Raw genomic sequence first — 144,179 nt, forward strand, 5'->3', positions numbered from 1 at the left:
ATTTATTTGATACACAGTTTATTATTATAATTAAAAGTCTGATTGGAGGGAATTAATGTGTACATAACTTAAATCTGATTGATTTTTAGATTTGTTAATAATGTTATTTTACTGATTATTTCCTTTCAAGATAGCTGACATGCTTATCTACCTCTGTCACTAAAAGGGGTTGTCTTATTTTTGACACAAATCATGTCTATCCTTAGCTCGGTTAGAGGGTTGTATATTTTACCACGAGTTTTTTTTTTCCCCAATAGGTTGGACAACCTGTGGGATAGAGTGCATCCATTGGTATTGCACTACCTCCAATGGATGCGAACTTGGTGCATATAAGCACTAGATAGCAGGACCGGTCCTAGCAAAAAGAGCCTAGAAACGGGTGCAAGGACGCGACCGACCAGGTACTGGCTGTGCTTGTGTGTGTTTACATAAACACACACAACATTCAGTCCTTTAGACAGTTTTACTGTTTCTAAACACAGATTTACAAGGTGGAGTTTGACTTGTGTCTGAGTGCCCCCCAAAACATGTTATAGATACATAGTTTCTATTATGTGGACTGGATATAGGAAATTTGGACGGAGAGGTTCAAAAATATATCCGAACCAATGAAATGAGAAAAGAAAAACGGCTCAATTCAGAGGCGTCAGTAAATACCGCCATAAAGACAGACAAAACACAGGAACCATTCTCATAGGACACACTTCTTGCGTCATTGACAGGATTCGAACACAGATCTTTTCCACACGGTGTGGGGAGGACGGTGATCATAACCACCGCACTGCTGCAAGGACGAAAATAAAATCAAAATCATACTCGTGTACAGAAGAAAAACCATAAAAATCGTTGGCATTATTGTGTCAAAGAGCTATAGATAAAGCGGCCAAAAGAACAGAACACGCTGCCAATTCTCAGTGGCACCACAAGAGAGAGAGAGAGAGAGAGACATCAGTATTTAGAGAATTAAATTAATTAAGTTTAGTATTCAGCAATCCAAGAAAGTACAATTTTCGCGTGCTTTTGGAATAGGCAAAAACATTAAATAGAAGATATTACGATGAATCCTAAGAAGGTTGTCCATCTAGTTTGCTATTTCATCATAATTTAATTCAATTTTTCTTTTTTTCCGAGATCTGTTATGGTCTACTGTATTACTTGCAAAATTTAACTTTCTGCCATTGTTTAAACATCAAAAGTAAATCAGCTGAGATGCAGTGAAGCCGTTAGTTAAAGTAATTCAGATTCAAAGAAGGAATTGTGCCAGCGATGGTATCGTGATATTTTGTTTGAAACCAACTAGATGGAGCTCGCAGACATTATTATGCTGCCACTTTATGACCTTAGTTGCTTCGATGTTTATTAAAAATAGTCAAACACAATGTCTTTTGACCAGAAACAAACAGATGTTTTAGACACGGCCCGAATCGAAACCTATTGTCAAAGCCAACATGAAAAAGAAAAAAAGTGTTCACTTTTTGTTCATTACCAAAAAGTAGTTTTTCTCAAATACTTTTTTTTTATTGCCCATCATCCGTGTAAAACTTAATTGGGGAATCTAACGAGAATTACAGCTGTGATCCTTTGTTCTAAAGTGCCTTTTATCCCTGCCCACCAAAAAAAGTCAAATAGCTCCTTTGAGTACTTAACTCGTACAGATGGATGGGACCGCCCCCAACAACCAAACTCTTTTCAAAGGATTCGGCTTGGAAACGACGTGGGATGGGTTGGCAGAGATCCAATAACTGCACAGTTTCATCTAACGATCTTTCCAAACAGGAGGTAAAATAATTGGGTGGCTTCACGCAAAGCTACCAGGATGTAATTAGCGGAAGTGTAAGATTAGTTTCAAGGCCACGTTTTCTTTCTAACGGAAATTACGCGCTAATATCTCTAGCAAGGGTCCAGCAGGAGGCAATTAGCGAGCACAAAGCGTGAAATTTCGTTTAAGCGTGCCACTGTGACAATAAAATTTGGATGAGCAAAGAGACACCAAACTTCACGTTTTATTTTAATCAGAAACAAGCTGTTACATGAAATATTAACAAAATATACAAACTTTCATGTTTTGTCTGCGTACAAAGAAAAACACAGGTGCTAAATATTAATGAAGTGACACTTTCTTAGAAGGCATTCATCAGACAATGTTGAAAAACACAAATGCGCTCTTGGACATTTGCGCCACATTTCTATGATTATTATTAGTACACACCGGTATTTTGCATATAGACAGGACCAATGCAGTAAAATACAGCGCCTCAAATGAAATTAAAGGGACAAATTTCAATTCGAAACTTACTTCTGATATGGCACAGTGATACCTCGTTGGCCTTGGATATATGCAAACGCATTTGCTCAAAATTGAGAATTAAAGGAATAATTATAATCTAGGAATGATTATTTCCGGTGATTGCAGAGAGCCAACACTCTGAGAAGAGAACACCTTCCCCACAGACAAAATTTATATTTAATGAGACTGCGTTCATTTCTGCTGCGACTCAGTACAGAGCCTTACTTATATCTGGAAAGAAGTATAATAACTTGTCGCTGAAAGGGTGCCATATTAATCAATCGATGTTCATATAAAAGATTAAAAAATATGCTTAGAAAAATGTTTTAGTTAGGAAAATTGCAGATAATGTTCTCAAAAAAAAAATGTTTTCGATTATGACACGGATAATCTTACAGACTCAAAGTTCCATCATATTCTGGGAAGATGAGTTTGGCCTTCTTCAATCACCACTTTTTAGCATTTCACCTACTACTTTAGGTGTAACAAAGCTTCATCCAATGTTACAAATATTACCATAGCTGAGAACGAGTCTTGACTCCGAAGTAGAGTAGTATAAGAAGATGTAAACACCTGTCACTATAGTAACAAGACTAAGGCATAGCAATGACGAGTTGAAGGTTCAAGAGCATTTCCTTTTCACCATCTTCTGGAGTTTTAAATGATGGATTCCTTAGCAGTTTTCAGTTCTTTTGGATTAGAACTACTTCACTTCCAACAGTAGGTCGGAAGCCAAAGAGAAACTATGGAAAAACACTGGGCATTAACAACCCATACAGGTTCGATATAATCTTATTAAATAGAGAACAAAGTGACCCTAGGACGAATAACTGGATGAAGATGGTCAATTTCTAATGCTCACAGCTGCCCTCAACAAGTAACCCTTCGTTTTTGTATTGACCAGCTTGAACACTGAAAGTCTAGAATTTAACAATGAAAAAAATAAAATTTAATACTTAACAAATTCAATAAAATTTTAAAACATCAAAAAGAAAACAAAAAAGAAATATATTAATAAACTGGTTCCTGCTGTGTATGAGTGACCACACCTATACACATTGATTCCAAGACTCATCTGGAAGCACTCGCCTTGTTTAAACTATCCAATGATGCAAGAAGTGCTTTGTTTCCCTTAAACACCCATCAGAGGGTAATGCGACGTTATTTCACTTTGGATGGATTGAAGTTTCTGTAGTTGAATTATGAAGGAGAAGGCGAGCCCCGTTGGCACTTGCAGCTATCAGAAGTGAACACCTCTGAGCAGACTCAGCATACCCACTAGAAGGAGTAAAAGTAGGGACTTCCCCAGTGCAGGGGATGCGGAGTTACAGAGGTCACTGTTGTGCTTATACTCGGCACAATGTGTTTGAACTAAGGGTCCACCCGCTTTTTCCACAATCTGCTCGCCCAGTTCTGCTGCTTCGGCACTGCATTTGGAGAGAACTGCAGTTTTAGTGCAATGGCTGTAACCATTGAATAGACTGGAAAAGGAGAGAAAGAAGAAATTAGTTGGCAGCGCACTACATTGATGATTGCAATATAACTAAAATCGCAAAGATTATTTCTTGTAAAAACTCTTAAAAAACATTTTCCTGGTCATAAATTACTTCAAATAAGTAGAGGAACGTTGAACTTACCAACACGACACTCGGATTTGTTCCTTTTCATCCATCTGCTGGTGTCTAATCGAATTCTGTTCTTTCAAGTAACGGTTCGAGCACTGCTTGTAACTCTCCGCTAGTTCCTTATAGCAAGGCGCGTGTTTCAGGTATTCTGAAAGGTTACAAAGAAGTTTGGGATGAATATTGACGAAATGGGCCAAACATTATTAATTTATAGAAGTGAATTACAGTAAATGCAGTTATACACTACCCGCTACTAATAGGGATTTTCTCGTATTTAGGGACCACTGGATAAGCTCGAGGAGATACAGCACTAATTTAGAACACAGCGAATAAAACTCTTTTACATCCTTCCCTGAAAATAAATAAAGAATAACTCTTTTCTATGCAATAAAGAGTTCTTCTATATTTATTTTCAGGGAAAATAAATATAGAGAAGCTCACTTCTCTTCCATTTGCCAACTGATGACGGTTCATTTAACGAAAGTCTCTCGCAACGACTATTGGCACCACCAGTCTTCTCTTTTATTTCATTCTTTCATTCGCGTCCTTCAACCTTTTTGTGACAACCAAGGATTGGAGATCTGCACTTCTACTTCCTTGCGCTCATTTTAAAATTTGTTTAAAAATATTTTTACCCCATTCTCTGCCGTAGTTCTTTTTAATGCTTCTTCCAAACTAAATTCAGCCACCATTTACCAATAAATTTATTGCAGATTTATACAAGGTGAGTACCGTTTTTTAGGCATTTGCCGTTCAATTTTTTTATAGTGATTAATTTAAAAAAAAAGGGGGTAGCACTAGAAGTAAATTGATAGATAAATTATCTCTGAAGTAAATTATATATATACTAACAGAGCTTAATTAATTCAAAAAGGTTATTGTAAAATGCAAGAGAAACGAAAGATAAGTAATAGATTAGATTGTTGTTCGAATGATTATAATATGTTAGAAGGATAGCAAATTTTATATGAGACGTTTTGACTATGTTTTAAGGATAGATAATTGAATATAGTGTTTGTATTGATGAAGAATTGTTGGTTCATCCGAAGGACTAATAACAAATAGAGACTTTAGGAAAGTTAAGATTGGTCTTCAGTGTATTGTAACAGAATGGCGAGAACACAGGGTATAATGATGAAAATAGCATATTGATTGTTAATATAAGAATAATATATGCAAGGTATCCTTGACTTAACCTTGTATGCATATTACATGTTTTTTTATTCAATTGTATATTATGTTGTATATATAAATGTAAATAAACTTTGTTGTTGTTTGTTAATTTGTGAGTTTGTTATTCCTGAACACTCAGCCTTTCCGAAGGGAATTATACACAATTGAGAAGTTCCCACGAATCTGGAATTCTCCTGTAAAGCAAAGTCAGATGTGTACGTGGGGGTGTAAGAAATAGAAGTCTATAATTATAAGGGAACAGAACAAATAAGGAATATTTAATAAAGCATTATTATTATACATATTCAAAATAAAATTTAAAGAAGAGTAAAGACATATGTATATATATTAAGGACACCTTCTTCCCCCCCACAACATGAAGGTCATGCTGTTAGAACTGCAGGAAGGTACTTTATCCGTCATCCTGGTCCAACAACCAGAAGAATGGGCCAGTTATAACGATGTTGGCGTTCAGGATCTGTGTTCTCTGACGTTATCAGTGGAATACAGATTTATTAAGATGAGCCAGCTTCCAAACATGACGATGACAGGCTTTGCGCTCTGTTTCAATAATTACTATTAGCTGATAGCAGAAAATTGGGTTCGTGCCTCTTCATCCATTGCTACGTGCACCTCTCGTGCCATACCATTGTCGTCAGTGTTTAACGATGGTGTGCCAGGAAAGATCCGATTGACATTAGTCTCCAATCTCAGAGCCTCAAATCTGTTTGGAAGTTAGCGACGACTTTATTCGCTTCCTGAGACATGTAACAGGAGTCAAGAACTCTGCACGTCACCGTATGAACAGAGGTTTATGGTAGAGAAATCCGTTCCCCATCACAGGCCTGCAATCTTAATGAAGGTGCTGTATCAACCCAACATCAAGCCCATACATCCTGAGAACAGCGCTCTTTCCTTCAATAACACCGAATTCCAGAAAGAAACAACCAACCATCATATCGAACAAACACATACAGTATCTTTTTTATAATGATTTGTTCCACCAATTTACAATAATCCCCAGATTTAACTTCCACGGAGCACACCTAGGACAAGGTGAAATATACACTTCAGCCAGGATGGCTCAGAAAGTTCCCCATTTTAGGGCAGCTAATGTGGCGATTGCTGGTGGTGGACTGGATCTAACCATCGAAGTGCACTATTCCTAGAAGAAGCGTAAATCTGGGAAGGATAATCGAGCTTAGGACAGACAAGAGCCCAGTAGAGTCGAAGTTGGTTACAGCGATCAGCATTCAACGAAGTTAGCGCAACAATCAGGCGAGGAACTTTTATCAGCTTTTTTCACATTATAGCTGAGTTAGTCGATCTCAGGGGAGGACAGAAAGGATTTTCTGCCCGACCAGATATCTTTCTGTGGACAATATAAAATATATCCAAATTTTAAAAAACAGTTTATTTATTCCATGATTTTAAACAATCGAAAACATCAAAAAAACAGAACAATTGTTTATTTCACAAGCTCTTGCGTTTTCACAGGAAATTTTTAAATTAAAATAGTTAATAATATTTAATAATAATAATATAATAAATAATGATAATAAATTTAATAACAAACCAGACACTGACATACTTCCTAGAAGCAACCACGGCAAAATGAAGGACACCATCAAGGTCAAGAACATCACAACTACACTGATATCCATCAGAAGATTTTGTTTTGTTTTGTTTTGTTTTAGAGTTTTATGGCGCATTAGCATCTAAGGCTATAATGCGTCCATCAGAAGAGGATCTTTCAGGCAGATGCCTTGAGCCCACTATGGTTCTGTCTGGCAGTCAAGCTATCATGCTCAATAACAGATAGTACGGATATATTCTAAAAGATGGGAGGAACAACCTGTACACTCAGGAAAGCTTTTGACACTGTTGCGCATGGAAGACTATTGTACAAATTGGAGGAGAATGGTATTAAGGGTAAGTTGCTACAATGGATAAAAGGACGGTTAAGTGGGAGAAGACAGAGGGTGGTAATCAATGGGTGCTGCTCTTCTTGGACTAATGTTATTAGTGGAGTCCCACAGGGTTCCGTGTTGGGTCCACTGTTGTTTTGTATATTTATCAATGATATTGATGAAGGTATATCAGGCTTAGTGTCGAAGTTTGCAGATGATACAAAGGTTGGCAGGGTTGTTAATGACAGTAATGGCAGTGTGCTACTGCAACAGGATCTAGATAATTTGGGCAGATGGGCTAAGAAGTGGCAACTGAAGTTTAACCTTGACAAATGCAACGTACTGCATATGGGTAGAAATAACCCCAGAGAAACGTACCAACTGTGTGCTACTACACTTAAGGTGGTAGAAAATGAAAAAGACCTGGGAGTAATTGTGCAGGCAGATATGAAGTTTTCTGAGCAATGCAGACAGGCTGCCAGGGCAGGTCATGGGGTTTTGTCAATGATATATAGGAATTTTGCTAGCAGGGAAAAGGAGGTGATTATCCCTCTGTATAAGGCAATGGTCAGGCCACGCCTTGAGTACTGCGTACAGGTCTGGAGACCTCATTTTAGGAAGGATTTAGATTTACTTGAGCGTGTACAGAGAAGGGCAACAAGATTGGTGAAGGGAATGAAGGGATCCTCTTATCAAGAGAGGCTTAAGTTCTGCAAATTGCAGTGGCTGGAGACTAGGCACCTTCGCGGTGATCTGATTGAGGTGTATAAGGCCTTGAATGGGTTCAGCACGCTGAATTCTGATGGGATCCTTCCACTTGTTCAGATTACGAACCTAAGGGGGCATAAATTCAAATTAAGAAAGGACAGATGTAGAATAGATGTGCGGAAATTTGCCTTTAGCCAGCGGGTGGTTAATTGCTGGAACAAACTTCCATCTGTCGTTGTGGAAGTTGATAGGTTGAATTGTAAGAACAAAATTCTTACACTTATCCTAGGGAATGTTATGTTATAAAAATTATAACATAACAAGGAAAAAATATGTATATATTAAATAATATTATTTACATAGGATGATTTTCAGCTTAGATTGCGATCGCTCTGTACCATACAGTCAAGTAGGGGAAGATTAACGTAACAACGGGGGGTAGCAGGACGGTACACAAGACAATGGGAGCACTGGAACACTAGTACAAAGGGAGCACCGCAAGGCCAGTTCATGGTCGCATAAACAGAAAGTGAGCAGCTCTTTGGAAGGAAAGAACAAGGGAACCGACTCCCCCTTGTGGAGAGAAAGATTTTAAGAACTAAGAGGGTGAAGGAGACCCTGGATGCGACATACACCTGTGGTAATGGCTAGCCGCTAGATGAAAGAGACCGACTCCTTGAGCACTTATTAATTTCAAGGAGCGGTAGAGAAAAAACAGAGTGGACTAATGGCGGTAAGTGAATCGGGAATGATCACAAGGAAATATTTAGAAATTTCTAGACGCCCTAAGTTCATCGAAGTTGCTGGAAATTTTGTAAACAGGAAGTTACCCCAGGAGAGGGAAGGGCCAAGAAAAACGGAAGAAGTGGGAGAGAGCGAATGAGAATAATGAGATGATGGAGAGCGAACGACGATTGGATCAAAATAGAATGAGCGGCTGAAACAAAAGGCAGATGCAAGAAAGGAGTGAGGAAGGTTTTTTGTGGGAGAGTTGTGAGTTTTGGCAGTTTGGAAGTTTTTGAGAGTTCCCGTGGAGATGCCTGAGTGATGTGCGGCTGGAAAGAAATCCCGAGAAGTGCCGGGAGAATCGCCAGAAAGTAGCAGCCAGAGTAATGAGTTGTGGGAGATGCTGTTTAAGAGTTGTTGAAATAGGAAGGAGATAATCCTTGAAAGATGGAAACACCTATGCTGGAGCTGAGTAAAAAGGGATCGAAAAGCCTCACCATAGAACGATAAGGAAGAGCTACATAGCCAGGCTTCTTAATAAAGCAATAAGAAGAGTCCTGATAATCCTATTATGCTTCCCAGTTTCGTCGAACTGATCAGACGCCCAAAAAGCAGGCCGGAGCAACTTATTTAATAGCCGTATGTAAAGAAGAGCGAGTTCCTGAACGTAGGAGAATCCCTGTAGATGAACAGCAGTACTTTGCCGATGAAAAATTCCAGTTGGAGCCTGATGATGCCCTATGCTGTTGATGATGGTCGCCCCTGAACTGAGAAAAGGTAGTGTAAAGAGTGATTCCCTAAGTTAATATGTAAGTACGAGATAATAATTTTAAGCTAGATTTGAAGAGAAGGACTTTAGAAAAATGTTTATTTAGTTGATAGTAGATTTGGTACTGATTAGTATAAAAGGAAGAAAAGGGTTCATAGATGTATGTACTTCATCTCAAGGATAAGTTAAAGCAAGGAAGATTTAGATACATGTACTTGAGACTGGAATGTTCTAAGTTAAGAAGTAAAGGTGTTCTATGTACTTGAACGTTACAAGATATTAAGATTGAATTATTTTGGAAGGGATAAATTAATGAAAGATTATAGCGGGGATTTATAAATCTAGGACAATATCCATAGAGGTGTTAAGCCCACTGAGGTAATTCTAGTTGGGAAGTTTAACTGTTAGAAAGTAAAAATAATGTTATGAGATGTAACCTAAACCAGAAGGAGAAAAAGCAGAAAGACACGAAGAGACATATTATATCATTTGCTATTAATTTTACATCTTAACACACATATAATGCCAGTTATTAACATTATACCAATTGATGTTGTATGATACCATTCTTTAATGTATATACTGTATATACATTGTATATACTGTATATACTGTATATACATACTGTATATATAATGTATATACATTATATAATGTATATAATGTATATACAGATTCGTACCACGCAGCTTGCCAACTCTCTCGGAATTCCACGGCTTCCCACCTTAGTCGACGACCAACGCCTCCTAGCAACAGTCAAGATGATAACAGGCATAATGGCAACACCTTCATTCTGGGATACCGGTGGCTGGAGGATCCCCCCTGCTGCCCTTAGGGCCAATCCCGAGCTCTACTCGCATTCAGCACGACTCCATCTCTCGGACAGGTTCCTTCCTCAGCAGATGCTCAAGCAAACCCAGGCACTGGACGCCGACCTCAACAAATTCGCTGCTGACCGGACTTACCGGAAAAAAATTATGACGAGTAGGACTCATCAGCAATGACTGATGTGTACCTTGCATCTGTTCCTGTCTGATTGAGCTGGTGCTCTTATCTCGATGTTAAGCCAGCTCAATCAGATTAACTCTCGTAAGGAGTTCTCTCCTTTGTATTATAATGTTTTCTTTGTAAAATTACCGTTTTGTAAATAATTGTTCAATTTTCCCGGAAGTTTGGGAAAATGTAAGCCCCTGGCTTTATGGCCGTGAAGGGTAATAAAGATTATCTCTCTCTCTCTCTCTCTCTCTCTACTGTGAAATAAACAAATTTGTATATGTTTATCATGTGTAGTATTGAGTCATTCTGAATACTCAGCCAGTCCAGAGGAGACATACACGAACTATTATTCCCCCAGAATTCTATCCCCATAAAAATAATAACCCCCCCCCCCACAGAATAAATTTAAGGAGGAACTGGACAGGCATTTGGAGGGAATGGTGTTATTTTATTTTATTTTATTTTTTTTTTTTTTGGCTGATGCTGCATAAGCTCATACATTTGCTTTCTTGCATCACATGCCACTACTACTACTACTACTACACTAACTCTCACCTGATGTACATAGAGGACAAACTATGCCGCAACCGAGAATCAACTCAAACAGCTACTTCGGATCACCAAAGAGTTCAACACTGACATCGGGACGCAATTTGGCCTAGACAAATTCAAGACCCATAAATTGCATCAGGGACATCCAGTCGGACGAAAATACCGGCTCAAGGCCGGTGAAGGTATTAAAGCCATGACAGAGGGAGAGACATTAGTAGCTGGGGATGATGCAGGCCCACCAGTTAGAACACAAGGAGGTCAAGGCCCGGCTAACTGAGAAATACTAGAGATTGAAAAGCCTGCTAAAATCAAAGCTGAATGGTGGGAATATAGTCACAGCCATAAACACGTGCGCGGTTCCAGTAGTCCTCGTGAGTAGCGAAGTTGGTAGAATCGCCGTCCTCTCCACACCGGATGGAAAAGACCTGAGTCAGAGTCCTGTCGATGACGGTAGGAACTTTTATGGCCCTCTTTCACAATGTGGCTGAGTTCGTCGGTTTCAGAAAAGTGTAACATGCTTTTTTCTCCCGGAAATTCCGGTTTTTCATCCAGAAAACAGCAAATCGACCACAGAACACACGCAGTTTACAGACAATAAATGGAACAATATGGCTTTAGTCACTGATGCTCCTAAATAAGGAGCATCAGCGTTGGACCAACGCCGACGCTCCTGATTTACAACCAACTCACAATCTCCCCCAGCTCGGTGTTGGTCCAACGGTGAGCTGGAGGAGATTGTGAGATAGACCAGGAAAATGAAGACCAAGGGCCGCCAACACCACCGAAAATCAGACATCGAGAGACTAACCATAGCACATGAAGGGGATTTACTGACCTCATTGAACAAGAAAAGGTGATAAAGAACCTGTGGGATTACTTACAGGAAATCTCAACTCCAATCTACCATGCCATAAGAAATACAGACAAACGGCACATAATACTGAACCTCAACAAGCAGACCATAGTCACACAGATAGAGCAAACGAAGACAGAAAGATGGACGAAGAAGACAGACACTCCATGGCCGACACTACAATGATCTCCATCAAGACCACATATATAAAATGGCTTCCAACGCTTGGCTCGCGAAAGCAAGGCTCTTCATCGAGCCCGAAGGATTCATGCTCGGCATCCAAGATCAGATAATCAACACCAGGAACTACAAGAAATACATCGCCAAGGATCCCGGAGTCATGACATGACACATGTCGTCAATGCCACCTGGTTCTGGAAGCAATCCAGCACATCACCGTGGGACGCATGGTGATCATCCAGGAGGAGTACACTCACAGACAAGACCAGGTGGCGAGGATAAGATCAGAAGCTAGCACAAAAATTCCAATTGAAGAAAGAAAGGGAACCATGTTACCAGTACGAACCTCAGGCCGTACTAAAGACCACTACTCACAAACTATACTAGAACTGCTCTATAATAAAGAACAAGGCAATCCCGTACAACAGACCGGACATAACCATTGTCGAAAAGAAGGAAATAGCTACTTACCTGATCAACATAGCGGTATCTAACACCAGCAACCTCCAGAAAACATACGAGATAAAGATCAGGAAATACCCAGACCTAAGACAGGAAGTCAAAGATATGTGGCATATGGAATATTGACCATCCCGATCATCGTGTCTGTTATTGTTAGTTTGTTATTTGGTTTTTAGGAGCATTAGCAACTAAGGCCATATTGCTCCGGGGATATGCGGTGGTCATTCCCTGACCTTTCCGCATCCTCCGTATTTGGTGGTGACGGGTTCGAACCCCGGTCTAATCAAGAAGCGTGTGTACTACGCACTGCTGCTCCTTCCCACCTGGCTACGGAGGCGCCTGATCATCGTGTCAACCACCGGCATGGTACCGAAGAGCCTCCATAACAACCTAACAACAATAGGCCTCCCAGAGAACACTTAAATGGAACTCCATAAAGCCGCAATCCCGAACATCTGTAGGGCAGATAGAGAGTTTCTCGACAGCAATAACAATAGTAACCGGGCACAACCAACTAACTAACCACATGGTTCCAATGCACTTGGTAACAATACCCGTTACGGGGAGGAAAAAACCCCATAATAATAATATTTAATTCGAAGAAATATTTAATTACTGAACTTCCACCGGTATTTCCATTGGTGCTTGCTGCACCGCTGTCCATAATTCCGTCGCATTCCTGGGTGGAGGATCCAAAGCTCGAACGGACTTTTGCACAGCATCCCAAAGATGCTCCACAGGGTTCATTTCCGGTGAACGGGGTGGCTATTCTATGGTAGTAAAATGTGTGGAACGGTCTTCAAACTATGTTCTAGTCACCACGGCTCTGTGGGGAGGCGCATTGTCCTGCTGGACGAGTCCATTGCCCTGTGGTGCACGATGGTCATAAAGGAATGCAGATGGTCTGCAAAGATGTACACGTAACCTGGACAGTTCAGAGATGCGTCTAGACGTACCAGAGGTCCCAACGTGTGCCAGTTGAACACACCCCAAACCATTACCGGCTGTCCACCTGCCTGAACAATTCCTTGTTGACATGACAGGCGCATAGCTTCGTGCGGTTTCCGCCAGATACTCACCCTCCCGTCAGCTTGAAATAACAGGAAATGGGACTCACATGACCAGGAGACCGATCTTCTCCAATCATCAAAAAGGTCCAGTGTTGATGCTCTTTCGCCCAATTGATGCGTAGAGTTCTGTCTTCGTGTTAGCAATGGGATCTGGTGGGTCGGCAGCTCCCATAACCTATTGCGGTTAATGATCGCCTGATGGTTTTGGTGGAGACGTTTATGGCACCTCCCTCGTTGAAGTCAGCGGTGATTTGTGCCACTGTGGCTCTCCGGTTGGCTGAAACAATGCGAGACAGACGTCGACGGCCACGTTCACAGAACGCCAATGAGAGAGAGTGGAGAGAGTTCGTAAGAGACTAAGTATTTATTACCCTAACTGCCGCGATTATCCAGTCCTCTCCCCCTTTTGAATGAATGGAGTTCAGCAGTTTGAGAGGGGTTTCACGGAGACCGCCTCACATTCGGAAACAATATTCCATGGCCGGGAGGATTTGACATTTATAGAGAGTGAGTTGTTTAGAAAAAAAGAAACAAAACAAGCAATATTTCTGTTCCAATGCCAATACAGACTGGAATTTAGAGTAATTCTCAATAGAGATATGTGATGTCGTCTAAACATTTAGACGACATCACATATCTTCTTCGCAGGTGGCGAAGAAGAACTAAGAACAGCGTATTCTATTTTATACGACAAAATTACCTGGAGGTCAGCATTCACGAAGTGAAATATGGAACATATAGTGCTGTCGTCAGGAAAATGTACATTTTATTTTCTGTTTTCAGTCAGTGGGAGATCATTGACGCCAAAGAGGAAGTGGATGAAAGAACAGAATCTTGGGGAACTCCGGATCTTTATTACTGTTACGGTATCCAGCATATAGAACTTATTCATTACACCTTTTTGGAGCACAACAAGCCTTCTCTTGTACTTGGGGATATTGGCTATAAGTCCCCACGTTCACCAGACAGGTTGAGTCCTGTAAGTATCCTCATTGAAAACCATACTCCTGCCACGTGAGAACAAATAACTCAGCCCCGATCAAAGAGACCTTTCAGAGATTCGCTAGTAGAGAAAGAATCGAACCCAGTACTCACCGAATGATGGCAGGTGACGAAACCACCATACTGTCATGGAAAATTATAAAATTGAATAGAAATAAGAAAAAAGTTAATATTTGATAACAAAAGAGAAAACTTAACTGTGCAGAAACAGTCAGAAAATATTTTTTCTGGGCAGTTTCAGCAATGGATTGAATACTTCAATCGAGAAATTGAGGTGTCGTGGAAGGGGCAAAGATACTGAATAATATGTACACTGTTAAATAACAATTGCAATTATAATAAAGATTTTGAGGACCTTCGGTGGTCCGACTTACGTTTCCTGAAATCCGAGTTGCGAGTGCAGAGGTCCCTCAGAAGGCTCTGAGCGCCGCTCGTGAGGGTCTTGTACGCTTCCCTTTGGGCTTTGTCAAAGCAATCAGTGGTGAATCGATCGACACAATCCATCGCATCCTGAAGGTGCCTGCAAGAAAATAACGCATGTCAACAAATAACTCCTTAATTAATTAAGTACTCCTTTCTGCTTCCGGAGTACCTCACAGATCCCATCATTTACATGCACTTCGCGCTTATGACATTGATTTCCACAGACGATTATTTCAAAAAAAAAAAAAAAGGAAGGATCACAGTTCAGTGAATTTCTCAAAACATTCTCCGATACTTTCAGCATTTCACTCTTGAGGTTCTTTCTTCGATTAACAATAAAACTTAACTTTACTTATTTGATTTGAATTCGTATTCGCACAGCCGACTAAAAGGAAGTTAAATGTGTATAACTCGATTCAATGGGTATCAATCCGCATAGTGGGTATGAATGCACAGTGGGTGTTAGTATGAATGCATTTTTCATAAACGATTGACTTCCTTTTATAAAATCAAAGGGCCTCTCAGAACAAGCTAATAAACGGCCGTTTAAGGAAGTGACAATAAGAAGTGTACAAGCTGCTTTTAGTTATCCGAAACTGTAAGAACATGGCGCGAAAAAACAGTCTTCTTCATTCCATCCTTAGTGAGTTATTTATATTTGTATCAAACCTTAGCCTCCTCTCCTCCTCCTTAAATTTCAGTCTCTCAGAAACCGAGGAAGGGAATTGATTCCAGTAATGGACAACATGCTGAGCAAAGGTAAATTTCTTGATGTCCAGTCTATTAGTTTTCCACACTAGTTCATATTTATGCTCCCTAATTTTTTTGGAACATTTCAATCCATCATTTAAATTGCTTTCCCTCACCCTCAGCGTCTCAATGAGATCTCTTCTGAGATGTCCTTTTCTCAAGATCGGTAACCCACACGTTTGCAATCTCTCGTCATATTTACGCTCCATTTCTCTTCATGCTAGACGAGTCGCCCGTCTTTGGAAACTCTTTCACGATCAATGTCTTCTCTCAAAAAGCGACGGTCAATCCCAAACAGTGTTCCAAATGCATTCCCACTATTAATGTGAATAACAAAATAGAACTGTAACCTCCGTTTCCTCTACATGCAATATTATGATAAATCACCGGTAAATCTTTATCACAGCCAGACTTCATGTCTGGCTGTATCAAAACACCAAAGTCTCATTGCACACTAAGTGTGCAGTGAGACTTGAGTGTTTCTCGGATTATTATTTCCTAAATGTAGTTTGCGGTTTCTCTGACAACCATTGAATCCTGTCCAATGAAAGCCAGATGATTTGCATCGTTAGCCACCCTACCAACCTTTATATAATCGGCAAATTTAAAAATCGTACCTTTTCCCTTGCCATTATCACCAAAAAGATCAGAAACAACAGTGTCCCCAGAAAAAGCTCACTCTGACGAACGACTCTTTATAACTACCCCTGCCTCCATAATGCCAACACAGTCCAGTTAGTTCGGCAACTTTCAGCATGGATCTGAGTCAAGTGCTTTTGCGAAGTCGAAGTGTACAATGTCAAAATTGGTTCTTAGGTTCAACAGCCTTATTAGTTTATCAGGTTGGTCAAACAACATTTTCTCTTTATGGAAAAAAATACTCAAAAAAAGTTACCACCAGGTTATTGGCTATGATTTTTATTACCTTTCAGAAAACAAAATTGCATATTGCACGTAACGTTGAACTGAAAACCAAATTATGTTATGGAACGAAATAGGTTGGCAAATATGTAAATTAATAGCTCTTTTATTAATTCGTATGCATCAAAAGAGCAGATACAATGAGGCACAATTTTGCCCAATCTTCACTGAGAATTCATTAAGAGGAATGCCAACATTTCTCTACCGAAGGCTGGATTGGGCAACCCAATTTTTCTCTGGCCGTATCTTTTGTTACGTACTAAAAATAGAGTATAGTCTAACTTGTTTACCTGGGCCTTGTATTTATTCCGCTTTCTGCGAAAGTTATTAAATTCTTCTCTGCCGTGTTCCTATTATGCGGTGGAAATTCTTCCTTTATTCATTCATCTTTGTTTTCTCCAGCCTTTGTTCGTTTCACGAAGCTGGAATTTTATTTTTAAATTGGATTACGTTGCTTTCTTCGTACTGCTGAGTCTGCAGTTGCCAGCTTCTGCTTTTAAATCATGGGAGGGAAGTTTTCATCCTCAGTTTGTTATTGTCCATTACCGTTCGTCCTGACGATTTTACAAGTCCAATTGGACTATAATTCTCTAATGTTCTGTTGCACAGTTATTTCCTTGAAATAATTGTAATATTCGTGCAGATCAATCTTTCTGCCTATGCATTACAAATCAATTTCTTTCTCGATGTTGGCTGTCCCTGAAAATGATCTCATTGCAGCTCCCAGCAATACTAAGTGGGCAGTTCGGAATTGAAGATTTAGTAAATTAAAATAAGTGTCATCGATCTTCTCTGTTTATTAAACAGAGAAGATCAATGACATTTTAATTTAAATAACTTGACACTCAGAACAATCATCTGGTATTACTGAATAATTTTATTGCACGGTTTCAGCAGATTGCCAAGCAACTGGAGTTTTAATTGCAAATAAAACCTTTTCCGGTTTTAAAACTTAACTGCGGTTTCTCCGACCACCACCGAAGCCTGTCCAAATCACACTGGAAAATCAAGCCGGATTGGCATCGTTAGCGACCCTCCCGACCTTTGTGGGAAATCATCCCAACAAACTACAGGTCATAGGTTGCTGACCACTGCTTTAAGACGTTTCCTGAATTAAGAAAATAGGCAGATGGAAAATTAACAGATAAGCACAGCTAGCACCTTTTCTACGTATGGATTCAGCATTTTCTACATATGGAGTTTATGATTAAGGTTATATTATATCTCAGGATCATCTTGAGAAGTGTAACATCGAAACTGGATCACGAATGTCTTTTATAAGAAGAAAATTGTTTTACAAACCTGATAATCTATGATGAAATAACTTGGTATGCAACAAATGTTCACATTATATACTTCAACTTTAGTAAATTTACACCGTTAAACATGGGATGTTGCTGTAAAGCTGGAGTCCGTTGGCATTACGATTGCTGAAGGAGAGGAGGCAAAGGGTTATAAGCTGGATTCTTCAGGATGCCAGCGCCATTCTTATTTCTGACCTTCTTGAATGATATCGACAAGGCGATTAAAGATTTTTGGAAAGTGGCTAATGACAAGTCAGACTGAGCTCTTTCAGAATGGTTTGGACAGGTTTCATGGATTCTTCGAGAAATCGCAGTATGTTTCTACATTTGGAAAATAACCAAAGAATAACGTATGCACTTCGTGGGGTACCGATGAAGGGTGTAAATGAAGAAAGAAAGGGAACTGGTGTTTTCATACAGTCAGACATGGAAGTCAGCGAGCAATGAACGCAGGAGATTAGGAATGCGCACAGCGTTTTATCAACGCTTCTAAGCAGGAAGGTATAATTCTGTTATACAAGACTGCATTGGGAAATTTCATTTTCAGGTTTGTAGGCTTCGTTTAAAAAGAGACGTTGAGCTTTTAGAAAGGATTCAAAGACGGTCTTTGCAGGTGAGAATAGCAAAGAGATATCTTATGAGGAGAGACTACGTTGCGGATTACACTGCTTGGAAAGTAGCCATCTCAAGTGATGGAAGGATTTTAGACAATTTAGGCATATTCGATTGAAAGGAACAAAACGAATAAACTATTAAAGGTTTCATATTGAAATGGAGTAAAAATTAGGGGTCAGAAATATAATCTATTACAGTAAATTAATAGATTGCATCCTCAGGTAGTTTTAGTTTACATTTGGCAGTATGTTTTCGACCACTGGAATAAACTGTCTTCCTGCGGGTGGTCAAGTTTTACATGCTCGTGAAATTTAAGGAACTGCATTGATTACTTCTAATGGTGAGAAAAGTACAATACAACATAATATACAATTGAATAAAAAAACATGTAATATGCATACAAAGTTAAATCCATACCTTGCATAAATTATTCTTATTCCTGTTTCCCTTCACTAGCTAATCTGAGTTGACCATTATACGAAAACACCTGATTCATTCTTCTTCCCCTAACTCCTAACACTTATACACATTCACCATACCTATTTCACTTACCCCTGGATGCAATTGTGTTCCTTATATTAGCCATCAATATGCTACTTTCATCATTCAGCTCTGTGTTCTCACCATTCTGTTACAATACACTGAAGACCAATCTTAACTTTCCTAAAGTCTCTATTTGTTATTAGTCCTTCGGATGAACCAACAATTCTTCATCAATACAAACACTATATTCAATTACCTATCCTTAGAACATTCAAAGATTCTCATATAAACCTTACTACCCTTCTAACATATTATAGTCATTTGAACAACAATTTAATCTGTTACTCATCCTTTGTTTTTCTTGCATTTTACAATAACCTGTTTTTTTAACATAATAACTCTGTTAGTATATATAATTTACTTCAGAGATAATTTATCTATCAAATTACTTCTAGTGCTACCCCTTTTTTTTTAAATTAATCACTATACTGTTTCACTAACAGTCCTTGTCAACTTACAGTACTTAATAATATCTCACCTACTTCTATATTTTTTCTTTCCTTTCCGGGGAGGTCTCAACCTTCCATTTTAGGCTCTCAGGCTACCTTCTGGGGATCTCCTTCATCTGCTACAGATAATTTTTAGGAACTCTTGGCTGCATGGGACTGGCGTTCTTTCTCCACTTTATTCGGGCTACCATCCATTCGCTGCTTCCTTCCTTCTCATCGAGCTACTAATTCCGCATTTTCGCTCCTTCTCTCGACCTACTAATTCTGCGGATTTCGCTCCCTTCCTCTCCACCTTATTAAAACCTATCTCAAGGAAAAACTCATAGGGTGCTACCCTCGTTTTTCCACTCCACCTATTAAGAACTCTTTCAAGAAGAAAACTTCCCAGGGCGCTGCCCTCCTCTTTTCCCACCACGACCAAACACTCCACTGTTAACTGACACATATTTCCTACCACAACAGAACCCTCAACTGTCCATGTTACTAACTCATTTTGCCTATCTCGACGAAAATCTCGACTGCTGTGTCCGCTGACTCTTTCATTTTCCCTAGCACCAACAAAAATCTCAACTTTGTCTCCCTCCTAACTCATTTCTATAAACACCCGCATGAATCTCAACTTTGGGTTCTGTCTTCTACTCACATTTTCTAACACGACAAAAACTCAACTGTCCGTCCTAACTCATTTTCCCAAAGGCCGACGAGAATCTAAACTTTGTCTCCCCCTAACTCATTTCCATAAACACCCACTTGAATCCTAACTTTGGGTTCTGACTCCCTCTCTCCCCCTGTTCACTCGCTTTTTTCATCTCAACTCCGTATTACCCCTATGTGTCAGGCTCACCCTTGTTCTGAGTCTTAACCAATCTTTCTCATTTTATCAACTTCCACTCTGTCCTAATTCGCCCATGTTATCTTCTTCCCAAGCTTTCTGTTTATTGCTCTATCCAACTTCTTATTTTAAGAAATTTGTAAAATTTTTCAGGCTGTCTGTACCTTTGAAGTTTGCCGCCTATGGTTATACTTTAGCAGGCTAATTTCTCACGATCTATAAAACTTGACATCATTTGCCATCTATTGTTTGGTTGCTGTGTGAGCTGGGAGTTGAGTGTACCTAGGTTGCTAATAGCTTTTCACTTACCGCTCCCCTTGTATAGACGTTGTCTAATTTAATCCCTTGCGAGTGATCTTAGTAATATTCTTGACTTATAGGGTTTCGCTCCCCCATATTGCCATATTACAAGTTTTACTTTAAATTAATCTCACTTTTCTATAAAATAATATATTTGTAAGATTTTACATCTTACAACTTCGTTGAATCCATGCCATGGCTGATCCAGGTTGTTCTGTCTGTTGATTGAATGGGAACCTACTCACTATTAGGAAGGTGTACCTAATCAACGGGAAACTTAGTGCATACATTTCCATTGCTGTATTTTGCTTGATGCCTTTCCTCGTAAAAAAACGAAATGTGCTCATTCCATTAGTTCACATTTCGCAGTAGGTTCGGAAGATAAGAAGCAAATAGTGTAATATGCCTGAGTTAATGGAAATTTCTCTTTAAACCTCAAGAGAGCACAAAACCTTCATCTTATCTGAGGAATTAAATTTCGGCAGAAGACCAGGAGTTACGCGAAAATGCAATCTTTCAAGATCCTCATTTTTTGTGCGCTAGAAGACTGCTTATCCTCTTTGTGATGTAACGAAAATAAAGAAATGCACTTGTTAGGGCATCCGACGATTTGCCAATGCTATTCGTTACGTCAGCGAATTTCAGTCCTGCTGGCGAGACTGTACGTGGTTATGATCACAAAAAATCCCTTTCGCTAAGGCCATTCTCTCAATAATTACAAGACGTAACTAAGACACGAGCGCACACACTTGAGAAAGAATGAAAAAACCTACAAAAAGGTTGTACGGTGTTCTGTTTTAGCAATAAATGCTTTATTCTGCTGTGAATTAAAAAATAATAATTACTAATTTGCATACAAAGAGGGCTTTATACATAAAAGATTGAGCTAAATAAACAGGAACTAAAAATAGACTCACCAAATGGAGTTAGAAAAGTTAAAACCGCAACTGAAGAAAAATGCCGAAGAAAGATAAAATCGGAGTCATTTTCTTAGATGTTTATCTTAAAATTTCAAAAGAAACACAAAAAACAAAAGAAATCGATGCTTTCTCTGTTCTTGGAATTATGATTTCGGTGCGTGGGTTGTCATGGTTACGAGAACGTGCGCAACTCCAATACTGTCGTTGTCATGGCTATAAGTAACGCTAATGTGATCAGTTCCAGTGACTTCGATAACAAAACGCGTTGATGAGAACGAGACATGCAGAATTGTGCGGAGGGGTGGGCCGAGGGGAGGATCGCTTCTTCGTGGCCTGCAGGTGAAATTGCTTACTTAAGAATTTCACGATTTCGATTGACTGTGCCTCTTTGGCTCGCTCACTTCGAGGCATCGCTTCCTCCCGCTGAAACGAAGAATTTCCAGTCTGCATCGCATAATTCCATCGGAGCCGATGTTATCCGAAGTGCACGCGCTATTAGCGGAGTTCCATTCAAACGCCAAAAGGTGGATATTTATGACATTTAGACGGGCAGCTATCGGGATCGAAAGTGCCTCGCTGAAGTAGCGCATGCTCCTTCTGTTGTCTCTAGATGGAGGGTTCGCAGTTGAAAGACGTCAAAGTTCGGACGAAGACGGAAGTGAACCACTGGATGCGATACAGAAAACTTAATTAACTGAGCGGTAAACCGTCTGAGGACACAATAGTGTCATGTAAAGCAGGATGCTGCGCGGATCTTTGGGAAAAGTTTCAAGAATGAAACGCCGTGGGGAAGGAGTGGATAAAAGAGGGCGGGATTCTTTGCAGGGACTTCAGTTATACGAAGAACTCTTTTGTTCTTTAAAACCATTCTGCGACTAAAATCTCAAGAAGACTTTGTGGACATATTCACGTGTGCCAGGCGAGATAGGCCCAATGAAACCAGGAAGTAGATACGCCAGTCATGCGTTGGGAAGAGGTCATAAATCTCCAGTTCCTTGAATTAGAAATTCTCTTATGCTGTATTATTATAAGTCTCTTTGGATCTAAATATACAGCATGGCTGTAATAAAAGTCCATCTATTGTGGTGCATTCGCAAAGAATTTGATTGATGGAAAGCGTCTGATTTAGCGACGATGCACGCTAGTATTATCCACCAAAAATATTACCAGCGTAATATTCGCATCTTGAACTTGAATGCAAGCAACGCGTGACATACTGCCAACGTACTGCATGCAAAAACTAATTTCTTCAATTTTAAGCAAGTTTTGTCCATAGAGGAGAAACGTTGAACAATTCCATCATTAGTCCTATATCTGTGTATCCGTTATTATAACTGAACATCAGCACCGTTCGTTCTTCAAGGTGATACGTTGGTTACTGTTGTCATTTCTACTCTCTATCTGGAAAAGCGTGGATTGGAATCTACTCTCCACTGGACGAACCTATTGCGGTTTTTCACACAGGGACCCAGTTAGACATTCCACAAAACAGGAAAACTTGTAGACGCCATTTCACAGACAACGCCTCCTAGTTATAGTTGCTTTGGAGTAAATATTCTAAATAACCAACACAAGCTAATTAACCATTTTGATGGGAATTTTCGGAAGATTTCTCATAAGTCTTGCGAATTACTACATAGTGCGGCTAGAAAATCTGTTGACTTCATGATCAAATTACTATTAATTTAAAATTGAGACATCTTTGAGCAAAATCCACAAAACCTGTACATGGCTATCAGCAGACATTCCGCTCTCCATGAAATATAAGCTGGTCAATATTTCAAGTAGTTTCAACCCGAGATTTTTGGGACCCACGATTATGAAATTAATTTTACTAACCTTAATAATATGAAATTTTGATTAATTCCTTAAAAATCTACAGAAGTTTGGCAGAACAGTTTAATCCTCCCCCTGCAATTATCATTGCTCTGTCACCATGCTGCAGTAATCTATCTTAACTTTGAGTGGAAAGAATTTCAAAGTTTTCGAAAGAATTCGACAAAGAATTTCTCATACGAAAACCAGCTGATGTAAACAGAAAGTGATCATTCAGGAAGTTCTGTTGGACAAGCAATTCCAGTGCCGTTTATACACACACACAGTAGAACTACAATCGTAACGAGCTCTGGTACTAGAAGGGAAACAACATAATTCGCCGTACGTATGTCAAAAGTCAGCTCATTTCCCACGCTAAAGTAGTTTGGAAGCGTTGCGTCTTCTGCGATCCGATGAGGTCCCGCGCTGTCTAAATTCAAATGTATGGAGATAAGCCAAAGAACGGCGCCCTACAAACGGGCAAAGATGCTGCCGAGATTGACTTCCTAAAAGATGAAGAAGTAATGTTTTCTTATCTGAATCCCAAATATAAAGTTTAAATGAGACCACCGGAATCAGCAGTTCGAGAGGAGGAATAAATGGATGAGCTCGTCCACTTCTACAGACAAATGAAGAGAGGGGGCGAAAAACTTGTAGAGTATGACGTCACACCCGATAAAGAAGGGACGCGGCGCGAGAAATTGAGTAGTGGGGAGAATCGTTCATTCAAAGCGGAAAAAAACGATTCCATCACTCAAAGTAAAGTACCAATACCACCGAAGCTACATCGATTTTCCAACTACCAAATGCTTCCCGACACCATTATCACAAGAATCAGGGATTGCATTTTATTAATCTTTTTATTGATTGTCTTTTTTCAGCCTTTTGTCTTTTTAAGATCTGCTTCTTTCAGCCACAAGCAGGGTAAGTACGGTGGAAGCAATACCAGATGTTTCGCGAGGAAATGTTATCCAATACCCCAGAGCAGACATTCAAGGATCTGATGGAGGGACTTGCAGCATTTGTCAGATTTTTAATTATCGTCAAAGAAAAAAAGTTAATCGGCACTCAGAAATAAACGAAAATTGTAATTAGAAACGAAAGTATGTTTTGGGTATCGAAAAAAAAATTATTTCCATTTAAAATGCGATGAATGAAGTGAATCCCATTGATCGGGAAAGGCGCAGCCCACCCCTGTAAATTGGTTTCTGCCGCATAGCATTCCTGCTATACGGATATTGATCAAACGGATTTGCAAATGTGGAAATCAAGAGAACCGAATGAATTTATTAAGCATACGTTGTAAACATCATGCTGAAAAGGTGAAAAATAATTTATTAAGGAATGCCAGCCCACCTGCTGTCTGGTCCGCTGTAATAGATTATTCAAAGTAAAAAAGCAGGACAGCCTTCTTTAAGTTTAGACTATTTTCAGATTCCATCATATTGCATTACGAGCTGTGGGGTCACATAAATAGAGAGATGAATTCACGCGTTGTTGCATTCGATGGCTAAAATAGAAACGTATTAGTGAAAGAAGAATTAAGATCACTTACGAACACACAATGTTGAGATCGTCTTCGGTATGAGCGAAGGCCAAATCCTGTTTATTGGTGAGGAGTTGAAGGTCATCCATACATTTTTTAAGTTCTGAGTCACGGCACCTCTGACCGTATACAACACTTAGCAAGGCTGAAAAGAAAACACATCAAAAGTCAGTTAAAAGGACAGTGGTGGAAAAAATAAGTTTATTTTCAAAAAGTTAAGGGCCCAATAGACAGGTTGTGCCAAAATTCGGGAGAACATTTCTCTGTAAAAGTTTATAAACCTCTTATTATTTTAACAAATCCAAAAAAATATATATGGCCATATAAAAAGGATGCAAAATTTTAAAATGTGTCCTATAGCCTAACAAAGCAGTCTTTTGCCTCATTCTGACTGAAATTTTTAGTATTTTAGCCTACTTTGGAAGCGTAACTACCAGAATTGAATGTTGGGTTTCTATTTCCCCTAAGATGCATATAACTTCTCTCTACAGCGAACAAAAAACTGCCGTTTAATATTTTCAATTAATACTTATGCGTACCCTAACTTTTGGCTCACCCTATACGTACTTATTAGAGCACGCGCTTATTAATGCTTGTCTTAATATGCGTGTCATTTTTTTTTTTCCGAGGGTATACGTTGTTTATTTGCTTTGGGTATACCACTCCCTTGACGGCGTATATTTAGTATTCGGGCAATAGATTTAAGAAATGAAGACCAGTTGTAGAGACTGAGACAGTTAAACATGCTGATGAACTTATTCGGAACTGAGGAATAAATTTGGATGAAACTAATGATGAAATGAATGCAGGCCAGTAATTGTGGAAAGGTTCAGTTTCAAGAGGAGCGTGGCCTTATCAAATCTACCTAGGGGCCCTGATCTTGCAACTTCTGATTTTCGTTTGTCTCGACCACTTAAAACTACATTCGCAATGAAGATGTAATTTGGTCTTTTGCATTATAAGTATACGTAGTCATGAAAAAATTTATTTACAGCAAACGACTTAATTATCGGAAAGGGGCGTGACGGGAGCAGTCAACATCTGACGTTCTTACCGAAGTCCGTCGCTATTTCTAAGTGCGTTCTCGTGTACGACAACCGTGTTTACCAAGCAGGGGGACGCTACTTATGCAGTTTCTTGCACGAAACAGACGTCGCATCTGCTCAGCATCGAGCTTTCTCTCCTAACTTCGCCTTCTGCCATCCCACCGTCGTGGATATCGATTTGGCGGCAAAATAACGAAACTCGCTGCGGGGGAAGTTTCTGATTTTCCGCTAATTATCGCGCCACTTAATTATCCGGATAAGAGCGACGATTCTTGAGAAACTTACCTGAGCTAATGTAAGATCCCAGCCCCGATCAGCCGGCGAAGTGGCAACCCGGAGCCAAATATCATCCCTCAAATTATCAACTACCGTCATCCCACAATAACGGCTAATCCCCTCCCGAACATTCCAGATTAATGAGGTTAATCCGGTCTTACCGATAATTCCAGTTAGTTGCCCGTTTGTGCTCTTCTACCTGCCCGAGGCATTGGATACGAGTAATCGCGTACGTTATCATTTTTAGAGATATTTCGAGGAAGTCGCTTTGTCATCGTGGTAACCATGGCAACGATGCTTCGCCAGGCATCTCCTTGCTCGGCCAGGCCTACTGCCATCAATTTGTACAACTTTTTTGCACTACCGGTTATGTGCTGCCACCTAGCGAGCACCAGATAAGCCACGTTTTTCATTTTTTATTGTCAGCGTCCACACAACGTCCGAGGTCAGCAGCTCAACCAGAAATTTCCGAAAAGTGCCGTCGTACTTCATCGCCGACAACATAACGACCCTCTGAAATGTCGGCAAGGTGTTTGCTGGTGTCACGCGCTAACGTATAGTTGCCACGTGATCGCCATTAGGTGGCTAACTGCGCCATATGAAGACGGGCCCTCACGTGTGATGGCCAAATGGCTTAAGGTGTTGTGCCTCACTCGGAGCACGATCATCAACTCACTCCTTAACAAATCGGCAAACGGCAGCAGCACCAGGATTCAAGTCGTCATGACCGCACGTGCACTGCGGATTCGTTGCCTGTTGGATAATGTCAGGGCGTTGGGAAAGAGCGTGCAAAATTAAGGCACGTAGACCGTAACTGTCAGACCTTTAAAGGTTGTTTTTGGAGTGGGGATAGCGCAACGGCTACTATGGCCAAATTGCGCCAATTACATTGGAGTGTTGATCAACTTAGGAAGAATATAGAAGCGAATGTATAAGTTGATCATTTTAAGTAAGCAAATAGCTCTGATAAATTGGCCTCATCTACAATAATATGGGTTAGTTTCAGAGGTTCGTGTCACTTAAGCAGTGAGTCATCTTTAAAGGAACTTGGATTGACTCATTATGACTATGTACTATGCTAACTGCAGACCGTGCATGCTATCTTTGAACCACTTCCAGTCCAGTAAAGATGGTAAAACGAGCGAAAGTAGAATACAAGAAAAAAAATTATAAACTGAAATCAATAATTTTGAAATCGGATTTCTATGGTTGTGTTACTTGGGCACTGGTTTCAACGCCTGTTGCGAATGTCCTGCTGGCTATCGCCAATCGTGAAGTATATCCGTACGAGTTCTCAGTTCGTTCTCCCAATGAGAATCAGTTTTTATGATTATCAGCTCGCCTCTCCTCGAGCACTTAGATCCACTATGCCATCTGACTGCGATGCTTCGTGACCGATCATTGATTCCGAGAGGTGGTTCTGTCCATTGAAGCAATTTCTTTTTTCAAATATAGGTTTCCAAAGAACTGCACGTTCAATTGAACAAATACATATATGAAAAACTAACATAAAATATACACATTTACTATAAGTCCACTCTAAACATTAATTCGAGACTTGTGATTTCACTCAGAGCATGCATTAGCTCATTCACTGCCAACTCTTTTATTTTCCCCGACTAAATCCTTTAGAAATCCTTGGTAATCGAATCAATTTTCTTTCTTTGGCTAGACAGGACAGTCCATACAACAGAGGTCCTCATCCAATGCCTGATAATAGCGTTGAATTTAGATATTATTTTTTAAAAATCACAGATTCTCAACATTGAGTGTATTAATACCTCAACTGACTCTGGTTTACATTGATTATTGTACATTGAATCACAACATAGGACAAAATAACATATTTATAAATACAGGGCCTACATTACACAGAGGCCTGGAATGGCCTGTTTAATACAATTTTGAAAGAAAAATGAATATAGGGAGGCTGGCAAGTGTTCAGAAGGGTAAGTTGACAAACATCGAGAAGAGATTACATTAGTTCACCTCCCTTGTCGATTGTTGGAGATCCCCACAGCAAATGATGACTATTGAAGTCTCCGAGCAAGCAGAACGGAGATGGTAGCTGGTCTATATTTTCTAGGTCATCTGAAGAAAATGGGAAATTAGGAAGCATATATATATATAGATCGATACCAATTCCAGCGCGCACTGTAACTACTTCAAAAGGATTCTGAATAGTAACATGTTTGGATGGAATATTGTTTCTAACAAGAACCGCACCCCTCCATGGGCTGGCGAGTTAATACTCCTATCTCTTCTGAAGATAGTGTAAGTTTTAGTGGTTGGGCACACTTGCGGATTTAAATAGATTTCCTGAAGGAATATGCCGGCTGGTTCATAGCGGCCGATGAGATCCAGCAAATTGACTTTTGTATTACGGAAGAAGCTACAATTCCATTGAATGATTCTTTCTATTATGCGTTCTTGTTGGTTGTTTTTGTTTCTGACTGCTTTTTGGTTATAGATTGTTTGATTTGTCTTTCTTAGGAAAGAAAGGGAGTTTCATGTCCATCTCTTCGGTTGCAAGATTCTGAAATTCCGTCATCTGAATCATTGTTTGATCAATATCCATTCCAGTTGAAATCGGTTGTTGCAGTGTCGTGGTTTCTGTCAATTTTAGTTTTGCTGTTGAAGGCACATCGGCTGGAATAGTAATTGGAGTATTACTGGCTTGTTCAGTGTTTTGTTGCGAAGGGCATTGTTTGGAAGCAGAGAACATGGGACGTGCCCAATTGGCGACATAAATTAGGAGGAACTGTAACAAATCAAATTATTATTTTAGGGTTGCCCGTAATTAAATACATTAACCCGTATTTGTGTCTGTAAATTGCGTATGTTCTGTGGTTGATTTGCCTGTTTTGCTGGACGTAAAAACCCCAGTTACTGGGGAGAAAAACCTTGCTATCTACGCCTGAGACCAACTAACTCAGCCACGGAGTGAAAAAAGCCCATCAAAGTTCCTCTCGTCATCGACGGGATTCGAACCCAATCCTTTTCCACCCGGTGTGTGGAGGACGGTGACGATACCACTGTGCTACCCGCGCAGACGGAGGAACTGTAACAGCTATTTGAATACTTACTGACTGGAAATGTTGAGCAGTTATGGCATATATTATGCTTTCGCTCTGTTTTGATTATTTCTCTTCTCGCCTCTGAATATGTGACTTTGTTCTCCACTTTATGTATTTTTTCTTTCCTTCCGTAGTTCACATATGTTGAAGAAAACCGGATGATTTCCCTTACAAATTTGGGCAACGAGGTGTGGTAGAATTGCAATCAGATTGATTGTGCTCCTTTGATCTACAATTGGGTCATATTGCCTGACCTCGACGTTTGGGAGTGTCCGTATTTTTGGCACTTGTAGCAACTGATTGGGTTCGGGATATAAGGGCGGAAACGGCAATGGAAATAGCCTGCTTTGACTAATGTCAGTAGGATGGGAGAGCTAAAAATGAGGGTTATGTTCCTTGTCCGAACAAGAAGACCGTCTTTCTGAGTCAGGATTCTCCTTGCTTGGATGATTTTTTTGTTCACGAAGCTCTTGGACTATTTCCTCCTCAGATACTTTAATAAGTCCCATTCTGCGATTACTCCTTTCGACGAGTTTAGAGTGGCATGGGGAGTAACTTTTATTGGTTGTCTGCCAAAATTAATCAGAATGCTAGGATTTCATGGTCACTACCAGAAGATCCCCAGACTGGAGTCGCTTTACTGATTTTGGGGAACCTGCAGCAGACATTGCATATCTGCACAAAGGATGGGGATTGTTTACTCAGAGATTGGTCTGATAGAGAGTGCAGAATGCTGGTATCACCTCTTGGGGGGGGGTCAGAAAAGTCAATTGCAGCTAGTCTTGATTTCGATAGCTCTAAAGTTGGAAACTGTTTTCCATTTACTCCTATCAGCACTGGGAGAGTGGATTTCTTCTCCTGGTCACTCTAGGGGCATTGCACTTGCCTTCTCGTGGTGAGGAGGCAGGAGCAATGCCCCTAGAGTGACCAAGCGGTATAAAAGTTAGTATGTTAGTTTAATGGAAAAAGAAAGGTGGACTGGATTTCCTTTCTGAAACGCAAAATTCTTAAGACTAAGTTTATTCTTAATTAATGGGAAAGTAAGAAAACTTTTACAAATGAACAGAACTGTAGCTTTCAGAAAAACTCTAGGAATCACTCAGAGAATAGCTTGATCACTATAACGCTTGGCACCCGGGTCTAAGGTGTTTGTAAGCAACGATTCTCATTTTCATTTTAGCCACATCTTGTATAATCACTTGGGAAGAAGGTAAAATGCTCATTAGACGCAACTTTAAAATACATATTTACTCAGTCCAACAAAACCTTTTCAGGCGCCTCCGTAGCCAGGTGGGAAGGAGCAGCAGCAGTGCGTAGCACACGCTTCTTGATTAGACCGGGGTTCGAGCCCGTCACCACCAAATACGGAGGATGCGGAAAGGTCATTCAGGGAATGACCACCGCATATCCCGGAGCAATATGGCCTTAGTTGCTAATGCTCCTAAAAACCAAATAACAACAACAAAACCTTTTCAGTTCGAGGTGACTTAAACCCACTCTGGAATTCGGCGCATCATTTTCAGTACTTAAGAACAACTTAAATAGAAGAAATGCTTAAAGACTGATTCCCGTACTTCTCGCTTTTCCCTCTATCTGTGAGTACCGAGACTTTTCAACTCACTTCAAGCCATCCTACATTCATACGACATAAAGGCAACAGCAAAGATAAGTCTGACACAACAACCACATCAAGATTCTTAACATAATAGTACAGAAACACCTCAGCAGAATAACCTTGATCATTTCACCACAGACTGTCAAAGAATGGATTCGTAAAAGGAGGATCGGTTACCGCCAACTTGCCTGTGCTTTGGGATTGTGCATGTTTCTGCTCATAAAAACTAACAACATGGTGTAAATAAAATTCCTGGTGAATCACAAACGGCTAACATGCAGTTTTCTGGAAAACTAATCCAAAATTCGAATAATTCAACTAATTTCGTACTAGCTGGAACCTTAGATAAGGTTCAATTTTTATTTTAACGCTTGCGAAATTTAAGGGACCTCTGTGTATTTAACTTTATCACGAAAATTCGAGACTCTGCACCCTGGCATTTAAAACAGCCCCAAGGTTCTTGTTGAAACAATTTATTTTACGCTTAACTTCCAACACAGCAAGCAGAGCGGCGTTATTAGTTTTCAAGAAAACACTTTCTAACACTTTGCCTTGAATGTAGTGAACCATACCTGGACGTGGCACACGAAATCCTCTTTCAGCCTCCGAGGCCGCTTAATTAGTGGATCGTATCCGTCGAACTAAGAAGATCACCCGGCTCTAACATCATCTCACAGCAGCCCTCACGTGGCCGGCTAATAACAGAGTGTACTGCAGCGGGTTGTTCGCCATCGGTGCACTTTGTGAACAAGTTTGCTCGACAACAGGAGTTTTCACCACCACTCTAAGCACATCGTAATCCCAGAAAGTGATCAGGCGTTCTTAGAAGGTAATTACGGCGACTAAGGGCGTAGCCCACACCTTCGAGCTCATTAGAAGGTGATGCGATCAGTTGGGTATGCTTCGCAAACAACAAAACTATAAGAAATTGGTAATTAAATTAATTTAATGTTACTGTGAGTAAGATTAAAATTAAGGAAAACTTCAGTAATTGAGGAATGTATTCGTACATCGAGAGAAACGCTGAGAACTAGGTTACCTTAAAGCTGAGTAATCATTAGAGTCTCGTTACAATTTATCGCCGGTCGTCCAAGTTCTCTTCTGTGACGTTTACGCATGAAGAAACAGATTTTCCAAGACTTTCTGCTTGTCCTGGACTTTGGTCAAAAAAAAAAAAAATCATTACTCAGCGTTAAAATTTACAAGAGAAGACAAAGAATGCCAAACTTCTTTAGAAAAGTTTTATTTCGCCATTGAAGTCCGAAATCTTTGTTGGGAAATGAGATCCTCTTTTCGCCTTACGATTAATACTTGATTGAAGAAAATATTTCCCGGCATTGCAATACCAATCGTCAGTTGTTTGTTTACCCAAGGATTACCTCTTTCTACTCAGATGTCATCGAAGAAAAAAATAATCCCGGTAAGATCTTTTGTCAGAAGTTCCTAAGAATGCGAGTTCTTTGATATCGGCACAAATCCAGGGATTTTTGTATTGTTTTCTTGGAGCTTTACCGTTGTGAAGTCTTACGTGGACTTACATTCCCCGACGTGCATCCGAAAACTATTTCCAAGTTTCCATCTTTTACTCTAAAACCAGTTACTCTTACAACTTTTCTAGCCTCTTATAATGAAGTCGCAAGACGTTCTACTGAATTTTACATTTGACCCAGTCTTTTGAACATACTTTTATAATATCTCTATAGAACACAAAAATAACATTAAATAATGATTCGTCGACAGCCGAATAACAATCTTGCCAAAGAGACAAACAGTGATCAACCAAAGAAATCTAATATGAAAATGATAATCGACCTTCCCCTTACCCAAATACAAGAAGACAAAAAATGTCATGAGAGATGCACATATGTATGATCACCGGTGTTTAAAACAGTTATGTTATGTTTACTTACACTTTTTTCTATTATCTGTCCTCTGCAGTAGTCAAGATGTTGAGAATTCTATAGAGGTGGATGGCCATTCCAGTCACCCAGAAAGGAGCAAGTATTTGTCTTACTAAATCAACAAGGGTGTATGTTGAGAGAGAGATATAATGAAACTAATGTTATTGTTACGCCAATGGTGATGCGGAATGCAACTGCCTCCAAGAGTGTTTGCAGGAGAACAAGTCTGGAGGAAATTAAAGAATTGCCTAAGAGCGCTACTCCTCCATGGGCTGCTTTAGAGCGGTTTCTATCTTTTCTATACACGGTGTAGTGTTTTATTGTTACACATATTGCATTTGCCAGGTTCCTTTCTTGTATGCATGCTGCCACAGCCTTATATTCACTTAGGAGATCGTATGGGTCATCTGAATTAGCACTACAATTCCATTGAATCACTGTGTACATTGCTTGGTGTTAACTGGTATGTTTGCTTACTCACAGGAGATATTTTTGTTTGTCTCTACTGTTGCTTTTTCTTTCTTTGGAAAGACTGGCGTTTCCGTGTCAATGTCATCCTCTGGATGAATCTCCAGAACTGTATCATCTTCATTTACCTTTTCATCGATGTCCATGGTATCGGATATTAATTCATGCGTGTTACTTCTTTCGGGGCTCTTGGTTCGTTCTGTTATTTGCTCATTGGGTTTCTTATCTGGAGGTACTGTTACAGGTGTATCATATTTGGGAGTAGATTGTTTCTTTGATGAGTAAAGGAGTGATTTAGCCCCACCAGATATTGAGATATTTGGAGGGACTGAGCACTCAGTCTAGTTTGCTACTGAGCGTAGCCGTTTAATAACTGAAGCATGTATAGGTGGCTTAATAGGTACTGCAAAACGTTTCTTTGCTTCTTGATATGACAATTTGTGCTCTATCTTATATTTTTGAATATTCTTTTCTCGTTTCCATTTAATGCATTCCTTATACAAGGCAAAATGGTTACCACGACAGTTAGAACAACTTTGCGTTTCAGTGTTGCAGTTTGAGTATGTGCTATTGATCTGCAAGGAGTACAAGTGGCTACAACCCTGCAGACAGTTTGCGAATGACCAGATTTTTGGCATTTAAAGCAAGCACAGGACTGGATTCGGAATGTATGGCCTTACGTGGCATCTAAGGTAACCAGCTTTTATGGAAGTAGGTAGACTTGGTGTTTTTAATGCGGGTATCGCTCTCCGAGTAGGAACAGGCTCTCCATTTTTCGATGACGATTCTTTTGGAGAGTACCACATTTTGACCTCGTAATTCATGGAGAAGTTTATTCTCCGATACAATTAATAGATCTCATTCTGATGTTACCCCATTAGAGGAGTTTCAGGTGGCAACCTTTGTGGGAATTCCACCAAAAGTAGATACTTTTAATATTGTCTATGTTTAGTCATTTCAAGTAATAAATCTCCGGATCTTAATCGCGGAACCATTTTTGGAAGGCCAGCCGCATTTCCGAGATATTTATGTATCAGAAGTGGGGAGAGCTCACTCAATGGTTGATCTGTGTGTGTGTGAGAGAGAGAGAGAGAGAGAGAGAGAGGTAGTATGAAAAACAGAGAAGTATTATCCATTCCTTCTTTTTTTGTTTCTTAGCATGGGATGTATTTATGTCGTCATGATCTGGATCACGTTTATCTAGATCTGGATCAAAAGATCCTTAAGGACTTTTTAGTTTTATCCATCGTTGCTCCTTTCAGTCCTCGAAGGGTATCTTTCTTCTCCCAAGTTTCCAGCCCCGCCACGTGGAGGCAGGAGCGGTGCCACCAGTGACCAAGCGATAAAAGGTTAGTGCGTTAGTCCTATGTAAAGAAGAAAGGTGTCTTTCTTTTCTGTTAATTAAGTAACTTCTTTACTTTAGAAGAGCAAAATTAAATAACTCTGGAAATTATCAGAATAATACTATAATAATCAGACGCTCTTTAAGAAAATTGCTTAGAAATCACTATAGTCACTCGCTTGACACTCGGGATCGGAATAAGAAAAGGCACTACTTAATATGATCGAATTCTTAACTTCGACTTTCGAGGGGGAAAAAATACTTGTGAAATTGGCCCAATGCTTTGACAAGACTTCCACGTCTTACGAGAAGAAAACCAAGTTTTTCTATTGAATCAAAGCGATGGGAAAAGATCCAGATGCTAATCATGGAAATAAAGACGAATATTATAATTTTCCTACTCTCTCTGAAATTGCTGACCCATTCGGCTGTTTTATGTTTTTTCTACGCTGAGTTAATGAATCATTTGCGTGATTCCTAACATAAAATGGAGATCTGGCTTTCATAATTAGCCTGGGTGGAACCTAAAAGTTCTTTCATTACCGTAAAAACATTTAAAGACCCCACAGAATGTTGTATGATCTCGCAGAACATGCAAAGGTCGCAGAGACAACAACGAGCGTGCTGCTCAGAGTCCGAAGAATAATGCCAAATAAATATTTATGCTTGTTCGGCTAATTAAGAGAACGCTACCGTACACACAGCATATGAAAGATTATCACAAACCTCGCTTATAGCGATATCAGTCTTTTGCAGCAAAAAACAACTAGGTACACGAAAACACAATGTCTCGGGTAATGGTTGCACGATGTCCCTGCTGAAACTGCTTTGTCATTCCGCAAATTAACTACAGGATTTACAGAACAAACTCAAGACCTTGGTCTCTAAATAACCACTCGCAGAAAATGGTTCCTGGTTGAAAGAATTCAGAAATTGGACTCTCTCTCCAAGCTACATTGTTTCCGTTACATCTGACTGTGAAACTGATATGGAGTGCGTGTGATGGTTGCGTGTTTGGTCTTCAAAAGCGGAAATTAAACTCCTAATAATCTAAAATCAGTAGGTAAACGCTTCCTTTCATCCTTCTTCTGGGTTATTAATTAATCCACTCGCAACAAACGCCGTCTGTCTGCTAATTTTCCATCCACGATGACAAATTCCGAAGAACAATTTTTAGATTTAATTAATTTTTCGTCAGAGCCACTGTTTCAATCCATTTGCGTGCGATTCATTTTCGAATGGAATAAGCATCGCTGTAAAGCTGGCCGTGATATATCTGTACGAGGGAACCACGAAATAAAATAAAACTTTCATTAATCTTGACTATCAACGGAGCAAAGATCGGTTGATAACCACACGCACATCCAGAAGTAGGTCGGACTGGTGTTATAATAGCGATTTCATTAAACTGATTTATATAATTAAAAGTGTACGTCGAATTACAATTACTTTCTTTTAGTTAGCGATCATAATTCGATTATCAGAAATGACTCAAATTAAGGCAGAGAAATTTAAGCGTAACTGAGACTCATAAAAATCAGAAAACGGGTTAAAATAGTTCAAAAATGTAACACTAAGCCACCCCAAGGTCAAAGTTTGCGTGCATCTTGCCATTTCTTCATGTTTCTCCCGTAGTACAATCTCAGAGGGCATGGACCTTGCACTTGCCTCTTTAAAGAAATTCTCAAAAACTTTTTCTTCTCTTACAAACTACTAGGCAACTCATGATTTTTCTTAACTTTAACTGTGGCTTAAAAAGTATATTTTCTTTTTCGTTAGCACATCGGCTTCTTTGGCCACAATGCACCTCCCAAAGTTTTTGCATTTTACTCTGATCCAAGACCGAGGCGGGATTCGAACCCGCGACCTTTGGGTTGCCAGGCAGGCACTGTACCCTCTTAGCTAGCCCGGTTGGCATTTTCTTTTTTAACGTGGAGGATGATAGTGTTGGAAATGTTGTTCCACTGGATGAAATGGAGCTCACAAAATTAAAATTCAACATTGATGATTCAGAACTGCTGTTGTATATGAAAATGTTAAAGATATTCTTACTCTTCCAGATAATAATTTACAGAACAAAGCAACTTCTGACCCTACAGGAACATCTGATGCCAGAAAAGTCAAATAAAGATTGTGCTCTTCAAACTGACGCGCTTTCACAAGAAGGCGTTTCTCTCTTAAGGAAAGAATTAAAAGGTTTCCTGTTCAACGAAGGCAATAAGAATACTGTGATGCAGGCTAAAATAATCCTCGAGTCTTGGAGTATTTAGAACAGCTTTTCAACTCTGTCCTCATTGATAATGAAAGGTTGTACGTTCAGGAGGAGCTTCAGCGTCCTCAAATACAAGAATTGAAACATTCCCCACTTAATTGGCTTCCGCTCCAATGCCGCTGCTGTTAAGGAGTCTTCTGCCCCCAGGTTTTTACCAAAAACTTCTCAATCTCCTTCCGTTCCAGAACCATCCAGAGTTTTTCAACCTTCTGGTTCTACTACGAAACAACAGAATCTTGTTATCATTAAAGCTCCTCATATTTTATCACTTTCTACAAGGAAGGAGGTAAAAGACAGGGCTGTGAAAGTGATATGAAGGAAGTAAAAGCAGTCGATTAATAAACAATAAAGGTGTTATAATTGAAACTCGCTCTAAAGATGAAATTCAAACCATCACTTCTAAATCCTTGTCAGATGCAAGCACCTAAGGAGTTGAATCCAACAATCCTCGTATTTGATATAGACAGGGATCTTTCTAAGGAGGATATTGTCGAAGATATATTCTTCTAAGACCTAAAAGGACCATGACTTTACTCGAAGGTGTTAGTACTGAAATTAATTTCCGTTTTAAAACCAAATACAACGTACAACTGGCTGCTTGGCCTCACCACTCAGCTATTTTCAATAATTACTTCGTTTTTTTTTTTTTTTTTCATTTATTAGCTGGGCAGCCCATAAGATCAAATCTTTCACAGTTGTGACTTAGTGTTTTAACTGTTTATCCTACGGTCAAACCTCAAATTCCTGTCGACAGGATATTCCTACCTGTGGGAATTGTGTCCATACATGACATATCTATACCGACAGTTCTTTCAAAGATGATCAGCCTACATTTGCAAACTGTAAGCGTAAGAAACGTCCCTGATTGAATGCTTGAATTGCATTCAAGCATTCAATCAGGGATGCTGCTTGCTCGAAATATCTGTGAGCTCAAGACACAATAAGATCACGTTCTATTCACGCCTACTATAATCAATTATGACCCTGAACCAGTTACGTTTGAATCTAAGCTATTACTTGTTCAACTAAATGTTCACGGGGCCAGCTCAGTTGATGACGAGGCCAGAAGTCTTTTTGATATTATGCTTTACGACATTATCTGTTAACAAGAGACTTTTCACTCTCCTGGAAAAATTATGGGCTTCTCACTTTCCTCAAGGATCATTCAACCTCAACATGAAAATCCGAAAACTGCCATTATCGTTTTTAATAAAAGTTTAGACGTATTAAAAGTTTCTTTCTGTACTCACAGTTTTCTGCTTACGTGAAAATAAGTTGTGCTACTCGTCCTTTTTACTTGATTTTGTACTGCCCGCCTTTGGACGATATAACTCCTTATCTTCAGTACCTTGATTCTGCTATAAATGTTCTTAACCCTGAGGCAGTTATCATACTACTGGATGCAAACTAGAAGTCCAGTCTTTGGCGTAGAGAAAATACTGATTCCAGAGGTCGACTCCTTGAGGACCTGGTATTCTCGCATCAGTTTTATGTTATGAATATTCTTTATCAACCTTTTACTTTCAGTAACTCGCTAGGCCAATTGATGTGTCACTGGCATTTTAACATCCATTCTTACCTTCGACACTCTTACTTTCTTAACAGTGATGTAATTTTTCTTGGTGATTTTAATGATCACAGCGCCAGTTGACTTAAGTTTTTTGATCATATGGACTCAGCTGGTCAAGGTGTCGAGATTTTTTTGATTATTAATGACCTCACGCAGCTTGTACATTGACCTGCCAATTAATGGATATCAGAGCAGCAATAGCTCAATATCAATCGGGGGTTCTCGATTCCGCGGTGCACTGGATCACTGATCTTGTCTACGAGAGTGGAATAGATGTAATCGATTTGTATAGTTATTCAACTACGGAGAGTATCAGCACCGAAGTGTTCTGCAAGACATCATAGAGGTAATTCTTCCATTTTTAAACTAATTGACCTACCAATATACCACACAATGCTAAAGACCAACAACGCTTGGTCAGCACCCTTCAAACAGTCGGTTTTAGTGGTCCTCTAGATTCCTAAGATCACAACTTAGTGATGGGCTCTTTTCTGGTGAAGCCTGTCTCTCATAAGCATTCTCAACCATGTATCGTTTGCAAGATTACAAGGCTGTGAAATGGGATGATCTCTGCCATTTTTATTCCTATTTTACTTGGTTGGATTATGGTTTTTAAACTTCTGATTCCACTGTTTGCAAGAATCGTGCGTGTAAAATTATATTTGTAGAGACGAAATCCATCATTCAGCATTCCACCCTAAAATCTCGTGTCCTTATCTAAACCTTGGTCATCCAATAAATGTGCTCCAGACTTATTTTCTGCTAACACCAAAGCGAAACAATTGTAAATCATTTATTAATCAATCCAAACTAGATTTTGAACAGGCTAAGAATATAAAACTTGCTTCTTGTCCAAATGGCAGTCGAACATTCCGGTCTCTTTCCAAAGTTGTTGACTGCAACTACTGTCCATCTATATTACACCTCTGTTATAATCCAGTGACTCTACTGCATTCTCTGCGGAAGAAAAAATGATTTATTAGCATCTTCTTCCTGATTTATCCCTTCTACTTTTTCTTCTAACATTTGTGTCAATTACCTTGCTGAAGATGTTTTGCTGATGAAAATACAATACTTTTCATCTTCCAGTTTGAGAAACCTTACCCTGAAAAAAACAATGTCAAATAATTTTCAAAAATATGCATGCCAATTCTCAGATGCAATCTCCGCAGAATTCTTCGACATGGCGAAGGAAAGTTACTTAACTTCAATCTTCCAAAACCCACTTCTATCTTATTTCTTACACAAATGATTCTACTGCTTTTATTCTCATCTTCGATGACACTCACATTTCTAGACAAAATCACACATCTCTATTGAGGATCACCCTATCTTCTAATCTCTATAGGCATACCACATCCAAAATAATTCTTCCTTTCCATCCAAAAAGTTGGGTTTTCTTCTTTCGTGCTCGGCATTCGTTTTCTTCTAAACAACTACTCACTCCATACAAATCCTAAATCTTCCCTGCTATGGAATATTATTGTCAGGTCTAGGAATGGAGCTTCCAAGAATGAATTCAACGACGGGCAACCAGACTGGTAAGCTGTGCAAATCGATGTTCCTATAAAGAATGGCTTTGAAGGTGCGGACTGCAGAGCTTGGTAACTGGGCATCTCAGGGTGGGAAACCTAATAGAGGTCATCAATGGAATTTATAAAATAAATGAGGAAGGTATATTTTCCCCGGCAGAAGACCGAGAACTGAAACACAGAATTCTGGGGAGTTAACAGAAGCTTGGGTCCCATGACGCTTACTCTCAGGCAACGTGCTGTAGATAATTAGAATGAATTATTTTCCACAGTGATTGAGGCGAATAGTTTGGTAAAGTACAAAGTGAGAGCGGATAGCCAATTTTTTGGCTACAGGGAAGGTAGGAATGATTGAGAAAGTTTTCCTTTTTTTGACGGGTCCACCTCCTTGCATTATTTATACATTATAATAAGGGCGGGCAGGTTAATTAATGACCCATCTCTTTGCGCGCTCTCTCTCTCACGTAGATGTTCAGTTTTTGTCGCTTGCCTTTTCTATAGATATTTCGACACACTCTTCTGAGTTGGCATCTGTAATTCTACCGTTCTCCTCCAAACCATTCTGAACACGTGCGTCAACCAGTCAGCATCCATTCACTGTCCAACTCCAAACTCACTCAACCATCTTTTTCTCTTCCACTTCTGTTCACTGGCAAAACCTTCCCTCGCATGCATTTCGTGGAAATTACAATCTACAGATATTGAATTTTAATGTCAGCAAGTATCTTTCGTTTTCTCAGCCTTCAACCCATGCATTGTAAGTACGAGGTTCTGGTATCTTTCGTGTTTGTGGTTTTCATAAAAACAACCTCCAATGATGATGATGCGGAGAGCTTGATATCAGAATGAACTTCATGTTTCATAGCAGAGTCGAGCTGCCATTTGACCGCAGGCTTTGTTAATCGTAACAGGATGCGAGAGCGAATATGTGACAATCGATATCCTCCCTGTCACGTGTAATCAGTTTTTCTAAGCGGTCATCCCTGATGGATGACGCTCGCGAGTGCGGTGAAGTCACTGCAGCTATTTGAAGTATCGCCGCCAGAGGTGGAGCTAAAGCTTAACAAAAGGACAACAAATGAGTTAGGGGAAAGAAAGAAAGAAAAAAAAAATCGCAATCATGTGGAGGACCATGGCAGAAAACAACAGCGAAATGCCTTCTTGGAATGCTCTACGGCGCTACGTGGAAACTAAAGTGAGGAGTTTGATATTTGATCCCCCCCCTCCTCGCAGGCATCATACAGTCTCCTAACAGACTGAACATCGCGATCAAGTTCCACGCAGTCTAGAAGAGTTCCTTCCCACGTTTTGGCCTTCCGGGGATTCAGATTATGTACACAAGTTACCTAACTGCTAGTTCCAAGCTGTTCGGAGTAGTTGTTGCAAATATTGATTTTTGTCCTCAGAAACTGCTTCTGGCACTAACGATACCTGCTGCTGCTTTCGAACTTTTATATATATTCGAAATCAGATTTATTTTGATTTTCAATAAAGCAAGCTGATTACAGGACCCGGCGAAACGCCGGTTAAAGTAAAATTACTGCTTTGTATATATATTGTATTGAAAGAATATTTAATTTATAATTTTACGCCTATATCTTAATATTTACCTGCACATATTCTAAAATATAGTCACCCTTTCAAAGAAAACGCGTAGAATCACTCATCGATAAAAGAGAATGAACGGGTAATAAAAATTATGAGTATAGTTGAGAATACTCAATATTGAGTATCCAACTTTAGCAATGCTGAAAATTAGCAACACCTTTTGCTAGAATTCGTTATTTTCTGAAAACTCAGTAAACGATACTTTGAGTATATATTTTTTGGGGAAGGTCCAGTCCACTTTGTCGCGTGTTATCTTCAGTCTAACACTGAAACCATTTCAGAGAGCTGCTCTGAAAAATGCAAAGTTAACCATGAATGCACACCGAGTTAGAAAGATATTTCAACTGTATCAAGTGACTGACCCTGTGATTGTCACTTGTTCAGAGAGGTCTCGATTCAAAGTCCATTTGGAGACAATGAATTCTTAAAGGCGTCTGTTCAGCTCACAAAGCTTGTTCTAAGGACCACACTGTGTGCGCTGAAAAGCAAGGCTTGGTTAATACTGCCAGATGGCTTCAAGAGATCTAAAATAAGCAGTAGTCCATATCCTCTACACTCGTGAAGAAGTGTGCACTTATACGTTTTGTAGATCTTTTGCATCTGCCATCTTTAATTCGGCGATAAACTATTTCTAAAAAGTCAGCTGAACCCAAAGACAATTTAGAAAGCGCGTTGGTAAATTTTAAGGGGTAACATTGTGGCAACAATGGCTCGAGACGAAGCCAGAGACTGCTCATAATCTCCCCTAGGCAGATTATTAGAAGTCTATGGCGAAGAATGCCAAGAAAAGCAGCAAAGACTTCTTTGCTTGTATTGACAGTAGAAGGAAGGGTTGAATCACATTGGGACACTTGATGTCAATGGGTTAACTGTTGCTGAAAATCTGAATAGATATTTTGCATCTACATTCACACATGAGGAATTCTTTGCGGGAGGGGATGTCAGAAGTTTTTCAAACTCCAACGGGGAGCTAAAGAACTTTGTGATAACTGAAAGGAAAGTACCAGAGAAATTATTGAATCTGGACATAAAATAGGCACCTGCGGTGGATGGGATATATCCAATCATATTAAGGGAGACAGCAAAGAAGGTGAGTAAAACATTAGCTATAATTATGAGAGCATCCTTTTATTCAGAGGAGGTCCCTTTGGACTGGAGATGTGCGCATATATCCCCAATACATAAAGGGGGAATCAAAAGGTGACATAAGTAATTACAGACCCGTTAGCTTAACGTCTCTTCCAGGGAAAATAATGGAGTCACTGGTTAGAGAAGAAATGCAGGACCATATAGACAGGAATGCAAATATACTGCAGCCGCAGCATGGATTTGTTATGGGGCGGTCTTGTCTAACCAATCTGATAGCTTATTATGATGCAGTGACCAAGGAACTGAATGCAAAAAATAATTTTCATATCATATACTTGGATTTCAAGAAGGCTTTTAATACTGTGGCACATAAAAGATTACTGTATAAACTGAAGCAATGTCATTAAGAGAAAGTCACTGTTATGGATAAAGAGATGGTTGAGTGAGAGAAGACAGAGTGGTTATCAATGGGCACTGCTCTTCGTGGATTAATGTTATCAGTGGAGTTCCATGGGGTTCAGTGTTGAGCCCATTGTTGGTTTTAATATTTATTAATGATATTGATGAAGGTATGTCAGGCTTAATGTCCAAGTTTGGCAGAGTGGTTAATGACAGTATGCTTCTACAACAGGAGCTAGAAAAATCAGGTTGATGAGCTGAGAAATGGCAGTTGAAGTTTAACATTGACAAATGCAAGGTACTGCACATATGGGCAGCAGTAATCTCAGAGTAACTTATCAACTGTGTGAAACTGCACTCAAGTTAGTGGATTTGGGGGTAATTGTGCAGTCAAATATGAAATTCTCTGAGCAGTCCAGGCATGCTGCTAGGACAGGTCATTGGGCTTTGTCAGTGATATAGAGAAATTTTTCTAGCAGGGATAAAGAAGTAATTATCTACTTGTGCAAGGCCATGGTTACGCCGCATCTTGAATACTCTATACAGGTCTGGAGGCCTCACTTTTGGAAGGAAGTAGAACTGCTGTAGCGAGTGCACAGAAGGCAACCAGATTGAAGGTAACAAAAGGGTGATCTTACCTAGAAAGGCTTCAGTTCTGCAAACTGCAGCGGCTCGAGACTAGGCACCTGCGGGGGGTATTCTGATTGAAGTGTTTAAGGCCTTGAATGGATTGAGTAAGCTAAATGTTTATGGCAGTCTTCCCGTTGATGAGACTACACAAATGAGGGGGAATACATTTAAGTTTGTTTTGGAATTTATTGGACTCATCAGCAATTATGACCATAGTGCGCCATACATTTAAGTTGAGGAAGGATGGTTGCAGAATAGATATGCGGATTCAACCATCGAGTTGTTGATCGTTGGAATAGGCTTCCATCTGTTGTTGTGGAAGTGGATGGGTTGAATCAATTCAAGGGAGAACTAGACAAATTCGTGTGTGTATGTGTGCGTGCGTTTTGGCTTATGCTACTTAAGCTTGCTGCTTTGTACCATTGACCACTACTAACAAGTTGCCGACCGGGCTAGCCGGGTGGGTAAAGTACCTGCCTAGCAACCCAAAGGTCGCGGGTTCGAATCCCGCCTCGGGCTTGGATCAAAGTACTGCAAAAACCTTGGGAGGTGCATTATAGCCACAGAAGCCGATGCGCCAACAACTACCAAAAAAAAAAAAAAAAAAAAAAAATACTAACAAGTTTATTATTTAAATAAATACACATAAAAAAAAGTGGGAATTTGACTCTTGTTTTGGTATCAAATAATTTGTTCCAAACTTGCCACCAGAGGGATAACCACGGCTAAAATCTATTTTTATTCTTTTCGGTAAATTTACAGCAATATAAAGCAGTCGCTCTTTGTATTTGGACACTTTTCGCTGATAACAATTATGTCTTTCTAAATTGTTTACATCTAGTTAAACAGGCAAAACAAAAAATGGGAAGTCTAAACTTTCAAAACACAGGAGATAGAAAAACAAGAGATTGATAAAAAACCTTTTTAAAAAAGAAATGAGCCAGCCAGCCAGAGATAGCTCCTTTCAGACATTGATGTATCCATACAAGTGAAAAGTCTTTGAGGAAGAATAGGACTTCGGCGAAGGAACTTTTGCATGTGGGAGTAAAATAACAGATTACAGGAAAGCCCAAACAAGAACATGAGAAAAGAAGCTCATTTCTAGAGGCGGATGAACCAAACAAAGAAACACGTACAGGGAGTGGACAAAATAATGGAAACTCCCAATGTGAAAGTAGTTTTTAATAGATGTATGACGTATTTTGGAAGATGCAGTGCTATTCCTTTACTGTTTGTGTCGGCATTACGTCTTATATTAACAGATTACACTGCTCAAAGTATTCAGAAGCCCTTGGGCTTTGAAAAAAATGAATCATACCCACCATCCACAACTCAAATAGGTATAAAAGCAATTCCATTCAAACAAGAAGTTCAACGAAATATGGTAGATTGGTCGAGCAGATTTCCAACTGGAAGTCATCGCAGGATATCATATTAGCAATTAATTTAAAGGCAACAGAGGATCATTGGTTCGTCCAAAGTTCATCATATGATTGATTAGCTTATACAAGAAGTTATCTTAAACCTGCTCTTGCATTAAAGTGCCGGGTGTGTGGGAATTTTAGTCATAACAACCCTGTAGACTCGCAACAACCGAATCTTTAATGAGATCCCTTTTAGCCAGAACTTGAAGAGCTTACGATGTGTAGCTAAGCACATCATGACGGAGCGTCAAACAAAGACCTTCCAAGCATGCCTGTAAGCAGAAACATCCGGGTCATGTGTTTACGATTGTGACAGAACATACTGCAACACGGCAATTACTTTTTAAAGATAAGAGACTATTCCGGAAATGCCACGAGACTCAGAAATAGCCACGAATTAGTTTCGAGACCAGAAGACTCCGCAAGAGTGCCAAAAGGTTATAGGTCAAGGTTCATAATAAGCGTGTCAAGAGGAGCAACATTTGTAAAACTTCATACGTTTAGTTAAATTCTAATTCAGTTCCATCACGGACTGCATCGAAAACGAGCAGCTTCTGATTGAAATTGTTGTAACACTTTTTAAATTTTATTTCAATGAATAAACAAATACCGTTTGATTTTGAAAATTACTGAAAAATTCACAAGACACGCCCGCCGGTCTGGTTATCATTAGACCGGCGTCTGTTTTCCCCCTATATGTCAGCTTTCTTGCAACTTTGACTCTTACTAACAGCAAAATAAAACCATTATTTTTGTTGATTTATCAGTTCGAGGAATAAGCAACTTCGTTTCATACTTATAGTGTAACGCCAGAGAAATTACAAATTTCAAACTGCATCTGCTAAAATGGAAACAATTCTTCGAGCTTTCAGTTCTTCACAGTGGGGAATATATCTTCGTAATATTGGTACGCAAAGTTTAATTCCAAAGAATTGAAAATTCTGTTCTTTTAGTTCCACAGAACTAAAAACATATTGGTAACTGTAATCCATTAAGATGAACCGTACAAAATCTTCGAACTTGACTGACTGAGGGGATTTTAAATGCGCTATTTTCAATCTTTAAAATGTTCGCGGTTTAGTAAGGATTTCAGGTCATTATAAGAAGACAAATTCCTACTTTGATGAGGTAAAATGATCAGAATACAAGAGAGGGAGAGTTGTAGAGCCAGGAAAAAGAAAATTATCATAATTAAAAAACAGTAACTTTGCAGTACAGCCAAGAAAGAAAATATTTTCGTGTTCGTTGAGGGGGACAACACCACCCTGTTGCCAGGGTCCATGCGCATTGTTAAGTGATCAATGGGATAGACCAAATATTATGATATGAGCCGCACGCATCATAGCTTGACTAAACCGTACTTTTACATATTAAAGCATCATTCTGGAATTGGTAAATGACACATTAGAACTTTGATGGAAGACTCCCAGTCCCCGAACTTCAAGGAACTATGTACATCGTAAGGGAAGACAATGGTGATTGATTTTAGTTCTGTGATTTTGCAGTTATTGTCACATTAAAACAAAATTAATAGGCAAGCTGAGTTCATCCATTGAATTTGTGTTAAACCCCCACCTTCTTAAACTTGTGGTGCATATTACTGATGAGCTGTTCCAGTAGCGATAAAGATTAGTACACCATAACTACCTAATCTGTTTCTTCCTAATCTTCTCCTGTACACAGCTAACCAGTAATGCTTATCCCCTACCCTTTCTGTATATATTACATAACAGTCCACAAATGTTCAACAAAGGGTGGATAACTTTGTCAGATGGAGTTTACCAAATAAGAAGTTTATCGCTTAGTTCGTATAAACCAGAAGACGGAGGAATATTCATAACGTACTTGCATTGCTGTAAAATCGAGGGTACAAGTCATCTCGTACTCGAACGGTGACAAAAGCGCAAACTCGTCATTGATCTGCGCTATTAAGGCGATGCTTCCGGCACGACCGTTACTCCCAACTCCACGAAGAAAGACTTCAGAGCCCAGAAAGCGTAGAAACTTCGGTCACGCCGTAAGCAAACAGTCAGCCACAACTAATTGAACCCATTAAAGCGACAAGCAAATGGTCGCACAAGCGGAAAGCAGGAAGCCAGCATTAAGCACAAACAACGGCGAGAAAAGTCGGCCTTTTTGTAGCTCGTGTCCTTTATTACGGGAGTCACTTCACGGGTACTGTTTTCAGAGTGAGGCCACTAAGTACCCGGTTTCTGGTCGATGGATATTGATGGGCGAAAAGAGAGGTGCGAAATGCACGAGAACAGAAGATGGTGTTCAGGCGGAAACAGAGAGTCACGTGACAATCAATCTTGCGGTTGAGAAATCCTGGGCATCGCGCTGATCCGTGCCAACCGAACTTCAAAAGGCCAGCAACGTACTATTAGTGCCTGGGGTACTGGGGGTGACGACGAGGAGGGAACCTACGCAGCTACAGAGTGTTAAGTGTGTTGTTCACACTCTGCTGATGAACGACCAAGCTTTTCTGCCGGCAGGCAATAATCCGTGATGGATGATAATGGCAACGTGCCGCCTCAAAGCCACATCGCCGAAATGAAGATAGCTCTTTAAAAGCTACTGTGAGATAGATGGCACCGAAATAATCCATATATTCCTTCGCACCTTGTCAAGAAACCTCATTCTACGCACACCCTCCATATTTCTAAATTTCTGACATAAACGCGCAGCCCGTGTGGGTAGAAGAGTCTAGGTTTGCCGTCCTCTTCACACCGGGTGGAAGAGACCCGAGTTCGAATCCCGTCGATGATGTGCGACGAAGTTTTACGAGTCTTTTTCACAAAGTGGCTGATTTGGTCGATTCAGGCGAGGTAGCATGTTTTTTTCTCCCGGAAACTCGGGTTTTTCGTCCAGCAATCAGAAAATCGACCACACAACACACGCAATTTACAGACAATATACACGGAGAAACACGGCTTTAGTCGCGGATGCTCCTAAAACCCAACAACATGCAAGTTTGTGAGAAATCTAAATACAAATTCTATAATCATCTTCTGGTTAAATGGATACATTTTACCATTTAACAAAAAAACAAAGCCAGGGGACCTCAGGAGGAACAAGAAACGACAACAATAATAATACAGTAGAATCTCGATTTTCCGGTATAGATGGTAGAAATAAATTCCCGGATAATCGAATTCCCGGTAATCAAAAATACAGCAAGTCCCCGACGTACGTAAGAGATACTTTCCAGGACGTCTTACGTAACTCGGGAATGACTAATAAAATTTTGCTACTATATCCCCGATATGCCAAAATTACAAAACTCAGTTAATATCCTCAGAAGAATGAAGAAAAATTGTCATATATTTTTAAGTAGTTCGATTAAAAACTGAGTGGCACGTAAGAAAAGAAAACATAAAAGGAAGGAAAAACGCGTGTTAGTACTGTAAAGACTGATATGTGTTTTGTAGCTTTGGTTGTAGTTGACTTCATTGGTACCGATCCCTTCACCGCTTCTGGTATTCTGTCTTTCTCCTTTATTATCGTGTTCATCGTTGCCACTGACAAATCTGAATTCCCCACGACACTTGTTAATATTTGGCCATTTTCATATATCCTTATTATTTTAATTTTCTGATCCAACTCGATCGCTTTCTTTTTTTGATAGATTTACTAGTACCGCTGTCACTTATTCTCTTAGTCGGCACCACGATAGCTGTCAAAATTAAATTTTCTGAAAACTTCACAGGGTTAAGGCGAAAACTCACTATTATCACCCCACGCGAGCTCACATTTTACTAAAGCACATTTCTGGAGGTCACTACCATCCAAAGGCTATCCTGGAATGGATACCTCCTGGAAGAAGGAGAAGAGGAAGACCTGGGAGGACATGGATGGATGGAGTACGGGAGTGCATGACAGCCCGAGGTTTAACCGACCAAGGCATCTTGAATCGCACTTTATGGCAGGAAAAAATTCCTACGAAAAAATAACTTGTAGGCTGAGGAAATCCATTGTAAATGGAAACACTCCTCTTGAAAATATTTAGTCATATAAAAAATATATAAATAACTTAAGTTGGGGACTTACTGTATCGAAAAAATTTTAGAAAATATTTAGTCATATAAAAAATATATAAATAACTTAAGTTGGGGACTTACTGTATCGAAAAAATTTTAGAAAATATTTAGTCATATAAAAAATATATAAATAACTTAAGTTGGGGACTTACTGTATCGAAAAAATTTTAGAAAATATTTAGTCATATAAAAAATATATAAATAACTTAAGTTGGGGACTTACTGTATCGAAAAAATTTTAGAAAATATTTAGTCATATAAAAAATATATAAATAACTTAAGTTGGGGACTTACTGTATCGAAAAAATTTTAGCAACTACGTAAAAAGTATGGCGATAGATAAAAAAACAAAAAACCTTAGCGCGTAATACTCGCGTGTCCGATACTATTCTTACCTTTATTTTTTGCGATGTCGATTTTAAACCCGAGTCCTAAGGGTCATCATTGACCATAGACTTACTTTCCTCCCTCACCTTCAGAATCTCAACATAAGTAAGAAACTTCTCAGTCTCAATAGTCAGGATCTCCAGGAGTGACTGAGGGCTCTCCAAGCGCACAATACTCCTTTAGTACAAGGCGATGTTCCTCTCCATTATCACGTTCGCTGCAGGGGCGTGGTTTCACCGGGAAATTAAGTGTAAAATTAAAGAGAAGCTGAACACTGTGCAACGGGGACTTCTCCTGGCCACCCATCGAATCTGCAGAACTCTCTCTCCACAGCAGCAACACAAGTCATTGCATGGGTTCTTCCACTGGAACTCTTTGTAGTTTATAGGGGACTATGCTATAGAATACGGAGGAGGATTCCTGCAGCAATTCTAGACATCCGATTTAACTTAGACACAGACGTGAAAAGAGAGAAGCTGCGCTGCTATAATGAGCTAGTTCATATATGATAGACGCGATGGGACACAACCAACAAGTGACTAGTCACGAAAAACTTCATACCGGATGTTACCTTTGCAATGGTTTACTCTCACGATGGGACCCTCAATGAGAAATTGTTTCAATTTAGACTTTCAGAGTCAGAGCTTTGTTTCTGTGGAGCAAAGGAGAACTGGTCCCACATTCTCTTCGACTGTGCTATGTATAATGAATCCAGAGAAAAGCTGAGGAATAACATCCAGGGATTCTCCTGAACTGCAGTGAAACAGCTAATCCAAACAGCAAGTAATCTTGCAGCACTCCAGGCCTTTGCAAAAGAAGTTTTTGCTCGAAGGAAGAGGCTTATTGTGGGGCGGACCCAGTTCTGCCCCAAATCAATAAAGTCTGAAGATAAAATTGGACAATACGATTCGTTTCACCATGAAGACCTGGACAATACTTAGAGTTTAAGTCTGTTTTTGATGTTATAGATCAGTTGCTAGTGTAAATTTTATGCGTTGTTGTTGTTTTTTAAAATTAATTTATATATATTTTATGCTTTTACAATGTTTTATTTATTTATTTTATGAAGATGTAAGATACTCAGTTGAGAGTTGTTATTACAGTGTCAACAACCGGCATGGTGACAAACAGCCTCCATAAGAACTTAGCTGCAATAGGTGTCCCAGGAAACACTTACAAAGAACTCCAGAAAGAGCGATCCTCAACACTTGTAGAATAGGCAGAGTTTCTCGGCCAATAATAACCGGAGATAACAACCACCGCACGCACCTTGGAACCAGTACCAGTCGCGGGATGGGGGGGGGGGAAGGAGAAGAAAGTGATAAGAATAATAATGTGAGCCGTATTTTCAGGATCGATTCAGAACGGAAAACAATGGAAAGAAGTTCATGTAAAGGTGTGCCCAATTGTGATGGTTAACGTAGATGTTTTTTGCCATTGAAAACTCCGGGGCCATTTTTTAAAAATAAAGATCCTATGGGCGTGGTTAAATGCCAAAGCAAGTAAGGCTATGAGGTGTCAGTATATTACGTCTGTACATTTCGTGTGTTCTGTGGTCGACTTGTTTGTTTGCTGGACGAAAAAGCTGTTTCAGGGAGATAAAACCGTGATGCCCTTGCCTGAGATCGACTAACGCAGCCTTTGTGAAAAACCCATTAAAATTTCTCGTTTGATTGAAGCTATTCGAACTCGGACCTTCTAGGTGTGGGGTTAGAACCACTGCGCTAGCCGTGCGAGCTTTCAGGTCCTGAATGGATCCCGAAAGATAACACTCACGTTCATAACACGTGAGCTGTAATTTCATTTTATTTTGCAATTTTTCACCACAGACAGCCTGCAATACGATATGACAGCAAAGGTCAGAGATTTTACGCAAACTTTATCAACGAGAAGCGAAGGTCGCTTCTTAATCTCCAAAAGTATAAAGTTTAGGCAGATGTGAAGAGTTCATCATCCCTTGGAAACTTCCCTGTAATGCGTTACAAAATCACTTTGTTTATGTTCCGGTCACGGGTTCAAAGTGGCTAAAAGGAGTGTGTCGATAGAATGAGAGAGAGAATCTCTCTCTCTCACGCTACATATTATTACTCGTTGGATGTTGGGGAAGATGCGCAGCCCTTTTCGGAGATATCGAAGCAAAAATGGCGAACGCTATCTTTCGTAAGTAGGGCAACAGAGCGACACCTGGAAGCCACTGCGTTCCACTAGTTAAGAATTTCGACCATCGCGCACGTGTGCTGCCATCTGGAGTGGATCGAAAAAGACAACGTTCTCTAAAAATAGCGCAATTCGGGCAAATCGGTGAGGGGGACGCGACCCACTCGAGATAAAGAAACATTTAAAGGCGAAATGGAGTGAGAAAACGACCAAGTGGGGCACGGCATGAACAGCGTCCACATTATCGAAACAGATTTTCCCCGATACGATCTAAATCACGGGTGTGCACGCGCGCTACTGGCAAGAATGCGCGCTCACCGCTCGCTCGCTCCGAGAAATTGTTATTAGACGGCGAATAACCTATTTGTTGTTGTTTTTTTCGGGCGCGGCAACCCATTCCTGCACGCGCCAGACGGAGATCGTTCCACCCCCCAACCCCGCTAGATGATCCCCGTTGAGATACCGAAGAAAATCGGATGAAATCCATCAACAAACGGAACACCGGGAATTCTATTATCCCGAACAGATGGAGGATGTCACGTGATTGAACTGTTGTTGTTTGCGTTTAATCCGTGCCGTTCTGCCACGCTAAATAGTTTGCGGAGAAACTTTTCGAAGTTAAAACGAAGACACGAGAAGCACGGTTGCCTCATCCGTCACTGGGATGCCACTGGACACAATCCCAGACTGCAATTAATCTTTCCATTTCCTCCATTCGTACTTTCTCGCGTTGTTCCTCTCACTCACATTTCGTGCTGTCTTATCCGTTGGTCCGTCTGTCTCTGCGTTCTTCTGTCTTTGATTTTCTCCTCTCTTTCGGCGTCTCCCGCTGTTTCATCTTCATTCACAATTCCCCCCCCCCCAATTTTGTAATTCAAGGATTAAACTTTGTAGAGAAGAAATCCCCTCCCAATAATAATAAAAGAAATTGTTATTTCGGGTGTCAGAAATAACAAAATGAAAGTGTCAGAATACACCCGAGATCACATACTAAAACTGTTGAACCACTGCCTACACACCGGCTGCTCCCATCTGCCTGGAAAGAAGCCAATGTACGCCTCATCCTGAAAAACCAAACAAGCCACAGGACTAGCCACAGTCATGCAGGCCCATGGCACTTCTCTCTGTCTTTAGTAAACTTCTTGACCACCTACTGCGTAACACAATATTCTCCCAATGCAGACCTACAATCATCAAACCAATATGGATTTATGCCGGGGCGTTTGACTCACTTTGGTGGCCAAGCGTCCTCGGTAGACTCCGTACAGCCAACCTGCCACAAACCCTCTACTGTTGCATCAAGGACTGTCTCTCACAAAGAAGCATAACAGTCAAAGCACCATACAGCTCGTTTTCCCGACAATTCCACAGAGGATGCCCCTAAGATAAGTCCTTGGGCCTGTCCTATGGAATATAGTACTAGACTGCTTTCTAACCATGAACCTACACGAATCCCGGGCATATCCAGATGATCTTACCATTTCGCCTTTAAATGTTTCTTTTCTCCCTGGCAGCGGACTCCAGGCAACAATTAGGAGACAACAGGGCTCTCGTCCCCCTGCAGGAACGGGCTGATCATAACTACCTACAGATCTCCTCTGCATAAACAAACTCCCTACTACTGAAAGGGACGCTCCATCCCACAAGACCATCACAAATAAAGATACAGAACAGGACTATCCGACTGTCCTCAAAAACTCAAATATCTCGGCATTATATTGGATAAATTCTCTTTCACTTCGCACCTGACTTACCTTACAAAGAAAAATCGCAACTACGCTGCACTAGTAAATAAAATTTCACGACGAAATTGGGGTCAAAAATTTCTTTACTACGGAGCTGTCTTTCTGCTCATTATCAGCTACGGATCCGGGGTCTGATTTCACAGAGCTATTACTGCTGTAAACAGCTGGAAACTAGAAATAATGCAACGTGCCATCCTTCTTACCATTACAAGGGACTGTTACACCGTCAGCACCCTTGTCCTGCAGGTGCTGGCTAGTGCGCTTCCGATGGATTTTGAGGTTGTCAGATGTGGGCTGGTGCACAGTCTTTTAAGGGGAGATCCACTACATGTCTTACATGTCTTGGATTCACAACTGATCCTGCCAACAATTACCATGGTAGAGAAAAAGATGCTGACAAAACGCTTAATGCAGACTTGGCAGTCAAGATGGACTAATTCTGCTAAAGGAAGTATCCCTAAAAAATTCATCCATGAAATTTCCAGAACCTACCCAATCACCTTCGTAATTCTCCCCCTCACCTATACGTCTCATTCCTACTTACTGGCCATGGATCAATCAAAGAAAAATTGGAAGCGCTGGGTATCATTTGACAACCCCCTGTGCCGTTGCGGCTCCCCTGAAAACTGGGACCATCTTATGTACGATTGCGAAATCTACAAGGATGTAAGATGCACTCTTCTCACAAGGGCACATTATCTTCCAAAAAACCTTGAGCACCAAGTACTGGAAAACAAAGACTATATTGCCTTCACCCAGGACCTTTTCGAGAAGCGGAAATCCCTGTCTAGGAGAAACATTCAGCAATCAGACGATTACTGGATCTAAAAAGCTAAACATCATTTGGACTTGACTCAAAGAAAATAACCTGGACTTGATTCTACCTGCCAAATGGCGACCTACTAACTGCTCCCTTGCACTGTCACTTTTGTTTCCCTTCTTCTTCCGCCTCTTTCGCCTACATCTCCATCTCACTTTAGGATACTTCGCTGTCGTCTTCAAGGCTCATCCTATCTCGTTCTTTTCTCCCCCTAAACGATATCATTATTTTCTTGCTCACTCACTTTCTCTTTCTTTTTTTTTTTTTTTTTTTTTTTTTTTTTTGTCTCTCTCAGGAAGCTCAGGCGACCCTGGCACAGACTAGCCAGCAATTTTGGGACTGCCTGGCTACCTCCCAGAGGTTAGTGGTGGGCAACATGGAATCCCATCGCCCTCCTCGGCGAAAAGCCAGATTACAACACAACCCGACACTACACTTCATAAAACAACACTACTCACACTTCTGACTTTCACAGAGTACTGTTTTACCGCACAGAGTATACGGTGCAGCTGTGGGAAACCACCGGAGACGTCCCCCAACCTAAACACTATGCCACTATTTCAAGGGGCAAAATTGGGTGAATGATTTACTCTGTCATTGATGAAAAATTTATTTTAAAACTCCTTTCGACATGAGGCCCAAACCAAATGACTCTCGTGATTCCCACTGATATTCCTTCATTATCTTTATATTTCTAAGAGTAATTCTTAGTTGGAATGAAGAGAAATACAAGGTGGAGATTACTTCAAGGACGAAGAAAAGAAACTGCCTATGGAGTTTCTCTCTTTTTCGTGACTAGTAGCAGTTCAGTTCATGACACTGAACTGAACTCGTAATCCGCATAAGATAAGAAAAAAGTCCTACTATTAGCAGTGGCAAACAATGCAAAAACAGCAAGCTTCTACTGCATCAGCCAAAAAAAAAAAAAAAAATCTGCATCCCTTTCTCATTGCCTCAAATAATTTGTCTAGTTCTTTCAATTCATTCAAACTATTCACTTCCAGAACAAAGGATGGAATCTTCCTCCAGCAATTAATCGCCCGTTGGCTGAAGGAAAACTTCCCTACATCTATTCTACAACTCTGTTTCCTCAATTTGCAGTGCATAATCTGAGAAAGAAGAATCCCATCGGCATTGAGCTTACGCAATCCATTCAAGGCCTTAAACACCTCAGTCAGATCACCTCGCAGGTGCCTAGTCTCTCGACGCTGCAATTTGTAACTGAAGCCTTTCTAGGCAACAGCAACCACTGTTCCCTTCACCAATCTTGTTGCCCTTCTCTGCGCCCGTTCCTGCAGTTCTACATCCTTCCTAAAATGTGGCCTCCCAACTTAAAGGTCACAGCTGCTTCTCACAATGTCTATCGCCCACTGAAGTCAAATAATTAAAGAGGCAATAATCTGCATTTTCTGCTCAATGGACGTCCAGCAAGTTTCTTTTTGCATACTTACAAGACCACGCGGTTTTACTCTCGTGTTCACAGGATAACACGAGTAAAAATCTTAATTGGCCTTTGATAGTTGGTCCCTTCTGTCGAGCGCATATATAGCAGATTACCACTAGTTTTCGAACAGCCCTCGTATAGCGATACTCCCTAGCCAAAGACTGTTCAGAAGTGAAGTACTGCACGATAAAGTGATTGAATATCATAATAATAGGCCACTGCCTCGCATATAATAAATTAGCTAATTTAATAACCGAACTTCCAAAACTACAAAGCTTTAATTCTAATTGGCATCGTTGATGTTGCCAGATTATCTTTCGCCGTGTCACCTACTGCGAATAGATTTACTGACTATGTATAGGAAACTCATCATCTTAAAAAAGGGTAGAAAACTTGGAGGGAAATGGCCAATCAGAAAATTCCTCGAGGACATCGTACGATGAAAGCAATCTTTCTTCTCCTTCTGGGTCGGCCCATCTTGAAACTTGAAGAGGATAAATCAAGGGCAAGCTCCGAGACTCTCCTCGTTAAATTGTAGCCACTTTTCCATCGACCAGGAAATTCTTCCGCCGCAGGTCTTTAATGACAAACGTGTGAAGTGTTAGCTAATTTTTTTAAACTGATCGATAAGCAGCGAAGTGAGCTGGCGTGGCGTAATAATAGACTACCATTAGATGTCAAGTTAAAGTTCCGGTTGACCCGCCTCTCAAGGTAGACAGATAGTTTGGAGAATCTTGAATACACCCACGCGGCAACCCACTACGATGGTCGTCTGTCTTTGTCACAATGTCCCTGTTTTATGGGCAGGGCTTTTCCTATTGCAAGGTCTAACCGGTAGAGATCTGTACAAAAAAATATTGCTCATCACCAAATGAGGGCTTTCTTTTAATTATTGTGGTGGTGGGAAAATTCCAAGACGCACGTGGGTGTACAAAAATAATGAAGTTATTATTTATTTTATTATTTTATTTTTTGGTTGGGAATGGAGTTAATTTTTCCCCCATCTCCAAGGACAAGTCCACTTTGAGTTCTCACAAGACATGTTTATCGCCATGTCAAGGACAGTTTAAGCGTGGGTGATAAAAAACGGAGCTCTGGAAGGGTCGTGTTACGCCTCTGATTTCAAGGTTAAAACTGACACTTGAATTGGCTGAAATATAAACTGAGAGGTCCTAGGAGTAGAGATTATTTTAGAAACAGAAGGATTTAAGGTGTCAGATGGATGTTCCAGGAGACAGCTGCAATTAGATTAATTTAGAACACCAAGAATTCATTCTTCTGGGCGAAGAGGTTTCTTCTCAAGGCCATGGCGAACAATTAGGAGACTTGCAGCCACTGCCCTAGCGAGGCTAAGGGCAAAACTAAGGGCATAAGAAGTTGCTTAATCTCATAAAATGATCACGATACGTTCTTACTGGCATTGTGCATCCTGTTATAAAACTGATATTGCCAACGGAAGTTTTAATGAAGAAACCAGGCAGCTGTACGGAATCGCAAGTGGCGGCTGAAATTTCCAAGTCCAACGCGACCCTGATGAGACCGAAAATGGTACTGTGGGGGGTGGAATTTATGATGATGATTTTATATATATTTTTTTGTTTTATTGTTCTTATTTTTATTTGTTTTGTTCCCTTTTATGTGTTTGTCCACTTTATTCTTATTTCCCCCACTTACGCATCTGACTTTTCTTCCTAGGAGAATTCCAGATTCGAGGGAACTTCTCAATTAATTATAATTCCCTTCGGAAAAGCTGAGTGTTCAGGAATAACAACTCACAAATTAACAAACAACAAAGTTTATTTACATATGTATATACAACATAATATACAATTGAATAAAAAAACATGTAATATGCATACAAGGTTAAGTCAAGGATACTTTGCATATATTATTCTTATATTAACAATCAATATGCTATTTTCATCATTATAATCTGTGTTTCATCATTATAATCTGTGTTCTCGCCATTTTGTTACAATACACTGAAGACTAATCTTAACTTTCCTAAAGTCTCTATTTGTTATTAGTCTTTCAGTTAGATCAACAATTCTTCATTAATACAAACACTATATTCAATTATCTATCCTTAGAACATTCCAAGATTCTCACTATAAACTTTATTATCCTTCTAACATATTATAATCATTTGAACAACAATTTAATCTATTACTTATCTTTCGTTTCTCTTGCATTTTACAATAACCTTTTTGAATTAAACTTTGTTAGTATATATAAATTTACTTAAGAGATAATTTATCTGTCAAGTTACTTCTAGTGCTATCTCTGTTTTTCATTAATTAATCACTATACTGTTTCACTCACAGTCCTTGTTAACTTACAGTACTTAATAATATCTCACCTACTTCTATCTTTTTTTTTTCTTTCCTTTGCTTTCCGGGGTGGTTTCAAACTTCCATTTTTGGCTCACTGTGGATCTCCTTCATCTGCTTTCACCTGAATTTGCTACAGATGATTTTTAGGAACTCTTTGCTGCACTGGGACTGGCGTTCTTTCTCAACCTTATTAAAACCTATCACAAGGAAAACTCATAGGGCATCTCACTCTAACTCCTTCTCCACTCCACGTTATTAAAACTCATCACAAGGAAAAACTCATAGGGTGCTACCCTCGTTTTTACGCTCCACCTATTAAGAACTTCTTTAAGAAGAAAACTTCCCAGGGCGCTACCCTTTTCTTATTCCCACCACGACCAAACACTCCACTGTCAACTGACACATATTTCCTACCACAACACAACCCTCAACTGTCCATATTACTAACTCATTTTACTTATCTCGACGAAAATCTCGACTGTTGTGTCCGCTGACTATTTCATTTTCCCTAGCGCCAACAAAAACTCAACTTAGAATCCCACTAACCCATTTTTCTAAACACCCACAAGATCTCAACTCGAAGATCTGTCACTAACTCATCTTCGCAAAACACTTCCAAATTCTCAACTCTGTGTCCTCTCTATCCCCGTTCACTCACTTTTTGTTCATCTCTTTTTCTGTACCGCCTACATATGTCAAATCTCGCCCTAGTTTTCTGTTTAACCAATCTTACTCATTTTATCAACTTTCTCTCTCTTCTTATTCGCTAATTTTTATCTTTCTCACGTTGATTCCTTGTTGCTCGATCTGACTTCTTATTTTAAGAAATTTGTAAACTTTCTCAGGCTGTCGGTACCTTTGAAGTCAGCCGCTTATAGTTATATGTAGCAGACTAATTTCCCACGATCTAAAATCTTGCCATCGCCGACAGTCAGAGCCAGACTTCCATCTAATTCCCAGCATTTGTTCCGTTTTTACTGTCCAGGTGTCACCGATTAAAGAAATGTCCCGACAGCACATGGTCCACCGCGCTATTGTTTACCAGAGTTGACACCTTTTACTAATAGCCGGTGCTACTCGTTTCTATTGTTCTGGTTTGCCTGTGTGAGCTGAGAGTCGAAGTGTCCTTAGCTTACTAATAGCTTTTCACTTACCGCTCCCCTTGTATAGGCGTTGTCTAATTTAATCCCTTGGCTTGTAAGATTCGCTCCCCCATATTGCCATATTATAAGTTTTACTTTAAATAAATCTCACTCTTCCACAAAATATTATATTTGTAAGATTTTACATCTTACAGTACGTCTGACTTGCAGGTAGAAAATCAAATCGGTCGTGATAAACAAAGAAAAAACTGCCATCATGATTGGGAACTCCCTAGTTAAAAAAGTCGCCCAGCATAAGGATTTGGGCCTCACCTGTGACAAAGACCTTACGTTCTTACCTCATTTTAATGCCATTCTAAAAAAAAAAAAAAAACATGTGCAGCTATATGGGCGGTGAAACAAGAGATCTCCAACTTCCATAACCCACATCTTATCATCAACTGTATACTCCTTTGCATAACCCCAAATTCCATCGTATGCCTCACCTATATAGTCCTTGACGCCTCCATCTTACCGAGCCAGGTTCTTATCCCTGGAATACTGGATTTTAAAATGGCTAAACAATATCGCATGGAAATATTTAATTGGTTATTCAATTAAATATTCAAAGACTTCAGAAGCTGTGCAAGAACAAAACTTACAGATCTGCCTCTCTAGCAGATATGTGTGCCCTGGTCAAACTCTAGATGATATAACTTCGGTTGATGCTATGTTATCCACTTATTGATGTATTTATGTATCTACGGTTACGTACAGTATTTATGTTGTTTTATGTAATCAGATGATGCTTTAGGCCATGTATTGTATCAACTCATTTGAGTACTCTGTACACAGATTGTAAACAATATATTTATTCATTATTATCATGCAATCCGTGTTCTCTAGCGATAGCTGTAAAGGGACATTTCTTTGGAAAAAATTGATATTAATAACAAGTGGCTGGCTAAAATCAAAAAACTCACCCCAGTTTATAGGGAGCAGATATCAATAAAAAAAAGGAAAGACAATACCATAGATTTTCACAAATAATTTTAATCTTTGCAGATGCATTTCATGTTCATAAATCAAATCTATTACAAATCTTAACTCCCAACAAGTGCTTTTAGACACAGTGAAAAAAAAGTTGAAGGAATTAGTACGTGATCTGCATCCATTCCCCGAGCTTTGAGATCTAACCTACAAATTTGGTATCAGACCCGTTTACACATCTATCAACTCGACCTGGCAACCAACTCTTAATGCCAACAGGTATCAGCTGAAATTGAGGATGGAACACCTTGCAAGCTAAGCAGATGACCCCCCCCCCTCACAATGAGGCATCTCAAGAATGCCCATACAAATGTTTCATATTAGGGTTACCTAAAAGGGTGACTTGTTCCGCTAGACGGTAAAACCCTGAATAACGGAAGAAACAAAAAATTGCTGTCCTCGCCTGAGACCGACTAACACGGCCGCGGTGTGAAATAGCTCACATAAGTCAAGCGCGTCGCTAAAATTATTCAAACCCAGACCTTTTTCAGACAGCCTGGGGGATACAGTGATTATAACCACCTTGCTACCTGCGAGAATTTCAGGAAAGCACAGACCAAATGAACCATATTAGTTAAACTTTCACAATACCGGCACGTGTAGACCTTTAAAATTTGCAGAGCTATAGGTCTGAGTAAGCAGAGTGACGACCTTGATCACATGATGACTCAATGATTCTGCTGCCGTCCATATCGCTATCTAGCATCAGAACTCAACATTAACGTTTAGATCAGCCCTAACATCCCCATAACTGCATGAGCCCGCTCAGAGCCTGAAGCGATCTGTAGCGACTCCAACTTACTGGCATCAACTGCACATTGGAAAGATCCCAAGTAGATACCCCTTCAGGTTCCCTGCAGTTTGATCCACAATGCTGGCTTCATTACATCACGTTTACACCACTGCCGACTACATAGAACGAGCCAGCCTACCAATCTTTGATGCCATCCTTGATTCATTGACTCCCATAACAACATATAGATTATTGTGGTAGTAGGATTTTAAGATCATTAGTGACCAAGGCCATATTTCTCTGTGTATACTGTCTAAAACTGTTATACCAAACTATTATATTAGGGTCAGCCGTAATTGATTACATAAACCAGTATTTGTTTGCAAATTGCGTGTGTTCTCTGGTCGATTTGACTGTTTTTCTGCACGAAAACCCAGAGAGTTTCCGGAAGGAAAACAATACTACTCTCACTGGAGGCCCACTAATTCAGCGACGTTGTGAAAGAAGGCCCATAAAAACTCCTCCCGAACTCAGGCTTTTCCACCCGGTGTGGGGAGGACGGCGATTCTGCCAACTGTGCTATCCATGATTCTTTTCTGAGCCGGCAACTTGGCAAAAAGCCTAACAAACGGCGGATATAGGGGGAACCCTGGAAGCCGCTAATAACTTACAAATTTGTGCTATCCATGAGGGCCAATATCAAGAGAACAAGTGATCACTGCAGTAAACTCAGTACCATCAACAACTGTCTGACTGGTGGATTCCTTAATTTATGATTAAGAGTCGCAGTCTGTACATCCTAGAGGCTCTATTAAAATTTTGACTCTGTATTTTCAATTTTGGCAGATCTAACCGTCCTCACAAGACAGATCCTGCCAAAACATCGATTTCCAAAACTCACCATGCACTCTCAAAGAGAAGAACAGTGACCATCTGTCTAGCAGCCACTAACAAAATAGAACGTCCAAAGAGTGTTTGAAAAGTGATAAGAAGTGGCAATCACCTACTTGGACATTCAGTCAGCATTTGACGTCGTGAATATTCCATCTCTCCTAAAGCTGCTGAAGAACTACTACCAGAAAGCGAACAACACTGCAGGCTTGTGTTGCCCCATCCTGGCTTTCCTAACATATCTACTGCATACCCATACACTTAAACTGAGTATAAATAACTTCCAGTACTGTGAACTCGCTTGGATTTTCATGAGGCAGTACTACCACTTGTCTTAAGCGGTAATACAATGATTAAATATTCTCATACCAATCGAAGTGTCAGGAAATATCGGAGATTTACATCTCCGATATTTCCTGACGTGCTGCTCAAAAGAGCTGTCATTTAGATGGCAACGTAAATAGCATTTGTAATATGCAACTAACAAACCCATCATGGTCAGGGTACATTGAAACAATAGTCAAACCCATCATGGTCAGGGTACATTGAAACAATAGTCAAACCCATCATGGTCAGGGTACATTGAAACAATAGTCAAACATCTACTTCTATTAGGGGGGACTGCCGCCATAGAATCTTCAGAATGCTCACTTAGAAGTACTGATTTCCCAAGTGGGCATGCACAAATTAAATTTACCATCCCTGGTCTGGACCAGAGCTGTGGCCGATATGACCAATATTCCGCGGCTCCCCTGGTTTATTGAAGGGCACTCGTCGAAACAGTTCAAATTGAGATAGGCAAGACAGTGTACAGAAAGAGAATACTCCGTGATTGTCATAATCTACCACAGTCATCAATTCGTGATTCGATGACCTACACGAAGTTAATTGGAAGATCCATGTATCAACTTGTCACAGTACAGTAGACTAAAGAATCAATGTTTATCGGATGGTTGTTGTTGGGTTTTTAGGGTAATGAGCAACAGAGTTTGTTCTGTGGTCAATTGAATCAAATTGAGTTTATTCTGTGGTCAATTTGCTGTTCGATGGACGGTAAAAGTTTCAGTGAGAAGAACCATACTATACACGCTTGAGACCAACTGGCTCAGCCACGTTGTGGAAAAGACTCAAAAAATCCTCGCGTCATCGACGTAACTTGAAGGTCTAGAACAGCGTTTCCAATTTAATTTGGCCACGGAACCCATTCATAATCTTTACAAATTACGGAGCCCCAATATTATTCTTACATAATATGTGGAATAAGCCGGAATAAGTATAGATAAAAATTATTAATAATGTTAATAAAATCATGATTATGAGATCAACTTTATTATTAATTTTAAAAAAAAATAATTTAAACACAATAAAAATTTAAACATTTTCCTGGCGGAACCAGCACTTTTACTGAAGCCCAAGATTCCACGGAAAATGTTTGGGAAACACTGGTCTAGATGATCCCGTAAAAGCTGTACTGGTTTTAAGTCAGGCGACTGGGGCGGCCACACCATAATTTGCAATATCCCCCACCAGTTTAGTTGATAAAAAGTCCCTGCACAGCTCAGAGCTGTGCTTCTGATCATTCTCTTGTTGTAATGTAAAATTTGTCCTGCAACATCGAAGTCCAGAGGATACTGCATTATTCAACAATGTCTTTATAGCCTTCTTTTCTTAAAATTCCTTCAATCCTGACGATATTACCCACTTTAAGAAAACAGAAGCAACCCCAGATAATGGAGCAATAACTACCGTGTTTGACTGTAGTATTAAACAGTGTGGGACCGTATTTTATTCAGTTGGCGCCTCCGTAGCCACGTGGGCAGGAGGGGAAGTGTGTAGCACACGCTTCTTGATTAGACCGGGGTTCGAGCCCGTGACCACCAAATACGGAAAGGTCAGGGAATGACCACCACATATCCCCCGAGCAATATGGCCTTAGTTGCTAATGCTCCTAAAAAACCAAATAACAATTTTATTCAGTTGATCGTGTCACAGTTTATGCTGCTTGAATTCAAATTCAATTCCTGGATCCAAAATTTTCAAATTTGGATTAATCCGCACCCATCAAATATTTTCCACCCTCCAGTTGTCCAATTTTGATGGATCTTAGCCAAGCCAACGATTTCTTTCGATTTTGATCATGGTTTGTCCTTTAAACTGGCAGTCTCCTTGAATGGTAGTCAATATACATCTCATGGAATAACTTTCTTTATATAGAGTTATAATAGCACTTTTTTCAACACTCAGTTCCTTTCTTGCTGTGTTTATTACGAAACACACAAACTTACACCAAACTCGTTCAAAATGACGGGTGTTCGATTTTATAATTTACAACTCTTACTGCTCAATATATATTATTGAAGACCACTCTAGAATCATCTACACTCTTCTGTAATATTGAAACAATTCCCCCCCCCACACACACACACTTTCTGGAATATTCTATAACAAAATCTTGAACATTCAGGAATCTCAAACAGCTTTCTGGAATATTCTAGAAATTTCTTAAATATTATATAATTAATTTTATTATTTTTTTATTTTTATACATAATAGAAAATAGTTTTGAAAAATTGGTAAAAAAGTTGATTCTATTTTAATAAATACTTTGAAAATTAATGAAAATATGAAACGTGATTTTAAACTTTTAGGCAGGAGTGTATGTATTGTAATATCAACCCTTTAATGCGTCATGATGGGCAGTTGAAACTTCAGTCTGACGTCTATCATTTTTCTGTGTTGCAATAAAGATATTATCTGTCTGGGATAATCCTCTCCTTTGATGTCACTGCTGATTGTATGCTAAGAACACCCCAATGAATCCCTGCAAGAGGGGAAATAATTAGCTTATGAAATAGTCGCATCTGACAAGGATACAAAGAGCCACGGTTATTAAGTTTGACTGACCAATTTTCTAAAATTAATCTCGTTTAAGAGATGTCAAAACTCTAAAGGCTACGATATGACATCTCTTGAAGTTTTGGTAGATTCATCCACGTTCAGTAGCCTCATTGCCTCAATTAAGTGGCTAATAAGAAGGGACAAGAATATTTCTCAGAAACTAAATCTACCCAACAACACTTTTCAAAAATATGACGTGTCTGGAAATACCTCTGGTTATTTTCAAACTACACAATTGATTCTTTGGTGTGCTGGCAGTTAATACTATTTTATCAACTTCTTTGCCTTCTCATTCATTACCTTTTACAAGTTTTAGAATATATTTTTTAATGTAATTTGTGAAATGCATGGGTGCAACCATTCTGCAAACACCTGTGATTCGTCTGTGAAGAAGTTCTGTCATTTCTTGTTCTGCCCGTATTGGCAAATGAATCCATCTTTCTGAATTCAACTGTCTCTTTCGTCGGGTTCCAGTGAGGTGCAGAACTGCGTAATTATGGATTGATATGTCGATCTCAACTATAAATACTCGTTCGGATTTGCGAAATCTGTCACACTATCGACAACTGAAACATGACTGAGCGTGTCAGATTCGAGTTGAACGTAAGCGATGTAGCGTTGGTCAGGACTAATCCTGACACTTCGCAGTTGCGAACGCTATCTTTCAACACCGTGTAGAAAAGACCATAGTTCAAGTCTCGTCTAAAAATCTTTGAGGTTTTCAAGTCGGGGTCCAGTTAATCGTTCTGGAGCAACAGCGGCACGGTTTTTCATCCAGTAAATCAAGTGAAGTGACCACAGTACACGTAAAACTTACAGACACAATGGATTTACGCCTGATCGCCTTAATAGCTTGGCGCAAAACAAACACGGATACCTCTCGGCACAGAAAGGTCACAGTTTCCCTCTCTGTCACCGCAAGTTGCAACCACCCAGAGTGGCAACACGGGTTAGAACAGGTCTGCGCAGGGTGTTTTTCGTGCATAGCGGAGCGTTTGAAGTATAACCAAGGACGCGCGGTTATATTTAACGAGGTAATGTGAATTCCGCCGGTACAGTTTGGTACGTTGAGTACCGGACTTTTGGCAAACGCATCGATCAACTTGGTGTCGGGAGACTTGGCTTCTTTGTAATGTGACGACGCCCACCCACTCGACCTGACAATCAGCCTGTCAGCGGACGCTTTACAGACCCCGAAGAAGTCACGAGAGGATGGCAACCCTCGAGTGACACCCACTTATATGTCACTGGGGCGTTTCGTTAGCATGACCTTCTTTGGTCGCACACAAAATACCGTCCTGAATGACGAAACATTTCCCTTCGTACCGATCGATAGACAGAAGGTCGTATCGGACGACCTCCGTTAATATTTATCAGCGCGGCACCTGGAAGGAATGAGGAAGTGCATCTGACGGTGCTGCATGCGTAGCTGCGAAAGGGCGTCTTGGAAACAATAATGCCGTCGCTGCCTTGTAAATGGCACAAGGGGGGGGGGGGCTGCTGTAAGCCCCGTAAAGTGCGGAGCACATCCGCGCGGAAAGATAAAGAAACACGAGGGTGGGCGCCATCAGATCTTGGCATGGCTGACGGCAGTGCTCGGGGTTATGTGGGAGCAGATGGTTGTGCCGTTACGGCTGGCACAAATCGTGCTTACGTGATGTCGAAGGACTTAAAAGGAAACGGATGGCGGGGAGGGTTGGGAAGAAAATATCGAATTATTGATGCGGAACCGAGATGCAGTTCGGAAGTCGGGGCTTAACGGGCATGCATTTTTCATGGGGAAGCGGGGGATCCGTAAAAAGTGGCTGCAGAGGCTACCCCAACTACATTTGGCAAGTTCCAGAGAAACCTTCGAGTATTAACTGTAGAGAAGAGGGCAGAATGAGGGCAACCGATGCGTAAATGGAAACGAAATCATCCTCTGCTGACGAATTGACCTTTATAGCTTCATTTTGAACCGCCGATGCCAAGACAACTTGATAAACAGCTGACGACCGCTCCAGTATTCCGACAGTTATGATTTCCTCACACCTCATTATCAGACACGTTTCATAAACACTCCAAGTAGACGGTGATGGCGTTGTATCCATGACAACGAGGTTCTCTACCATCAATGAGTAACAGCATCGAATGCCAACTCTGAACCCAGTTCAGTTTCATAATTGCAAACACGTCTCTTGATTTACATCTGAATAAACACTAACATAAACGCACATTTCTATCGATGTTTCTAACAGGAACGTGCAGATTGGACCGGGCAAAGGGGAAGGAGCCCTGGATGTGGCGAAACCAGGATCCGAACGCAGGGACTCCTAAAAGAGTGGAAAATCCTGCGTTTAAAATTCCAAAATTTTAAAAATGAATTTTGTAGAATAATAAAGGCTTTCTATGGAAAGTAGGAACATTGTGGGTGGTTTTGGGACCCCACGGCGAGTATTTTAGGATCCCTTTCGAGCAGAAGGGCTTCAATTGAGTAAAAAGAACTTTGACAGATTATAATGAAACCTTCCATCGTGCCTAGACCTTGAGGTACCGGTGATTATGTTAATAACATGGACTCCCGGATGTAAATTAAAACTCGTGAGAGTGCGTAGATCGGCAATTGTCTTGACACACTTGAGGACTTCACCGCTATTAGACTTAAGCACGGGATGGCTATCGGTTACAACTTTTGAATTGCCGGAGTGTGACTGTACGTGTACTCTTTGTCTCAAACAGAAGGCTAATTAATAACCAGTTGCTTTTAATGATCCCTCTAGGCCAGGGTTTTTCAAACATTTTCTGACCTCTCCAAATCTGAAGTGTTGCGCGGAAACGCAATATGCTGCTAAACATTTATTATTAACAGCGAATTGAAAAACAGTAACGCGTGTGAACAAATTCAATTTAAAATATCAGTGATAAAAAAAATTTAAGAAGCGTTTTCAAAATGTCTGGGTTCCTTTTTCAGAAACTTATGGTTCCGTGTTATGAATCGCTGAATTCACATTAAAATATTGTTAATGTACCTCAAACGATGTCCTATAAGAATATCAGAAACAACAGTGTTCTCCAAACATAAACAGCCCATCGAGAGGAGGAGGATGCGGCTCTCCTACCACTTCACAAGATGTCGACTATCAGCCAGTAAGTTCAGGTAGTGAGGTACATTTAATCAAACACGATGGGTTGAATGATTTGGTTCGAGGCGTAAATTTGTCGAAAGAACAAGCTGAACAGTTAGGTTCTAGGTTACAGAAGTGGAATATACTCGCAGCAGGAACAAAGGTTTCAGTGTTTCGAAAAGACACGAAACGTTTTCGAAATATTTTGCTACGAAGGACAGTATGGGCTTTTGCAAACACATCATTGGACTTCTGAAAGAACTAGGTGTCGTGCATAAGTCATATGAATGGAGTTTATTCATAGATGTCTCAAAATTAGGTTTAAAAGCTGTTTGGCTTCATAATGGCAACGAATTTCCATCAGTTCATGAAAAGTTGCATACTTGAGAATCTAATTTAACATATGCCAAAATTAAGGAAGGAATTTTCGTATGACCCCACATTAGGAAACTCCTGAAAGACGATGTACATTCGAAACCCAGTTAAAGGAGGTTGAATTGGCAGTTTGGCGATCATTTAAGGCTGTAATACATGGATTTTTGGGTAATAGGAAAGAAGAAAACTATGAAATGTTGGTGTATAATTTACTCGAGTGCCACAAAAACATGGGCTGTCGAATGTTGATGAAAATTCATCTTCTTCATTCCCATTTCGAATTTTCCCCCGAAAGTCTGGGAGATGTGTTACAAACTTGTATTACAAACCTGAATGCTACGTATATATCCCTTTATTTTGACATTAAACATCTTTTGATGTAGTCGTGATTGACTTTTTATGGTGCTTTTCGGAATCGGCGTATGTGGTTCATTTCGTTGTATTCCACAGTGCAACTATTTAATGTTTTAATTCGTGTTGTATATAAATTATAGATTTCTGCGAATTCTAAATAAGTTAATCATTGCAAATGATTAACTTATTTAATCATTTGCAATGTCCTAATCGAAGCAGGCTGTACCAGGTGATGTCCACGGATGTGGAAATAAATGGATATTTATAATAATAAACTAGCGACGGTGCTCTTAATACATTTGGTAAGGAAGTGTACACGAGCCAAGTTGCTTGGCCATTAAAGGTGATTAACTGCGTTTCTTCAGCAGTTTCTTCATTGCTATTTCAGCGAAAGATGCGAGTTGGTCGTCAAGTTACAATTCCTCCAAGCTATAATGCCGCCCACCCACCCACCCACAAAAGCACGGAAAAGGTAAATGCTTTAATCCTTTATGTAGCTGTCACGAGAAATTACCGGCAATAAGTACTAATTCTGGACTACCGGCATTAATGGGCACTCAAACCTGCCGTGGTGTTCATTAGTAGCGCATTCTGGCAACAAAACCGGCGCCCTGGAACTCGGCTTCCTAAAGCGACATTAAAACTTGACTCAGTCGTCGTTATGATGACTCCCCCGGCTGTAATGACAACGGCTGCTGTTCAGAGTTTTATATCCTCCCTCAAATGATCGAAAGAAAGGAGTTCGGGCACAATAGATCCAACTGTGTTCTCGAATTCGGTGTGAGCAGAAGTAATATTCTGCTTGGCATCACCAGCTTCGAGAAGATCGCTGAACGGACAAGCCGAATGAAAGGAGTGTGTAGCGAGTCGAGTCACTTTTATTGGGTTAACGAAACTTGACGGATTCAGCTATTGGTATCAGTTTACTAATTCAGTTTTTGTTAAAAATTCAGAAGGATATGAATACTATACTAAACAACGTAGAGTGAACATTATGCTGTGAGGTAACGAATCAGAACCTGATGCAAAAATTGAGAAGACAATCGCTGACATTTGACTTCATACATCGTGATTTGACTTCAATTTCTCTGTGAATTTTAATTTTCGAGCATTACTCATACATGTGAAAGGCGGTTGTTCCAGAAAGCTGGAGGAACAAATGAGGAAGAAAAACGTGAATCTTGTGAGTCTAAGTTGAACAGTAAAAGGATGCTGACTGGTTGTGGCACGTGTTCGGAGCAGTCTGGAAGAGAGAGAGGGAATTCCAGTTCAGAACAGTACCCACAGAAGTATCTATAAGAAAACGCATGCAGCAGAAATAGGACGACTATGAGAGAGACGGAGCGGAGAGACTTTCAAAGACATGAGTCTTTAATTAGCCTAATTGTCCTCTTTTGAATGGAGCCTAGAGGCGTGAGAAGTTATGACCGCACGACTCCAGGGGAACAACAGTAGGGCGATTTTGAGATTTCTACAGAGTGAACAGCTGTTTGGAAGAAAAGTAACGCCGAGAGCGAAAGAAAAATCCCAGTTTTTTTTTATGATGCAGAGGAAGAAATATTTGTGATGTGCTTGTGCCAAGAGAGATTAGAAGTCAGGGCAATCCCAAATGGAGATATGTAATCTTGTCTAGAAATCTGAGTGTTGTCGAAGATAAGCACAAAAGCAGAAGAATTCTTTTTGAGAGATATAAGACAGGACTGAGTTTTAGAATGATTGAAATTAATTTTTCCCCGCTGAAAAATTACATGGAGATTAGTATTTGAGGAATTCGTAATGGATATTCGAGAAGTTGAAGTTGTTTGTTTAGGGCAAAGTTTCTCAAACTGGATGATGATATGCAATTCATCAACAACAAAACTATCGATAGAATTTCCGGCCAATGGAAGAAGGTCATTGATATATAAGAGGAAAAAAAGATTGGGAGAAAGAACTGAACAGTGGGGAACACCAGCATTGGTGGAGAAGAGAGCTAGCCATCTACCACCAACCGCAGTGGGAGCGGCCAGAGAGAACTGGAAAATTAGATTACCCAATTGTAAAATGCAGTTGGCAATCCATATGATGGATTGGTGACTTTTATACATTGAGTTACATTTATATATTATTAGTTAATTCATTATTAATTATGATATGAGGGTTCAAAAAAAGACTGGTATTCAACAAAAGTAGTGTGATAAAAGTATAGTTGTGATAAAAGGGTGAAATAAACACCATGTATTACACTTTTTCAACGTAGTCACCGGATAAAATGACACATTTTTGCCACCTCTCAATATACTTCTTGCAGGCCACTTTTATAGAAGTCCTCTGACTAGCTATTGTTCAAACCACGACTCGCAGCAAAAAAATCACCTCGTCATCAGCGCCAAAGTATTTTCCACGAAGAAAGGACTTCAAGGTAGAAAAGAGGAAGAAATCCAAGGGTGCACGATCGGGGGATAAGTAGGATGCGGCAATATTTCAAACCCACATTCATGGTCACACCTCTCTGCAGCATGCAATGAATGCGCAGGCGCACACCGTTTGACAGCTTTTCCCGTCTTTTTTCTTGTATAGCAACAAGTAACTTTATGAGGAGGCTGGAATAATACTTCATCGTCACAGTACAGCCCTTTTGAGGGTAATCTGTTAGTATTACACCATGTTGCTCCCAAAAAAATGACAGCATCACATTGCCAAGCATATGGTTGCACCTTTGCCTTTTTAGAGGTGGTGATTTTATATGCTTCCATTCTTTTAGTTTCGGGATCATAGTGATGAATCCAAGTTTCATTCATGGTAAGTATCAGTGAAAAAACTCCTCTTGCTTTTTCTGGCCCATCGACAATATTTCATGTACACATTTTGTGCCTTTATTTCTTCTGGTTGGGGATCAGAAGTCTGAGAACCCATCTAGAAGAAAATTCATTTCAATTGTTGATGGATGATGTTCTCCATGGACAGCACACTAATGTAATAGTGGCATGTGATGCAAGAAAGCAAGCGTAATGTGGAGCTCTGCAGCTAGTAAATTGACGCTTTTACGACGATCTTCCATTATTAATCCCTCAGTTTTTGCAACTCTCTTCTGTTACAGCAGTTGCTGTACGTCCAGGGATTTTTTTCATCATGCACTGAGATTCTTCCACATTTCAATTGTTCATACTAATGCCCAACAACACTAATCTGGGCAGTCTTTTCCATGAACAGCGCCCATTTCTTCGTGGACTGTTTTGAGTATTTTCCCTTGAAAGAAAAGGAATCGAATCATTGATCCGTAATCCACTTTATCCATTGTGACACTTCAATTCAGCGCTGTAAAGAAACAAAATGAACTCTCAGATAGAAACCAAATTTTGTATGGTTGCTACAGAGATTAAGGTATCAAACGAAAAAAACCAAAAAAAAACCATATTTCTATCACAACTACTTGTGATAGAAATAGAGAAAAGAAAGAAAGAAAGATAGAAAAGCAGCAAGTACTGGCCTTGTCAACAATTAACGGCAATGCTCTAGCTCCACCAAGAGAAAAGGGGAGATAAGTTATTCCCTAAGTACAGCACTTGCAACAATTTCTTTCACCCGAAAGTAATCGCTTTTAATTTCAGGTCATATCGGTTAATATGGCAGGCACGCACACCAGTGGCCTTTGTGCGGTGTTTATTCGCTTAAGAACATCACAGAATCGAAGTATAATCGAATTTTGAGTCAGCCGATGAACAAGGCCTTCCTCAGCAAGGAGCCCATTAAGCGGTTGGCCACAGAGCGATGGACTCAAACTCCACATGCACTCATAATCACGTGACTGCAACAGGAAAGGGTGACGTGTAATTAGTATCGGCAGACGCTTCTCAACTCGATCACGAGATCACTTTAATAACCCCTTAGCGCAACATCGTTGAACGAGAACGCTAATAATCATATTTTGACGCTCCATTTAAAATCTACTTTCGCGCCTGCTTAAAACTAGAGAATATTCCTGCACTCTGAAGTGAAATCTCGTTGTGCCCTTAGATTTACATTATGCGCCACAACGAAGGCGGAAAGAGGACTGAAATTAGGTCTTCCGAATCCCATCCTCGATAATAATGCTGCTCCGATGGCAGTAAATAAGATCCTCGGCTTGTAGGAAGATTTTTTTTTCGAGTTCTGATATTTCGAGGTAGAGAAAGAAAAAAAACTTGGTAAAATGGATAGTCCACGAGGAAGATGAAGTCCCCCATGAGTTGGGTTAAACGTCGCTGTTCTTTCCCCGTAAAAGGATCTCAAGGGATTTCCCAGTGTGTTCGCCTCTCAACTCAGTCAGCTCCACCCCAACATCCGCGGTTGTTTTGCAGATAATAAGGTTACTGATTAACTGTCCAGGCCTTCGTGGAAATCGTCAATACCATCGTAATCATAGCACTTCCTAGCGTTACTTACATCTTCACAAACGGGTGGGTGCAGAACGCGAGGGATGGAAAATTTATCGCGTCAGAGTCGAATCTATTAACAGATTCGTCTTACAGAAAATAAACAGCTACTCCTGATGTAGTTTCATCACGTCGGAGAAGGCAGCTTAATCAGGGTAAACGCTTCGTCCTGAAATACATTCACCCCCTAAGAAATCCATTTCCTGTTTCTCTTTCGTTTCATTTCTCTTCATTTGCAAGCAGAGATGAAAAAAAACAAAAAGAGCTCTGTGGAATCGCGTGTGCTTCAAACTCAGTGTCAGAAATGACGCGCCAATCTATTACATTCCATCCAGTGGCGCCATGATGTTAACAACGCACGGCAGGTGGCGTGAGCACAGAACGAGCGTCGTTAAGGCTCTCGCGTTATTGGACACCTTCCGGCCGCCAGAGGTCAAGCTAACGACTTCTTTCATGAACCAGTTAGAGCGCAACACAAGCACCGCCACCCCTTGGAGCTGTCACTTTGCAACCAAGACGGAAACAATTAAGGTTAATCTATTGAAGGGAAAATCGAATGTAACCTTTCCACGATCCAAATACGCAGAAGCGAACATTGGAAATGCCTCAGATTTCAAAGAAAAGTTACTCGACGAAAAGAAATCTGTTGATTCGAAGGGACCAAAATTGCGATCCACAGAGTTCCTCTTTCGAGGATCAGCCGGTTGCCAAGTGCAATCCAAAAGCACCAAGCATCCAGTTGTAATGAATTACAGATTCTGATTAGCAGGGTGTACTGCGGGTGTATATACTATCTCCGCAAAAAGGAATATTTGTTTATCTGTTAATGTCTCCGGGGCAACAGTATAGCCTTTCAAATGTTCCATGCAACTGGCAATGCCATATCGATCTGACTTTGGGGAAACCTCCCATTAGATCAATGTTAACATCGTTTCGATAGCTTCCCTAACGATCGACATTCGCCTATTGCGCAATTATATTTCTGTTGTGTGTAAATTGCTAGGCGTGCTGTTAGTCACCGTACGAACACATAAATATTAAAGTGGAAGTTGCAAAACAAGATTAAGACCTGAAATCAAAGAAAAGTGTTAGTACTACAGTACATAGAATTGTGCATAGGTTAAAAGTTGAGAAGACAGAAGATACTTGGACTTTAAAATTGAATTTCTGTGCATGGTAATTTTCGGGAAATCAGTAATGGCAAATGCTGTCAGGACGCAAGTTTAAACAACACCAAAAACCTATCACCTGTTCATCCCCTCCACTAGTTTGTCGAGTTGTTTCTTTAATTTATTCAAATTACACAACAACAGATGGAAGTTTGTTCCAGCAATCAACCACCCCTGGTTGTGGCAAAAGGCAAACTTAGGCACATGCATTCTGCAACCGTCCTTTCTCAATCTGAATTAATGCCCCTTCATGTGTGTGTGTGTAGTAAAGTGTAAAGTGTATTCGTGTCAAACGGCACCAGGGGTTTTCCCCCATCTCCGCGTAGTATACATTGTCATGTGAAACAGAACACTGTTGAGGCCAGAGATTTAAAAGTGTGTGGATATTGTACATATGTACTGTCGTGTACCGTTGTTCATCTGGTCATTTAGCCGCTGGGCCCCTACTGAGGCCCAACGTTGCCCACACTTGGCCCCGTGGAGGCAGACCAGGTACACCAGTTTTACAATTATTTACTCTGGCAGGCCCTGCCACCTAATTTCCTGAGATTTCAGTGGCTAGGACCTATGTAAAAAAAAAAAAAAAATGGGGTTGACGCTAGAGGTTTAGGTAAGGCCGAGATAGGTTTTAAATGAAGGTTAGGTTAATTTTTTACATTGAAATTTAGCAGCATGCAGTGGGACATTCACGGTCGGTAAAGGTAGAGTGGGGGAAGACTGAAGATTGGGGGGAACAGGTAGAAGTATGGGAACGAAAGAGAAGGCGATCCCAGGAGTGTCAGTGGAGCAAGCCCCACCAGGGAGGAAAGGGGGGGACAGGGGAGGGGATGAGACAGAGGCCTATCTCTTCCCGTTCCCTGCCTAGGGATGGGGTTTTAAAAGTGAACTGGGCAAAGGTGCCCAGTTTAGAACGCCAGGCGGCGTGCTGAAGCAGAGCTGCTGTGGTCATGTGGTCCAGTCATTGCGTCGCACATGGGAGAAAGAGTCCCGTCCAGAGAGAGATCATTGTCTAGTAGGAGTCCGCATATATGGTGTCGGATCGTCTATCATTTGCAATGGATGTTCAATCCTAGGAGACAGGGAGAGTGAGGTCCCACCATAACGGCCATAGTCTGGTTCAGTTTGGATGCTCATCTGCAGGGAGCCCTGGGCTAATGGCGTGCATTATTGATTGCAATTTGTGTTCTCCTTCTTGCAAATAAGTCTTGTGCAAATTTGGCGAGCGCACTATATTCATCGAAGCTGTCCAGGAGATGGTGTTCCTGGTCCTGAGGTAAGTAAGTTAGTCTGGTGATTAAGATTCCGCGTAGGTCGTCGTACAGTGGACATTGGTGCATCAAATGTTGCCAGCTCTCGCGTTCCCCACATGGACAATGTGGGTCCTCCACAAGCCGAAAGGCTGCAAGTTTTTCATTGAAAGGTCCGTGACCCGTCAGGAGGTAAGTGGAGTGCAGTCCTGGGTGGAGCCAAGGCGGTGATTTAGGGTACACTTTGTGTATTTCCGGAAGAAATTTCCTTGTCACTTCTCCTTTGGTACTGTTTGTCCAGCGGGTTTGCCACTCTTGCTTTAGATGCCCTAATAATCGGGTTTTTTCTGTCTTTCTGTCATTTGTAAGTTCGATGGTGTACCCCATGAATGTGACGGGCATCCCTTTAGATAGGTAGTATGACAGGCCACACCTGACAATCTCCAGGTCCAGCGGGAGAACCCCCGCCAGCACCTGGAGCGCATGCGTACTGACAGTCCTGCATGCGCGGGTTATTGTTAGAAGGATTGATCTCTGGATTGAATCAAGAATTCTTTTATTTACGGCCATGGCTGTCTTGTGGAACCAGATTGGAGCAGCATATGAGATTGCTGGTATAAATGTAGCCTTATAGTAGAGAGAGAGTGTTCGCTTTTTCAGGCCCCAGTCACGCCTTGTAACACGGGCTACCAGTGCAGAGTAGTTTCTAATTTTTATTCTTAGTTGCTTGAGATGAGGTTGGAAGGAGAGATTGTTGTCAAGGATGACACCTAGATATTTCATTTGGGTGGTAAACTTTATCGTTTTTCCTTTTATTTTAATTTGCGGGGGTCTTCTGATATTTAATGATCCTTTGAGAAGGATCGACGTTGTTTTTGTCGGTTCAATTTGTAGGAAGTTTTCTTCCGCCCATTGTTGTAGGATCTCTAGGGCATGGTTTGCCTGTATCTCCAGTTGGGCCCTGGAGTCTGCAGCCACCATCAGTGCAAGGTCATCTGCGAAGGCTTGACACTTTACTTCCCCCAAGTTGGTGTCAAGGAAGTCGTCGAAGACTATATTCCAAAGCAGGGGGCCAAGAACGGACCCCTGCGGGCATCCTCTATGGATATTTCTTGTTATCCTTTGGAAGGGCGCTATGACTTCAATTCTTCTTTGGGACAGGTAAGCTTTGATATATTGTAAAGGTTTATGGGCGTATGAGCTTTGCGGAGTCTGCCAAGGACGCTTGGCCACCAGAGAGAGTCAAACGCCCTAGCAAAATCCACAGCGATCACCAGGAAATATTTACTTTGGCATGAATTGGCAGTATTTATAAGGTTCCTGATGGCTTCGATTGTTGACAGTCCCGGCCTGAAGCCATATTGGTTTGCTGCCTCTAGGTTTGCTATGGAGTAATACTGTTGAATCCGCTTGTATAAAAGTCTTTCATAGAGCTTGCTCAAGACCGACAGCAAAGCAATGGGCCGATAGGAGGTCGGAAGAGTTGGGTTTCTGTTAGGATTTTTTAGGATTAATTTTGTATTGGCAATTTTCCAGTCCTTGGGGAAGTACCCCTGTTTCAGACAACAGTTATAGAGTCGAAGTAGGAGTCCTGGTGTTAAATCCACAACACGCTTAATGATTTCCGGTTCAAGCATATCCCTGCCCGGGCATTTTCTAGTTTTTATCTGCGCAGCAGCGCTCTGAAGCTCTTCCTGTGTGAACGGCTGTTCCTGGTTGTCAGTGGCGTAGTCATCGTTTTCTTTACAAAGCCTGCATTGTGCTTGGGACTGCGGGTAAACCTGCTCCTTGAAGATCGAGTTGAGGATGTTTTCAATCGACTGCTCCCACGATGTTGTAAGCAGTCCCTGCGGTGTTCTGGTAGTAGTAAGGATTTCCCCCCTGGGGAGTTTGTTGGTGGTAACTTTATATACCACCCCCCAGGGATCTGTGTTTCCCATGTTGGAGACGAGTTGCTCCCAGGAGTTTCGTTTGCTTCTTCTGATCGAGTCCGTATACAAGTTTCTGGCAGCCTTGTAGTCCTGTCTCATGACTTCTACTTCAGCTTCTGGCCAAGAGCGCCGGGCTCTTTGAAATTCTTTCCTGCGCATGATGACCTCCTTCCGCAGTGACTGCAGATCCCGATTCCACCAAGGCACTGCCCCTGGGGATGGAATTTTCTTCTTAATTGCTATCTTGCTGACTTTGGTGATGAGTTCCGTAATCTTTCGTTGAAGGAGGTCCGGATCCTCTTCCAGCATCAGGTCCTGCTCTCCAGCATTTACTGCTGTGAGGAGCTTCTCAGCAAACAGATTCCAGTCTGCCTTGTTTATTGCATATCGGTTGTCCAGTTGTCTTGGGATCTGAGTTCTGGTTAGTGTCCTAGAGATTTTCAGCGTGATGACACGGTGATCGGAGGTTGTCCAGGAGTTTTCTACCCTCCAGTCAGAGACGTGGGCGGCCGTGTTGGTGGACGCAAGTGAGATATCAATTGTTGCTTCCCACAGTGTATTGCAAAAGGTGGGGAGTTGGTGCGGCTGGTTGAGTATGGCTAGGGGTGACCCCGCAAGGAAGTTTTCCAAGAGCTGGCCATTATTTGTTCCTCTTCTATCTTCGGTTGCACTATGCCAGGCAGGCGAGCGGCAATTGACATCTGCTCCGACGATGATTTTCTGGTTTGGAAGGACATCCAAGAGGTGTTGAAGGTAGTTTATGGCAAAAGTGATTTCTAGCCCCGGTCTACAATATAAGGAGACCACATAGAAGGAACCTATGGGTGTGATTACGTGGGCGCAAGCTGCCCAGGTCGTACATAACTGTGTCACTTTGGTGGCTGTTATATTAGGATTCCTGATGAGCACCGCCGCCCAGGGAGTGTCTTCATCACACTGAATGGTCTTGTAAGTCAAAGGGTACCCCTTTACCTTTTTTGCGTTGGAATATGGCTCTTGGACAATAATTATATCGGCATTTTCCTCGTCGGCCTTCACTCTGAGCTGGTCAGCCACTGCTCTGGCCCGCTGTGCGTTGTGCTGAAAGATTTTGATTTCCGTGGTATTGAATTGTTTTGGCCTAGTTCCCATAATCGGTCCTGCTCTGGTACATACTCTTGGCTTTTGTATACGACGGGCACTTAGGATCTCTTATGGAATGATTGCTATTCATTTTCGCTGCCTTGCAGTTCGCACAGACGGGTTCTTTGGACTTGTTTGGGCAGCTATTAAAGTTGTGCCCTTTGTCGGAGCAGTGGCCGCATGTTGTTGTTGTTTGAACACAGGTGTGGGAAGTGTGGCCGAACCTGCAGCATTTAAAGCATTTGGGAACGATCACATGTTCCCTGAAGCGGTGACAGCTCCACTCGATGTATATTCTCGTTTGGGTTTTTATCGCTTGCCAGGCCTCCGGGGAGAACTCCACAATCCAGTTATTGGCGTTTCTGTCTTTAGGCTTGGTCGCATATTTTGGAATTACTGACCTTTGCGGGTTTTGGTCGGGGAGCCGATCCCGAAGGTTCCTTGTAAAGATTTCCTCTGTTAGTTGTTGTGGGGTAATATTTTTTCCAACGTCAAAAATAATGGCAGTTGGTCCCCTTCTCTTTGGCAGCTCTGCAGTTAAGCCTAAAGTCGCGATTTTAGGATTCCCTATTATTCCTTGTATTTCTTCTCTCGTCTCAGTTTCTATCGCTATTCCCGTACTTCTAATCTTCCTTATTGACTTGATTCGTGTTGTCTTGAAGTCGTCTTTCATTGATTCCATTACTTTAGTTTTAATTTCCTCACTGGTGGTTGCTGGTTCACTCTCCTTCGGTCTTAGGATGATCAAATTTGGCCGCTGGACAGGTGGTTTCTTTTTTGTTTGCGCTACATCTGCCGAGGGAGAGGGAACGGCGGGTGTCCTCAGCGCAGCAGAGTAAGAGAGAGAGCGCTGTGGCATTTGCTTTTCTCTCCCTTCCATGAAAGCTTCAAGCTTAGCTTTCGCCTTTTCTTGTTGGAGGTGTTCGTTCATTGCGATGGTTTCTAGTTTGTTCCAAAGGATTACTATGTCTCCTCTGACGGCCGTAGTGATCCTATTGTTGTTGTCTTTCATTATATTTTCCAGCTTGGTTCGAAGTATCGAGACCTGATCCAACACAGTATTTTTGTCAGTAGTGGGAGCTGGGAGAGGGCGAGCTGGAGTAGCAGGGGAGGCCTGCACATATCCGTCCAAGGATTCATTTGCAGCAGACGGGACACGGAGAACTGGAGTGGCAGTTTTTAAGCTAGAGGAGATAGCTGCTGTAGTCGAGTGAGCTGGTGTTGCGGGTGGGAGCTGAACAGCTGGAGTTGATGCAGGTGGAGCATTAGCAAGGGACTCCAGGATGGAAGCAGCCACTGGTGTGGACATGATAAAGTCCAGTTCACCCGTGAAGGACTGGTCCGGTTGAGTAGCACAAGGGCTGCTGTTTCTCTGTCTTGTCAAGGGATTATTAGTAAGTTCTCCTAGGTTAGTAACAGCTTCAGAATGGCTTCGTTTATCGAGCTCGGTGGAATACACCTGGCTGTTACTGACATGCCGCCTTCTACTATTCTGCAGTGGGCAAGGTGGCGTCAAGTGGGAGTCAAGCAGCAGTTTGGGAGGGGAATCCACGGCTGAGTAGGAAGGGATCCCTTGCCCATTCGCCGGCTTTTTTTCTCGGCAGCAGCATGCAATGAATTTCGCGCGAGCTGCGCTTGATAATTTTTTCAGGCTTATATAAGAGAGACCCGAGCAGCTCTGGCAAATTTGGAATTTGCATTTGGAGCATTTGATGTATGCACCTTTGTTTTCTTCGTTGGTTTCTTTTTTGCAAATTCTGCAGATATTTGCATTTTTAAAACTATTCGCCCCTTCCATAATAAACAAAACAACTGTACGTGAAGACTACGATTTGGTAGTCACACAAAACTTAAGCCTGTTAGTCACTGCAGCAAAACAAAGCTTTCTCCAATTGTGAACGGGACCTCCTGCTGTAGAGTATCGCCGCAGGCAGGGAGGTGACACGAAACGGAGAGAGAGCGAAGGGAAAATGTTATTGGTCAGCGAAGCTAGTGTCCACTAACTGCAAATTATGCTATACAGTACAAGAATAACTACAAGCTAGCGTCCATCTTGAAGAAGTGCATTGTCCCAAGCCAAAAAGAGAAATATACAAAATACTTAACTTTTTTGCTGGAGCAACGCAGCTGAAACTTCATACACGAGTAGACGGGCGTTCATCGATGGTTACTGGATCACTTGAATGGTTGAGCATTTAATATAATTCACTTAAGTTACTGTTTATTAAGAGCGCTAAACACACACGGTATACTAATCGTGTGTGTGTAGTCTGAGAAAGTGGAATAATCCCATCAGCATTGAACTACTCAATCCATTCAAAGCCATAAACACCTCAATCAGATCACCTCGCAGTGCCTCGTCTCCAGTCGGTGCAATTTGCATAACTTAAACCTTTATTGGTAAGAGCACCCCTTTGTTTCGCTCACCAATCTCGTTGCCCTTCTCTGTACTCGTTCCAGCAACTCTACATCCTTCTTAAATAGAGGCCTTTAGACCTGCATGCAATACTCAAGATGAGGCCTGACCATTGCTTTATTACAATATGATAATCATCACCTCCTTATTCTTCTTGTAAAGTTCCTGTATATCATAGAGAAAACTCCTCTGGTTGTCCTGGGAGCATTGCTCAAAGAACTTCATGTCCGACTGCACAATTACCCCAGGTCATTTTCATTTTCCACTACTTGAATGGAGTACCACACAGCTGCTAAATTACTCTGCGATCACTGCTACCCAAACGCAGTACTTTGCACTTCTCAATGTTAAACTTCAACTGCTTTTTTATTTGTTAGCCCATCTGCCTATTTTTTTTTTTTTTTTAAAGATCTTGTTGAAGTAGCATACTGGCATTAACCACCCTGCCAACCTTTGTATCATCTAAGCCTGATATACCTTCATCAGGCTCATTAATAAATATAAAAAACAATAATGGGCCCAGCACCGAACCCTATGGGCCTTCACTAATAAGAGTCCATGAAGAGCAGTATCCATTAATAGCCACTCTTGTCTTGTCCGACTCAACCATCCCTTTATCTAAAGCAGTAATGCCGCACTACTACGATTCATACAGCAGGCTCAGAAGCTTTCCCGAAATCCAAGTATATCATGTCAAAATTATTTTTTGTATTCAGTTCCTTTGTGGTTTTATGGCAGAACAAATCGCTGAAATCTTCATCTAGAAATTCGATAGAAGGGAACAAAATGTACGCCAGCTTTGTTTCCCTTTACATAACCATCAAATTCCCAATTCCCTCATTTTTGCTAAGTCCCCTGTGACAATACAATGGTTTCCCAACTTATCACTCGTTTGGTGAGGTCTCGGTTCGACTGGAGGAATTACTAAAGGCTTCTTCAATCGGAATTGTAGTTAACCAATCCCAGGCAATGAGAATAGGGTTTTGACTTGAGTTATTTTGGGATTTTCAACATGCAGAATATGTATATCGACCAGTGCACGCACCCTTTAACAGACACAATAATGATCCATGGTCAAAGTCCTTAAAGTGCCAAAAACACAACTTCCTTACAACACTGTTGTAGCGCTGGAAACCACCTCTATCTTAAGGAACGAACCTATATAAGAAAACTGCGGGCACCGTGGTAAAAAGATGCCAAACTAATATGAACTATTTCACATTCACACTTAGAAGTATGAAATATAAGAAATGATTCTCTGTCTTACCCTGAGAAGCTAATGTTTGTCAAATAAACAGCTCTCGTAGATTATTATCACCTGTTATTCTTCTGCCATTGGAAGAAGATTGCTCTACAAGTATGGAGTAAAAAATATTTTATCAATTAAGATAATTCGAACACCTAACAGTACCGTCAACAAATACGCCACTCTAGAATGTCAGGAACTCAGATATAACCAGTATTTAAGGCCTAATCTGAGGAGAAGTAGAAAGGTAACAAATCAGATCGTCGTCGAGGCCCAGCCAGAGGGTCCACATTTCGAAGACTGCTGCTTCAAGACTGGGAGCCTTACCAGAGGTTTTTGCGTGATTTTCCTTCTAAGCTAAGTATGCTGTTAGTAAATGGCTCGCAGTCAGTTTCCCAACCCTGACAGTTTATTTTAAGCAATGTGGATTCACGAGATGTTATCCGGAGAGGCCAGACCGTGGACTGGCTCATGGGATGGGGGAGGGGATACGTAGCATATTATTATTATTATTATTATTAAAATCCGTTTATTAAAATAGCAAGTGTTTGCTTTCACCCCTTATACACAGCCGACCGGCTAGAAGGGTGTACAAAATGCAAGAATTGCAATTATATACAATATAAGAAGGGTGTACAAAAGCAAAAATTACAATTCTTTACAGTATTTACAATATAAGAAGAGTGTACAAAAATGCACGAATACAATTATTTACAATATTTATACAAGTGCGTATATTTACAAAATATTGTTTACAAATTCACTCATTGTCAAGATTATAGTTGGAGTAAGCTGTGCGCTTCTGAGAAGCTCTTCACTCTGTACTGCTTGCTTTCGGAGTATTTCACAGGGTCTATTGTCAATGAATTGAAAAGGTTCACTGCGTTGTTTGGGAAGAAATTCTTCAGACAGCACAGGTTGCACAGTATAGAATGCAACGGTAGGTAGGGACTGTCATTACTGCGTCCAGCACGTGGAGTAGAGATACGTCCTCGAAGACTGGGAGCGTCAATCACACCGGTAAGCATCTGAGAAAGAAGAAGAATATTCCTGGATGCAATGTGAACTCTCCAGGGAGTGATATTTAAGTTGGTATATAACACAGCCCTGGAGATGGTGAAAGCATTGCCCGTGACCCTGTTCATCCATCGCATTACCCAGTACTCGACTGCGAGGAATCTATTTATATACGACGTCGGGGCAGAAGACCAGATTGGTGATGCATACAATGCGATAGGTTGTAGGCACCGCTGAACGTATCCTCCGACTACATCAACGTTCAGTAACCCCGTCAGCTCTTGTCGAATTGCCCACATCGCCGAGAAAGTCTTCGTTTTCATGGTCGAGAAGTGGGTCTGAAAAGTGAGGCCCTCGTCCCAAGTCAAGCCGAGGTCGGTGTGAGACTTCACTTTCCTTATCTGCACTAAATTGTGATAGGCTGTGATGTCATTTTTTATTCTCTTTTTTGTGAAGGTAAGTTGAGCTGATTTTGATGCATTTATTTCCAGACCTATTTGCAGTAGATATGCTACAAGGCTGTCGATTAGGACGGAGACTCGCTGATTAGTCAGGTGAGTTTGTTCAGCTTCTTTAGACGTTATGTATAATTTGAGGTCGTCTGCATACGATGAAAAATCAGTATACCTTGCGAGGAAGGGTTCAAGGGCAGCGGCGAACAGTACACAGGATAGGACACCTCCCTGTGGTACTCCTCTCGTTATAATGCACTCCTGTTGGAAGGATTTATAGGTGATGATGAGTTGTCTTGGTGTAAGGATGCCGTTGATGGTTTTTAGCAGGCTTCCAGTAATGCCAAAGTACTTTTCCAGAATGTTGATGAGAGCGGGAATTGAGAGCTTATCATAAGCAGATGAAATATCCAGGAAGATGACGTCTAGCTGGGATTTACTGTTGAGAGTAGTTTGAATTTTAAATAGGGTATCCAGTAAGTTTGTATATGTAGATCTTTTGGGGATCACGGTATGCAGATGTTTCGGTCTATGAGAGAAGCATTGGTCAATCAGTGCTGATAAGATAGCTTTCTCAAACACTTTTAATAGAGAGCAACCCACTGAGATCGGTCTCAAGTCCTTAGGTTCCTTTGGGTTTCTTCTTTTGGGTATGGGTTGTACCCTGTAGTGATTCCACATTGTCGGGATTGATCCGGACTTCAGTATGCGATTAAAGATTACAAGAATTTATAGCTCTATCCTTGCTTGCCGAGTTTTCCCTGAGAACTGGAATAACTACGCTGTAATTCCAATGCCGAAAATTACAAAGCCTAACCTTGTGGAGCACTACAGGCCAATATCTACTGCATCTACCCTGTTAAAAGTACTAGAGAAAGCTCTTTTGCCAAAGTTGTCGAATCAGATACTGGCTGGGCAGCCTCAACAAATTCATTATTCAATAACTGCAAGATCAACAATTACTAACCTCCTCACAGTTCAAGCCGCGATACTAAATGCTTTCCAAGCCAGAAAGGAAATTGCAATAATTTATGCCGATATAAAAGCAGGCTTCGATAGCCTGGATGTACATGCCTTACTTCATCTGCTCCAACACGTCTTCCAAATAAAAGGAAATTTGCTGAAGTTCCTACAGGCCCTACTTACTTGTCGGTCCATTTATTACCGCACAGGTAGTCAGATCCTCCAACGCCAACTCCATGCAGGAGTTCCACAGGGTGGAGTTTTATCTGGACTCCTCTTTACCGCCATGATGATCCCGCTCTGCAAGGGTAGGGATGATGTATGCACTTATGCAGACGATATTAAGATCCTAACACCCATCCAACCGTCCATGACCAATAGTGAATTGTGTGAACAGATTAATTATAAGCTTCTGAACTTATTCGTGTACTTAGACAAATTTGGCTTGGCCCTAAATCCGCAGAAGACTGTAATTATGGTGTACTCGCTCAAAAAATCCCCTACGCTCGTACACCCGAAACTTAATGGCAAACCTATCCCAGTTGTTGAGACGCATAGAGATCTGGGAGTAACATTTGATACGAAACTTACGTTCAAGTCTCATATTGACCTGATTATAAAGAAAATGAACTACTTACGTTGGGCAACAAAACAGCACCTCTTGCACGTGAAACAGACTGCAACAACCGCACGATATTTAAGAACCACGGTGTATTCGGTCATTTTGTATGGCGCAGAATTGTGGGCGTCAGCCACCCCTACCGACATTAGGAGAATATATGCAAGTGAATTCTGGCTGCTGAAGTGGGCAAACCATAAGCACCATCTCCCTCAACAGTTAAGGACCACGCAGCTCTCTGAACAGCTTAAACTGCAGCGTTTACCAGACATCATTGCCTGGAAACGATTAATAACCGCAATCAAAATGATGACTGGCACGATATCATCACCATGCTTCTGGCAGCTTTGTGAGTGGCACATCCCGCCATCTGCATTAAGAGGTACAAAATCCTTGAGAATGAAGACCAACAGACTGAAGATGGCCGACAGGTTTATACCCGCTAGTGCGTTAGAATCAATTCAGTGCCTAACACGTATAGGAATTGACCTACTAAGGCTCACAGAAGATCTAAAATATAGAAAACAAACCGCAGTGTGGTTCGCTGAGGCTACTGTTGCCTAGCAGTTGTGTGAATTTCTGTCAAGAACTGTGTGTACGCAATTGAACAATGTATATCTCTCACAAGTTGATCAGTGGATGCGATGTCAAGATGAACTTTTGTATTACAATTGCCAGGACTCTAGACAGAAATGTAGTGAAGAGTAATGCAATTTATGTGTCATCTTTTCGTGTATATTTATTGTATATTTGTTGCCCTTTCTTGTATATTTTAGACATTCTTTTATTCACATTTTATGGTAATCCCCTGGCATTTTCTGCCGTGAAGGGAATTTGTCACTTACCAATGTAAACCTATATTTAAATTTGGTACGACAAATAAAGATTTATTTATTTAAGAAGGGGCTCCACAATGAAGGCACTACACACTTTAACCATGAAGAGAGGGAAGCCGTCAGGACCAATTGTAGATTTATTAGGAAGTCTATTGATGGTATTTATGAGTTGTTGTTTTGTTAGCGTTATGGTTGAAAGGGGCTGTCTGGAGTGCATGATGAAATCACTTAGGTTTGGGGTTTTTTGGTCTAATGGCAACTCGTTGAAAGTCAAAGATACCCATAGAAGTGTGGTTAACAGCAACTTCTTAGCAGATGGTCCTATTAATCACAAGACCACGCCACTTCATACTAAAGGATTGAAAAGTATCACTCCTAGACATTACTTAGGATCAATAATGAACCTTCTCCATTATCCTCGCAAAAGGCATCAAATCGGAATATGTGCCCCACATACGATACTAAGCAACAGGCGCCCACTATTACGCAAGACTTTATTATAAAATGTTATTTTAGGCCGGAAGCCGAAGCCAAAGCCCACGCTCTTCTCCTTGTCACAGAATACCGTTCCCCATTCGTCCATGCAGATAAACCACACCAAATAATTGACAACCAGACGCGTTGAACATTATCTATTAAAGAACAAGAAATTTCTCTAATTGCTTTATTGCACTAAATAGTTTTGGTGATAATTAAAAATTTAGCAGTAATGAATACTTTTTTTATAGATGATGTCCCCAACAACAGTTAGAGTGAGTCACAACCACTGTTCGAGCAACAAATTTCTTCACAACAGGCTGGAATAAATAATTGGAATATTATTTATTAAAGCTTATCTACAAGGTAAGAAAGTGTTGGAAGATCTTTCAGCATTTCGAATTTTGTTTGTGTTCACCTCAAACACAAAACTTTTTTTTGAAACTAGCGTTATGAATGGTTAAGGGTTAGAAACTAAATGGCCGAAGTTCAACTCCTAAGGATACCAGAATACATTATGTATATAGTGACATCTATTTTCTAGAGAAATAATGTTACATCTTGGGATTAGATATTTGTCAATGAATGCCCATCAGAGCTCCAGGTTGCCGATACGGATGTTAAGGGCTTAAACAGATCTATATCTGGCATTTGTCAGTTTTTCAAAAAAAAAATATATATATATTTTTTTAAATCGAGAACAGATCCTGTAAATGATAGTGAAGTCACATTTAAAAAATAGTTAGGTCAAGTGCGTATTAAACGACAAAGCAACGAAGGCTACGAGGGGTCCGATACTACATTGCTCGACAAAATTAACAGAACATGTAGAAAATGTGGTGTAGCTCTGTTCTTTGATGAGTCCTATTTTAGCTTATAAACAGATTATAGATTTCATTCGTTGTCTCCAGATTTCATCTGGAGACAACGAGGAATGAGATCCCTTCAGGAAGATTCTAAAGACAGGCTCCATACCTGAACACTGAAAATCTTATTACATCAAACCAGTCACTAAAATTGGAAACGCCAAGACTCCTAAGACTTCCGTCCAATTCTCATAGGATGTACTTTATTAAATTTTTTTTTGAAAAAATTATCCATCCAGTAATTATCCAACACTGTTTTTCTAACCGACCACCCAGTCCTACATCACAGATCCACTACTTCAAATCTCCTCGATATTCTCTTCAGAGCACAAAAAGCGCTGAATGGCAGAGCTCAACTGGACATTATCTTTTTCGATAATAAATCAGCTTATGATACTGTGTCAATTCCTACTCTTTTATATATCCTAAAAGAATATTTCAAGGCATCAAACTAAATAGTCAGCATTCTGGAGTCTTTACTACAGCGGAGAGAGTTAATTATAGAAAATGGATCTCACCAGAAAACGAGGGGGGTGCCTCAGGGTAGGGTGATGTCGACCATCCTCTTTGCAATTCTACTTGAACCTTTCCTTGCAGCACATCCAAATTTCAGCTCCTTCGCCGATGATTTAAATTTTTCTATTATTTCAAAAGACCCCAAACTGATTTAAGAAATTAATAATCAAACCTCCAATCAAATTCAACAATTAGACTATTTACAGCTAGCTGGAATTCAACTAGACAATGCCAAGTCAGCCCACATGACAATTACAAAGAAGGTAAAGAACGACATCCAAGTTATAGTTAATGGTGAGACAATTCCAAAAGTTTCATCGGATACTGACCTATGGCTAATGCGGGATGAACAACTTAAATTTCAAAGATCATTTTCTAAAGACAAAAAAGACCTATGTGCATTCTGGGCTATCCGCCAGGAGCTCGTAGGCTGCCACGACATCAATTTGATTTGTCAATACATTGATAGGTGTCTCACTCCCATACCTCTATATGCCTCTGAAATCTGGTCCTTTGCACTTGCCTCTCACTGTAACAGATTCCTGACGATGAAATACTGGATTCTGAGTTGGCTGAACTGTCTGGAAGGGAACCCATTCACCATCTCGAAATCTATTCTTTTAGTTAATCTAGGCATGACCCCTGGAAGCCCACTTCTCAAAAAAAAAAAAAAAAAAAATTCTGTCCACACTAAAAAATCTGGCAGCTTCTAACCTGCCAGACTGACACCCCATTGATAGAAGACATTATCTCACTCCCAAAAGCGAGGAACAGAAACCACCACAGTCATCATCCTTCACTTAACATGAAGCTCACTAACCTGGACTCCTTAGAAGGAATTTACCAAGTAACACGATCCAACCTTCAACGCCTTCTCCATAGAACCAAATAAGTTCGAAGAAAATAAAACAAACGACAAATTGTGGACAAAATCGCCAGAACTGCTATAAAAGCTGAGCTTATTTATATCAGAAATGTGTAGTTTGTAAATAATTTAATGTAAAAATATATTGTAAAAGCTAAGCAAATTGTAATGAAAGAAGAAATGATATGTAAGTCAAGCTGTATATTTAATTACAATATTAATTTAATATCAATTTTAAAGTTAATCAATGCTTGCTATTATGTAATTATAATTTTTTAATTAATGTCCTTTATTTTAAATATCGAAAATTTGTATAAAATTGTACGCTGTACATAAAAAAAAAGTATTTGTACACCCTCCTAGCCCACTGGCTGTACAGGGGGTGAACCTAAGGTGAATAAACAGACGATAATAATAACGATCCTTTCAGCATCAGGACAAGGGACACTTACGGTAGAGGCGGTGTTCTCGTGTGAGGCAAATAATGATCAACGGTCACACCCCTCCATGTTTTAGATAGGGGTACCGTAACTGCACAGAGTTACTGAGAACAGATTCACGAATCCAATGTGCGACTTTTTAGGGGTTCGGTTAGCCCAGATTTTCTTTTCATGCACGAAAACGCCACAGTACATAGAGCTCAAGTGGTGAAGGAATATCTTGAAACCGAAGACATGCGACGACTACCGTGGCCAGTACGATCAACAGACTTAAATCCGATCGAACATGTGTGAGACGTCCTTGGGCGTTACATTGCACGCCGACAGCCAACTCCTCTGTCACTTGGTGAGATGAGGTCTATGCTGGTGCTAGAATGCCACAGAATCTTATAGATACCCTTATATTGAGCATGGTTCACCACTGTCAGGCCCGTTTAGCCGTTGGAGAGGCAATGCTGATGTCATGTGTCCATATTTTCGAGCATCTTGTATCGACTTCTGTAATGTAACCATTTTGTCAATTCTTATAACAACCCCTATACCTGTCCTAATTTCTGGCTGTCTCCTCATTTCGTCGTTATTCTATGGTACACCACCACCATACCAAATTTTGTCCCACTTCATTGTAAGCTGCACTAGTTACACTATGTTTTCTACGTGTTCTGTTAATTTTGTCTAGCAGTGTACTTCTGTAATTGCGTGTATTCGTTGGTTGGCTTGCTGGGGGGTGGGGGAGGAACCATGCAACTCTTCTGAGAACCACTAACTCAACCACGTTGTTGAAAAATCTCATAAAATTTCCTCGTGCCGTTGACTGCGTTCAAACTGGAGGTTTTTTCCACCCCGTGTGGTAAAATGGTGATTATATCCTCTGTGCTACCTCAAGGGGTTTACTCTTTATAGAAAAGCACATTGCAGTCTTCGTCCTTTTGAAATGTGATAGGATAACTGTTTCTCATTCCGCTTAAGCCATCTTTTCTTTCAATAAAACCAATCTTGAATTCCTGGGCCAGGAATCTACAGTAACAGCAATAATCAAATGCCCTTCTAAATTATACATAAATCGACTTAATAGTAATAACCAACAATAAGAAGCGAAGTATTTCTGCCAAACATCACCATTAAAATAACCACCGAACATTTTTCATTCTGTCAGAGAACTTGCTTAAGGCTGAGAAAATTGCTCAAATCTCCATCTTGGAAACTAATAAGCCATTAAGACAAAAGCACTGCTCAGAACACGAACAAACAATCGTTTAAGAAATAATAACGGTATATTTATAGAAGAGCAGTAAGCAGTTCTGCGAGAAGACACTTGAGAACCCAGTTAATCATTCTGCGTATCTCCTTCCATTTGAAAATAAGGCACTTTTCGAGATTTGAGAAACGCGGAAATAACCGGAAAAGAAAGCAATACCGTAAAAGCATTTATTCAAGAAGACGTCTCCATAAAGTTGGGAACTATTAATAAGACTTACGCGCATCACATTCGCGGATTTGCTTCTTAAAAGGGCACGAATGAAACAATATTCAAAATGGAGTGCGAATGTTAGAAATAAAAGAACCGATGAAGGAAATCAACCCAATCTACTTAGAAGATTCGGTTGATTAAGAAGCCATAAAATGTATAGACAGGCAAACACATTTGCGTCCTTTATACGACAGTTATCCCAAAATTAATATGCAATGCGCGCGTGCTCTCACTCTTTATGCCCGAAGGACTTACATTTATCGAGATTATAATATGGAGTTTAACCTCGACATCAGTGTGCTCGAAACGGTTCCTGCATTGAGTGTTTGTGCAGAGGCTTTTAAATTATCAGTTTTCATTTTCAAAATTGAAAGTTTACGTGCTCAATCACCAAAGCAAATTCATAATTTTTTGGGGGGAGTGTGCGGTAAATCAACACTAGATCTCAGCTGGATTTCTTATTGGTCCCAAAGGTTTCGCCAAGGTCAGACCAGTGTTGAAAACAGGCCACGCTCGGGAAGACCGAGAATATCTACGGGCAACACATCATCGATCATTATTAACATCATTTTGGGGAAGACCTGTGAAGGAACAGCAAACGAATCTGGAATACTGAAATTTAACTGTGCAGGAAAAATGAAAAGTCGCTGTCAGCTGGGTTTCAACGCGGTACATGGACACGCGATTTCAAACCTGAACTAAAGTCACAATGAACTCAATGGTAGCATCCAACTTCTCCACCCCTCTAAATGGCGCCGACAATAATGAAAGGTCAAACATGGTCATAGTCTACGATCATGTGCATGGCCTACTGATCTGGAAGAGCTGAAGAATACTATGCAACGTTTCGTCAGAAATTACGCCCAAAAAATTGGTGAGAAGCGGCCACAGATATCGGAAGCTGGTTTGCTTGTACTATACTCCAGCAAGGCCTCCTGTCACACAGCCTGCACAGCTTCTTTTCAGCAATTACAAGTGGAAAGCACTACTTCAATTTCCTTATAGCCCTTGATACGAGTCCTTGCGATTACGCTCTATGAGCTAGGCTCAAGGAACCGTTACGACAAAGATTTCTGTCTTTAGAAGCTTTGAGTGCAGCCGTGACCCAATGCATCAGACTGCTTAACTTCAGTAGGCAGTTAATGACCTTCAAAAATTCTTTTCAGGGTAAAATATTGAGGTAGCCGGATATTTAGAGTGTTTGCTGGAAAGAAACTTTCTAAGCTAGCTAACTGCATGATTGTGCTTCTCGGTTACGTCCATGTAACTCGTTTGATTCTCTCCAGATCTAATTATCCAATATCCTGCTTTGGGTGAATCTAGTCTTCTTGTTAAAACAAGACTGGATTCATCCAAACATTGGGCACGTGTCAAGATATTTTTTTGTGATTATCATTTGTCTCAAGGATGTGACCGCAATGTTAGAGTATGGAACAGCTCTTAAAAATGGTAAAAGGCTTAACTATAATTCTGTTTAGCTACCTAAGGAGCCAATATTTCAAATCTAGGAAAACCTTGATACAGCGTACTATAAATTGTCTGCCCTGAAGTGTTCTTTGAAATATTTGTTTATTATAATGAGGAAGTAATCTGGCAGAGTAACTGTGAGATATGGGATGGATCGTGGCTGCAACATCTCAAAAAAATAACATCCGGTTCTTGCTAGTTATTCAGAGTTTACTTTAATGTTCAATAATGGTATCCAGGATTTTTCTTTTTCAAAAACGCTTTGTAGAGAGAGCATCCAATAGCGATTGATCTGTGGCAGTGCTGATCCAGAAAAATGACTCGCTTTATTTATTTATCAACATAGAATAAAATTCAAAGTCACACAAAATAAAGTTGCAAGAACACTGTAAATTTATTATCACGACGCTGTGGCAGTTCTTTTTATTTTCAAATTAAAATATGAACTTTGTCTAGTATTTTTAATGTATATGAAATAATATCTATAAAAAAAAACACAATAAAAATCATTTTGTAATTAACAAGTTCACCTCTCTGGATGTTTATAAGTATCATGTTTTACTAAAACTTAAAACTGACGTATACTTGGAACTAGAACGCCTTTCAGCTGAGTTACCGTTGCTAGGTTTCCAAACATTCGTCGCCGGCTAAATCGAAGGAAAACCTTCCCGCAGCTACTACACACTCGCTTGCTTTGCCAAAGTCCACGTTCTTGGAATTTGGCAGTCAATCAAGAAAACACTTGACCACCTACTCCTGTTTCGGGTTACTCTCGCCCCCAAGCACGAAATACACCGACACTGAAATACTAACTACTACTGAATAAAGTGTTAAGATCAACCGGTGACCTGGTGTTTGCAGAGCGTCCCCCAACCAGAGCAGTCGTATTGTGGATAGCGATGGATCCGTCATTTGAACAGCTGTCGACATCAACCGTAAACGTTCTTGTGAGATTAAATCCGGGAGGTTTCCAAGAATGGTCCCTGAATGGAGTAGAGAATAACCAAACTTCATGCTGGAATACCAAGGGTATCCTAATAATAGACCAACTCTCCCCGTCTCCCTTTTCTAAGATGTATGCAGTCCGTGACATTTCCACCACACCCTGCCATCTATGAGGTTGTGTTTGTTGTAGGCTTTTTGCGCATCAGCGAATTAGGCCATATTGCGCAGTATATATTATTTTATGTCTGTAAATTGAATGTGTTCTGTGGTCGATCTGCTGTTTGCTGAACGAAAACCATGCTTCTCTTGCCTGAGATCTCAGTCACGCCGTGAAGAAGGCCCATAAAAATTCCTCACGTCATCGACGGGATTCGGACTCATGTCTTTTCCCCCGGTGTGAGGAGTACGGCGATTCCACCAACTGTGTTACTCGCGAGGACCCTGCCATCTGCCAGTCACTCTAATTCAAGCGGTTAGTCCGCTACTCGAAATGAAATCAGAGGATGGGTGTTATGTTACACTTCTGAGACGAAGAAACTCGATGTCTAATGGAATAGTGAAGCCCACGGTTGAACTTAGGTGAAACTGATTCAAAACAAATGAACCCCATGGGTTTGACCTTACTACTTGACCTCTTGACCTTATAATACAAGGTAAAAAGTATAAAATCCCAAAGTATGCCTAGAGCATAAAGCAAAATTTTATCAAAACTTCTGCTCAAACTATAACTGTGGGTACATTAAGCATATCTTCTGTTCAAGACGACTAGACAATTGAACAACCCCAAAATCTAGCAAATGGAAATGGTGAGATCGCAGAAGAAGGCACAATGTATATCATTGTTCATTGAGACCAAACCAGACGTTTAGATGCCAGTATATTTCGGACAAAATACCAATCACCCAGTAAACTATCGTCAAGTGAATGCCATAAAAAAGCGACTGCGAGTATCTCCGTGGAAGTAGGGATCCATGCGCGTAAAGGTGTCGTGGATGCAGACGATTCACACGTGTCTAATCCTCAGAAATTCGTACTCGCGTATAGTGGGGTACTGCAGGCCCTACGTTCAACGGATTTCTAAGACGTATTCAGTGATGAGACTCGTTGGTACCACAGGAAGGTATAAGCAATACAGGAACTACAATTGAAGCAGGCACGTTTGGGCAAACCTGGAGAGGGTGAGAGTATCGCCTTGATATCCTCCAGTTGACCCAGAGGGAGCTCATATCCAAGTGGACTAACGATCACAATAAGAGAACATGAAATATGGGACATTCTTTCCAGCTCAACGATGACGGCAGCTAGAGATAAATCCTCTCGTAGCACTGAAATTTAATATCAATAACTGAACTGGCGAAGACGATCTCAATACGTGTGTGTGTGTCAAATTAAATTTTATCTCCATGAATGGTTTGACTTGAAATTACCGTTTGTTTATGGGATGGTCAACGGCGAATATTAAGATGTCTGCTCCTTCAGATTATACGAGTCAACCGGAGACTCTTTGCTGCATTGGTCCACCTGAATAATTAATAAGCTGCTATGAACAGAACGAGATGCAGGTTACAGCTGCAATGGAATCTCGCGTTTCGTAGGAAAATCGTTTAATAGCTGCAGAGGGTGTAAATTATACAAACGTGTTGTTTCAGAAATGAAATTTCTTAGCCTGCAGCTGCTTCTCTGCGGCGAGTGGAATTGAGTTAAGCGAAAATGTAATAACAAGGCAGAAAGGGACTCATGCGCGTTCTGCAGTGCTTTACTATAACAAAATCCCCATTTGAATTGATGGTGTGCACTTAAATTGGCTGAGAACATAAATATATTACTGAAAGGGCAAAGTTCAGTTTCCACTTCCTTATGAAGTTAGGATTCAAAGAACTTAAATGCCACTTACTAATCACAACCCTTGCATAAACATTTATTTTGAAGTTCATATATCTACGAGAAGGTTAAATACACCTACAGAAGTCATCGACAATTATTTGGGGGGGGGGACACCAGAGAAAACGGAAACGGTTGGACTTATTTTGGGTGCAAATCTATCAACAACATTTGGTTTTCATATCTTTAAAGCAGAGGTTCTGACCTTTTGGTAAAGTTTCAAATTCTGGTTTCAAAAATTGCAAATGAAACGTAGAGGGAAAATTCAATTTTGGAAAGTCGTGGTCGGAAAGTCTTTCCCACCACAGGATTTCTTTTAGATTAGAGAAGCAGAGGGTTCTAACTCCTTTAATTGCTAATAAGAATGTTTTGTGGGACTTTATCAAATGTACTTGCAGTATTAGTAAAAACAACATCCAGTCTGTGTCGTTGAGCCACGAAAGGCTCTTCAATGAGTTAGATAAACGCCTGTGGATTACAGTATCAAAAATGATGGATTGATTTACGCGATCAATGTTATTCTGAAAAGATATTGGACTGTAGTTATTTATCGAGTCGTTATATCCTTTTAAAGATGAGCTGTTGTGTGCACGTATTTTTGAAGCGAACAGATAGATGCCTTCTTGTAAGGAAAGGTAGAAGAGCTTTAGTAAATATGCTTTACTATTTAGAATTTTGTTTTTTTTCCAAAAGGGAACAGACATACGATTAGTGTCAGAATAAAAGTTGTTATTTGAAGGCAAACTCTAACTTCGTTGCACGGGTAAATACAGTTAAGGATGTTGTCATCGTTGAGGGGAATTGGATCTTGCAGAAGAGAAAACTGTGAGCTGTTTTAAGAGGCAGCAAGGAATTTACAGATGACCTCAGAAATCAGACGAGGTCCGGAAATTGATGCATTTTGGTACAATTTCAGAGATTTGTTGGCAGGAATCAGAATTTGATTAATCGGCTGAATATCCGATTCTCAAAGTCAGATTTATAAAAAGATGTTTATGTTAGAGACAGGATTGACTGTTGGGAACGATATCTTTCTTCATATAATATAGCAGAAGTCTGATGTATGTAAACCCTTAAAATTATTATATGGTGCTGAAAACCGCTGAAGTAACTTCTGAAGGTTGTCGAACTATTGCAGCCTACTCGGAGTGTCATGTTATAGTGGTGAGCGTTGCAGAGTGAATCATATCAATCGAGCATAACGATACGTTAACGAGTTTGCAATAGCCAGAAGGTGTTTTAACAGATAATTAAATCCATCGTTATGGGTCAGAATTTCACTCGTCATTGACGGATGATTCGTGTGATTCAATGGCTCGCTGTCATGATTTAGCAGTTTTCATTTGATTGATTGTACAAGAAAGAGTCTTGAGCAATCGATATTTCCTGACTTTTCACATGACAATTGCATACGGGAAATATTGAAGAATCATTATGTAAAAGCGAGGGATATGTTTGCAACAAGTTGACCTCAAGGTTAATAAGGTTTAAAGCATTTTCCAAATAAAAATATAATTTATAGCATCCAGGGAAATGTTTTTAGCATTAGTAGAGGCATAGGATGCAAGGAAGCAAGCTGATACAGCATCAGCCAAAAAAAAAAAAAAAAATTCCATTTCACCCATCGATTTGCTCTAAAAGTTAGTCCAGTTCTTTGAATTTATTTACGCTATCAACTTCCACAACAAGGGATGGAGGTCTTTTCCACCAGCCAAGTGCCCGCTGGCTAAAGGAAAATTTTCGCACATCTATTCTACAACTGTCTTTCCTCAATTTGAATCTATGCCCCCTCAGGTTCTTAATCTGAGCAAGCAGAAGTATCCCATCAGCATTGAGCCTACTCAAACTATTCAAGGGGCCTTGTACACCTCAATGCCACAGGTGCCTAGTCTCCAGATGCTGCAACTTGCAGAACTTAAGCCTTTCTTCATAAGCGCACCCCTCTGTTCCTCTCACCAACCTTGTTGCCCTTCTTTGTTCTAGCAACTCTACATTCTTCTAAAATGAGGCCTGCAGACCTGTATACAGTACTCAAGGTGTGACCTGACCACTGCCTTATAAAAAGGGATAATCATCTCCTTGTCTCTGCTAGCAAAATTGCTATTTATCATTGACAAAACTCCATGACCTGCTCTGGCAGCCCATCTGCGCTGCTCAGAGAACTTTATATCTGACTGCACAATTACCCCAAGGTCTTTTTCATTCTCCACTATCCTGAGTGTGATTTCAGGCAAACGTACCACCCAGTTGGTACGTTTCTCTGGGGTTACTGCTACCCATACGCAGTACTTTGCATTTGTCATTATTAAACTTCAGTTGCCACTTCTCTGCCCATCTGCCTAACTTTTCTAGATACTGCTGCAGCAGTCTATCATCATTAACAACCCTGTCAAGCTTTGTATCATCTGCAAACTTGGATATTAAACCTGATATACTTTCATCAATATCATTTAAAAATATGGAAACAAAAAATAAAAAAAAAAACAATGGAAAAATAACACCGAACCCTGGGGGGCTTCACTAATAACATTAGTCCATGAAGAGCAGTGTCCATTGATTACTACTCTGCCCTTTCCCACTCAACCACCCTTTTATCTATTATAGCAACTTGTCCTTAATGCCATACAGCTCCAATTTGTACAGCAGTCTTTTATGTTCAACATTATCAAAAGCTTGCCTGAAATCCAAGTATATGATATCAAAATTATTCTTTGCATCCAGTTCCTTTGTGACTACATCATAATATCCAATCAAATTGGTCAGACAAGACTTCCCCTTAACAAACCCATGCTGTGTCTGAACTATAACTGAAGTCTTCTCTAGATGATCCTGCAGTGTTTCTTTAACTAGTGATTCCATTATGTACCCGGGAACAGGAGTTAAATTAACAGTTGTGTAATTACTTGTGAACCGGGGATACATTTGCATATCTCCAGTCCAAGGATGCTCTCATAATTGTGGTAAAGGGTTGGCTTACTTCCTCTGCCACTTCCTTTAATATAACTGGATAGATCGCGTCCACCCCAGGTGCCTTCCTTACGTTTAGCTTCAACAATTTTTCCTCCACTTTCCTCTTAGTTATTACAAAGTCATTTAGTTCCCTATTAGAGTTGGATATACTTCTGGCCTCCACTTCTATACAGTATTCCTGATGTTTCTGAAAGTGTCAAAATTCCGTTTACTGGAAGCTGAGTTGTTAGGTGTAGAAGGATGGACGTGTTGAAGACAAAAGATTGTTTCAGTAGTGCTGACGCCCTACTGCGAGCTAATCACGGAAATTAGACAACTCGGATTGCTATTGAAAGTTACGGGATCCAGCTGTACCCGAATATTTCAGTGCAAACATAAGATAGATGTAATCAGTACTAGAATGATACGCTATACTGCAAGTATAAACATGTTGCTTAACAAGTATAAACATGTCGCATTAGCACAGTTGATATAATCACCGTCCTCTCCGCACCGGGTGGAAAAGACTTGAGTTCAATTTTTTATGGCCTCTTTTTCACAACGTGACTGAATTAGTCGGGCGAGGATAGCATGGTTTTTTCTCCCGGAAATTCGGATTTTTCGTCTAGCAAACACAAAATCGATCTCAAAAAATGCGCAATTTACAGACAATATGCACGACGCAATATGGCCCTAGTTGCCAATGATATTTCAGTGTCCGATTGGTTAAAACCGTGTACTCAAAAAGTTTGAAAAAATGTGATTTATCCCATAATCTCTGACTACTTTTAATATCTTGTAACAAAAGTTTACCAAGGTCATCATAATTATATATAAGCTACTCTGATTGCAACCGAGTGATCGGGGTTAAAGTACAGATTTATCCAAGTCGCATGTTCAAATCCAAGTGATGATAACAAAATATAACCATTTCTTGAATTTAACCTTGAACTGTTGCGACCCTGTGTGATTTTCTTGGACCGTAAACTAATTTCTTATTTAACAGCGAACACAACAAATATCCAACGAAATGTACGGAAGAACTGAAGAGAAGCCAACACTCTCCTAAGTGACAATTATTGGAAGTATACCACAAAGAGGTGTACTCTCGTCTTTCCTCTTTGCGACAGCCTTGGAACTGTTTCTTGCTTTATCTGAAGAAATCCTGATATATACAGATGATATCAAATTCATCGTAACTTCAAAGGAACGCCAACTACTGCTCGAGGATTTACGCCACAGTAGTATTCAGATGCAACAGAATGAAAGTCGCCTGCCATCCACTAGCCTGGAATTAATTATACAAAATCAGCTCATTGACCAATTAAATTTAAAAAAGGGGAAACTGTAAATATTGCTGACATATACTCCCGCCTAAAAGTATGGAATCACACTTCTCACGCTTCTACACAGTTCAATAGGAACAGAGGAACTCCCGTCTCTTCATCCACTGTCAAATTTCCTCTTAAACAAGCAGGATTTCATGGTCATGTAGTCGTTTAAAAAACCTTATTAAAACTGGAAAATCGAAAGAAACGGTTGGACTGGGCTAAAAGCCATCAACAACTGAAGAGTGGAAAAATGTACTGTGGATGGATGAATCCAAATTTTCAACTCAATAAAAAATGGTGCCACGTTGTTTACTGCCTACAGTGGTTGTTCCACAACGATCTGGGGCGCTTCTGTTTTTCTGAAGTGGGAGACGTCGTCAGAATAGAAGGAATTTTAAGAAAAGAAGGCTATAAAAACATTATTGAATATAATTCAATATCCTCTAGACTTCGACTTTGAGGAATAAATTTTATATTACAACGAGACTCGCAGTACACCTCTAAGCTCGTAAGGGACTTTCTATCAACTAAACAACAGAAAGGGTTATTGCAAAGTATGATGTGCTTAAACCCAATAGAACTTTTATGGAATCATCGAGATCGCCCATTCCGTGCTCTGCCCACTTCACACAATTTATGGGGAACCTTGCAGATAGCAATGGAATCATTACTGAAGACAATTTTATATTAATTGGCAGAATGGCACGTCTGTGTAAAGCAGTGATAAAATCTCGGGGAGTATATGTTGATGAAAAATCAGTATACTTAATATTAATCATTTCGATTTTTTTTTTGCTGTAAATTTTGGAATGCTTCATAAAAATCTGAAATATTTATATTAAACCTAACACTGTCATAGCTAATTTCAAAAAATATTAATGAAACCTTTTGTCATACGCTATGATTCCAAACTTTAGGCGGGAGTGTATATACGGAGGAACCAAATACATTCCCGTTGAACATCGCCTAATTTTAACCTGGTGTAGGATGGAGGACTCGCCTTCCCACCATCATTTTAAATAGCTGGGTGGGGAAAAACATATGGTATTTTGCAGGCGAAAAAGCAGCAGCTTACCAAATGGCATGACCCAATAATTCCGCTCTCCAGTATACACCTACAATTCATTAGCCTGGAAGTAAATTATTTGAACTATTCAACCTTGGGATTGAATAGACCTCAACAGGCAATCTACTTATGACATAACAGAGTCCACACATGTCCATTCCAGACTACCTCAGGTATTGATAAAGCTGGGGGTGATCTGTAGATTCCTTAACGTGCACCAATCAAGCGGCAGGAGGTAGTATTGTGCCGAAGGGTTTGTTGTGTTGGCATGGACTGAGTTTGCTCATAAAGGGAAGCATTGGAAGGTCGTGTTATCTTCAATGAATATCTTTCTACGTATCGAACCCACTTCAGCCCGCAATGCTTTATTTTAATCCCTACAGCGATGGATTCTTTCAAGATGACAACGCAACTGACCACTCTGAAAATTTCATATCTGAATCGTTCGAATAACATTCCCGACATCTGGTACTCCTGCCGCCTAATTCTCCGGATCTGAATCCAATTCAGGATGCCTGGGATATGTTGGAAAGGGCAATTCAGCTTCGGAGGTCTCTACAGACTACACAATACAGTAGCTAACAAATATCCTGATGGAAGAATTGTGAAATCTGGAACTAAACTCCCTCAGACACCTAGTACAATCCATTCCATTATATATACGGGGTTTTAATTCGGGCGAGAGGTGGCCCTAATAGATATTGAATACAGGTTTCTAATTTTTTTTGGCAAGTGCCTGTATGTCGTATGTCGACAACTATCATACTATACATCCAGCAGCTGATTGGTTGTAGAGGGGTGGGACCATGTTTGATTGAGTTTTCATTAAATAAAATGAAGTAAAAATAATATTTTGACATTAAGAGGAAACCGGAGAAATTCTCCACACCCAAAGGACAACGTTGGCGAAGAAATCGTGATTGGCCCCATTTGCTCCCACCACGTTATCCCCGGGAGAGTGCGGTGCCTGCAATAATTTGTTCTGCTCAGTGGAGAGGGAAAAATGAAGGCAGACAGTAACCGAAGAATCCAGAAGTTGAAGATGACAGCATCAAACGAGGTCTGAGCAGTCCAACGTAATTTTCGTTGCTCCACGTACTCTTGTGTACTCGTGCCCTTTATGCCGCAGCCAACAAGGAGAGCATGCAGGCATTGCTAAGACCGCTGTAACTGTTCGTGCGATCAACAGCATATCCGTAGATGACGTAGTCGAATGGGATACCGGTATTCTTCTCTGTACGCGTCTGATTTCAAACATTGGCTCGTGGACTCGAGGTCATTCTTCGCGTTCTGCTCCACTGTACGTACAAGACGGTTGATAACTGGGACAGCCATTTTGTCACGGCGGATATCGTCGAGGCATCTGCAAGATTAGCGCAGATTACGGTAAGTCTCAGATGATTTCAAGAGATTACGCGTTTCCCGATGTGGTATTGGGAACAGAAGATGTGGTAATGCGCTCCTTAAATGACAAAACTACCGCTTCCTTTAAGGATGAAACTCTCCCTTCGCCGCCATCGGATGCTGGACAGAACGGCTGTGCCCTACTTAGCCAACAACCCGACTGGAACTGATTACCGCGGACGCCTAAGCCCTTCCGAACAATGCTGCCCATCTCGCTAATGCGCACCTTGTTAAAGAAAATCTCAGACGTAAGACAAACGTACTTCTTACCGCGAAGATTGCGTCATTTGCTTTTCGTGTCAGCGGGCACCCTGGCGAGAATTTCGTTTTATTTTACCCTTCGTTCGTCTGAGGAAGAGAATACTTCTTGGTGTTTGCAGTCGACGTCAGAAGAGTCGTTTAAAAATGTGATTGCAGCTGTTGCAGAAGAACACGGATATCCGTGTCTTTTGTGTCAAAATTACGCAAAGAGTTGTTGTCTTGAGGGACCGAGTCGCCAGTGCACGGAGAAATATTCTTCCCTCCGTTACATCGCACTTTCAAAACGAGTCGCCCAACAGCGAAGTCGGATGGACGGCCTTCGTGCAATAATTATTATTGTTTTTCCAAGTTCCATTCCGCCAGAGTTCGCTGTCTTCGGTTGGGTTTCGGAATGCGAGGAGGGGGGGGGGGGGAGCGTAGTGTGGCGTGGCGTGGCGTGGCGTGACGAATCTATGTACCCTACCTACAGATGTCGATTGCAAGGTCACATTGCATCGGGGGATTAAGGGGGCGGCGCAAGCGACGCAAGCTGGTTCCACTTTTTTTGCAAACAGCTGCTCCTCTCAATAAGCATGATGATGTCCTTAAACTGACAGAGATGGAACGAAGGAGAAAAAAGAAGGCGGTAGAAATTTTCCATCTCACTCGCTCGCACCGAAGAATTTGAGTGACGTCACTTCCGGCATTCAACCCTTCATTGCGGCGGACTTTGTGTTTCGAAGGTGGAGGATGCCGAGTCCTCGCACCTTTCTACAACCCCCCCCCCAACCATTTCGCGCCATTGTTTCTACCACGCGACTCCCACGAGACGGAAATTGTCTCGTGACGGACACCTTGGTTCCGGTTGATGAAGTTCGAAGTCTGTCATTTCGGCCCGGGTTATTTTAAAACGTCCAGCGTGGCGTGAAATGTAGGTTGTCGCGCGCGCATTCGCACGCAAACATCGTCGACCCCCCCCGCCTTCCAACCCTCCCGTGCCATCTGCCAACGCTCAGAACACCGACAGAAGTTTGTGGTTGAATCGAACAGACTGCGACCACTAACGAAATGCAATCGGAAAATGGCTCGCGGTTCACTTATCTGCATGTTTTGCCATCTTGCTTTTTCATGATAAGCTAAGAAACGTCTGAGAACGCAATACGATCCTTTCGCTCTCTCGTTGCTATAACAACAGCACGTAGCTTCAAAACACAAAACAGGAGCTCCCGATCTGGAGACACCAAGGTGTTATTTCTTCGAAGATACAAATAAGTATACGCTATCAAACGAATCTTCGATCATGCAGTACAAAGTCACTTTTACACGCAGATCTCAAGAAACTTGTTTCCTTCTGTCAACACACGCGTTCACTTTGTTTTATTCTTTTTAATTCTTGCCTCCAATATTTCAAAAAGTTTTAAATATCAATTTCCAGAAACAGTGACAAACCCGTTGGATAAAATGTTACCTCTGGGTTATGACACCGTCTGGTGGTGCGCATGAGCGGATTTTGTTTTTATGAAAGATTTAAGCATTATTTAACTGTATGCAGCTATATAAAACTTCAGTAAGCCAAAAATATTTCGTAATCAAAAATATGAAACTTCCAGAAGATTAAACATCCACAACTTCTGAAGATGAATTCTAAGATGGCCAGTTTGGATGAAGTAAGAAATCGTTAACGTTCAAAATATGGTGTTACATAATGAGAATCAATTCCAAGTTTCCTCAGTTTAGTTAGTACTGCAGTGCTGTCCAGAAGTTAAACATTATCCAAGGTAGTAAGAAAAAGATGCACCTGATGGATACTACCAAATATTTTGTGGAAGAGAATCATAAAACAACTATGTTGCGTTTGAAAAGAAACGCCTCTTCTCATGAGACCAAGATTACCGAAACTTAGACGGGGACAGTACTGAATAATTCAGAGGTTCGGTGGAGTGCCTTTTCTGAAGCCCTCGGTTTCAAGGCAATCTGAAGATTTCTTGAAACTGTTTTTCCACTGATAGCTGACAGCTCAACAGAGCTGGCTGTCATCTCACTATGGCGTCACTTAATGCCAGAGAGTAATCATCTTGGGATGGTATAAGGATGGACATGAAGACAATAGCCGTATTATGCATATGCTAAAGCTCGTAAAAATCAGAAACCTCGACACTATCCCGATGCCAGAAATGGGTTACAGTTCAGAGCGATGGTACGAAGAGAGAAAGAACAGGAAAAGCGGTTATTGAAATCGCAACTGCATTGAATTGAAGATACGAAAGTGTGAAAACAAGAGGTAGCTGAAAAACGGGAATCAAAAATAACCACAGTTGAGAAATGCGCCAATGGATATCTACAAAAGTATTTATACATCGGCAGCCAATGACCTACATCGAAGTATTCACCGTGATCCAGCGCATCGCACTCTCAAAAGTCGTGCTATAAAAGCATCCTCTGACGCCTTTGTGCGTGAAAAATCGAATGATTCGGGTCACCGATAGCACTAAAAATATCGCCGTATTATAAACACTGATGCGACTATATTTCCCAGTGTACATCTCGCTCTTCCCTCGGTAAAATCATTTCTGGACTTCTCTTAAATGTAATCAACCTTCCCTGTGTTCAGGGTCTTTTCGCTTGGCTCCAACCTCTTATGGACCTGAGTATATTGCTCGCCATCTGCTATCGTTTTTTCTCTTTGTTTATATCCATAACTTTCTATATTGGTACCTTCAAATTAGCGCAATGTTCCCTTGATGCCAAGAGAACAAGAACCATACTCTAAGCGAGGTTCCTACGGATCGAATTAAAATTCTTTAGATAAAGAAATTAAGACGTTGCCAGAGATGACATTAAAACCACGTTATACTTTCATCCCACGTACAAAATGATTTTTTTAACATGCTCTGATTACCCTCTCATTAGAGCAAGAAATACTGTAACTGTTGTGTCTATTTGTATTACAAAATGAGCGATCCCTTGTGTTGCCCACATACAAACAGGCATCGCCTGCATTCTCCATGATATACATGGAAACTGCACTGCCAATTTAGACACGCTGATACCGGCGCAGTTTTCTAAATGTCTGTCCGCACTGTCTGGATAATGTCCATTCTAAATTCCTCAATTCGGTAAATATACCTCGAGGATAACAACATAATTACATCGAGTGGCCACTTTATTAGGCACGCTTACCCTTTTCATGAAATGAGATCTCCTTCAATGGAAGCACCATTGAAGTAGGTGGGCAAATACGTAGGACTACTGTGAGTTCAGTGGGGGCAAGCAAGACGAAATCAGCAAGACGAAAGACTGAATCAACACCGACCAGCATCTCGCTGAATCAGTGCCACGAAGAATCCTAGTAGATGCACCTATTAAAGTGGTCATTCAGTGTATAACCACACTGTATAATACATTAGCGGAAGATGAAAATACAGTATCAGTCTTTCCAGGAGTACATCCGTGTAGAGCTGTTCAAATAGAAGGCCAATGGTTACATTCTATATACAAAAACAACAATAAAAACAAGATGGTACACAGATTCTAAATCAGTATTACAAAATATTCATGCTTATATTGAGCGACAATTTGTTCTGTGTTATAAATGCATCAGTTGTAAAATATTATTGCGTACAATTTACCAATTCTCTTTATGTACACCATTCATGAAAAGTGTGATATTTTATTGTGGCTTCAATGGTACTTCATATTATCAGCCTCTGCAATCACGAGCGCTAACTACCAACGAAAGGTGACACTGTCAGAATTTTCCTCCTGCATTTGGAAGAAAATCCAGGCCGTACAAAATTTATTATTATTGTCAGCCTGCTGTAAAACTTGGAATGTTGGTCGGAAGAAGCTTTTCAATCCATCAATGTTTTCAGGACCCTTTCAAGAGATAGGCATAGATCTGCTTAAGGTCCCTAACCAATTCCCTAATATCAGGAACGTCAAAAAGTCCGCAAATGAGTCCAGACAAAACCAGGATGCTCGTTGCTAAGATGAAATGCAGCCGGGAGTGTTTTAAGTTGTTAAGAGTTGTTCGTGATATAATAAACGGCTTTTTTGCGATCCTGTTAAACCAGAGTAATAGTATTTGAGACCGAAAAATCTGCCAGTAAGAGTGTTGCAAAGCTGAAGATCGCGATCACCAAGGAGGCTTGTTGTTGTTGTTATGGGAGTTTAATGGCGCATAAGCTACTATGGCTATAATGCGCCTTCCAAGGAGGCACTTCCCATCGTCGGTCTGCGGAGCCGGACCACTACAGTAGAGCAACATTTACGAGGCTGGCACTACGCAGGCAAGGACCAGCAACACCAAGGAACGCGAGCGCAGCGGAGATACTCACGGTGGGCAGTTTACCGTCAGTACGGAGGACAGGTCAAACATTGCCACAGGCTGCTTCCACCTCCAGAAAGATTGTCAATCTGGGCACTTTCACTGAAGCTATTGCGAATTATCAAAAAAGGGTTCCTAGTAGAGTGGTGATGGCGAACATCTAGATATGGTCAGATGAATGCGAAAAGGTCTATAAGAAAAACGGTATTCGTAAAGGGACAGTTATAAGGTCCTCTCAAACTCCTTCTCTCCAGCCTTCGGTCGGCAACACCCTCATCCCAATTGTGTCCAGCCATCGTGATCTGGGAGTTGTATTCGACTCCAAACTTCGATTCAACGCCCACATAGACATGCTCTTCACACGTGCTTCAAGACTCCGGTGGATAGCAAAACAGCATCTCCTTCATATCAGAGATAAAAAGACAACTGTGAGGTACATAAGAACAATCATCTTTCCACCTTTACTCTATGCTGCTGAAATTTGGGCGTCAGCGGCACCATCAATAAAGAAACCACTCTTTGCCACAGAATTCTGACTCCTAAAGTGGGCCAACAGGAAGCACAACCTTCCAGCTCAGATTCGTACCACGCAGCTTGCCAACTCTCTCGGGATTCCACGGCTTCCCACCTTAGTCGACGACCAACGCCTCCTAGCAACAGTCAAGATGATAACAGGCATAATCGCAACACCTTCATTCTGGGATACGTGTGGCTGGAGGATTCCCCCTGCTGCCCCTAGGGCCAATCCCGAGCTCTACTCGCATTCAGCACGACTCCATCTCTCGGACAGGTTCCTCCCTCAGCAGATGTTCAAGCAAACCCAGGCACTTGACGCCGACCTGAACAAATTCGCTGCTGACCGGACTTACAGCAAAAAAATTATGACTAGTAGGACTAATCAGCAATGACTGATGTGTACCTTGCATCTGTTCCTGTCTGATTGAGCTCGTGCTCTTATCTCGATGTTAAGCCAGCTGAATCAGACCTAACTCTCGTAAGGAGTTCTCTCCTTTGTATCAAAATATGTTTTCTTTTGTAAAATTACCTGTTTTTGTAAATTAATTGTTCTATTTTTCCGGAAGTTTCGGGAGGCTGTAAAAATGTAAACCCCTGGCTTTTTGGCCGTGCAGGACATTAAAGATTATCTCTCTATCTCTCTTTAGTAATGTGCACTCTGTTGAAATGTGTTTAAAGTGATTTGGATCTTTTGGTTATCCGCCTCTGGGCATGGTTCCAACTACAGACGTCTGTAATGTTTTCTTTAGGGATCTTGTAATATAAATGCCACAACCCGTCTACGGGCTACTTTTTTATTACCAGAATGAAAATCTGCAGATGGCCTCAAAATGTTCAGACTCAGATTCCAGCGACAGATTTTATCATATCAAATGAGAACCCAGTACGAAGAACAAAATGGTATTAACCGAAATACTTTTAATAAAATCATTTCAACCCATCGTGACTGAAACGAGATGTGAATCAGCATTCACAGAGCTATGAATAACCTCGGCGTACTCGAGTTCATTTCCACAGTTACATGACTTTCGCCTATTGGGTCAGTCATTAAACCTTTTCGCCTTCAGGCACTAGGTCACCACGAGACTGGCCTGGCAGGTTGGCGTTGTTTATCCGATGTGTCGCGTGCGTTTAATTCATTCATCGGAAGTAGACTTTTACATAAATTACGCTGACATAAATCAAGTATCGTAAATAGAGCAAAATTTGTTTTTTCTTCCAAATTATTGATATTTCGACAATATATAAAGCACCCTTTTCTTTCCTTTCATTATCTACGCCACACAACTTCCAAGAGTCCCATAAATTCAATTTAGGACACCACTTTCGTGTGTACGCTTTTATCCAACGATATACAGGCATTTCAATGACGTCATTACGTAGCGACCTACATAGCGCTGTATTTGGACGGATTAAGAAAAAGATATGAACGCTACATTTAGGTGTTTTTATGGCCGATTCTACGACAGCTTTTCTTCCTCTTAGTTTTCGCATTACGAGCTTTAATCTGGTCTTATCTCCCTCCTACAGTCTCTTGAACAAATCTTTACACGCACGTTTACAGCGAGTCCTTTCCAACTCAATCACCACTTGTGAGGATCACTCTGTTCCTTGTCTTTCAAATAAAACTATTTCCAGTTCAGTTCACCGCAATTTTCAATCGTCGATTCAGATTAAATTCAATTTCTTTCCAAACATTTTCACAGATGATGCGATCACTGCAACTTATTGTTTATTGGGCATCACCGTATTCTCGGTACATCACTTCTGTTTTCGATACTTCGGTATTAATAACAGTTGGAAAGGTTCGCTTCAATTTCCGTGTTCCTCATTTTGTTGACGATTCCGTGTGTAAATCTTGTTACCTATACCACACACAGATTTACAGAGGAGTGCAGGTTACTCGAATTGAAAATTTAAATGCAATTTGAACAGTATCGCAGTAAATGGAGGAAACATTACTTTGGTGATGATCAGAAGACTCTCCGATCAACGTTCAGTAATATTGGGCTTTCATCTTCCTCACTAATATTTCCTCATGCCAGAAATATCGTGATGAAAACTACCACCGTGTTCATCACTTGTCCAAGATTTTCTGGGAGAAAAGAGTCTAAATATTGCAATCGAGATTTTGATAGCCTCGTGATAAATTCCCAATCCAAAACTGTTTCCAAAAGGATTTCCAAGTTTTCAGTGGCTCATTTACGCAGCATATATGAGAAGCCCACTTTTGTCTTGATCACCTAATTTGCAGCCAAAATAAAGTTCGTATCTTTCTTTAACAGGGTTGTTACGGAATAGAATTTGTGTAATCACCGCACGAATAACAAAAGTTATCTGGTGAATTAACCCAATGAGGTTCTGCAGTATACGCTTTTTCCCTACTTGCTCCAATGTCAGGTTTCGTTTCTCACATATTCTAGTAAAGTTTCTGTGTATTATTAAAAAAAAAAAACCCCTTCTGCTGTCCTGGCAGCATGTCTGCACTCTCAGAGAATTAGGTCTGAGTGCACAATTATACCCAAGTGATTTTCATTCTCCATTACATTCATCAACCTCTTTATCACAGATGAAGATTTAAAGTCAGCATTAAAAAGCATGAAAAATGACTACGCTAGAGGTCCAGATGACATTCCTGTCTTATTTTGTAAAAAGAATGTCACTACTCTAAAGCGCCTCATACTTCGGATCTTCAACTTATCTCTCAGGCTGGGGAAGTATCCGAAGCACTTTAAGTCGGTCAATATATTTCCAGTTTTCAAAAAAGATAATAAAAATGATGTAACTGATTACCGACCCATTGCCGAAGGGATCCTCTTACCAAGAGAGGCTTAATTTCTGCAAATTGCAGTGGCTGGAGACTAGACACCTACACGGTGATCTGATTGAGGTGTATAAGGCCTTGAATGGGTTTAGCACGCTGAATTCTAATGGGATCCTTCCCCCTTTTTCAGATTACGAACCTAAGGGGGCATAAATTCAAATTAAGAAAAGACAGATGCAGAATAGATGTGCGGAAATTTGCCTTTAGCCAGCGGGTGGTTAATTGTTGGAACAAACTTCCATCTGTCGTTGTGGAAGTTGATAGGTTGAATAAATTTAAGGAGGAACTGGACAGGCATTTGGTGTGATTTTTTTTTTTTTTTTTTTGGCTGATGCTGCATAAGCTCATACACTTGCTTTCTTGCATCACATGCCACTACTACATTTCCTTGCAAAACTCTTCGACACAGCAGTACACAAACATCTCTTCGAATACTTCAGGTCTTTCATTGGTCAGAATCAACATAGTTATTGCAGTGGAAAGTCAATAGTCACAAAATTGCTTTCTTTCTGGCAATATATCTCTGAAGCTATTGATAACTATCTTCGAGCTGATGCTGTTTACACAGATATCACTAAGGCATTTGATGAAGTCCCTCACGAATAATGTCTGGAAAAACTTAAAGTGTACGGTATTCCTAATCCTTTGCTCCCATGGCTATATTACACATCGTTCCTTCAGCATTATTGTCAATCATTTGAACTCGGACCGTTTTATATCAGTAAGTGGAGTACCTCAAGGCTCCCCCTAGGTCCTCTACTTTTCATTGTTTTCATAAAATGACCTTCCTTCTTTCATCTGCGCCTCCAATGTTCAAGTTGCTCTCTATGCAGATGATCTTAAGATTTACTCAGCAGTGAAGGAGATTACCGATTTTCAACAGCTTCAATTCGCCCCATTAAATTCTCTCTGTGGCTATCTCTAAATGGCTTGACTACTAACCCCTCAAAGTGCAAAGTAATCTCTTTCTCATCCTGCTGATCCCCATAACGAATAAATACGGAGTACAGTATTAACTCTGTGATCATCGAAAGGTGTGACCAACGACTTGGGGATTCTCTTCTACAGTGGTGTTAAATTTAATGCTCATGTCCTTAAAATGACCAGAAAGGCATTCAAAACACTGGGATTCATCAAAAGGAACACATACAAGTTCAAAAACTACAGATATGCTGTTATCCTTTATAAAACTATTGTTCTGCCAATCCTCGAATTCAGTTCACCCATTTGGAATCCTCACACAAAGACAAACAAAATTGAAGCAGTCCAAAAAATTGTCCGTTACCTTACGTTCCGTAATCCTCTATTTTATCACTCATTGTATTATAAATTGCTGTGCGATTACCTCTGTGCATAGAACAGTTATTGCTGACATCACCGTTCTAGCTAAAGTAATCACTGGAACTTATGAAGCATCCGATATCCTTAGCAAAATCAACTTCAATGCTCCTTGTAGAGAAGTTAGGAACCGTACACTGTTTGGTCTTGACTGAACAGAATCAGCAAATAACTCTGACATTGACAATCGCTAATGAACTGCATCAGAAGTAAGTCTCTTCTTTTGAATTGTAAAGAGATTGCCTCTCATTTAACTAATGTAGCTTTTTTATTTTTTTCTTCTTTAATTAATTAATTTATTATTTGTTTTACCGGTAAGTTAACTTAATGCATACTTCTTTTGTACACATGATTTTAATATCTGAATCAACATCAATGGTTTATCTCTCTGTTGTATTTCTTATGATTATTATCAACTGTTCATCGTTCTGCTCTCAGATACGCTCTTAATGGTTGCCTGTTGTGTATCTTGTTATTATTAAAATAAAATAAATAAAAATTAAAATACCCTGAGTGTAGTGTCGCCAGTTGATAAGTTACTCTGAGATTACTGCTACCAATATGCAATAACCCGCATTTCTCAACATTAAGCCCCAACTGCCATTTTTCGGCCCATAGACCTGGTTTTTATAAATCCGTGTTGCAGTAGCATACCGTCATTACTATTGTTAACCACCCTGCCAACCTTTCTATCATCTGCAAACTTTGAAATTAAGCCCGATGTTAATAAATATTGAAAGCAACAATGGGATAAGCTCCGAATCCTTGGGGTATTCCACTGATAACATTAATCCACGAAGGGCAGTGCTCATTGATAACCATTCTCTGTCTTCTTCTTCCAATTAACCATTCGTTTATCCATAGCAGCAACTTGCCTTTAATTCCACATTGCTCCAGCTTATGCAGCAGTCTTTTATGCGCAAAAGTGGCCATAGACATTTATCTACCCTGGAACTGGAATGTACCAAAGCAGAATGCAATTGAGGATTAAAATGGACAATTATTGAAAAGACTCACAAGTGATGGATTGAATATATTGTAGAGAGCAATATGAGATGGAAAATTATCGAGGATTTTGTAATTGCCATTATGGCTGCAACAGCGAAGTGAAAGGATACAAACGGGATCCGAAGAAGAATGATGGCTATCTTCGACGCGCCATGTGAAGGAGAACTTAATTTTCTATGGGCTCCTTATTTATAAACAGGGTGTGTGCAATATTATTATTAAAATCACTTTATTTCCCAAGAAACCTTGGGTCGGGACGGCTCTGTGCCAGAAGGGTGCCAAATATTGTTACATAAGTATGAAGGTCATTTCCCCCTATTCAATAACGGCCATTGATAACCAGTTATAACCAAGAGACTGGAATTATAAGAAGAGTATTTAACAGTACAACCATGGGCCAATGACTCCCTCCAAACAGCAGGAAATGCAACCTACTGGCAAAAAAGTGCAATCGGGAGATTTGAAAAGGAACGTGAAAAATATTTATGTTAACGACAGCCTAATTAGTTCGTGGAATATTTATTACGAACACCCTGGGGAAGGGTGTTGGCTCTACGTCCTTGGCGTTGCACAATTTAAAATCAAAATTCTGTCCTAATTCTATCGCAGATCGTCTAATTTTACTCGATGTGGTAACGCGTGTCATTTTTACGTAACCACGACGAATGATTCAATCGTAAGCCAAAGTGAAAACGATAGTGTAGACCTCCCTTCACTTCCTCGAATTATGAAAGAAAAGTAAATACAGATTTTCCACCGCGTGTTCCTGGTCGTTGCGTAACATTCACGAACTTAGCGAGAAATCTCATTTCCGAAAGGAAACGGCGGTTTCAGTTTCCTTTCGGAAACTGAGATGAAATTTAAAACACCAAATATGTTTTATGAACCCGAATGGACACTGCGGTTTATTAAGTTAGAAACACAACAGTTTCAAACCAGGGGCCGTTTCTTGCATTCTGTCTATCTTGTGAACTCCTCTGACCGTTTGGTCGTCCCGGAGTATAAACGAAAAATTTATTCATTTTGTTTTCATCGCAATAAGAAAATCCTTGGAATGCATTCGTTGCGAGTGGAGTTCCCAAGATGTTTGTCTGAACAAAATTTAAGATCTTCCAACTTCTAGATTTGAGTTACAGGGGAACAGGAGAAATAAAAAAAACGGGTTTTTTTTGTTTTTTTTTTTTATAAATAAATAGTTATCGGTGACCAAGGTATACTTGACGCAATATACAACTAGAGGATTACTTAAACCTTGGGATATAAGTAGGGTTACCATCTACAAATTCAGTTAGACCCAGAGATTCAACGTGTTCTCTCCTCCAGAGGGTGGAGATCCTCTACCCAAGGAAGGAGAAAGCATTCAGTTCGTCCACGCGCTTTTTGTCAACCCCTAGTCATTAACTGGCATTCCTTACTTATGGCTGAAACCCGAAGAATTATGGTTTAAGTACAGAAATCGGGCTGCAGGCCTGGAGACAGTTGGCAACCCTAAATGCACCGGAATTCCAAAATTATTTCTCTAACTAAAATCAAAAAACTTTCCAAAGGGAACATGTTATCAAAAATATAAATAAGGTTAAATGTTTACGCGTAATTACGTATATCTGGGGGCCACGTACATCCACTGTCAGAGCTTTTCGTCAAAGGACAAAGAAGTCCGGTTTTAAATTTGACCGCAGAACGGTCAAAGTTCGTGGCAAAGTGCCTTTCGCGCTTCCAAAGAGTCCCAGCGGCAAACTGTAAAATAAAGAAATTCGGAAACCCCTTTGGCAAGCGAGACCACAAGTGGGTGACCAAACACGTATCGCGCGCAGCATCGTAATACCACACGTTGCCTCCGACATCGGAAAAACCAAATAACACTCAAAAGATTCACACTTACGTCGAACTGTGGCCCGACCTTTGTTGTACGGACCACACACGCACTCCACCCCCGACGAGATGTCCGTCGTGTCACGAAATACCCGTCAATATTCCGAGCAAAGGCACTCACCTAGAAGGGCAGCCGCCGCAATTTCCGACTTCATGGTGTAGACACGCACTAACTCCAATATGTCCGCACGGCACGCGCAATAGGGTCAGACTGAAGGCACGGGGTTCCACGACGCATGTGATACGAAACTCCGCCAGCAGCGCATGAAGTAAGATCGGGTGCAAGAAAACAGACGGCGCAGAAGCTCGGACTTTGAGCGCCGCCTACGGCGAGCGGCGGTTATTTTTAGAAAACTCCGCGCGACGCGAGGCTGTCCCGTAAGTGGGACGGCTGCCTTTAGGGGGAACACGGTCAGTGGTACGTTTACGATTCATCCGTCTATTTTCACCGCGATCCACATACGGACGGTCTGAATGAAGAGGAAAAGGTCTCTGCACGAGACCTCCCTTGTCCCAGTTATAAACAACGAGCTTTTCGAGGGTGCATTGAGACGAGGAGGGACAGTAAGCGTCGCGCTTTCGTTCATCCGGAAAAATAACATTTAAAGCCTCGAACTATGACCTCGGTTGCATCATTAATTCGTCACACAAATAATTTCAAAAAACTGAAACAACTTTTCATTAGATTTTTGCTGAGTGGTGTTAATGAAATTATCCCGATTAATTATGATTATGATTAATTTTATAGATTTAAAACTTATTTTTGGATCCCACCCTCCTCCAACCCTTTCTGTCTGAATGCCTTTCACCCGTGAAGTACACGATGTGTATTTTCACCTTTCACCTGGCCAAATGCACGCTCATTAACCTTCCGCTAGTGTCTTGACTAGAAAATCATCCCCTTCACAGCGCGAGAGTACATAAGTGCACGTGCTTTGAGTGACCGCTAAATAGCTAAATAGAGCGCTGTTTCTCGTATTCTCTCACTCTCGTCGACTCTTCTGACCACGTGACCGGAGTATAAAGAGAAATTTTCTTTTCTTTTTATTTCTAAAACAGAAGAATAAAGACCGAACATTACTGAACGCTATGCGAACTGTAGCGCAGCAACGCTACCTGGCAGCTGATCTCATAAGGTAAAGTAAGGTATATCGATGTCACGGGGCATCACGGGTTTCCCTGATCTCCGCGTTGCCTTCATTGTGGGTGTGGGTTCCTCGTTTGCCCCGTGGAGGCAGACCAGGAACCCAGTAGACTTAGTTACTCTGGCAGGTCCTGCCGCTTAGTTCTCTGAGATTTCGGCGGCTAGGACCTTAAAAAAAAAAAAAAATTCATAATATGTATGTGTATACTTTCCAGTTGCGTTGTTATTTGCTTATTGGGCCACTGTGTCTCGGCGTCTGTCAAACAGTTTCTGCGCAAATTCGGTGAATGCCATATATGGTTCTTTATCGTCCAGGATGAATTGCTCCTGGTCCTTGGGTGGATGTTGTAGTCTTGTCACCAGCTGGCAGCGGATGTCGTCGTATTGGTGGCAATCAGACATGCGGTGCGACCAAGTTTCTAGATCGCCAAAGTGCAATTTGGACTTTCAATTATTCCCGGAGTTGTTAGTTTGGCATTTAAGGCACCATGTCCTGTGAGTAGGTACGTCACAAACAGACCAGGTCCGTACCAGGTTGGTAATTTAGATTGGAATCTATCTCCATTTGGAAAGAATTTCTTTGTTATCCGGCCTTTGATGGAGACATCCCATCGTGCCTGCCATGTCTGCAGCAAGTGGGTCTGGAGTCTTCTTTTTCCGCAATGCGGCTTTTTCCTGGATCTCCGTTCAAGTCAAAGTGTGTACAAGCATTGCCTTTAGCGAGCTCGTGGAGGATAAATGTTCTTGTTTATCCTCAGACACGACCACCAGGTCAGTGGAGTTTACAATAAATCAATCGATACAAATGCTAACCGTATTCACCAGTCACGGACTTCAACCCCGGTCCACTCAAAGAGCGTGTGCTACTGCACTCGCGCTCCTGACCACTCGGCTAGGATGCCTCTCCTCACCACCTCTAGGTCTAAGGAAAGGGTTCCAGCGATGACTTTCAGAGCGTGTGTGAGTAGCATGATTCTATGTATGGAATCAAGTATTCTTAGGTTTGCAGCTTCACTGGCCTTTTTGTACCAGGTACCAGCTGCGTATTTTTTTTTTTTTTTTTTTTATGTGAACCCCAAACACGAGAGGTATTAGAACCTATAGTACTTAGTACCGTGCTTGGATTGGAGGTTAAGAAGACGAAAGAAGATATTTGGACTTGAACTTCTGTAGATTGTAATTTTCAGGAAATACGTATGAAGGAAGGTTATTCCAGAAAACAGCACTTGAATGAATAAATGAGGAAGATGAAAAGTTGGTTCTGTGGGTTTGAAGTTGGACAGTAAATGGATGTTGGCTGGTGGCGGCACGTGTTCGGACTGTTTTGAAAGAGAGAGCGGGAATTATAGAAGCCAATTCAGAAGAACAGTGCCCTTGGAAGTATCTGTAGAAGAGGCATGCAGCAGAAACAGTGCGTCTATGAGAAAGCGCGTGGAGAGTGATGAACCATTAATTAACCTGACTGCCCACTTCTGAATGGAATCAAAAAGCCTGAGAGAGGTTTTGGGGGCACCGCCCCACATCTGGGAACAATATTCCATGATTAAGCAGATTTGCGATTTATACAGAGTGAGCAGCTGTTTGGAAGAAAAGTAACGCCGAGAGCGAAAGAGAAACCAAGTTTTTTAAGATGCAGATGAAGCAATATTTGTAATGCGCTTGAGCCAAGAGAGATTAGAAGTCAGGGAAATCCCCAAAAGAGATATATCATTTTGCCTAGAAATCGGAGTGTCACTAAAGATAAGCATAGGAGCAGAAGAATCCTTTTTGCGAGATATAAGACAAGACTGAGTTTTAGAAGGGTTGAAATCAACTAAGTTGTCTTTGCCCCACTGGAGAATTACCAGAAGATCGGCATTTAAGGAATTAGTAGCAGATTTTCGAGAAGTTGAAGCTGATTGAGCAGGGCAAGGTTTCTCAAAATGGAAAGTGGAATGCAATGTGCTATCATTGGCAAAACTATGGATAGGATTTCCAGTCAATGGAAGAAAGTCATTAATATACAAAAGGAAAAGAGTGGGGGAAAGAACTGAATCTTGGGGGACACCGGCATTAGTGGAGAAGTTAGAAGACGGAGAGCCATCTACCATCACCCTCAGTGAGCGATCAGAGAGAAAACTGGATAACCAATTACTAAAAACAGTTGCCTAACCATAAGATGGAAGCTTGTTTACAAGACCTTTATGCCAAACACGATCAAAAGCCTTTGAAATGTCAAGAGCAACTACTTGTGTTTCACCGAACTTTTCCATTGAATTAGTCCATAAATGGGTAACATAAGCCAGAATATCACCAGTAGATCGACAGTGACGGAATCCATACTGGCGATCGTTGATTAGACGGAAGGTTTCTAGGTAGTTTAAGAGTTGGCGGTTAATTGATTTCTCCATTACTTTAGAAAGAGTAGAAGTAATTGCAATGGGACGATAATTGGATGGGAGGGATTTGTCACCCTTTTTAGGAACTGGCTGGATATGAGCAAATTTCCAAACAGAAGGAAAAACACCTTTGGAATAAGAAAGTGAAAAAAGGCGGCAAAGAATAAGAGTAAGTTCAGGTGCACAGGTTTTGAGAACAAGTGGAGAAATACCATCGGGACCTGGAGCTTTCTTAACATCAAGATTCATCAAAATCCTTCTGATATTCTTTTGACGGAAGACCACAGGAGGCATTGAATGGAGCGTGTTGGGAATAGTGGGAGGTGTTTTACCAAGATCATTAATACATGAGCTGGAAGAAAAATGGGATGCTTGCAGGTCAGGTTTATCCTTGGCTGAAGTGACAACAGAACCATCTGGTTTGGACAGAGGTGAGAGCAGAGATGGGCAAAATTTGCGGCCAATAGCTTTGGCAAGAGACCAGAATGCTCGGCTACCATTAGGGCAAGAAGCAAGTTTTCTACTCTTAGCCTGTTCAAACTCCAGTTTGGACTGATTAATAACTGCTTTACATTGTTGCGATCTTTGGTGTAGGCAGAAATTGAAACTGAAGAATTAAAAACAAGTCAATTACGATATGCAACATTCTTCTCTTGAACAGCCTTAGCACATTTATTGGAAAACCAAGGTTTAGATAAAGGACGAGATTTTAAAGTGAAGTGTGGGATAAAGGATTCCATTCCTACAAGAATAATTTCACTGACACGAGCTGAGCAAACTTTGCCATCAGAACTTTTGAAACAGTAATCCGACCAAGGAAAAGATGAAAAGAAGTCTCGCAGGTCATCCCATTTTGCATTCTTGTAATGCCAAACAACACGAGGTTAGGAATAGCCATGAGATAAAGGTTCCATTTGAAAAGAGACAATCACCAAGTTGTGATCTGAAGTGCCGAAAGGACTTCTCACTTCGACCGTGTACTTAGAAGGGTTGTTTGTGAGAAAAAGATCAAGCGTATTGGCTGTATGATTAGGATTGTCCGGTATTCTTGTAGGTAAATGAACAATTTGTGCAAGGTCATTAGTAATTGCAAAAGCCTCAGCATCTCGACCTGCTGGGTCGGTGTGACTAGAAAACGGAAGCCAGCTGGAGTTGTGAACGTTAAAATCACCAAGGAAAATTACCTCACTGTTAGGAAAGTTGGCCTGGAGAAAGTCAAGTTGCAAAGAGAGGAAGTCGAAGAGCTCCAAGTGATTAGTGGAGTTGGGAGAACGGTAGAGACAACAGATGAATTTGACACAATGAGGTAGAGAGATTTTAAGCCAGAGAAGATCAAAGAGAGGAGATTCCAAATTGCCAAGTCTCTGACAGGGAATATCGGAACGGACATATGCACAAGTACCACCTTTGAGGCGAAAGGAATCATACAGTGAATAATTTGGACATCTGAGATGAGCAGTAGTTGAATCAACTGATAACTGAGATTCTGTCAGAAAAAGTACATGGGGTTTGGCAGACTGCAAGTGGAAATGGACATCGTTGAGATTAGAATTGAGACCACGTATATTTGTGAAATGAATTAGGAAGTCCTTGGGAGGTTTAGATCTTTTCGCAGATAAGCTTGCTGTATTAGTTTGACAATTCTTGGTGTATTCAATAGTAAGAAAAAGTAGGTGGGACATGCTGTATGAAGTAATGAAATTTTTGGATATGGCGTACATGTGGTAAGAATATACCTAGATCCTTGACATAACGTGGCCTCGACAATGCTCCCCGCATACACACTACTCGGACTCCCTCCAGTCACCATCTGGCAGAGTAGAGGCAGCAGGATTATACACTAGCTGATCCGGAAGCTTCCTAGAGAGTTACCAATAGGTTCGGTCCGTGTACTAAATAGCGGCCGGCCTGCGAACACCGTTTTAGAGCTGTACCCTCGAAATGTAAGGAATATTGGATCTCGCTACGACGTTCATCATAACCTCAAAAGTCATCAATCATACTGCATGATGGAAGAGATGGGGAAGAGTTGACCGGTATGTCGCGATTGGTAAGAAGGCTGCTTTATAATAAAACATCATCGTTCTCTGTTTCAGTCCCCAGTCTCTTCGGGCAATTCTCTTTATTAAGGCAGTGCAGTTTCTTATTTTCCTCCTTATGTAGTTTAGGTGCTGTTTGAAAGATAAGCGGGTATCCAAGATGACGCCCAGGTGTTTGAGCTCTGTGCCGAGCCTTATTGTTCTAGTACCAATTTTAATTTGGGGTGATCTGCGTGTGTTCAGTGTTCCCTTTAAGAGTATGGAGTTGGTCTTCGTCGGTGAGATTTGTAGTAAATGGTGTGTAGCCCAGCCTTGGAGAATTTGTACAGCGTGGTTTGCCAGTATTTCCAGTTGTGCCCCGGAGTTAGCTTCTATTGTTGCCAGGATGAGGATGTCCGCGAAGGCTTGTGAGTGGACCGCTTCCATATCCTTGTTTAGAAACTAGTCCATCAGGAGGTTCCACATTGTTGGTTTGTTGGTCCAAGTACTGACCCCTGTTAGCACACTCTACATATTTTTCTTTCTAATTCTTTGTAAGGAGCTTTTAACTTGATTGCTCTGTCGGTGAGATAGCTTTTAAGCGCATTGAAGAGGTTGCCAGGAACCGCTGCCTCCCGGAGCCGTCCCAGGACCTTCGGCCACCATAGGGTGTCAAACGCCCCGGAAAAATTGCATCCAGGAATATTCTTCTTCTGTTGCATTCTACACTATCCAACCTGTGCTGTCTGAAGAACTTCTTTCCGAACAACGCAGTCCCCCTTTTCAATACACTGGCAATAGACCACCCTGTGAAATACTGTGAAGGCAAGCAGTACAGAGTGAAGAGGCTCTCTGAAGCTTACAGCTTGCTTGAACTATAGAAGTATGAAGAAGAAGCTTCAATAGGAAGGAATGACCAAAATATAAAATAGCTGTCGGACATCTACTTGTAAATGGTACTGTGAATAATTTCCTGTTCTAAAGTAAGTTGTCGATAATTACTTTCTGTAAATAATACTGTAAATGATTCGCACTTCTGTAAATAATGTAAATATGATTTGTAAATATTGCATTGTAAAAATTGCCATTCTTGCATTTTTGTACGCCCTTCTAGCCGGTTGGCTGTGTAAAAGGGGTGAAAGCAAACACTTGCTATAAATAAACAGATTTAATAATAATAATAATAATAATTGAGATAGCTAGCACGTATTTTTTCTCAGATTCTTGTGCTTGGGCATTTTGATTGAGCATTTTGATTGAGATAGCTAGCACGTATTTTTTCTCAGATTCTTGTGCTTGGGCATTTAGGCTTTGGAGTGCATCAACTGTGGATCGACCTGGTTTGAATCCGTTTGAACTGGTTTGGTGAGGGTAGGTTTGCCTGCTGGTATTGGTGATTTATTCAGGATAACAGTAGTCATTCGAAAACTTTACTTAGTACTGTGAGTAGTGTGATCGGTCTGTAGGAAGATGGCTGTTCTCGTGGTTTGTTTGGATTCTTAATTATTAGTTTAACGTTGGCCATTTTCCAATCTTGCGAAAATTCTACGACTTTTTTGATTATTTCCGGCTCCAAGAGGTCCAGACCTAGGCATTTTTTCGCCGCTATATATGAAGCTGCCAGGATGAGCTGATCAGTAGTGAATTGCGGTTCTGCATTATCTGTTCTGTAATTATTATTTTCCCCTGCAGGTCTGGATCTGCTCCTCCGTTTGTGGGTCTTCGTGGGGATGAAAGGTGACATCTAGTATATTGATGCCTCCCACGAGCAGGTTTCTTCTCCTTGGGGGTGACAGTGGTTGTAAGCACTTCACCTCTGGGAGCCTTTTTGTGACAACCTTGTACATAACACCCCAGGGGTCAGTGTTCCCCGAGTTTGCTACTAATCTCTCCCAGGTTTCCTTTTTATTTTTTCTCATGAGGGCGGTATAAGCATTTCGCGCCTCTCTATACAGGTTTCTGAGCGCGTCCATCTCCCACTCAGGCCAAATTCTTCTTGCCTTTTGGAAGTTTGTCCTTTTGGTCTGGGCGTCCTTGCGAAGCTATTGTAGCCTGGAGGTTGCAAAAAGTTGTCTCCGAAGGATAATAATATGAATTTGAGTCCAAAGCGCCAAATACAAATTAACGAAGTTTCACAATGAATAAAGTGGAATGTATATCAGCGATTCGGATCCTCTTTTGCAAGGGGAATAGACCCAAAAGACACCCAGCGACCGTGTCGCTGTTGGTGGTGAAGACTGTTCAGGTTACAGTGTTGTTGGCATTGGTATCAACAATTGAAATGTGGAAGATCCTTTGTGCATGAAGAAATCCCAGGACTCCCAGAAACTGCTGAAACTGGAGAGTGTTGCAAAAATTGAGGCATTAATCCGGCGGAGATTGCCGTATTGTAGTAAAAGAACCAGCTGCAGAGCCCCAAATTAGTGTAGAGTTTTGGAGAGAACATCATCCATCAACAGTTGCATACGAGGAAAGTGATACTAGATGGATTTCTCAGACTTCTGACCCCTTATCAGAAGAAGGAAAGGACACAATGTGCACATGAAACGCTGTCGAAATGCCAGGAAAAGCAATTGGAGTTTTTTCACGGCTAGTCTCCATGGATGAAACTTGGATCCATCACTATGAGCACGAAAGTAAACATTGGAAGCATGCAGAATCGGCGCCCTCACAAAAAGCCAACGGTGCACCAACTGCTGCCAAGGTGATGCTGTTAGTTTTTATTTTGGGACCAGCATGGTAATATTAGCAGATTACCTTCAAAAGGGTTTACTGCGATGGTGAACTATTATCCCAACCTGCTCATAAAGCTACGTGCTGCTGTAAAAGAAAAAAAAAAGACGAGGGAAACTGTCAAAAGGTGTGCGTCTGCTCCACGGTAATGATGCACTTTGGTGGAAGAATGTACCTAATACTTTGGTTCAAATGAGATGTAGTAAACAATTATATAAGGTTCTGTGTAGCTACTTCTCGAATAGGAGAGTAGCAATTAAGGCTGAACACCTTAGTTATGAGATTAGAATTTACAGAGGGTGCCTGCAGGGCTCTGTACTAGGCCCTATTTGTTGGAATTTAGTATTAAATCGGTGGCTCTCTCAGAGTCATGAACACTCTCAAAGAGTTGCAAATGATGATTTGGCTATTTGTATACCAGGGATTCAAGAGTGATGTTAGAGGAAAGAGATAAAGAAGTATTAGATGATTTAGTTTCATGGACTACAATTAATAAACTTACTACATCCGTTAGGAAAACAAAAATTTTGGTTTTTAAGGGCGCTTTTAAGTATGATCGTCCTCCGACTGTATTAACATACAATAAACAAATAAAATGTGCTAAAAACGTAAAATATCTAACATTAATTATTGATGATAAGTTGCATTTCTTTGAGCATTTAAATCAGTTAGGCAGATAAAATAAAAACATTCAGCGCAGACAGCAGTCATAAGGTTAACAAGGTCTGGCTTGGGTTTGAGTAAAAGAACTTTACAATTATACTATAAGGATGTGTTCCTTCCCATTGTGTCGATGGTACTGGTACTTTGGTTTGGAATGTTAACGAGATTAAAATAAGGAGTAAATTAAATTCAATTCAATTTGTTACTGGCTATGGCCAGAGTGCGTAGGACAGTATCCACTAATCCATCACAAGTTATTGTTGGAGCTTTGCCATTAGATTTGCATATAAAGGATGTGTACATCATTTAAAAGAGGTTCAACTTTGGGGATAAGTACCCAATTACAAAATGAAAAGAAAATTAAGAAAACACACCTTAAATGAAATATGTGACATAGGGCAAGCTGGTTGGGATAATAGTGATACTGGGAGGGTAATTAAGTCCTTCATACCAGATGTCAGTATTAGCATCAGCATGAGTAGAAGCATATGATGCAAGAAAGCGAGGGTATACAGCATCAACCAAAAAAAAAACCCCTTCCCATTTCACCCATCCATTCACTGCAAATGTTTGTGTAGTTGTGCCTTGAACTTATTAAGTTGCCGACCTCCAATACGACAGATGGAAGTTTGTTCCAGCAATTAACCACCCACTGGCTAAAGGCATATTTCCGCACATCTATTCTACAACTGCCTTTCTTCAGTTTGAATTTATGTCCTCCCAAATACGCAATCTGAGCAAGAGGAAGAATCCTATCAGCATTGAGCCTGCGACCTAGTAACGGGTAGGACTACCTTTCGCCCAGATAAGGCCAATCACACTGCGAGGCACTGAGTCCACTAGTTCACGAAATCGTTCCACATGCATTTCCAGCCATGCTTGCTGCACCGCTGTCCATAATTCCGTCGCATTCCTGGGTGAAGGATCCAAAGCTCGAACGGAACTTTCCACTGCATCCGAAAAATGATCCATAGGGTTCATGTCCGGTCAACGAGGAGGCTAATACCCTTCGAACCATGTTCTAGTCACTACGGCTCTGTGAGGAGGCGCATTGTTCTGCTGGAAGAGTCCATTGCTCTGTGGGTGCAAGATAACCATGAAGGGATGCAGATGATCTGCAAGGATGTACACGTAACCTGGACAGTTCAGAGATGCGTCTAGACGTGCCAGAGGTCCCAACGTGTGCCAATTGAACACGCCCCAGACCATTACCGACCGTCCACCTGGCTGAACAGTTCCTTGTTGGCATGACGGGTGCATAGCTTCCTGCGGTTTCCGCCAGATACGCACCCTCCCATTCGCTCGAAATAAATAGCTGGAAACGGGACTCATCGGACCAGTAGACCCGTCTCCAATCATCCAAGGTGCAGTGCGGATGTTTTTTCGCCCAGTTCAGGCGTAGAGTCCTGTGTCGTGGTGTTAGCAATGGGACTCTGGTGAGTCGGCCGTCCCATAACCTATTGCGGCTAATGATCGCCTGATGGCCTTGGTGCAGACGTTTCTGGCACCTCCCTCGTTGAAGTCGGCATGTGACATGTGCCACTGTCACTCTCCGGTTGGTTGAAAGAATGCGAGACAGACGTTGAGATGTTATTCAGGAAATGGCGTATTCCCGATACACTCTTCATACAGTCGAACAGGGATAGTGCATTTCTGTATCGCATCTGTGCACGTACTTTCTTCCTACTTCCTGGGTGGAGAGGTGAATTGTCTCCTCGCCACCCCATTTTCTTCCATCTGGTGGGGCATGGGCATGCCTCACTGATCAATCAGGGGTCGCCTTCTCTATTGACCCCACCTCTGGCTTACCCCCCCAATCTTCAGTCTCCCCACCCATCCTCTCTCTAACTTTGCGACCGCGTCTAATGAAACCAAAATTTTTCAAATCCACAGCCCCCCCCATACCCCCTTTCAGCATAAAATGTACTAACTTTTTTTTTTTTTTTTCTTTTGGTCCTAGTCACTGAAATCTCATGAAATTAGGTGGCAGGGCCTGCCAGAGTAAATAACTATACTGGGTGTACCCGGTCTGCCTCCACGAGGCGAAGTGTGGGCAACGGTGGGTACCATTAAGGGCCCAACGGCTAAAAGGCCGGATGAACAACGGTACGAAACATCACACATATAGAAGACCCACACACTTTTAAATATCTGGCCTTTACAGTGTAGTGTATCACGCGACAATGTATACTACGTGGAGATGGGGGAAACCCCTGGTGCCGTCTGACCCAAAACACTTTACACTTTACCGCATCTGCGTATTTTACTACCGCGGTAGAGTGACCCATGCGCCAGGCACCAACCATCATCCCTCTTTCAAAGTCGGTTAACTCACGACGTTTATCCATACTGACATCGAATTGTCGTCTGCGTGAATGGAGTGATGCAGTGTACCTATACAGGGTGTTTCAGTTAAACGTTTCAGAACTTCTAAGAGGGGTAGGGTACATCCTGACAACTCGAAATCATATAGCAATGTGGGGTCGGAAATGCTTTCCTGAAGCGGTGTTGTACACAGAAGCACCATAAAGAAAAGAGACCGTAAGTGAGAAATCGTTTTAATAATACATGAAAAGAAGCAAAAGGTACATGGATTAAAGTAAGTGTTCGAAGTTTCTTCCACGGGCTACAATGCACGCCTCACATCTCCGACGCATGGACATCCGAACATTCTGGAATACTCCAGGCGAATTTCTTCGGCAGCTACTGCGATTCTTGCAACCAGCTCCTCAGCATTGTCAACAGGGGTGTCATAAACTAGCGATTTCATATGACCCCAGAAATAAAAATCAAGACATGATAGGTCGGGTGACCGAGCAGGCCAACGCACGGGACCACCACGTCCGATCCACTGTTGACCAAATGTGACATCCAGGTAGTTACGAACATCTCCGCTATAATGGGCAGGGGCTCCATCGTGTTGGAACCACATTGTCTGTTGCGTCGATGCAGAAATCTCTCAAAAGTTGTGGCAATACTTGCTGCAGAAAGATCAAGTAGATAGGTCCGGTTAGACGACACGGTAACAGGTAAGGTCCGATGAGGTGATCTCCCATAATACCGGCCCATTCATTGACCGAAAATCGAATCCGTGCTGCACGACGACTTCTGTGTACAATACCGCTTCAGGAAAGCATTTCCGACCCCACATTGCTATATGATTTCGAGTTGTCAGGATGTACCCTACCCCTCTTAGAAGTTCTGAAACGTTTAACTGAAACACCCTGTATACCTGCCAAGTGGTGGGTTCGTCCATTAGTGAGAGGGGGGATAGCGTCGCATTGCCCAGGAACCAGGTATCCGACGAATTCTGTCCTTTCAATGTATGAACAGTGATACCTGCTAATCACATTTGCAGCCAATGACATTTAAAACTGGTAGGCGAGGAATTAATCTATCACATCAGGATATGTATTTTTTTTTTTAATATATTTCCTTACCAGACATGGACATGTACTGTATCTTACATCTCTCCTACACATACTGTAAGATAAAAAATCTTACACGTTTAATATTTTAGAAATGAGTGAGATTTATTTAAAATAAAGCTTAGGAAATAGCAAAATAGGACAGTAAACATTACCAGTCACTAATATTATTCTAGGTCACTCACAAGGAATTAAAAATTAGACAAGGTTGAATTAGAGAAGGGAGCGGTAAGCTATTAGCAATTAGGGGCACATTTCAGTTCCCACCATGGCAGCGACTACTGACGTGCAGGTGCGAATAACTATGGCTCTGAAGAACAAAGGGCTGTAGACTGAACATTGTCGGACATCCCTTTGTCCAGTGACACCGAGAATCGGTCTGGTAAATACGGGTAAAATTGCTCTGGCTAGCAATCTATTTGCGTCTGACTGTCGGCGATGGCAAGGTTGTTAGAGCATGTAAAATAAATCTGCTAAGCTTAACGAGGGGTGGCGAAGGTGACGGCGAACTTCAAAGCAGCGGATTGCCTGGGAAAAATTTGGAAATTTATTAAAATGAGCTCTGAATATACAGCTTGAGAAATTTTAAAGGACGAATAGGAAATGATGAAAGTTTGACAAAATGAGAAGATTGGGTAAACTCAGAAAAAAGGCGGAGAGGAATTATGAGGGGCATTGCTGAATTCAGAGTAACAAAAAGTGAGTGAGAAAAAGAGATGAGACCCAGAGTTGAGCTTTATGTGGGCGGTTATGAAGATGAGTTAGAAACAGTGAGAACCCCGAGTTGAGTATGTGCGGTGTGTGGAAATGAGTTAGGAAAGACAGAGTTGAGTTTTTGACAATGTTAGTGGGAAAATGAGTAATAAGTTGTGTAGGGTTAGATAAGTCTGTCCGTTATAGGAAGGCAAGGGTAGTAGCCCGTATGCAAACGACTGAAGTGTATGGAGAAATAAACCTGTCCGTTATAGGAAGGTAGTGAAAGTGGCCAGCGTGAAAATAAGTAGTGTAAGGAGAAAAATAACCCTAGTCGATCATCTGAGGGCAGTGATAAAGGCAAGGCGCAGATAAGTGAGCTGAGAAGATAAAGTTGTAATTCCTAGTCCGCCAGAATAGCTGAACCGAAGGTTAAGTAGCAGTATCGAAGACGAGTCGATAAATCTCCTAAAAGACACAATGATGCCCTATCCAGACGTAGACTACAGCCCATGGAGAAACTAGAAGTTCTGAGATGAATGCAGTTAGCAAACGATGATGCCATTCCCAGAGAAAGAGAGAGAGAGAGAGAAGGAGCTGAAGGCCCCAAAACGGAGAAATCCGATTCGTAAAATTAAGTAAGTGACTAGTTATATAGTATTCTCCCTCACAAATAAAGGACTGTTGGAACTCTAATATCAGATTAGTATAATGTTTAGAAAGATGGTAAGGGAAGGATATACAAAGATATAAATACTGTATATGCATAAATATAGAGATAAATCAGATAGGGGTTTTGATTAATGTATAATTAGACATATGTAGAAAGGAAAAGGAGAGAAATTTGATATTTGTTATTAGTTATTGTCTAACATAGGTATGATATATTTTGGAAGGGAAGGGTAGAGAATACAGAGAAAGAAATAGCCTTATGAATGTAGCTAACCCTCGGGACCAGCATTAGTCCTGAAATTGGTGTCAAATGTATTATCTGTCTTGACTAAAGAAAGTTGTGAAGTTATATTCCCCAAGACAAATGGGGCACTAATTAAAACGGAAGTTAAGAGTGAAATTCCTAAATCAATTTATAAGGTAAGGATTTGATTTAAATAGGAGAAAGGGTGTACCTAATCCTCTTAAGTAATTATTGTTCATGTGTGAAGAAGAAGAAGCTATAGCAGTTTTTGTAAAGATATTAAGTTTGTTGTGTATAAAGAAATAACCTTTCTAGTGCAAAACCAATGTATTTAATTGCCATATATAACTGATAATACATAGGCAAATTTGAGTAATAACAATATGTGCTTGAGAATTGTTAATTTTTATATTGTGTATATTAGCGTAAATAAAATGTTATGTTATACATTAATGTGTGTGTTGTTTGTCATTCTTGAACACTCAGCCTGTCCGAGGGGAATTATAAATAATTAAGAAGTTCCCTTAAATCTGGAATTCTCCTGTAAAGTAAAGTCAGATGTGTAAGTGGGGAAATTAAAATAAGGTGGACAATAACTCATATAAGGGAATAAATAAAAATAAAAACAAAATAAATATATACAATAATAAAATAAATAAAATATACAAAATATCATTTTAATAATTCTACCCCCCACAATACTGTATCTCCCGCTACTAATGTTCATTAATGAATGTTAGTTGTAACACATCGCAAAGAGTACCCGTAAATCTTCTGGATTTCGGAAAAACGAACCGCATCCGCCATTAATGTGGCAAAAATAAAAGCAACTGTGTTATAGTGGAATTGAGGGTCTTCGTTAGGTGTTCTCTCATTCCGCATACCTTTCACCCCCGTAATTCGTGGTACCCACTGGTTATGAAAGCAGTGTTGATGAAATGGATGGAATTGTAACTTGAATACGTCACGGAAAAGATAGTGAACCGCCTATCGAGATTCTCTCTACTAATAGTGGTAAGTAGATGACAAAATTATAGTTCACGGAAAGTCGACTTCCCAGACCAAAACACCTACAATCAGCAGACGAAGCACCCCTATGTTGAAAGAGGAATTCACCAAACCCTTTCCTTAAGAAAATCTGTTTCGTGGTCTATCAATAAAAGGTGCATTGAAACGTTCAATGTCCGTATACTTTTGGCAATACAGTGTATTATGTAAACCACCAGTGAGAATAATCAACCGCACCACTCTGCATTAGTAAACATAACAACAGATGAATTTCCAGATTAGAAAATGGAAAAAAAGCTTTGAAAGATTCGTCAGTAGAACAACAACGCTTTCAAAAAACCGAGATTGCGTAACTATTTATTGAAACTGTAAATAAAAGTTGGACACGGGACTTGGAAGTAATCATTCCGATGGCGCAAACAAATGGAGTCTCGTGGCAGCGCAGATAATCATTTTACCGGCGTATAAAGTTTAAATTCGGAGTAACACAACCCCGGTCTTATTTTGCATGATAATAAGGCAAAGGTGTGGTAAAACTGCATAAAAATTATCGGGGCGAAATCCCAGGAGCTTGGCGTGCTCGTAGAAACTCATTACTCTTTTATTTAAAACCGATACTTCGAGGCAGGATTTTTTTCTTATTTAAAAGCTCCATAAAAAACAAAACTTATCGAAATACGCCAAAAGTATTTTTCATTTCCGGCCAGCATTAATGGCAAAAAGCGACTAACCCTCTTCCTTGATTTCTTTACTGCAGCACCTTTGCGTTTTGATTCTGATAAAAGGAAGGGCACAAATCCCCCCTCCCCAAAAACTTAATACATATTCAAATAAAGGAAAACCGTCAGCGGATAAATTATCCCCAAATATTGTTCTGACAAATCAGTACTCGGAGTGCACATGCGTGGCTCGTGCAGGCGTTATTTTTAGAATCCTCCGAATACGTAATGAACGCCACGTGCTTGCTTTAGCTGACGAATTTCTGACAAGGGAGGTAGGGCAGGATGCCAGACAAATAAAAAGAGAAGGGATGGGCTCTAATGCTGTTTAGCAGCAGCAGATCATGTTACACGACCATGTACGGTATTTAGTTGCAGCCTCGGCACATCTTAAGTGAAAGGTGACAGCTGTTGAATGCCACTGACGCTGCACGCTTTCCAACTAGGTACACTGCAATCCAAAAAGTATACGAATACACGCCGGTCTCACACTGATCTGTATGAAGTGATATTCGTACAGTAACCTATCGTGGTAAACTGGATACACTAACCTCAAAAAAGTATTCGGCTATAACTCGGTTTCGCAATGACGTCACCGGCGTTCCCTTTAATGCCGTGTAGTGTTGTAAAGGGCTTTCGTGACCCGATTGCAGGCTATTAGATTGCCTGTGGTGGGGTTGGTTGGTTGTTAAGAGTTTTATGGCGCATCCGAATCTAAGGATAACGTGCGCCAAGTCTAAAGGTATAAAGACATAAAAATGTAAAATAATATATCTGATTAATACATTAGTTTTTCTTTCTACATATGTTTGACTTAAAAGGTGGGGTAACGGCGAAATATTTCCCGTGCTTTTTTTTTGAGCTTTTCTTGTTGCTGTGCAATCTCCATTCCACCATAGTTTTAGAAATCGTGGAAACCGGGTTGAAGTATTTGGTATTGCAATTGCCGCTGCTTCGCCGTTCTTTCTGTGATAACATAAATGCATCCTTAATTGGCTAACTGTGATGGCATTAAACATTACCAGATGTCTGAAGGCATTCCACTCAGTGTGATGGAGCTTCCACCGTGGAATCCTCGACAGATGGCATTGTCTCCTATTGGAAAGGGTGGATAAAACGAATAACTGATCACCACCAAAAAAGGTTGTCATCCACCTCCCACGTACCAAGAGGAAGGAGTGACGGGAAGCATATAGAGAGATCTATCGCAGTAAAAGCACGGTTGATGTCTGTAATGTGGTAGGACTCATATTTAGACGAACCAGATCGTTGTTTTCAAGCATACGCTCGACAACTCGACCCTTACTATTGATTTCAGCGCAATCCCACAGAGTATTATGTCAGCGGATTCCCTAATAATAAAATAGAGATGGCAATTACTTAATGAGATCACCAAGATGGTACCGTAGCCGAAAGGTCAGGCGCGTGGGTGCATAAGTACACGTGCCTTGATTGACCCGGGCTCAAGCCCGTGACTGCTCAATACGGTGCTGTTTCTTGTATTCCTCTCTACCTTGTAAACTGCTCTGACCGTGTGGTCGTCACGGAACCTAAACATTTATTTTTATTTAGGATCAACCGGGGGAATGTCATTCCCTAGTGGCAAATATATGGAACATACACTTAGAAGGAACTCTGCTGTAAGACGAACAGCTACAGTCTCTAAGGTGGTAAGTGGCATAACTTGGAAGGGGTATAGTTGCCCACAAGGATGGCAAATCCTCTTTCGGCAGGTCCATCGCCAGCTTTGTCTTTGTTATCATAACCCCCAATGGATGGACGAGTTATGATTACAAAACACAACCTCCCCCCCCCATCCAGGACCTCTACTAATAGGGACGGATAGTCACGCACCCGGATTTCCGAGTGGAAACTTTCATATTCTTTCTCCAAAAAAACCATTAATTTGTTCTAAATCTCTGTATTTTCAAATTCCCAAACTATTAGTGAAATAAGAGGGGACTGGAATTTTCCTTCTATCCTTCTTCTCTTCCTTTTGCCTACTCAACCCCCCCCACACCACGTTTTTGAAATACGGCAATGGAACGTGCTGGGACCATAAATACGGCCCTCGACACGCGTTCGCTTCCCCTTTAAAGGTGGTATAAACGAACAGCCCCATCAAGCTTCGGGAATTCATCTCCCTTTATACTTTCAATTATTCGCCATGCATGGATTTAGGGTCAAAGCTTGCTTTTATTCCTTCGTCCTTTCGCAAGGTTTATTTACCTCTAGGCAGGTCTTTCGATACTATTCTAATGGCATCTTACCTGGATGCAGTCATTCCTGAAAAAAATCTCAGGTGAGAGAAATTGTGACTTAAAATACAATATTTCTGAAATTTAATATTCCTATAATATTTCTGTTTATTACTCCATTTTTATTTGGTTGTGTGTGTGGCTGACAAAGAACATTTGTTACTTGTCAGCCACACGCACATTCCCAGTTTCATTCTTCTCATAATCTAGAACAGAAAGAAAAGAAGGTTTAACAGCTAAAAGAACAACACAAAACACAAAAAAAAAAGGAAACAAAAACATACACAAGACCAACTGAGTAATCGCATTTTGGAAGCTGCTGAAACCATTAAGAACGATTCTGAAACTATAAACTGTCAGGGAATCGTGAATTCTTCGTGCTGAGTGCTACTTGAAAAAAAAAAAGAAAAGATCAATTTGTTTAGTTCCTTGAAATATTGTCCTTTTACGGGTTTACTTCAGTTTCTTTTGTGTTTGAAATTTATGATTAATATCTTGGAAAGAAAGACATTTGAAGGATCTCTACACGAACGTTTTTCTTATTTTTGACTGTCGAATACGCTCCTGTGTTTGGTCTTTGCAGTTTTCAAACAACCTCTATAAAAAACAAAACAAAAACAATTGATTAGAAAGAAATCTGAAAATCTTGCGAAGGCAGCGTTCCGCGCGCTGCCTTCGAAATGTGAATTGCTTTACCGGAGTCTTTCTGTATTTTCCGCAAGCTGTTTCAATAAACAACCCCTCCAAAAGAGCAACTGAAAGTATCACGTGACATTCGTGAAAGTTCTTCAGAAAAGGGGACGCTTTAAATGGACCTACGACCGTGAATTATATGTAGAAACAGCCACACCGACACTTTTCGGACCCTGCAGATGAGATTCAAGGAAACGTCGTGGTTGTTGTAGGGATTTTTTAGGAGCACCAGCAGCTCAGGCATACTGCGCAGTGTACACTATCTATGTAAATTGCGTGTGCGTGCTCTGTAGTCGATTTGCTGGACGAAAAAGCCCATTTTCAGGGGGAGAGAGGGGGGGGAGAAAACATGCCACCCACGCCTGAGACCCAGTACTCAGCGGCGTTGTGAAAATGGCCCATAAAAATTCTTCGCGTCATTGATGGGATTTGAACTGAGATCTTTTCTTCCACCCAGTGTGGAGAGAACGGTGATTATACCAACGGTACTAACCACGAGGCCCTGGTATTTAGAAGAATACCGGTGGAAGAATACTGGTGGATAGAGGGTGTAGTAGTTTAAAAATAAGCTGCATTTGGTCGGTCGATGATGTGCACAGCTTTGCGTAATCTACAAACATTATGGAGAGAAAAATGGTTAAAATAAGAGGATTAAAACAGTATTTAATTAATCATTGGACCAAAATTAAACCAAAGACAGTCCCACCCTGTAGAGCCAGTTATCTAGAGGAAGTGCAATATGCAGGATATACAGATTGACTGTGTAACATGTTTTGTTTAAATACGATCTTGGTTCAAGGGCCGATATCAAAATAGTGGACAAATGAAACGAAGTTGGTGAAAGAGGTTTCCCTTTTTTAAAAGTGATACGATATACACTTGAAGTAATACTGCCTTCACCACGGAATATTGCGCATGTGCGAGTGGTGTGACGTCTTTGATTTGTGATCGCAAATGCGTGGATTATTAAATGTTTCGTATTAATGGAGAGATAATAAGACGGCTGAACAGAATCTGCTTTCTAGATACAAAAAACGAACAGACATTTATTACTTCACCCTTTTAATTTACCTTCAGTATATTCATACTAAAGTAACTGAAACTGTGTCCTGTACAAGGTAATCCACCATTAGAAAGACACAGTATGGCCATAGCAGCCGATGTGTAAAAAAAAAGGTAAAATGCAGCCATTATCAACCCACTGCAGGATGGAAGCCTCCTCAACAATTCATGCTGAGGGAAATGGACCATAATCTGCCACACTGGTCCAGTGTGGGTTGGCAGATAGACCATATTTAACAGTCAGGGGCTTGAACCCCGGTCTACTCAAAGAGCGTGTGCTACTGCACTCCCGCTCCTGACCACTCGGCTACGGAGCCGATGTGTAATTAAACTCAACAACAACGGTACAAGGTAACGATTCGATGAATGGTCTTTAGCAGAGACTTGCAAAGTGGCTTAATGACACCCGGGGATATCTGTCAATCGGAAATTCTGGATAGAGCATGTAGCTCTAATCTGACCTCAGATTATGCCAACGGCGTTATAAGTAAGAAAAGGCTATACGCTTAGTGCTGACGTCGGTAAATTCTTGACTAATGAAACAAATAAGGTGGTCTGCTACGAAGAACTTCACCTTAGAGAAATGGAGAAAAATTGATAACCTATTAAACAAATTGGCGAGATCAAGACCACCTCCAAGAGCTACACTGAACAGGTCTTAAAAAGACCTAAGCCGGATCAAGTTCATGATGATGGTTAAACAAATTGGTGATAGGAAATGAGAAACTTAAAATAAGTGAAGAAGAACAGCAAATAAGAATAAATTTAGATACTCAGTTCCATCGACTAAACCTTCCTTTGCTGAGGCTGCCAGACAATCATTATCAAGCTCTTCTTCATACGCTTTATTAAAAAAAGCCACCCACAATACCTTATCACAAAAATCAGCAGTTTACCAATAATCAAAGATCACTCACAATCCAGGAAACAGACTCGGAAAAGCTTGTTAATTTTAAAAGCTACTGATGAAAGTGGGTATAATTCTAGTTCTGAAGTTGAGGACACCATAACGAAAACACTGAAATCAGATCACAAAGGGGTCGGGATCGAATCGATCAAACTTATTAAAAATATAGGCGTTGTCCTCAAAACAGCTTCCAAGGAAGTATAAAATTCGATCGTCTTATCTATAGAATAGAATAGAATCTTTAATTGCAGCAATGATAGACATACAATTAGTTACCGTCACGGCATGGTGGTGCCAGGGGTTTACAAAACATATTTACAAAAGATACATAAGAAAAACATAAATTACATCAGATTATTAACAAAGCACAGTTTTACATTTTCAGTTCGACGAGGATACCCTTCCTGTATTTGTTATTATTGACCACTTCTTGGAGGTCCCCGTCGATGGCTTGCAGTGAGGGCAGCATTTGCTTTGGCAGGAATCTGTCGGTTAGTACTAGCCGGTTGCGGTTTGCTAGCAGCTGTGCTGAAGACCGGAGATAAGGGGGAGGAATGCGCCAAGAGCAGTGATCCCAGAAGTTCGGCTCTGTAATTTTACCGGTGGCCATCTTGATGGTGAACAGCAGCCTTCTTTCTGCGATGTAGGACCGGAGCCTGCGTAGTTGAAGAGCTTCTGCTAACTGCGTTGATCTGAGAGCTGGGGGAAGGTGAACTTTGCTATTGGCCCATTTTAGAAACCAGAATTCCGCAGAGAATATTCTTTTAATGTTGGATTCGGCGGCCGAGGCCCATATCTCTGAAGCATACAGTATTGTTGGGTAAAGGATTGATACGATGTATCTTTTTACCAGTTGTGGGTCGGTGGTGTGGAGCAGCTGTTGTTTGGCGACCCAGCGTAGTGAATTCAGTCTCGACTGTATGAGGTTTATGTGATCATTGAAAGATAGTTTGGAGTCGAAAACGACCCCAGATCTTTGTGTGAACTGAGGAGCCGTTAAGCACAGGCTCCAACGTTGTTGGGCTGCCCTTTAGAGAATAAGTTATTTGTGCTGATTTTAGGGGGTTGATTTGGAGGTTGAAGGTATTGAGGTAGTCAGCTATGTCCTGCAGTTTGCTAGTGATTTGCTGAGTGATTTCGGCTGCCGAGTTGGATGGCGATATTCTAGTAAGGAGCTTGACATCGTCAGCATATGTGATCCAATTGCACTTATTGGTCACAAATGGCACCATGATTGCTGAGAAGAGAATGCCAGACAGGACACCCCCTTGAGGTACACCGGCAGTTATGTGACGCGTGAAGGTCTTTGTTCCGATCTTTAGAACAAGGGTCCTCTTCGATAGGAGAGATTCTAGGAACCAGAGAACATCGCCGCGAAAATTGAAGTAGTTTTCTAAGAGACGTAGGAGATGAGGTATATAGATGGCATCAAATGCGAAATGGATGTCAAGATATATAACTGACAATTCCTGTCTTTGTTCGAAGGCATCTAAGATGTGCAGAGTGGTTGTTACAAGGTTAGTTACAGTTGACCTTCCTGATATCCCATAGTGTATTTGCTGAGGACTGTCACGGAGAATTTGATGGGTGACAGACGGTAGCAATGCTTTCTCCAGAATTTTTAGCAATACAGAGGCGCAAGCGATGGGCCTATGTTGGCTTGGGAGCGTCGATTGTTGGTGCTTAGGAAGGGGCCAGACAGAGTACCTGTTCCACTGGGGTGGAAAGAAATGAACTTCGAGGCATCTGTTGTATAGGTTGAGGAGTGAGTGGATGATGAAGACACTTAACATTTGATTATGAACTGGGGGATGCCATCGTCACCGGTGGTTGTTGTGAGAGGGAGAGTATTAATGGCCTGCATCAGTTGTTGCTTGGAAATTCGGATTGTAGCGAGACTATCAGTGAGATGAGAGCGGTTGAGGAGTGGCCGATTAGGTAGAGCTGGAGGTTGATTAGAAAATCTGGCAACGTAGTTGAGCCAGTCAATTGGGTCGATGTTGCTGGAAGAATTAGCCTTTGTTCTGTAGAATGGTTTTCCCCTTTTTAGGGTTCTTTGCTTTAAACCGGAAGGGGATAACATCTGACCGTTCTAAGTTACTGAAGCCAACGATTTTGATCTATGACATTGACAAATCCCTAACAAAGCAAGAGATCTTAGATTATTCATATCGCAAAAACCTTAAAGATTATGGCTTCTCCCTGGAAGAATTTGAAGACGAAGTTAATTTAGGTTTAGCATTTCCCTCGCACGAGAAATTCATTACGTTGGGTAATTGGATTCACACCAAAAATTTATATTATTACAAAAACATTAGAAATTATCTATTTCCGATAGACAGCCCACAAGTGGAAGCCATTTACATTGGCCGTGAACTGTTTCTCTTGGCTGGGGTACGGGCACACGATGCAGAATTACTTGCGGGACTCTCCTCCGTGTGACCACTGTGCTAGGAATGGCCATATCTTTGTTGATTGTCCCAATAAAAATCAATCGCCTGCATGTTGCAACTGCCAACGTAAGAGATGTGATGATAAACACTCCTCCGTTAGAGATCAAAACTGCCCCGAATTTCTACGAGTTAAGGAAACAGTAAAGAATGGAACAAATTATGGAGTATGGTCCCGTACAAAATTTAATTCTAGAGAATTCTCTAACTAAAGTTAATACAAGGAATTGTTGCGCACTTGCAGACGGACCTCGTCAGAACACACAAGAAGAATTCACAGATGTGCTTATCCTTCAAGAGACTTGAAAGGGAAAATCACGGGCTACCCTTTACCTTCTCAACTAGTACAAACTAATCACAATGGTCCCCTGACTGCCATGGTCATCTTTTACAGTCACAGGGACAATATCTTGCAAACCAGATTAGTGGATTATACGACAAATGGTCTCCGAGATATTTATTTTCCAAGAATCTTTGGCAAATGGGTATGACACGCTATACGAATAGTTGCTAGATTTGCTGCATGAACTTTCCGATTGTAAAAGCGCAATCTTGAATTAACGAATCAGATAACCAACACTGCAAGACAACACACGGAACTACCAACAAACAACAACTCGGGAGAGAGAGAGAACCCGAAAGCTACATCGAGTGATCACACTGACATCGATTGGCCAGAGAGTAAAGTTGAAAGGAACGATGAAAACGGCGCGTGAAAGGGAAGGCAACAGAGAGGAGAGGAGTTTTGCTGAAAAAGAGGGAGTGTGGTCCTGGCGAAGTTCGGAGGTCAGAGGGGAAGTGCAGGAAAGTTAGAAATGAATCTATGTAAAGTGGAGTTAATTTTGGGAAAGGGATGTGAACGGTAAATGCAGTTGTGAGAAGCTGACTAAGGAAGGCAGCAGAGAGTAAAGGACGAAATAAGAAATAGAATGAGGCAACGAACAGCTCGAGCGAATTTTCTTATGCAAGGAGGGGTAAATCGAGGAAGGAGAAAGCCAAACGAGTATTACGCAGCAACCATCAAGAAGACAGCAGGTCGTAGGAGTCCTGAAGGAGAGAACCTTATCGATGTAAAGGAAGGAAGGTATAGTAAAGACAGCGAATGTAAGCCCTTTTTTGTTGATTATAGAAAGATTAAAATATGAGACAGACTGAGGGACCTATCCGCACCTGGAATGTGTACCGAGCGAACTAATATATTAAATATAACTAATAGAATAAAAGCAAGGAAGTGACCTTGTTAAATAATAGTAGAGAGAAATCATAAAGAATGTGTAAGCCCTGTATGAGTTAAAGGCATTGATAAGACGAAAGTTTGTAATTCTGAATCTCATCAAGAGAATTTTAGAGACAGTGAGTATGTTATGTCACCACTAGTATTGGAGGTTTAAGAATATATAGATATCTATAGGTATCATTCATAAGTATAAAGAGACTTAAAAGGATTGTGTTACCAAAACCATAATCTTGTATTTGTAAGGCAATTAGGGCCGTATACACTGAGTGATCACTGAATTATGACCGCCTACCTAATACTTCGTAGGTCCTGCAGTACAGCAGGACCTACGTACAGCAGCTATCCGACGTGGCATTGATTCAACAAGATGTCGGAAGCGTTCTGGATGTAGGGCCAACCAAGCTGTGTGTAATCTGACGGTAAGACTGAATTTTCAATTTAAGTTTGATGTTGGCAATTTTACAGTCATTAGGAAAGGTTCCTTTTTGCAGGCAGGTGTTATATAACGTGAGAGGCGCCTCCGTAGCCAGGTGGGCAGGAGCAGCAGTGCGTAGCACATGCTTCTTGATTAGACCGGAGTTCGAGCCCGTGACCACCAAATACGGAGGATGCGGAAAGGTCAGAGAATGACCACCGCATATCTCCCCCGGAGCAATATGGCCTTAGTTGCTAATGCTCCTAAAAACCAAATAACAATAACAATATAACGTGAGTATGAGATCCGTGGTGTATTCCACCGTTTCTTCACAATTTCCAGTTCAATTAGGCCTGGGTCAGGGCATTTTTTGCTTCTGATTTGCATGGCGGTCGCATGCAACTCATCCACAGTGAAGGGTGTTTCTTGTTGGTCAGTGAAGTATGAGTCATTTATTCACAGATCCGCAGTTGTTCCGGGAGGGTAGGAGTTACCTGTTCCAGGAAGATTGTGTTTAGGACATTGGTCACCGAGTCATCCCACGTAGTGGTCAGGGAACCCAGGGGGATAATTGTTGCTTCTGCAACTTCTCCTCTGGGGAACAGACAGTTGGTGGCTACTTTGTAAACCACTCCCCAGGGGTCAGCGTTCCCTGCTGTGGAAACAAGATTTTCCCAAGTTTTGCGCTTGGTGTCCTTTATTAATTTGGTGTATCGATTCATTGCGTCTTTACACCTGTCCCTCATGGCCGCGACCTCAGCGGCCGACCAAGATCCCCGGGCCCGTTGGAAGTCCTTTCGTCGTCTCATTACTTCTCTTCTCAGGTTTTCAATGTCGCGGGCCCACCAGGGCATAGCGCTTGGCTTTGGGGCTTTCCTTTTCAATGCCTGTTCGCTAACTTTTGTGATGATTTCAGTTACTTGTGACTGCATTATCCTAAACGAGGCTCTTCAACGAGTCATTCAGTGGCTGAAGGAGAGCAAAATGGTAATCAACGAAAATAAGTGCCGCTGATGAGTTTTGTCAATGCATACAAAAAAAAAAAAAAAAAAACTTTCCTTTTTCTTATTGTATCCACAACAAGGCAATCAAAAAAAGTACAGCCAAACATTTAGGCATCTTTATTAAAGAATCGCTTTCCTTTTTTGATGTCCATGTCTCAAACATTGTGAAGGCAGCTAGCAAAAAACTAGGTTCCTTAAAAGAATTAACCGAAACTTCAATCAATTGGCACTTTTCATCTTTCTCTACAAAATTTACGTTAGGCCAGCCCTAGAAGTTGCTTCGCAGGTTTGGTCCCCACATGCAGCTTACCAAAAATTAGAAATTGAAAATATCCAATAAAGAGCAATACAGTGTTTGCTTTAAAAGTGACCCTGAGAAATCTTACCAAGAGTGGTGTTTTGACTCTTAGGACTTGAAAGTTGTTAAACGGTCCCATAAATTGCCCTTATCTCGTCTGACAGAGAAACTTCAAAGCACCGACAAGAGCTTTAAGAAACCATCCACTGCTTACTTTTATCACAAGTATCTGCACGCAATTTGCTACTTGTGTTCTTCCTACAGGAAAGTTTGGCAACATTATGTAATTCCAATTTATTGTTCACCTTCTCAGTGAATAGTCTTTAATACTTCGATCGTGCCATCAGGATGTTTTCATCTTCGCAGTTTATCATCTGTGGAGACCAACTGAAAATCTACTCTCTCGTTCAGTCATCGACGAGACATTGCATTCCGACTCTGCTGCTGCATTGCTTTCTTCTCGGAGGGTGATAACCGATTGGACGGTGTCCGATCACAGAGCCATATTATTTAAAATATCTGCTTCTGACGCCTCTCCCTCAAATCCTCTTTTAGATCTGAGTCGTTTTCACTTCGAAAAGTAAATTTGGACAGATTTAAGGAGGATATTGTTTCTGAGGTCCCTGATTATAACAATCAGGCTCTAAAGAGAATAATTATCCGATCCCATGAAAGCTATACGACAATTGCTGTTATTGGAGGTTTTTAGGAGCAACATCAGCTAAAGGCCATTATGAGTCACTATACGATAGTCTGCCAACAGGTGAGTGAGTTCCTGGTCACCCAAACAGAAAAGCTGTCCATAATGTCAAACGGAATTTTCAACGTAGACGCACAACTTCGCCTATTGAAGAAGTTAATCGACTTCAAGGGAATACGTTAAAGCGATCTACAAAAGTAAAATGGCAGCGTGGAAGAAGTATGTAGCTGAGACAGGATAGAGCTGCCAGACATTTACAACACAATCGCAACAAACAGAGAAGAAACTAATCACAATGGCCCCTGGACCGGATGCCTTATTCCCACATGTTGGTGTTACTACTGCTTCTGTTACTCACCAACAAACAGGCCAATGGTATATGTTTCTTCCATTAGTACAGCGCCATTTTCCCAGGAAGAAGTCGATTTCGCCATCTCAAAAATAAAGCTAAACAAATGTCCAGAGGCAGATTTGTAAGGAGGAGAATTTATAATAAAATTTCACAATATTAAACTGCTATTATTTAACCTTACTGTTATTATTTAACGAATGTCTACAGAAGGCAGTTTTGCCCACATATTTCGAGGTCACCATTTTTAAAAATACTCCTGAAACCTGGTAAACCTTCATCTGAACAAAGATCTTATAGGCCAATCGCTTTGTTGACAAATCTTGGGATGGCTTTGGAAAGATTACTTTCCTTTCAAATTGCTTCCTTACTTCAGGACAATACTTTGCTCGCAAAAAGAGTCATTCGGATTTAAACTTGGTAAAGGCACTGAAGACGCTCTCGCGGAGCTTATCTGTCTCATTAAATCTACCAGGCACAAGAATCCTTTAGCGATCTTCGTTGACTTCGAGAGCGTTTTCGACTCACTTTGGTAGGAATGCAACCTCGAGCGGCTTAAACTTGCTGACTGAATTGCTCTATACGGCTTTCATATTATTAGGAGTTACTTCAATTACAAAATAATCCGAGTCATGCGAAATACAAGTATAATACCGTCTTACGTTCGGGGTATTGTGGAACCTCCCCCCCCCCAAAGATTAATACAGGGACCCTCCAGAGACCGCTTACATGGAATTTAATGCTTTATCATTGGCAGCGAAGGAGTTTGATCATTAGCTCATGCCAACGATTTCGCATTGATCTTCTCGGGGAACTCCTGCGCCCAGCTGGAAAAAATGCAAACCAGAATGATGATATTCAAAAGTTCTATCTCTTCGACATGGCTGCCCGTGATCAGAGTTAATAATATGTCCATCCCGATGGTGTCCACTTCTTTGTATCTTGGCTTGACATTAGACAATCGTCTAACATTCTATCCACAAATAACACATCTAAATGAAAATGTTAAGTCCTTTTCATCAAATCTCACGAAAATAACTATGCAAGATTGGGCTCTCAATCATCAGATGATGAATGTCTTGCACAAAACAGTTATCCTTCTAATTACATCGTACGCGTTAGCGGTCTGATTTTCGTGAGCAAAGCTATTAACTTTTCAAAGGAAACTATGATCGTTGCAAATAATGTTTTCTGCAAACTTTAAACCACGCTTGCAGAACAGTATCCACTGTTCCATTTCGGGTAATTTCTGGTTGCATCCCTCTGGAACTCAATGTAATTTACAGAAGGGTCTGCTTCGACATCAGAAAAAAAAACGGCAGTTGAATTTAACGATATCATCATAAATATCTTAGTCGACTCAAAGTTGGAGAAGGCATGTTGTTTAAAGCATTTGATTTGCAGTTGGCAGGATAGATGAACAGATTTCACAAAAGGAGTTGGTAACAAAGCAATTCATACCAAATGTTAGTTTTATAAATGTCTTTTCAAAAATTATATCATCACTGGACATGGGTCAATCAACCAAATCTAATTTTTTTCATCTCTCTGTGAATTGGACTGCTGCTTTTGTGGAACTCTAAAGGATTGAAGGTATCTACTGCATTACTACCCGATTTATGGAGATCGGAGACAACAGTGTTTAGATACTGTTGTGTGGAGGTTTGGAAGTCAATTGTATGCTTTCTTGTCCCATAGAAAAATACATCGGAGCGCTTTAATCTTTGAATCTATCCCATCTTCGACAAGCATCTAAATGGTTTTAACTGGAATATTTTCCATCGTGATCTGAAATTTCCTGCGATGAATTGACTACAGATTGCCAATCCAACGGCTGGAAGAATTAGCGTAATGGAAAGTTCTCTAGCTGACAACACTTGCTCAATTGAAAACTGTTCTGCTTGAGAAACGGATAAATATTTTGCCTTCGACATTCTTTATGAAAAATGATAGAGTGCTTCTCGAAGGCTGCGTGCCATATTACAGACCAAAAAGCCAGAATCAATAAAATTTGAGATATAAACCATTGTCCTTTTTGTAACATATTTTCTACGTAGCCTTTCTCTTCCATTTCAGGGCTTGGCACTCAGATACGATATTTATCATTTATGTGATAGGTTATGAGGATTAGTTCAACAGAAACAGTTATTTGGAGGGAGGGCTCTAGCCCTTCATCCCCTACCTTTCTGCTAAAGAGGTGGGGTGTCCGAACACTCTATTATATTAAGTTTTGTAAATTTCTTATTCCAGTTTGGAGTTTGCTCCAAGTTTTCTTGCAACCCGATAAAAAGAAATGTCTTCTTCAACATTTGTTGAAAAGCAGTCTGTGAATAGCGTCATCTTAATTACGTTCCCAAATATGTTACACGTACTCATCGGCGGTCTCATAATAACCAATGTGGAACACACACATTGTGGCCTAACATATACAATTACCAAATAATCACACGGAGCTGTTGAAATGTTATCGGGAAGACACGTTGCGAACACGTGTGGCAATCGCAAAGATCCCATTAGGGCGCGCCACCGATTTCCCAACGTCGCAATCTGTTTGCGTTTGGGCTGGCAAGTTTGCGCAACTGCAGATCGAGGGTGGGACAGACAAATCGAGGAAGACATCCCACACAGAGTACAGTTTGGGTTACTCGAACAGTGACTTCTACTGGCTTTAAATTCAGATGCCGAAAATAAAGAAAGAAAGAAAGGGAGGGGAAAGAAATACTGGAACATTCGATTGAGACAGCAGCGAACTATGGCACAGAAATCAGCTGAGACGGCAGCGCGTCAAGTGGACTTGGCTCGATGCCAGACAGTTTTCTCATCCGCTATGCAAATTACCGCGTTCCGTGGACCGTAACCGAAGATGGGGAGAACAAAACCTCCGACCTGAATGAGCAGCCACAAAGTTTCCACCGCGACTGTCCGTAATTCCAGAAGTCCCTATTCACTCGACAGTGTCGTATTCTTCTGAGGAACTGTTCCGCGAAGCTAAACTCACGAGCGATTACCCATTCCTTCCCCGTGTCCGCGAACAATTCGTCTAGTTTAATTTCATCGCGTGTTCCGTATATTTTACTATCGATCCCGTAATTAGAAGTGGTCCACGCTCTTCGTTTCCTGTTACGTCAGCCGTGACATCACGCGGAGAAGTAAATAAAAAATGGCGGAGTTGCGGAGAACATTCTCCAAATGAACTCTGAAATATTCAGCGCTGGCTTTTCCCGCGATAAGCTATCGTGGAAAAAAAAAAACAGAAAGTTGTCATAGCAACGTTTCACACTTCTTCCAGTGTTTCCGTTGTTTCTTACCACAGCTGCCACGCAACAAGTTGTGTTTAGGGGAATAATGAGTTTCGGAACAGCAATTATGGACTGCAGCGCAAACAGCAGCGAGTGGAAGTCTCGGCTGGTTTATTCGAGTTTAGTTTCACCGCTCTCTAGCGATAACATGCGCTTTATATGTATTGCGTACACTCAGTGAGCAGTTTATTAGTCACAA

The 144,179-nt window shown here is 40.8% G+C and overlaps 1 protein-coding gene across 1 annotated transcript; it reads right to left on the bottom strand.

Moving 5' to 3' along the window:
- Positions 1–1,977: 1,977 nt before the first annotated feature.
- LOC150090439 (uncharacterized) lies at positions 1,978–113,864 on the bottom strand. The gene is made up of 5 exons (XM_090389884.1): positions 113,730–113,864; positions 24,741–24,876; positions 14,688–14,833; positions 3,925–4,060; positions 1,978–3,768 (listed from the first exon to the last, which is right to left on the bottom strand). The coding sequence occupies exons 1-5, from the start codon at positions 113,761–113,763 to the stop codon at positions 3,528–3,530; spliced, it is 693 nt and encodes a 230-aa protein (XP_090246010.1). The 5' UTR covers positions 113,764–113,864; the 3' UTR covers positions 1,978–3,527.
- Between the last annotated feature and the right edge of the window lie 30,315 nt (positions 113,865–144,179).

The sequence above is a fragment of the Mastigoproctus giganteus genome, chromosome 2, assembly GCF_048544385.1.
Source record: "Mastigoproctus giganteus isolate SK-2022 chromosome 2, ASM4854438v1, whole genome shotgun sequence".
Lineage (NCBI taxonomy): Eukaryota > Metazoa > Arthropoda > Arachnida > Uropygi > Thelyphonidae > Mastigoproctus > Mastigoproctus giganteus.

What these genes read in the sequence shown, in the direction of transcription:
- LOC150090439 (XM_090389884.1), bottom strand. Translation starts at nt 113,763, where the DNA reads ATGAAGTCGGAAATTGCGGCGGCTGCCCTTCTAG. An exon ending in GATCTCAACATTGTGTGTTC is followed by an intron (nt 14,834 to 24,740) that starts GTAAGTGATCTT and finishes ATTTTCTTGCAG; the next exon opens with GCACCTTCAGGATGCGATGG. An exon ending in CAAATCCGAGTGTCGTGTTG is followed by an intron (nt 3,769 to 3,924) that starts GTAAGTTCAACG and finishes CTCCTTTTCCAG; the next exon opens with TCTATTCAATGGTTACAGCC.